Raw genomic sequence first — 144,179 nt, 5'->3', positions numbered from 1 at the left:
CAAGTCAATGGTCTGGATCATCCCATACCATGGAATCACAGAATCCAGCAGTACTCTGATAATGGTGCTCGCACGATCATTCGGGGTTGGGAAAGCCTCAACCCATCACGTGAAATGATCTACCATCACCAACAGGTACTTGTGAACACCTATCTTAGGTAACTCTGTGAAATCCACTTGTATCCGTTGGAAATGGCATACAGCGATATCGCGACCGCCAGGCATTACCTGGCGCATGACCTTATTAATCTTCTGACAAATTGGGCACCCCTGGGTACTCTGCTTGGCTATAGTGTATATGCCTGAACAATGAAAGGAGCGAACAAGAGTGTCGACAAGTGCCTGGGCTCCCCAGTGTGTCTGTTGGTGGAGCTGGTCAAACATTTGCCGTGCCAAAGCTTTATTCAGCACTTGGTGTCCTTTGGCTGTCCACCACAACCCATCACTTGTTTGACGCATTCCCTGATCCCTCATATAAACCTCCTCTTCTTGTGAAAAGATGGGAGTCTTTTTAAGCTCTTGTGGGATGAGGAGTAACAGCTGCATGTCCACTTTCGCAGTGAGCACTGCCTGTTTAGCAGCTGCATCTGCCTGTCTGTGCCCTGTGCTTCAGGGCTGTCACCAGTTTGATGGCCCCGTACATGGACCACAGCTATTTCCTCAGGTAAAGTCAGAGCCTCCAAGGATTGGACAATTAGGTTCTCATGCATCAATTTCTGTCCTTTTCCTGTTATCATTCCCCGTTCCTTCCAGATTTTCCCAAAGGTGTGCACTACCCCAAAAGCGTATTTTGAATCTGTATAGATTGTGCCCATCTTATTTTCCAGACCTTGGAGAGCTCGACAGAGGGCATATAATTCGCAATACTGGGCTGACCAGTGACCGGGAAGGCGACCGGCTTCAATAACTACCCCCTCTTTCCCATCCACTATACTATATCCGCTATAGTGAGTGCCATCAATACAGCGGGAAGAGCCATCAATAAACCATCGTTCTCTCTCCTGTAAAGGCTCATCACTTAAATCCTCTCTAATCTTAGTCTGCAGGTCTATCACCTCCAAACATATATGCTCTAACTCATTGATGGTGTTGGCAGAGCTTGGAGAGACTAAAATGGCTGCTGGATTATGTTCTCTACTTGTAGTCAGAGTCAGATCATCCCTATCCATCAAGATTGCTTCGTATTTGAAAATTACACTATTAGCCATAACGATTCGGCGAGTGATATTAACTGTATTCTGAAATGAATTTATTTTAAAAATAGCCGAGTGGGAATAAGACATGTCTTTGTCACTGCAGACAGCAATGAATTTAACGATTATTTAACGTCGCTATTGTAGTTTAAACATTAAATGCCTTGCGCCACAGCCCACAGGAGCTGGCCTTATGTAAAACAATCTGTAAAAACCAGCACCGAAAACATTCAAAATATGTACTTATGAGGATTGCACACACAATCATTTAAGTACAGTCTAGTTTCTATTATATTCCACTTAGAGTTCTACTACATGAATCCTGGAGCTTGTGGGGTCATTATTGAATCAAGAAATATTGGTGCCCTGCCAATCTCATTTTAACATGCCAATTTCTCCAGTCCTTAAGTCAAGATGTACTGAATAGCATCTGGTACAAGATCTGTGAGCTATTAATGATATTGTTATGCCTATGCACCCAATTGTTCTGAACTATGCCACTAATTAAATCATATTCCAGAACTAACTTACAGCGGCAATACAGAGAAATTGTGCTGAGGCATGAGTTTCACTCCAGAGGAAAATGCACCAGAGAAATCAATCATTAACTTATTGGATTTCCCCAGTTTCTTTATTCTCCAGAGGTGGGCGATCTTTAAGCTCACAGACCTTGACTGCTGAATGTGTACTAAATCTATTGAGAGGGCTCCATACCTCTCACTGCAAGAGAGGAGCCTGGAGCCTCAGTTTCAAGTGAACAGCATACAATTCATTAGTGCCACAATGTGCTTAAAGGGACATGCACACTCCCCCTTCAACTGGCTGATCCAGCCACTTTACACATCAGATCATTTCTTTATCTCACATACACTTAAAATTAAGACGTATAGAACTCACCCTATTTGCGCAAAAATTTCTCCCTGCAAATGTTATAACATCACTCAACTCTCAGGTACTCCCTGTGCAAAATCACATTTGAATACAATTTATTTCATAAATTGGAAGTAACTGGTAGTTAAATTCACTCATTCTACAGTATTGATAAACGATCATTTATGACATTTAAATTTTAGCATGAATTTTAATCAATATTGGCCAGTGACTGAAGTGAGAAGTCGTGATTTATGAAATTATCTCTGGTCTCTACTCTCCCACTCCCGGCACTTCTCCCAACGTCCAGGAGCTGGCACACAGTCCCTACCTTTTCCTTGCTGCCCCTCCACAGCTCCCTTAAATGCCTGCATTAAAATCTTAGCCTTTCCCTTCTGCTTATCCTCAGATCTCTGTACAAAGGCATTTTGCGCAATTTGTAGAAGCTGGGTTATTCCCTGCTCATGCCAATTCTCAGTTTTCTGTAATTTCCTCCTTCTGTCTGGGGCTGAATTTGTAACGAAACTCGTTAATACTAATTGTTCCCCTGCTGGGGATTCTATATCCAGACCCCCATATTGCTGTATAGCCGTACGCAATAGATTCAAAAATGCCGAGGGGGTCTCCTCGGGTCCCTGAGGAACTTCGAATGCCTTTCTAAAGTTCTGCCCCTTCGGAACAGATTCCCTGATTCCTTTAATCAGATTAGCCCTATATTCTTCCATTAATACCCGACCATCATTGGTATTTTTATCCCAATTAGGTCTAGCCAAGGGGAATTTAGCTTCTCCAGGTACCGCATCTGGTCCCCCTTAGTGATCCCGATCCCAGACTCTAATCCCTGCCTGGCGAATCATTCCACGCTCATCCAGGGTAAACAGAGTCTTAAATATAGCCGTTAATTCATCCCATGTATATATATTCGGTCCCAACAACTGATCCAATTGTTCAGCGCATCCCTGTGGATCCTCTATCAGGGAAATCAATTCCCTCTTAAAATTACTCACCTCCGTACTGGTCAAGGGCACATTTACAAAACCGAGACCTCCTCCCACGGGAACCTCCCGCAGGGGTCTCATCCAGCTAACTTCTAGCTTATTATTTCTGAAATCCTGCTCTTCAGAAACTGATTCACAGTATCCTATCCTTTCTTCCAGTAGGTCCTCACTCGGCTCAAAACTAACCTTGCCTCTGTCTCTCGTAGGCAATCTAATACTTTGCGAATGGGTTAACATGCCACCCCTATTCTCTTCTCCTTTCGTTAGTTGCGGGGGAGGAGGGGAAGGTGCGGAAGGGTAGGGCACAGGAGGGGGGGGGGGGAGATAGGAGCTGGTAAAGGAGGGGCATAGGGTGGAGGAAGGAAATGTAACACATCCCATCCTTGCGTCTCGGGTACAAGGGGTTCCTCATCCCTCTTATCCTCACTTCTCTTTTCGTTCAGGACCAGTTGGTCAACCAACCCCCTGAGCCAGCAGGCGGCATATTCCCTGCTTTCAATGTTATCCCTTTGATTCTTATACAGCCAGATGTTCAGTTCCTGACACATCCAGTCATCCTCAGATCTGAGCCTCGGCCAATATACCGAGCTCCCTTTAATAGGGCTTTTAACCCATTCCAGACAACAGTACTTAATCATGATAAGTTTGTCTTTTCCCCGGGTTCTCCCCGAACCCCAGTCAGATAACATTACTCCTAACGGACTCTGTTTAGTTATCTGATCATCCAATCCTTCACTAGGATTCTCTCTCTTACTGCCCATACCTCCCATACTGACAGGTATAAAAATTTCTCTTACCAGATCCAGTAGCTACTCTTATCACGCTTCCTTAGCGTTCTCCCGTCGTTTGTTCTCAATGCCTCTTCTCGGATATCACTCGCTTCTTCCACTGACTAGCCACCCGTCATCCGTGAGTCCAGCTGAATCAGCTGGGGTGCACCTACCCCCGTCATCGGGCACTCTGTCAGTGGAGGGAGTGTGATCCCGGACGAACCCCCATTTGTTAGAAATAGATGTACCTTAACAGAAATTGCTCGAGACAAAAATTGAGAACTAAGAACATTTATTATAACAACAATGCAAAGTTGGGTGCTTCCCCTTACCCTGGGAATACACACATACACTGGGGCTCATCCAACTTTTATACAGTGAATTTCAGTATCAGAATACCCTCCCCCTTACATTCTTCTGCCTCCTGGATGGGTTTGGCATTAGGCAATTCTTCCTGCCTACGTGCAGTTTCAGTGGACTTGGAGGACCAGGGGGTATCCTGTCGGTGTCTTCTCATGTCATTATCCCCATTGTCCTTATTCACAACCTTGCCCTTGTCCCCATTTACACCTTTCCAACTCTCAGAGCTACAGTCTCTTCATATGCAGAGTTCGCTAATCCTGTCTAGGGTTTACTAATTTAATATGCATAACTTGATAAATCTGTGTAAGGCTTACTAATTATATATGTAGAACTTGGTACTTCTGTCTAGGGCTAGGAGACCCTTATTTCACCCAGACTACCTCTACTTCCTACATTCTATTATTCCTTACCTCTCCTTATCTTATTCATACGGTGGGCTCACTGATCCTGTCGAAAGGACTAGCAGGTTCTTATCTTACATAGGCTGACTCTGCTTCCTGCATCCTAATTTCCATGCTTAGCCTGTTCATACTGGCTTAATCCATCACTCCATGTGTCTGTACTAGTTTCCCCATTTTTCATATTTTCATGTCAAGTTTACTCATTTCTCACACTGATCTAAAAGAAAAGTGAGTATTGTGAGAGATGAGTAAAACTGATATAAAAATATGAGGATGAGGAAACTCATATAGATATATGGGTAAATGAATAAAGCCAGTATGAACAGGATAAGAAATGGATGTTAGAATGTAGGAAGCAGTCAGTCTGAGTAAGATAAGGGTCTTCTAGCCTTTAGACAGAATCAGCAAGTTCACCGTATGAATGAGATAAGGATAGACAATAGATAATAGAATGTAGAAGTAGAGTTAGTCTGAATAAGATAAGGGTCTCCTAGCCCTAGAAAGAATTACCAAGTTCTGCATATGAAATTAGTAAGCCCTAACAGTATTAGCAAGTTCTGCATATGAAGAGGCTGTAGCCCTGAGAGTTGGGAAGGTGTAAATTAGAACAAAGACAGGTTTGTGAATAAGGACAATGAGGATAATGACATGATGGGACACCGACAGGATACCCCCTGGTCCTCCAAGTTCACAGAAACAGCACGTAGGCAGGCAGGATTGCCTAATGCCAAACCAATGTAAGGGGGAGGGTATTTCTATACTGAAATAAACTGTATAAAAGTTGGGTGAGCCCCAGTGTATGTGTGTATTCCCAGGGTAAGGGGAAGCACCCAACTTTGCATTGTTGTATAATAAATGTTCTTTGTTCTCAATTTTTGTCTTGAGCAAATTCTGTGAAGGTACCTCTGTTTCTAACAACGGGGAAGAAAATGTTTTTGTACCATCTTCAGGCTCCTGTACCTGATGGTAGCAGTGTGAAGGGGGCATGGCCTAGGTGGGGAGGATCCTTGTGGATAGAGGTTGCTTTCTTCAGACACCACCTCTTGTAGATATCCTCAATGGAGTGAAGTCTGATGCCCATGATGTTACTGGCTGAGTTCACAACTCTGTAGGCTTTTCCTATACTATCCATTGGCACCTCCATACCAGACAGAGATACAACCAGTCAGAATACTGTCAACGGTACACCTGTAGAAATTTACAAGAGTCTTTGGTGAAATACCAAATCTTAAGTATAGGCACTGGTGAACCTCGTTTGTGATTGCACTGACATGGATTGTACATGTAGCAGAGATAGAGTGAATACATATGCTAATGTTCACAGACAGGCTGCAACTCACAGGTTCAGTGATACTTATGCTAATGTTCACAGACAAGCTGCAACTCACAGGTTAAGTGACAAGAAACACCCCTCCCCAACTTGGTCTCCTGTAAATCATCCTTTGGGTCACACAGACATTCGGAATGTTCTCTGAAGATCTGTCCTGGGGCTCCCATGTCAGTGCAATCACAAACGAGGTTCACCAGTGCCTATACTTAGTGAGGAGTTTAAGATTTGGTATTTCACCAAAGACTCTTGTAAATTTCTACAGCTGTACCGTTGACAGTATTCTGACTGGTTGTATCTCTGTCTGGTATGGAGGTGCCAATGGATAGTACAGGAAAAGCCTACAGAGTTGTGAACTCAGCCAGTAACATCATGGGCATCAGACTTCTCTCCATTAAGGATATCTTCAAGAGGTGGTGTCTGAAGAAAGCAACCTCTATCCTCAAGGATCCTCCCCACCTAGGCCATGCCCCCTTCACACATCAGGTACAGGAGCCTGAAGATGGTACAAAAACATTTTCTTCCCCGTCATCAGTTTGGTGAAATCACAAACACCTCATGGTAATACGGAGGATCACGTGTGTCACATGACCCTACTGGCAGGTACCTAGTTGGAGGTCACCTCACCTGCCCATCAAGGTCAAACTCTGTTCACAGGTTAGCGCACACCTGACAGCTGGCCCCTTTAATGACCTAACCTATTCCTGGTTGGACTTTCCAGTCAATGTCACTATAAAGCCCACATGTGGACCACCTGTCTCTTTCTTTCTTCTCCTAGAACGAACCCTAGCTCCACTCCAGGTTGCAACTGAGGGCAGTGCTGGAGAATCGTTGGCAAGGTATGCACTGACAAAGGGTTGAGAGTTGTAGTGTTGCACATGTAGTGATACAGTCATAGTAAGTCAAAATTACTTTAGTAAAGAGCTATGCCTGCACTCGATCAAGGGGTGGTGGGTATTGTATTGCATTCCTAAACTCTAAAGCTATTTCTCTGTGGCTGGTCGCAAGTATTGGGTAGTTGTTGGATCTGATGAGATGGTATTGTGCGATCCTTGTGTGTGAGACTATTATACCTATTGCGACTTCCCTACATGTATGAATAAAGGGTTTGAGATCCTGGCGAGCATGCTGTCGACCATGACAAAATACCAAGTAAACTGGTCCAAGTACCTGGACCTAGTTGGTGAGAAAATGGGGAACCATAAGGTGTCCATCCACAAGAAGGTTTCCAAAGACTAAGGGGAGTCAGAGGGGCGTCTTTTGGCTGCTACCATCTCTCCTGAGACACCATGCAAAGAGCTCCCAGAGAGATAGGACTTGTCCCTGGCAGCGGCGCCCCCATACAGGATGGAAAATGGGACACGTGTTATTGAGGAATGGCCACAGTGGTACCCAAGACTAACTGCTGTTCTTCCCCCTCCTGACTGTCGCTCAGACTGTCACCCCCCCCCCCCCCTTCCTCGCTGCATTGTTCCATCTTGTTCCCAGTTGCAATTAATACTTCGCTTCCCGGTTGCAGATTTAATGTGGAAATGTCTCTGTGAAGCACAAGCCAGAGTTGTCCCGGGCCGCTTCTCTCTGATTGACAGCTCAATCCGTGCCTTCCCAGGTTGCTGTCGCCCAGTCACGTGCTAACCAGCCGCCGACAGGGGAGTGCGCGCTGACGTCATAGAGCCGCGCAGCGTCATGAGCGCCGTTCCCTCAGTGACGGGCCGGCCCACTGAGGCTGGTCGTGGAGGTGAGATTTCCCTTGGGCTCTGCGGGCCCGGAGTGGCCGGGTGTCCGAATTCTCGGGGCCCGGGGAGAGGTGGGGGCGTGAGTGCCGTGTTCTCGGGGCCCGAGAGCAGGTAAGTTCCGTGTTCTCGGGGCCCGAGAGCAGGTAAGTTCCGTGTTCTGGGGCGCAGGCCCGGCCGTGGTTTGAGCCGCGCTGCCGGGGGTGGGGGGTGGGGGGTGGGGTGGGGGGGGATCGGGGTCGGGTCATTGGGGCCTTTGGCGATCAGCGGCTTCGGGGAGGGGGGCGAGCGGCACAAAGGTCCGGGCTGGGGCGAGTCCGGCAGGGAGTGAGGGCAACATCCAGGTGCAATGAAAGCTGTTCAGTGGGCAGCACAGACAGCGACAAGTGAAGCAGCGAGGAGGGTGTGAGGGGCCAAACTGGCTGCAAACATGTCCTGGTCATGGCACCGGGAGAGATTGTGTCATGAGGAGGGACTGCGTTCCCTGAACTGTTGGAGGGTGACGGTGACCTTTAGGGGGAGGGGGGATCCCAATAAACAGTGAATAGTGATGACAGTTGCCCCAGTGTTGGGGAGATCATGGACAAACAAGGGGCAACTTTGCCCAGAGAGGGTGGTGTGGATCTGACAGGAGCTGCCAGGGGAAGATGCAAAGGTGGGGACAGTTACAGGCAATAAGATATTTAAAAAGGCACATGAATGGGAAAGGTTCAGAGGTTCATGGTCCATACACACACAACTGGAACTGGCTCAAATAGACACCTTGGTTGGGGTGAATCGAGCTGCAGGGCCTGTTTCTGCTCTGTCTGTCTCTGTGACTCCTTCACTATGAAGGGAGACACTGGTGGGAAAGAAGGCAGTGGGATCTTCCCCTTTGTTAATGGGGCAGATTAGAGAAAACCAGTGAGGTTCTGGGGCATTGATCAAAGGGTGGTTGGACCTAGCTGTCCTGAAATTGAAGTGCTGGGTCTGGTCCTATCTTGGCTTGATGATGCAGGGTCTGTGGTTTATGTCCCTCACTGATATCTGATTCAATGAGCTGGGAAGGGGAGGCATTGATGACTCCAACTGAAATATAAGGGTTCATCTGGAGAAACTATTCCCTCCAGTTGATGATTTGAAGACCAAACAACAGTGATCAAATCTAGAGATAGAGGCAGAACATTCTGGAAACACTTGGGGCATCTCCAGGAAGAGAAGCTGAGCTTCAGGTACATGTCCCAACTCTTTTTCCCTCTCCACTGAGCTGCTGAGGATTTCCAGCAGCTTATGACTTCATCTCAGACTTCCAGCAACTGCAGGTTTGTTATTTTTCATCTAAATATCAGAGCCTGAGGTTAAGACCTGAACTGAAGTGGAGTCAGTCTGCACTTGCAGGAATTTAGAATGATGAGATGTGATCTAATTGGTTCTCTTGTGTTTTGCAGATTGATATGCAGAGGTGGCAATTGTATCAATTAAGCTAGTCCTTGATCTCTGCCTTTCTGATGTGGAACTGTGATCTGACTGCTCCTCCACTGTGGACCTCAGTGTCTGCTCTTCCTGCCTGCTGGGCAGTAAACAGTGAGTATCTGTCATGGCCTCACTCCTCCAGCTCTCTTCCTCTGTATTAGCATTCCCATGCTGGTGTTCAAACCTTGCCTTGGGCCTCAACCTCCACCCCACAGTCTTATGACCCTCTGAAATCTCCTCCCTAATCAGTTTGCATCCCAATAATTTCTCCTTTTGGATTGGAGCCTGTGAACTGTTGTTTTCTGCAGAGATCAGTGGTGGGTCCTCTACTGATACCTTAATGACTTCCCTGAAAATGTAAGGGGCAGAATTAGTGAGTTTGCAGAGGGTAACACAATGGATGGGTACAGTGGACATTGAATGAGGTTGTCTCAAGTGACAACAGGATAGAAACCTACTGAGAAAGTGGGGAAAGGAATGGCAGATGGAGTTTAACTCAAACAAGTGCAAAATGATGCATTTTGGGAAATTAAACCAGAGCCGAGGTGCTGTGGAGCAGAGTTCACAGTTCCCTGAAAGTGGTGGCACAGGGTGGGGGCGAAGGTGAATCGCATGCTTGCCTTCATCTGCCGAATCATTGGATGTGATGTTCTAGTTGTACAAAATATTGGTTGATCCACACTTGAGCATGATGTGCAGCAAAGATGTGATTAAACTGGGCAGTGTGCAGAAAAGACTCACAAAGGGGTGCCTGGATTGGATCAGCTATCCCTTTCATAATTTTGTCTTGTTTCTATAAAATCTCCTGAATTCATCTGAGTATAAACCCAGATGATTTTGTCTCTTCTCAAAGGTCAACCCCCTCATCTTCAGGATCAACCTGATGAGCCTCCTCAAGACTGTCTCCTAGTATCTCCTTCCTCAAGTCTGGAGACCAGTGCTCCAGGTGCTGCCTTGCAGTACCTTGTACAGTTGCAGCATGATCTCCCTGCTCTTGAATTCATTTCCTCTCACGATGAAGGCCAACATTCCATTTGCCTTCTTAATAACCTGTTGTACCTGCTCCCCAACTTCATGTGATTCATGGATAAGCAGCCCCAAGTCCCTTTGCACTACAGCATGCTGCAGTTTTTCACTATTTAAATAATAATCTGCTCTTCTGTTTTTCCTGCCAAAGGGGATAACCTCGCATTTACTAACGTTGTACTCCATCTGCCAGACCTTTGCCCACTCATTTTAATGATATCCTTCTGCACAATTGCACATCATCTGTCTTTGGCTTGGCTTCGCGGACGAAGATTTATGGAGGGGGTAAAAAGTCCACGTCAGCTGCAGGCTCGTTTGTGGCTGACAAGTCCGATGCGGGACAGGCAGACACGATTGCAGCGGTTGCAGGGGAAAATTGGTTGGTTGGGGTTGGGTGTTGGGTTTTTCCTCCTTTGCCTTTTGTCAGTGAGGTGGGATCTGTACAATTTGCTTTTCCACTCAATTTAGAATTGTATGCAAACTTGGCTACACTTCACTCTGTCCCCTTTTCCAAGTCATCAATGTAAATGGTGAACAGCTGCGGGCCCAACAACGACCCCTGTGGCTCCTCACTTACCACTGTCTGCCAATCAGAAAAACACCATTTATCCCAACCCTCTGCCTTCTGTCAGTTAATCAATTCTCAATCCATGCCAATAAACTCCCCTAACTCCATTCATCTGTATTTTATTGATAAGTCACTTTTGATGGTCAGCACAGATGTGGTAGATCAAAGGGTCTGTTTCTCTGCTGTAGAACTCTAACGACGAGACTCCACTTTGGAGGCTGGGGTCCTCAGCTTTGAGCTTCCCTCACCAAACCCCTCGGCCTTTGAGATGATCCTTGCCCCCTCCCACTTGGACCAAGCTGTCGGTCATCTCTCTGAATATTGTCCACGGTATTTCCCTAATTCCACACATAATTGGACGGTCACTGACACAGACCTGTGTCCACGGATCACCACAGAAACAAATGGGAGTTGCCCTCTTGTCCCCTCAGGCCCGCCTCACTATTCAGTGGAATCATTGCTGATCTGCCCCAGGATTGATCTCTTTCCTGTCAGTTCCACACCACTCACAATTTCCCGATCATTCACAACATGATCATTCCTTTCTCCAAATCCCTCCCATGATCTGCCCTTCCCAACCCAGAGATTCATCTGCCCCTCCCTGTGCTGAAGTTAAACCATTCTTTGTCCTTGTAGGGCAGTGGTTTGTCTCTCCTTGTCCATCTCTCTGCTGTGTGCTACTGGAGTTGGACTGGGCCGTGCAGGTGTGTCCCAAGCTGGGTTGAACAGGTCTGGGTCCCACCAATGTGGTGTTGGCTGGTGCAGAACTGTCTGTCTACAGGCGGATCAGTATGGTCTGTGACTTCAATGCTGGGCTTTTTCATGTCTTTCTCTGTCCTGCAAAGGAGTTGCTGCTGTAAATCAGTGTCTCTGCTTTGTCACTGGAGGTGCTGACATTCTGCTCTGTGCACTCTTCCTGAACTTTGCCCATCCCTGCCCAATTATCAGGCCTCTGACCTGATTCATCTCTCATGTGCCTGAATTTACTGTCTTTGCAAATGAACCTCTTTCCTACACTGAGTGAGTCCCGTGCACAGTTGCGGGTGATTGTTCCTTTCACTCACCTGTTTAGTGATGTGACTGTTGGTGGGTCAGGTGGTTGCGATTTGTTCCAATTTGTCATGTTACTAGCCATATCTCCAGGGTGTGTCGTTCTGCAGAGAATGTCTTTCTCCCTCTCACTCCACCATCTTCTCTTCACAGGGTTAAGGAAACAGTGCGTTTCCAGGCTGGAAGCTTCGGACAACGCCACGTTGTGGTCTGACACTCAGATTGGATTCTTCTGAGCCTGTGTCAGCCAGCTTTATCAGCGGATTAGGAGCGTCGGGATCACTACATGAAGAAACCCTTCATCCATTGAGTGCAGGAACTGGACTTCAGCTGATTGGCTGACATGGAGGGTCAGGTGACCAGTAATACAGCAGATGAAACACTCCAGTGTGAGGAGGGGCTTTCTGTAGACTTACTGGAAACACATCCCTGTGCTCCCACTGGGGAGAGACTGTACCCCTGTTCCAAGTGTGGGGAGGGATTCGCCAGCTCAGAGGCACTGCTACAACACCAGTGTGTCCCCACTAGGGGGAGCCCATTCCCCTGTTCTGACTGTGGGAAGAACTTTCAAACCTGCAAGGACCTGGAGGAGCAAGGGTGTGTTCCCCCTGGGGAGAATTCATTCACCTGCCACGTGTGTGGGAAGGGGTTCGCCCAGTCATTCAGCCTCCTGCAGCACCAAAACTTTCACTCTGGGGAGAGAGCCTTTAAATGCATTGTGTGTGGGAAGGGTTTCTCTCGACCTTCACACCTGCAACAACACCAGAGAATTCACACCGGGGAGAAACCGTTCGCCTGCTCCCTGTGTGGGATCGGATTCACTCAGTCCTCCACCCTGCTGAGGCACCAGAGAGTTCATACCGGGGAGAAACCATTCACCTGCTCCCTGTGCGGGAAAGGGTTCACTCAGCCCTACCGACTGCAAGCACACCAGCGGGTTCACACTGGGGAGAGACCATTCACCTGCTCCCTGTGCGGGAAGGGGTTCACACAGGCCTCCGGCCTTCAGGCACACCAGCGGATTCACACTGGGGAGAAACCATTCACCTGCTCTCTGTGTGGGAAAGGGTTCCCGCAGTCCTCTGCCTTGCTGAGACACCAGAGATTTCACAACGGGGAGAAACCGTTCTCTTGCATCAAGTGTGGAATGGGATTCGCTGATTCCTCCTCTCTGCTGGGTCACCAGAGAATTCACACTGGGGAGAAACCGTTCACATGCTCCGTGTGTGGGGTGGGATTCACCCGGTCCTCTTATCTTCTGAGGCACCAAAGAGTTCACACTGGGGAGAAACCGTTCTCTTGCAGCAAGTGCGGAAAGAGATTTGCCGATTCCTCCTCTCTGCAGGGCCACGTTAGAATTCACAATGGAGAGAGACCATTCACATGCTCACTGTGTGGGATCGGATTCACCCGGTCCTCGTACCTTCTGAGGCACCAGAGAGTTCATACTGGGGAGAAACCATTCACCTGCTCCCTGTGCGGGAAGAGGTTCTCTCGGCCCTCTAGCTTGAGGGCACATCAGCGGGTTCACACTGGGGAGAAACTATTCTCTTGTAGCAAGTGTGGAAAGGGATTCACCCAGTCCTCCTCACTACGGGCCCATCGGAACATTCACACTGGGGAGAGATCATTCCCCTGCTCCCTGTGTGGGAAGGAGTTCACTCAGCTCTCTGGTCTTTGGGGACACCAGCGAGTTCACATAGGGAGAGAGAGTGTTCAAGATGGACAGTCATTTTTCCTCCCTGGTAAAAGCGTCACATGATAAAGGGCATGTATTTCAGGTGACGGGAGAGGGAAGAATTTAAGAATTTCAGGGTAAATATTTTACCCATGGAGCGGTGAGCTCTTGGAATAGGCCACCAGGTTTAGTTGATTCTTGATAGACCCATGAATATGGAGGCAGGTGGATCATGTGAGGGCAGCAGTTGAATTTAACTTAGGCATCCTGTTCAGTATAGTCACGTGGACGTGGGCCAAAGGGTCGATATTTCAGTAGGTGACAGGTTTAAGGATTGTGTGTTGATGGGGATTTTCCCTGAACCCCAAGCTCCTCCTCATCTTACTGTCCCCACTATTATTTGGGCTTCTTTCCTCTTTCCTTGCTGTTCTGAGTGTAGGGTTCCTGCTGTCTGTTGCCTTCCGTGGATGCTGCCTGACCTACTCGGTTTCTCCAGCATTTTGTGTGTTGCTGCTGAGGTGATTGTGGTGGTGACCTCTGACCTGGTGCCTGCATGGCTGGGCTTTTGTGACGAGATCATAAACCAGCCAGAAGACGACAGTGTCGTTAACTGCTGGACAGGAGTTAGCTGTGCAAGTTCCTTTTGGAGTTTCCCATTGTTTAAGTTTGAAACTCGACGCTGCAACCTCAGGATTTTCAGATGATGAGGGTGTGCAGATGCTGAGATCTAATGCAGGACACAAATGCTGGAGAAATTCAGAAGGTCATGCAACATCCATAGGAAGTAAAAAGCAGTCAGAATTTCGAGACTGAGCCCTTCCCCAGGGGTGCCGAAAATGAGGCAGTCGCCTGAATTAAAAGCTAAGGGGGAGGAGCACGGGTTTACAGCTAGATACTGGACATAGGATAGAAGAGAGAGAAGGTGAGAAGTGGTGGGGAGAGGGCTAAGAAGGGTAGCTCTCTGATGGGAGAAAGAATTGAAGGGGGTGGGCAGCTGGAGGAAAGGAAACAGGGATACCAGAAACTGGAGGTTGATATTAATGCCATCTGGTTGGAGAGTCCCAGGATGGAATATAATATTGCTGGAGAAACTCAACAGGACACACAGCAGCCGGCATCTCAGACTTTGAGCCTTTGTCAGGAATATGAAAAAAGGAGGGAGGGGCAGGGGAAGCAGCACAGGCGAAATGTGATTACAGGTGGGAGGAGAGAAGAGAAAGAAGCTGAGAAGTGATAGGGGGAGATTTCCCTGACAGAAGAGGGTATGGAAGGGGGTGGGTATCTGAAGGAAAGGAGACAGATGGACTGAATAAAAATGGTAGAGGGGAAGTTTTGGGCCTCATTCTTGACTTCCAAAGCACTTTCTGGGTGACATCTTCACACCCAACAGCATATACCTCCTGAATGTCCTTTAAAATGCCTTGACCTGTGCTTGTGCCACTGTAATGCTGCTATTTGGTGATCTATTGTGTGTAGAGGAAACGTGAATTCCCTGCCTGTCTGGAATGTGTGTAATGTGGGTGGTCATATGTTCTTCCCGTTTGAAACTTATTCGGAAATCAAATCACCTATCAATCAAGGTTGGACTCCGGCCACTATTAGTGCTCACCTTGCTGTTGGCTAATTTAAATCACCTAGGGTCATTATTGGCTCGAAGCACAGATTAGCATTGTATATAACACCAACGCACAGCACATTCTTTCTCTCTGCCTTATGTCCAAGCCCTTAGACATAGCTCTATGCTAGGTTGCTACTGTGGAAATCACTGAAAGTGTTGTGGATAAGGTGTGCACTACATTGAAGCTGAGCCTTAGTATTGCAATACATCATACTTGCAGAGTCATACCCCTATTGGTCAGGGAACCAGGTGTGTTTGAGAGTCCAGGTTTGTAGTGCGTGAGCGAGTCGAGTATAGGTTTACTGTTGTCGGAGTCCAACTGAAGTCTGAGGTGAATGTCTGCATTGTCGTTCAAGTGAAATAGTGATCGAATACCATTTAACGTTCTCCCCTATTTCTCGTGTGTTAATAAAAGTTGCATGTGATTGTAACACTTGTGTCCAGAATCATCTTTCTGTGAACCCACCAAATCTGATACTCTTCTAAACACAACAGTATCATGCCCTGTCAGAGTGAGATGTTGGAAGATATCAGTGAATAAATTGGCCTGTTGGTCAGCACAGGTTTTCAGTACTTGGCCACATACTCCATCGACGAAGATGGTTCTGGAGTGAGAAAGAGAATTCCCAAAGTGATGTCGCAAGAACAACTGTGTACGCGGGGCTCCGCACTACTAAAAACGGCTGTGCTGTATCAGACTACGGAACCCTTGTCGACGAGCGTTGCTGGTCAGACTAGGGCAAAACAAAAGGCCTGTAAGCAAGTAAAGCCTGTCGCTACATCTACAGGGGAAGAAAGAACAGAAGAGGAGCCTTCACAATTAGAGGGAGAGGAACTGGTACAATATGGACACAGGCCCCCAATTTCAACAAACTATTCAAGAAGGTAAAATTAAAACCACTCAAATAGTTCCATATTCTGTTGATCCTTCATGTCAATTTAATTTGATTTTTCAACAAATTCAATCCATGACTAATCAAATGAAACATGAGTTTATATCTGTTAAGGCCCAATTTAATTCACAATTTGAATCCATTAAAGATGAAATGGCTACTATTAAAACTGATACGGCAAAATGTGCTAAGGCTGTGGATAAAATTAAAGTTAAAAAAACAAGATTTTCAAGACTGTCACCTTGATGTGAAACAATGTAAAGATACAGTTAATAAAATGGAAGATTCTTTTTCAGGTTGGGAAGTTCAAAGGAAAGATCTTTTACAGAAAATTGATGTATTGGAGTATCTCAAAGTCATAGGAACAACATTAAAATTGTTGGACTGGCTGAAGATTTCAAAGGTTCTAATCCAGTACAGTTTTTTCCAAAAGTGGATACTTGAAGTTTTAGGTTCTGAAAATTTTCTTAATGGTTTGGAATTGGATAGAGTTCATAGAGCTATTAGAAAGTAACCATTTCCAGGATAGACGCCATGCTCTGTCTTAGATGTTTGCATTAACAGGATAAAGAAATTATATTAAGATTGGCAGTCCAAAATATTAGAAAATAACAAGCTCTGTTGATGATTGGGAATAACAGAATTTTTTAATGCAGACTTGAGTCAAACTATTGTTATGAGAAGGAAAGAATTTAATCCAGCAAAATCAATTTTGTGGAAGAAAAGATACAAATTTGCTTTTTGGTATCCAGTTGTACTTAGATATTTTATGGAGACATCCAGTCAGGTTTTTTTACGGAAAAAGACGAAGGATTGATGTTTGGTAATGTGTTGCCTAACAATGAACAAAATGGCAACCAAAGTTGTTATTCTCAGCAACCTAAAATGAGTCAAAATAAATCACGAGATAGATCTCAGATGATGGAACGTCGAGAATTGATGGACTGAAAATGATGATGATCAAGAGAATCGAGATCTTGAAGGTAGTACTGTTTTTTTCCCCCAGTACTTTTTTGGGGGGTGTTTTTTTTCTTTTAGGGGTTTCTTTCTTTCTGTTAGGAGATGTTATTTACCTTTGGAGACTGCTGTGGAGCTGTGACCTACAGGGACAGGATGGCGGAGGTTGTGTATTTTAGATATATGGGGTAGATAATTTAAATTTGTAACTTATAATGTGAATGGGCTCAAAAATCAAATTAAGAAGTTTTGGCTTATCTTAAAAAAAATGAGAGTTGATAATACTTTTTTTACAGGAGTCTCATTTAACTGAAAAAGAACATCAAACATTAAAAAGGGAATGGGTTGGTCAATTATAGCTTCATTTTTAAATTCTAAAGCAAGAGGATTTGCTATTTTAATTAATAAGAAATTACCTTTTACATCAAAATCAACTTTTACTGATTCTGCAGGGAGGTTTGTTTTAGTTAATTGTCAAATTTATTCAGAATTTTGGACTCTTATGAATGTTTATACTCCAAATGTAGATGATGAAAAATGTATTCAGGATTCCTTTCTTAAATCTTGCACCCCAAGTCCAAAGCCCGCTGCGCAGCTCAGACGGCAAAGTCCTCCTCAGCGACAAGATCTCCATCCTCAACCGATGGTCAGAACACTTCCAATCTCTTTTCAGTACCAACCGCTCAGTCCAAGATTCCGCCCTGCTCCAGCTCCCTCAACAGCCCCTAAGGCTAGAGCTGGATGAGGTTCCCACCCTGGATGAGACATATAAGGCAATCGAACAACTGAAAAGTGGCAAAGCAGCAGGTATGGATGGAATCCCCCCAGAAGTCTGGAAGGCTGGCGGCAAAACTCTGCATGCCAAACTGCATGAGTTTTTCAAGCTTTGTTGGGACCAAGGTAAACTGCCTCAGGATCTTCGTGATGCCACCATCATCACCCTGTACAAAAACAAAGGCGAGAAATCAGACTGCTCAAACTACAGGGGAATCACGTTGCTCTCCATTGCAGGCAAAATCTTCGCTAGGATTCTACTAAATAGAATAATACCTAGTGTCGCTGAGAATATTCTCCCAGAATCACAGTGCGGCTTTCGCGCAAACAGAGGAACCACTGACATGGTCTTTGCCCTCAGACAGCTCCAAGAAAAGTGCAGAGAACAAAACAAAGGACTCTACATCACCTTTGTTGACCTCACCAAAGCCTTCGACACCGTGAGCAGGAAAGGGCTTTGGCAAATACTAGAGCGCATCGGATGTCCCCCAAAGTTCCTCAACATGATTATCCAACTGCACGAAAACCAACAAGGTCGGGTCAGATACAGCAATGAGCTCTCTGAACCCTTCTCCATTAACAATGGCGTGAAGCAAGGCTGTGTTCTCGCACCAACCCTCTTTTCAATCTTCTTCAGCATGATGCTGAACCAAGCCATGAAAGACCCCAACAATGAAGACGCTGTTTACATCCGGTACCGCACGGATGGCAGTCTCTTCAATCTGAGGCGCCTGCAAGCTCACACCAAGACACAAGAGAAACTTGTCCGTGAACTACTCTTTGCAGATGATGCCGCTTTAGTTGCCCATTCAGAGCCAGCTCTTCAGCGCTTGACGTCCTGCTTTGCGGAAACTGCCAAAATGTTTGGCCTGGAAGTCAGCCTGAAGAAAACTGAGGTCCTCCATCAGCCAGCTCCCCACCATGACTACAAGCCCCCCCACATCTCCATCGGGCACACAAAACTCAAAACGGTCAACCAGTTTACCTATCTCGGCTGCACCATTTCATCAGATGCAAGGATCGACAATGAGATAGACAACAGACTCGCCAAGGCAAATAGCGCCTTTGGAAGACTACACAAAAGAGTCTGGAAAAACAACCAACTGAAAAACCTCACAAAGATAAGCGTATACAGAGCCGTTGTCATACCCACACTCCTGTTCGGCTCCGAATCATGGGTCCTCTACCGGCACCACCTACGGCTCCTAGAACGCTTCCACCAGCGTTGTCTCCGCTCCATCCTCAACATCCATTGGAGCGCTCACACCCCTAACGTCGAGGTACTCGAGATGGCAGAGGTCGACAGCATCGAGTCCACGCTGCTGAAGATCCAGCTGCGCTGGATGGGTCACGTCTCCAGAATGGAGGACCATCGCCTTCCCAAGATCGTATTATATGGCGAGCTCTCCACTGGCCACCGTGACAGAGGTGCACCAAAGAAAAGGTACAAGGACTGCCTAAAGAAATCTCTTGGTGCCTGCCACATTGACCACCGCCAGTGGGCTGATAACGCCTCAAACCGTGCATCTTGGCGCCTCACAGTTTGGCGGGCAGCAGCCTCCTTTGAAGAAGACCGGAGAGCCCACCTCACTGACAAAAGGCAAAGGAGGAAAAACCCAACACCCAACCCCAACCAACCAATTTTCCCTTGCAACCGCTGCAATCGTGTCTGCCTGTCCCGCATCGGACTGGTCAGCCACAAACGAGCCTGCAGCTGACGTGGACTTTTTACCCCCTCCATAAATCTTCGTCCGCGAAGCCAAGCCAAAGAGAAAGAAGAAGAGAGATCCATTATTAGATAAATCTCAAATATGAAAACTGCAAAAAGAATTTTAACTTTGATGAAAGATTTGAATTTAGTTGATATTTGGAGAAGGTTGAATCTGAAGGAAAATGATTATTCATTTTAGGTTTGGTTCTTCTAGAATAGATTTTTTAGTTTTGGCTCAGTTACAAGGACGAGTAATTCAACCAGGTTATAAAGATAGGATTTTATCAGATCATTCACCTTTATTAATTTCATGTTTAGGATCTGAAGAGATTACTTCAATTTATAGATGGAGATTTAATTCTTCAGGAATAAGGTTAATTCTGATGAATTTAAGATTAATTTATTTGCTGATAGTGTTTTGATTTATTTGACAGATCCTGAAAATTATTTGAGTTCATTGTATATGAGATTAAAGGAATATGGTGAAATATCAGGTTATAACATTAATTTGGATAAAATTGAAATTATGCCTTTAGTTGAGGGAGATTATATTCAATGTTCAATTTAAATGGTTAGATAATGGAATTAAGTACAAATGGAATTAAAATTGATAAAAAAAAATTTAAAAATTATGTAAGTTGAATTATTTAATAAAATTAAAGAGGATTTGAATAGATGGAATGATTTACCTGTAATAGGCAGAGTGAATTGTATTAATATGAATATTTTTCCAAGGATTCAATATCTTTTTCAATCCATTGCTTGTAGTATGCCTCATTTTTTTTAAGGATTTAAATTTAATTTGGAAGTTTTTGTGGAAAGGTAAAATAGTCAGAGTATCTTTAGAGAAATTAACTTGGAAATTTGAATTAGGAGGCCTGCAGCTTCCACATTTTGAAAATTATTATAAAGTGGCTTGGTTGCAATTTATTAATGGAATTTTTGATTTAGATCAATCTTCAACATGGGCTAATGCAATGGCCCAACATTCTAAACTGTCCCCAGACCATGACTCATGCTCTGGGCCTCCTTCCACTCCACAACAGCCCCAGTGGTGGTTTATCGTCCAAGTCCAGAAATTTTTAGATAATTTTCTGCACATACTCAGTCTGTCTCCCATTCTCTCAGCAGTCCACTTTCACCTTGACTCTCTAAGACAAACTGTCACTTTTTAACATAAAACACATAGATCAATACACAACACAGAACTCTGTAACAGATGAAAAGCTTTGAAAGATTGGTCATGGCCAGAATTAACATGTACCTAAGGTCTACACGCATTGCAATTCGCCTTCCACCTCAGTCTTTCCACAGAAGATGCAGTATCACTGGCTCTCCACTCAGCTCTGGATCATATGGACCAGGAATGGCCAAACATGGTTAATGTAAGAGCCACAAGCGTGGGAGCATGATTGCCAGTTATCAATGCCGAATCCAACGGCGAATAGGACACGTGGTGGTAATTAATCTGGGGGAGGGTCCGAGAGAGTGACAGGTTTCTGAAGTCGATCATTGGTGGAAGATGGGGAGCAAGGATGAGTTGGTGGGTGCTGTGTGCGATGACATAATAAAGGGAGCTCATGTGCTTTAGTTGCAGTTTGTGTCTCCTCTTTAAGGCGATTTCAGGCACCCATTGCATTGTGGGTAAATATGCTGCCATCTTCTCTCTGGCAGTGTTCCATGTTAAGAATACTCTCTATGTTGTCTCTCCTTCTTGCTTCCCTCACACTCTGACCATTTTCCGTTCACAGGATTTTGAGGTGGATCATCTCCAGGCGGGAAGCTGTGGACAAGAAGCACGTTGATATCTGACGGAGCGACTGGATTCCCGGGGACCAGTGCATCATCGAGCCTTGTCTGTGGATTGGGGGCACAATGAGGAGAACCCCCACACCTGTTGAGGACTGGGCTTCAGCCGATTGACTAATATGGAGGATCAGGTAACCAGTGAGGCTGCTCACAAATCACTCCAATGTGGTGGGTTCAGTGACACTGGGGAGAGGCCATTCTGAGTGTGGGGAGGGATTTGCCAGCTTTGAGGCACTGCTGCAACACTGCTAGGGGGAGCCCATTCCCCTCCTCTGACTCCTCCAAGGACCTGGAGGAGCACAGGTGTGTTCCCCCGGGGAAGAGTCCATTCACCTGCTCCGAGTGCAGGAAGTCTTCCAGTCTGCTGGTGCACGAGACGATCCACACTGGGGACAGACCATTTTTTCCAAAAAAACTGTAATCACAATAAAGTATTTGCAAAGGAAACCTATTTAAAGTGCTTTGACTTCCTTTGGGTCATGTCCATATATTTCCATCAAATGTAACATTTTAAATATGCCACTAGTGTGGCACCTTGTCACTTCTCCTCCCCTCTGTTGTTTGAGGGGCTTCTCTTCAGTCTCCGCCCTCACTACCTGATAATGGGAAGGCTCCAGAGCACACATGTCAAACTCAGGCCCACGGGCCAAATTTGGCCCGTGATATAATTATATTTGGCCCGCAAGATCGTATCAAATGTGTATTAGAGCTGGCCTGCTGGCCACCGCGCCAGTATAGCGCATGCACAGCTAATACTACAAATCCCAGAATGCTTTGCAAATGCGTTGGCACCAGCCCGTCAGCCCGCTAATCGCCCCCACCTCCTCTCTTTACTTTCATTAGAATCTGCGACCTGTCGCCTAACTCACATGTAATAAACCCCTTTCGAAAAATGGCCAAACGAAAGACAGAAAACAGGACCTTTCAAGACAGGTGGGAGGCAGACTAAATGTTCATCATTTTAAAAGACAAACCTGTTTGCTAATAAAAGCATTTGTTCTCCCTAATGAGCTTTTATGCACACTACAATTTTATTAGCTTATTCCCTAAATGATGGAAGCGCGACTCAAGCCAGGGATGCTGTTGATAGATCCTTTGTCCCCTGACGCGACTGAGGAGTTCATGCACTGGGTAGACTATTTCCAGACCTACCTGAACGTGACCAGAGACTCTTCCACACAGATGAACTCATGAGGTCCACACTTGTTTCGAGGGTAGGATCGAAAGGATATGTAGTCATCAGGGACTGCACTACATATGATGCAGCCATCAAGGCTTTGAAGGCTCGGTACATGAAGTCGCAAAAGGAGGTCTGAGTGAGGCACCGATTCCCTCTATGTTGCCAATGGCCAGGAGCGACCACCGATGACTACCTGCTGGATCTGTGGACTCTTACCAAGAAGTGCAGGCGTGAAGTGGCTACAGGCCACGTTCATGTAGAAGAACAGATCCAGAACACTCTTGTCGCGGGGGTTGACCCGAGGTATATGAGGCAGCGACTGTTCAAGTCGGATAAGAAGGACTTGGCTAGCCACATCAAAGGCATGACATTGGAATATTCTGGTCCCATCCCCCTGATTCAGAACGGAGGGCCCCTAAATCATAACCCATATGCAGCCTCCACACTGAATAGTGACCCCCCCTTCCTGAATCTGTCCTCAGACTGCAAACTCAGTGCTACGAAGAGCAGGAGGTACAGGACAGTAGACCAAGATTTTATAAAGTCTGAGACGACGTATTGTTACAAGATCAAACCAGCAACCACAAAAGAAGGCATATCACACAGGGGTAAAGATGAACAATTACTACCTTCAAACTTTAATTCAAAAATCCCCCCTTTTATAACAATGCCCACTGGTTACTATGCAAATTCCTATAACAGTGTAAAACTAATAAATTCCGCAGCCTAAATATAACATATGTAATTAAAGCCTGTCATATTTCCAACCAGCCCACAGAAAAAAACTTTAGACACAAAACAAATACAAAACACACAACTCACAAAACTTCGATCTCAACTGAAGCAAAGATCATAAACAAAATTCGAAGTGGTATTGTGTTGCTTGCAGATAGAGGAACCACTGGCTTGCACCGGATCCTTCTGGCTGCCATTGGAATGCTAATCCTTTTTGAAATCCCAATATTCTAAACTGTTCTCCAGACTATGACTCATGCTCTTGGCCTCCTTCCACTCCACAGCACCCCCAGTGGTGGTTCATTGTCCAAGTCCAGAAAGTTTTAGATCATTTTCTGCACATGCTCAGTCCATCTCCCACTCTCTCAGCAGTCCACCTTCACCTTGGCTTTCTAAGGCAAATTGTCACCTTTTAACATAAAACCACACAACACATAGGCCAATACACAACACAAAACTCTGTAACACCTGCTCTGCTAAAAAAAATTTGGTCCACAAGAACAAATTTTTAACAATTAATGGAAGTATTATATAAATAAAATAAAATAAACACTCCAGTTTTTTTTACAATAAGTATGTGATTAGATTAATATCTACCCATTCAGAGCCAGCTCTTCAGCGCTTGACGTCCTGCTTTGCGGAAACTGCCAAAATGTTTGGCCTGGAAGTCAGCCTGAAGAAAACTGAGGTCCTCCATCAGCCAGCTCCCCACCATGACTACCAGCCCCCCCACATCTCCATCGGGCACACAAAACTCAAAACGGTCAACCAGTTTACCTATCTCGGCTGCACCATTTCATCAGATGCAAGGATCAACAATGAGATAGACAACAGACTCGCCAAGGCAAATAGCGCCTTTGGAAGACTACACAAAAGAGTCTGGAAAACAACCAACTGAAAAACCTCACAAAGATAAGCATATACAGAGCCGTTGTCATACCCACACTCCTGTTCGGCTCCGAATCATGGGTCCTCTACCGGCACCACCTACGGCTCCTAGAACGCTTCCAGCAGCGTTGTCTCCGCTCCATCCTCAACATCCATTGGAGCGCTTACACCCCTAACGTCGAAGTACTCGAGATGGCAGAGGTCGACAGCATCGAGTCCACGCTGCTGAAGATCCAGCTGCGCTGGATGGGTCACGTCTCCAGAATGGAGGACCATCGCCTTCCCAAGATCGTGTTATATGGCGAGCTCTCCACTGGCCACCGTGACAGAGGTGCACCAAAGAAAAGGTACAAGGACTGCCTAAAGAAATCTCTTGGTGCCTGCCACATTGACCACCGCCAGTGGGCTGATAACGCCTCAAACCGTGCATCTTGGCGCCTCACAGTTTGGCGGGCAGCAACCTCCTTTGAAGAAGACCGCAGAGCCCACCTCACTGACAAAAGGCAAAGGAGGAAAAACCCAACACCCAACCCCAACCAACCAATTTTCCCTTGCAACCGCTGCAATCGTGTCTGCCTGTCCCGCATCGGACTTGTCAGCCACAAACGAGCCTGCAGCTGACGTGGACTTTTTACCCCCTCCATAAATCTTCGTCCGCGAAGCCAAGCCAAAGAAGACCCAGATTAACAATCTGCTATTACATTATCTGTCCCCTTTATGTGTGTAATAATTAAATCATACTCTTGTATGATTTAAGATCCAATTCAATAACCATCAGTTCTTATTTTTCATTTTAGACAGAAAAACGAATGGATTATGATCAGTATATATATTATTAACTGTTTTTGAGCAGTACAAATATACACGTCAAAATGTTGCAACGCTGAAACAAGTGCTAATAACTGCTTCTCAATGGTCAAGTAATTTTGTTGTTGGTCGTTAAACTTTTTCGAGAAGTACAAAATAGGATGTTCTACTCCATCACCATCCTTCTTCTGTAACAGTACAGCACCAACCGCTTCTTCACTGGCATCCACGGCTAAAGAGAATGGCTTTTCAAAGTTAGGAGACACAAGTACAGGCTGATGGCATAAAATGGCCATTAACTTCAGAAACACTTCCTAGCATGCATCTGACCAGCTAATTTTTTCTTTCTTTTCAAGTAGTTTTGTTGATGGGAGTGCAATTTCTGCAAAGTTTTTACAAAATCTACGATAGTAGCCAATTATACCTAAAAGTCTCGGAAGAGCTTTCTTGTTACTGGGTATAGGGAACGCAGTGATAGCCAATACTTGAGCTACAACCGGTGCCACCTGTCCCTGTCCACTGGGCAAAGGACCCTGTGGGCCAAAGTGGGAACAGGGGTCGGGAGCAGTCAATGATCCATGACTTCTCTATAAAAGAGCTGGCTGCCATTGGAGATCGATATAGGCAAAAGGCAGGAGAAACTCTGGCAGCCTGGCTCCTGCGTGTTTGGGAGCAAGGAGGGGGCAATGTATATTTAACCCCTGAGGAATTGTTGGGATTAGGAACATTGACTACTGATATCCGGGTCACTGCTGAGCTGCGGGATAGAGGAAGAGAGGTGGATTACTTACTTGCCAATCTAGGGGATGCCCAGCTACAAGTATACCCATCACCAGTAGATTGGGATTTACATTTACAGAACAATTGGAGCACCCCAGAGGAGGGTATCGCAGTAATTCGTCAACAGGCCCTGGCCTCTGCCTTGTATGCAGGGCATTTGAGGCTGTGGGTACATGGGCGGAGCCCTGATGAAGAGATATTCACAGCCGGAACGCATACCAGATTGGTTCGTTCCGCCCAACCCACTGTACGGGGACTAGTTCTGTCCGTAACGAGTCCGCTAATTGGGCACCCTGTGTCTGAGGCGGAGCACGCCTTATCTGGGCTTAGAGAATTAGAGATGGGAGGTAAAATCCACTCACGTACAACTCAGGTTAAATCAGACAAGCAGGATGAAAAGAGAGGGGCTGCTGGTAATAACGGACCGACAAGAAAGGACCTTTTTCTAACCTTGTTAAAGTTAGGCGTACCTAAACGTGATATTGATGGGAAACCTACTGCGGTCCTTTTTGCCCTTTATAAGAGGAAGGCAGGGGAACATCATCCCCAGCTGTTGAGTCCTCCTGGCCTAGCTATGCCTTCTGCTCCCTCTGCTGCTCCTATCGAGCCAGCTTCTCTTGCTCCAGTTATCCGTGATGAGATACAACAAATGGTTAAAAAGGCTCTTATGGATAATAGTGGCATGTGGGTCTGGAAGCCCCCGAACCCTAATAAAGCAAGAGGGTGTGGGCAGGGCCCCTGTGTCTACTCCATTGAGATACGGCGGATACACTGGGACCCACGGCCCTACTTACCGTTAACAGTCTATTGGGGTGGAGGTAATGACTGCCAATATTTAGCCTTGGTCGACACCGGTGAGGAGCACTTGGTGATTCCTGGTAACCCCGACCTCTGGACTGCACCGACATTTCGAATAGAGGGGATGGGAGGAGCGATCACTGGCAAAGGAAATAAAAGTCCGCGCCACGGTGGTGATGGCCCTTCCCCTATATGGTTACATGCCCTGGTGGCTGCCACTGACGAGTGTATCCTGGGTATTAATATGTTGGGCAGTACAACCCTTCATATAGCCAAGGGGGATTTGCATTTGGAATTCGGACTATTACTAAAAGACTAGTGGTGGGTCGGGCTAAGTGGGATCCTGTGATGATGCCTCCCCACCCCCGAAACCAGTATGCATTCCACAATATCACCTCCCTAGGGGGCAGGAAGAGATTACTGCCACCATGAATGCTTTGCAAGAAGAAGGGGTAGTGAGGCCTGCAACGTCGCCCTTTAATAGTCCTGTTTGGCCAGTCCAGAAGCCGGATGGCTCCTGGAAAATGACAGTTGATTATTGTTTCTTGAACAAACATGCCCCACCACTTGATTTGGCAGTTCCGGATATTGTCACCCTTATTGAAAACATTGCTACTGGGAACTCAGGAACATGGTATGCTGTCATTGATCTTGCTAACGCCTTCTTCAGTATTCTTATAGCTGAGGTCTCACAGGATCAGTTCACCTTTACCTGGAAGGCGTGTCAGTATACCTTCACCTGCCTCCCTCAGGGCTATGTACACTCCCACTATTTGCCACAGCCTAATTGCCCGTGATTTGGAGACGGTGCCAGTATCGCCTTCCCTCTCAATTCATCATTATATTGATGATGTGATGATCCAAGGGGCCATGGAAGAGATGGTACAGAAAGCAGAACAAGAGGACGCCTGGTTTACTGATGGTAGCAGCCAGTGGGTGCAAGGAAAGCAGAAGTGGAAAGTGGTGGCTTACCATCCCAGGTAAGGAACTCACTTATTGGAGGAGGGGGATGGTGGCTCCAGTCAATATGGTGAGTTGAAGGTGGTCACTTTACCACTAGACCCCCATGATCACCCTCTTCGCTTGCTTACTGATTCCTGGGCTGTGGCTAATGGACTAATGGTATGGATGCCTGATTGGCAAAAGAATGACTGGCTGGTACATGACCGCCCAGTATAGGGCAAACAGTTGTGGCAGCTGTTGTGGGATGCTTCCCATCATCGTGAGATAACCGTATATCACATTGACGCCCATACCAATGCGACGAGAAACATGGCACAACATAATGCAGTAGCAGATCAGCTTGCCACTATCAGCTACGCCGATACTGTCCCCCTGGCTCGATGGGCACATGAACAGTGGCCAGTTGGGGGAGAAGGGATCAGCTATGTGGGCCCGTACACATGCCTTACCCATCCATCGGAACAATCTCCGCATGGACGTGCAGACATGCCCAGCATGCCAGCTTGTGAAGTCCCCATCCGTTCCTCCTGGTCCACATGGCTGAATAAGACGGGGTGCTCGCTCAGCTGCGGCCTGGCAAATTGATTACATAGGCCCTATGCCAGACTGTATGGGTAAACGTTAGGTCCTAGTAATGGTTGACACCTTTTCGGGCCTGGTTTTTGCTTTTCCCACCAAGACGGCTGACCAAACTAGCACTATCCAAGGACTAAACCATTTAATATCTCGTTATGATGTGCCAGAGGAAATTCAGTCTGATAATGGCTTGCACTTCTCCGGGAAGGCAATCTGTGATTGGGCAACTGACAACAGTATCTTATGGGTCCACCATATTCCTTATTACCCGCAGGCTGCCGGGTTAGTTGAACGAATGAACGGCTTACTGAAGGAACAAATTCGTTTGTTAACACCACTGGGGTCCCTGAAGGGGTGGGGCCATGTGCTGCAGCAGGCAGTCGACAATTTGAATCATCGCCCTTTAAAGGGAGGTACACCTTTCCACCGACTTCTTCACGCTTCTGAACTACAGCCTATTCCAGAGGAAAAACAGTCATTGCCTCCCATTCCCGAGCCAGAAAATGTGGGACAAAAGGTATGGGTGGCACCATCAGGTAGTGGCCCTCCTGTAAAAGGGGAAATAGTGACACCTGCCCATGGTAACACTCGATGGGTAGCTATTGAGGGACAGGATGATTTAGTTTGTTTAAATACTGAACGCTTACGGCATCGTGAGTGACATATGTCAGGCTTCTCTGTTCTAGGTCCTCTGTCTTTCACTCCTGCTGATCTGGCTTAACCGCTGCTTTGATGCCAGCAATTGGATTTGTAATGTCGAGGACGTTCCGAGGGAGTTGCCCGTGGGGGACATGGCCCGATGTATTCACTAATGTATCTGATATTGTTCAACATGTTTCAAAATCTGTTCGTGAGCTTCAGTGTCTGGGTAGTTTGAACCTTGATTGGAATCCTTTTTCATGGTACATTTGGGGGATTGGGCCACAAGATTCTCCGTTGGTTGCTCGCATTATTGCTTATTTTTGTGCTTATTATAGTTTTAGTTTCTTGTTTTCGCTCCTTCTGTACTCAAATGCTTGTGGGGTCTCGTAAGTGACAGGCTGCGACCAAGGGGTGGAATGTAATGGAAGATTTAAACTGTGTTTTTTACTTTTGCAGCCTTTGCTTATGCAAGGCTGAGAACCTGCTTGTTTTTTTAGAATCAGAAGACATAATCTAATTTATGCTATGGGGCCCAGGGATGCATATGAATCAGTAGACATTATCCAAGTTCCACCATGAGGCCCAGAGTTGCAGTTGTCTTTTGTTGGTCGCAGACTGTCAGGAGACCTTGAAGATAATTAAATAATTTGTTCAAAGAGATAGGATCTGAAGTAAACAACTTTTGGGTAATATAAGCCATGGTCCCACTCCTGAAGTTTGAGACTCTCCAAGAGGTGGCAACATCTCTCAGCAAGAAGAAGAACTTCAAGAGTCCAGCTAATGTCGTGGTCGAGAGAGGTAGAGAAGCTGCTTCTGGCGGCCTGACAACCTACTACAAGTGTGCAGTCGTTGCCTCGCTTCAGCAGTTGGGACCAGTCCAGGCATTGATAAGTATAATTGGGAAGGGCTTGCATATTGTTGTGTGAATTCAGCTTTAGATTTAGTAATAAAGACTTGTATAAACTGAACTGCTCTCGGTGTGTGTGTGTCTATTTTCTTTCGGTAGCTCAAACACTGTGACCAATCTAAAATGAATAAAATGAGAGGTATAAGTTTACCCAAGACATGTGCTTCCACCAGTCTCTGAAATAACTGCTCTAATTCAAGTATGTGTTCTTCCCATGTATCTGTACTAATTACTAAATCATCTATATAGGTTCCTATATGCTCTAAACCCTGAATTATCGCATTAATCATTCTCTGAAATGTGCCAGGTGCATTTTTCATCCCAAAAGGCATAACATTATACTCATACAGTCCCGAAGGTGTAACAAATGCTGAAATCTCCCTGCCTTTCTTTGTCAAAGGATCACACCAGTATCCTCTTAAGAGATCAATCTTTGTAAGAAACTTAGCCTTCCCCACCTTATCTATACAATCACCTATTTAGGGAATAGGGAACGCATCAGTCTTTGTCACCATGTTTACCTTTCGATAATCTGTACAAAACCTAATTGAGCCATCTGGCTTAGGCACCAGAACACAGGGTGAACTCCAATTTGAACTTGAATTTCAGATTAGATCATTTTTGAGCATATAATCCTCCTCTTGATCCAACAATCTGCTCTTTTCCTGATTAACTCGGCAAGGATGCTGCTTAATAGGCTTAGCATCACTGACCTCCACATCATGACAAGCCACAGTAGTTCTTCTTGGAACATCTGGAATATATCCTTCATTTCTTTCCTTTCTGATTTAGTCAAATGCATTAACGGTGTCTAAGTTTTGCAAAACTATAGAATTTTCCAACCTGGGGCTTATCACTTTCTGTGCTCCATGACCTTCCACGAAACTTATCTCCTCCTCACTTTCCTCTATAACTAGCACCTTGGTTGGAATCCTAGTCACCTCCTCAGTCATTTACTCAAAGTAAGGTTTAAGCATGTTCACGTGACAGACCTATGTCTCTCTTCAACGATCAGGTGTCTCAATGACATAAGTGACCTGGTTAATTTTTGATTTCACCTTATATGGTCCTGAAAACGGAGCTCTCAAAGGGTTTGACTACATTGGAAACGAAACCAGTATTTTGTCGCCAGGTTTAATGTCCCTAAGTTTTGCTTTTTGATCATACTGAATTTTCATTTTTCCCTGAACAGTTTTTTAATTTTTCCTTGCCATCTCGCAAGCCTGATATAATCTGTTTTTAGATTTGAAAACAAAATCCAACAGGTTTGATTGTATATCATTATGTATCCACTGTTCCTTCAACAATAGTAATGGACCCCTGACTTCATGACCAAACACACCAACTTCAATGGACTAAAGCCAAGAGAATCTTGAGTTGCCTTTCTAACAGTAAACAATAACAAATGGATTCCTTCATCCCAATTCTTATTATTTTCCATGCAATAAGCCCTCATCATATTTTTCACAGTTAAATGGCACCTTTCCAAGGCCCCTTGACTTTCAGGATGATAGGCAGACAACACAATTTGATGGGCTCCCAATTCATACACCACCTGTTGAAATATTCCAGACATAAAATTATTCCCTTGGTCCAATTGAATTTCCCATGGTAGGCCAAACAGTGTGAAAAATTTTAGCATAGCCTTCACAATCGTCTTTGCTTTAATGTTTCTCAAGGGAATAGCCTCTGGAAACCTTGAAGCTGTGCTCATGAGTGTTAACAAATATTCATTTCCTGCTTTGGTTTTTGGCAATGGGCCAACACAATCCACTATCACTTTTGAGAAGGCCTCCCTGAAAGCAGGGATTGGTTGTAAAGGTGCCACAGGTGGTCCTTGATTAGGCTTGCCCACCAGTTGACAAATGTGACAGGTTCTACAAAAGTTCACAACATCCCTTAATTTTGGCCAATAAAACTGTTTCCTTATCTTTTCTACCATCTTTTTCACTCCAAGATGACCTCCTAAAGGTGTACTATGAGCCAACTTTAATATTTCATTCCTGTAAGTTTTGGGAATTACAACTTGCCTTACTACCGCCCAGTTTTCACTGGCAGGTATCACTTGTGGTCTCCACTTTCTCATCAATATTTCATCTTGAACAAAGTAACCTACTGGCACAGTTTCAATTTCCTGGTTAGACAGAATCTTCTTTCTTATCCCAGCAAGATCAGGATCATGCTTTTGTCTGGCTATTAATTCTTCTCTTGACAACAGCAAAGCTGGATCCTTAGGTTTGTCCTCAATGCTTGCCTCCACTACAGGATCATCACAGACTTTCTCTACCTCTACCTTTTTTCTAGACATGGCTCTAGTAATGGCACACGCAGAATAGATTTTCAAATCCTTTTCAGACTCATAAACCAAGGACTTACTTGTGAGTTTCACCACAGGTATGACTTTACCCTCTGCTAAATAATTTCCTAACAAAAGAGAAACTCCACCCACCGGCAGACTTGATCTTATCCCTATCGTAACCAGGCCATTAACTGTCTGATTTCATCACTATTCTATGCAAAGGTATAGGCTCTGCTTCACCACCAATGCCTTTAATTAAATTCACATCTCCAGTATCGGTCTCCTCACCAAAATTCAAAACGTTGCTTAATACAAGTGATTGGCCTGCTCCAGTATCCCACAGGATTTTAACTGGCACTTGATTGGATCCTTCTTTAACCAAAATGAAACCTTCAGTCATGAATGGTTTAAAAACATCCCTAACTTTCTCACTCTGAACAGAGGCAGTTAGTACCACCCCTTTCTCTTTCTTCCTTTTCAGTACAGGACAGTTTGCTATTATGTGTCCTGGCTTCATTTTCTTTGGCTTGGCTTCGCGGACGAAGATTTATGGAGGGGGTAAAAAGTCCACGTCAGCTGCAGGCTCGTTTGTGGCTGACAAGTCCGATGCGGGACAGGCAGACACGATTGCAGCGGTTGCAAGGGAAAATTGGTTGGTTGGGGTTGGGTTTTTCCTCCTTTGCCTTTTGTCAGTGAGGTGGGCTCATACAATAGTGGCAAATAACACTCGAAAATTTTTCCTTCACTCATTTCTCTTCCTCTCTTCCTTTAACCTCACTTCTAGATTTTCTTTCTACTCTACTTGGATTATCAGCAATATTCCTTTGAAAGGTTTTCCCTAGTGTCCACTTAGTCTTGTGGGTTAAAGCATATTCCTCTGTGAATTTAGCCAATTCTTGCCGTTTTTATATTTTTCTCTGCCAAGTACACTTGAATATCGTCAGGAACACAATTTTTAATCTCCTCTATCAGAATGATTTCCCTCAATAAATCAAAGTTATTTTCTACTTACATTGCGGCACACCACCGATCAAAACACACAACCTTCCTATAAGCAAAATCCAGGTAAGATTGAGTTGCTGCCTTTTTTAAACTCCTGAACTTTTGTCTATAAGCCTCTGGGACTAGTTCATAAGATAAGAGTATAGCCTGCTTTATAAATTCATAATCAGCTGCTTGTTGTACTGTGAGACACGAATACACCTGTTGGGCTTTCCCTTTAAGAACACTTTGTAGCAGGAGTGACCACTGGTCTGGTGGTCATTTTAAATTTAAAGCTACTTTCTCAAAATGCTGAAAATACTGTTCTATTTCAGCTTCCTCAAATGGAGTAACTAACCTCACTTCTCGAATGACCAGAAACCTCTCCTCCTGACCAGCACATGGGTTTTGGGCTTCTCCCTCTCCTTGTGTTAGGGTCTGCCTCAATTTAGCTAGCTCCAGCTCATGGTTCTGTTCTTTCTCTCTCTCCTCTCTTGCAGCTGCTCTCTCCTCCCTTGCAGCTGCTCTCTCCTCCCTTGCAGCTGCCCTTTCCTCCATTTCTGCCTGCCTTACTGCTTTCTTTTCTGCCTCTCTTTTTTCCTCTAACTCTTGTTTTCTCAAAGCCAACTTTACTTCCTCTGAAGTTTTCTCCTTTGGAAAATGTTCTAATGCAGCTTTTTCAAATACCCCCTTTCCTACATAGTGTTTAACAATCTTACAGGCAATTTCCTTTTTTTTCATCCCAGTTCTTACTGTATGAAGTTTTAACTTGCCAACTATAACCATCAGTTCTGACTTTTTAGCCATTTTTAAATTAACCACTGAAGGGTTCGCTATGAACTGGTCAATATTCCTAGTTACTGGTTTTTCTGCTGGTGATTTATACACTCACTGTTTATTTCTAATTTCAAGCTGGAGGTTGAGTCAAACTCAGACGACTGATAACTAAGCAGGACAATTGCCCCTAAAGCTCCCAAATTGATTTGATCCCGGACAATGCCCCTAAATTATGTTGCAAGATCAAACCAGCAACCACAAAGAAGGCATATCACACAGGGGTAAAGATGAACAATTACTTTATTAACAAAAATTCACTTTCAAACTTTAATTCAAAATCCCCCCTTTTATAACAATGCCTACTGGTTACTATTGCTAATCTCTATAACAGTGTAAAACTAATAAATTCCGCAGCCTAAATATAACATGTGTACTTAAAGTCTAAGTCATATTTCCAACCAGCCCACAGAAAAAAACTTTAGACACAAAACAGACAAGACTCACAAAATTTTGATCTCAACCGAAGCATCATAATCAAAATCCAGTATGTTTGGTAAACTGAAGCCAAAAGATCTTTGAGAGAGAGAGAGAGAGAGCACAAAATTCAAAGTGGTCTTGTGTTGCTTGCAGAGAGAGGAACCATTGGCTTGGACCGGATCCTTCTGGCTGCCTTCGGAATGCTCATCCTTTTTGAAATCCCAATATTCTAAACTATCCTCCAGACTATGACTCATGTTCTGGGCCTCCTTCCACGCCACAGCACCCCCCAGTGGTGGATTATCATCCAAGTCTAGAAATTTTTAGATCATTTTCTGCACATGCTCAGTCCATCTACCATGCTCTCATCAGTCCACCTTCACCCTCTAAGGCAAACTGTTACTTTTAAACATAAAACCACACAACACATAGGCCAATAAACAACACAGAACTCTGTAACAGAATGCTCGAAGAAAGTATAATCGAACCTAGCACCAATCCGTGGAGTGTGCAAGTGGTTGAGGAGTCAAGTGATGGAGTAGTGGCCGGTAGTAGAACACCAGCCCTCTCCAGAAAAGAAGGAAAAAAGTAAAGAAAAAGCAAAGCCCCAGACACACAAACCACAACAAATAAAAAATAACGGTGTGGAGGAAATGGCACCAAAGAAAGAAAAGCCAAAAACAACGGGAAGAAAAGAAGAAGGAAAGATGCTGGAAGAGAAAGGTGGAGGCCTTACCTGTACGAAGAAGAAGGGACCCGCCATGGAAAGAGGAGCCCACTGCCTGAGGTCAGTGGAAACCCCACGGGGTCGTGACCCACTGAATGCAGGACTACAAAGATGGCTCACGGAGCCAAACAGAGGTGCGCAACCATGCATGCACGAGGAATCACACATGCGCGATGCGTACGACAAAGACAACACCGATGGGAGGGGGGACCAGCTGAGAAAGACCCAAGAGCAGGGCTCCCAGTGGGAAGATATAGAAAATAACGGGAACGGGAGGGAGGAGAATGGAAAAAGGAAATCAGAGACACAGCAGATGACCAGCCCTGAAGAAGAGGACCAACATCAAGACATCATAAAAAAAATACCCAGCAAACTGAGACAAACAGTCCAACAAGAAAGTCAGAAGAGACACAGATACAAGGAAGAGAGGTAGAGGACACAGGCCCTGGAGCGGACACAGGGGAAGAGGAGGGAGAGCATCAAGCTCTGCACAGAGAAATGGAAGATGAAGGGAATGGACAGTACCTGGATAAAAAAAATTTTCAACAATATATGGAAGCATTAAAAGAATGGCTGACATGAGAATTTAGTGAAATAAAAAGAAGAATAAAAGGTACAGAAGAAAAAGTGAGTAGATTAGCGCTGGTCATGACAGAAATAGGGAAAAGAGTAGACAAGGTGGAAGAATGAGAAACAGCTGTAGAAATGGAAGTGGATGACTTAAAAATAAAATTGGAAACTGATAAAAAAGTTAAAGAAACACAGGAGTTGTTAGCTCAGAAGATGGATATCATGGAAAACTATAATAGGAGAAACAATATAAAGATAGTGGGCCTTAAGGAAGATGAAGAAGGCAAAGATATGAAAGAATTTATAAAAGAATGGATCCCCAGGGTCCTGGGAATGCCAGAAATACTGGAAGGAATGGAAATAGAAAGGGCACACAGAACATTAGCCCCAAAACCACAGCCACAACAAAAACCAAAATCCATTTTAGTAAAGAGATATACAACAAGAGAAAATATATTGGAGAAGGCAATGAAAAAAAATGAGAGAAGACAAAAAACCACTGGAATACAAAGGTCAAAGATTTTTTTTCTACCCAGACATAGGTTTTGAGCTCCTGAAGAAGAGGAAGGAGTTTAACGTAGCAAAATCGATCCTATGGAAGAAAGGCTATAAATTTATATTAAGATATCCAGCGGTGCTTAAAATAGTTATCCCGGGGCAGCAAAGCAGACTGTTCTCAGATCCGGAGAAAGCACGAAAATTTGCAGAATGCCTGCAAAACAGAAAGAGAGATGAAGATATGTGACAAGAACAAGAATGACGACAAACTTCATATAAAGAAGAAAAATAATGTATAAGTAAGGACTGAGAAGGGGAAGAAAGGGGAAGAAAGGAAGTAAGGGGGGAATTAAGCGGGTGAGCTTTGTTATATGTAATTATAAAAGTCTTTTCTGGAGGGGGTTGGGTGGCAGAGAATAACAGTTGCTGCGAAATCAGTTGACGCTTGCGAGTGGGTTCGCAATCCAAATGGAGAGGGGAGTTGTGGTTGCCTGGCAAGGGACAAGGGGCAACTCAGAGAGGGGGGGGGGACATTTGGGGTTAAGGGAATTTTAGATGTGGAAATATTTTATGTTTTAGAAGTGTTGTCTTACAGTGCGTTCAAAAGAAGAAAACAGAAATGGATAAGGGGAAAAGGTGGTGATGAGGAAGCGGAAATGAGAGGTAAACAAAGTATGAAATGGCCATATTGAACTATATGACTATAAATATTAACAGAATACATAACCAAATCAAAAGGAAGAGGCTGTTAAATTTACCGAAGAAAGAAAAAAATTGATATAGCATTCGTGCAGGAAACACATCTAACTGAAGTGGAACACAAGAAATTATGGAGAGACTGGGTAGGGCACGTAACAGCAGCATCATATAACTCAAAAGCCAGAGGAGTAGCTATATTAATCAATAAAAATGTACCAATCAAAATAGAGGAGGAAATAATAGATCCAGCAGGGAGGTATGTAATGATAAAGTGTCAGATATATTCAGAATTTTGGAATTTGCTCAATGTATACGCACCTAATGAAGAAGATCAAAAATTTATGCAAGATATCTTTTTGAAGATTGCAGATACGCAGGGGAATATACTGATAGGAGGGGACTTTAACCTTAATTTGGACTCAAAGATGCACAAAAGAATAGCAGAAAGAATAAAGTTACCAAATTTATGGTTAAATCGATGCAGGAAATGCAACTTTTGGATATATGGAGGCGACAACAACCAAAGGAGAAGGAATACTCATATTATTTGAGTAGACATAAAACATACTCAAGGATAGACCTGTTCCTGTTGTCAGCCCACATCCAAGAGAGAGTTAGAAAAATGGAATATAAAGCTAGATTGTTATCGGATCACTCACCCCTGTATTAGCAATAGAGCTGGAGGACAACCCACCGAGAACGTATAGATGGAGATTAAACTCCATGCTACTTAAAAGACAGGATTTTAGAGAATTAATTGAGTGACAAATTAAAATGTACTTTGAAATAAATACGGAATCAGTGAAAGATAAATTGATATTATGGGATGCAATGAAAGCGTTTATCAGAGGGCAGATAATAAGTTATGTAACTAAGATGAAGGACTACAATCGGGAAATAGAACAGCTGGAAAGGGAAATAGCAAATACAGAAAAAGAATTAGCAACAAGGGAAGATACAACAAAAAGAAGAGAATTGACGGACAAAAAAATAAAATATGAAACACTACAAACATACAAGGTGGAGAAGAACATAATGAAGACAAAACAGAAGTATTATGAGCTAGGAGAAAAAACGCACAAAATACTAGCTTGGCACCTTAAGACAGAACAAACTAAAAGAACGGTATTGGCATCAAGGAAAAAGGACAAACAAATTACATATAACCCAATGGAGATCAATGAAAACTTCAAGGAATTCTATGAGCAATTATATCGAACTGAGAACGAAGGGAAAGAAGACAAAATAGATGAGTTTCTTGCTAAAATTGAACTACCAAAATTGCAAGAAGAGGAGCAAAACAAATTAATAAAATAATTTGAAATAGATGAAATACAGGATATATTAAAAAATCTACCGAACAATAAAATGCCAGGAGAGGACGGACTCCCAATAGAATTCTATAAAACATTTAAAGACTTGTTAATTCCTCCTCTCCTGGAAGTAATGAACCAGATTGAAGAAACACAAAACATGCCAGATTCATGCAAAACAGCAATAATTACAGTAATATCAAAGACGGGGAAAGATCCACTAACTCCAGCATCGTTTAGACCAATATCTCTACTCAACACAGATTATATGATAATAGCTAAACTATTAGCAAACAGATTGGCCGACCATGTACCAAAACTAGTAAAACTAGATCAAACAGGATTTATTAAGAAAAGACGAACAATGGACAATATTTGTAAGTTCATTAACTTAATCCATGCAGTACAAGGAAACAAGATGCCAACAGTGGCGGTTGCCTTAGACGCAGAGAAAGCCTTTGACAGAGTAGAATGGAATTATTTATTCAAAGTACTACAGAGTCCGCAAGTGGTAGTGGTACAAGGGGAAAACAAGTCCAGGCTAGTTGACTACAGCCAAACTATTAATTGGTACACATTCCTGGACGCATACACCCCCCTCGAATTTCAGACATGGTGAATGATATTACGCAGAATCAAGTCTATTCAATCATCAACCTGAAAGATGCTTATCACCAGCTGCCAATCCATTCTGAGGACAATCCATATATGGCATTTGAGGCGTGTCATGTCTATCAATTCCTGAGGGTCCCTTTCGGTATTACTAATGGAGTTTCTTCCAGAGGCAGATGGACAGAATAGTGGATGAATATGGGTTGAAGGCTACCTTGCCCTACCTCAATAATGTTACCATCTTTGGCCACACTTTGGAACTCCATGACGCCAACCTCTAGAGTTTTCTCCACACGGCGAAAGCCCTGAACCTCTCACAACTCTAGCAAGTGCGTGTTCAGGACTAAATGTCGGCTATCCTGGGCTAAAAGGCCCAACCCCTATAGGATGCACCCCCGTTCCAGGACCCAAAGACTGAGTTTTTTCTCATATTATGCCCAGTGGATCCCTCAATACACTGATGAGGTTTGTCTTCTCTTAAAAGCCACTACTTTCCCCCTCTTGGCTGAAGCCTAAACAGCTTTTAACTACCTCCAAAATTGCATTGCAAAAGCTGCCATGCTCGCGGTGGATGAGAATGTACCTTTCCAACTGGAAAGCGATGCTTCAGATGTAGACCTGGCCGCTACCCTCAGTCAGGCGGGCAGGCTGGTTGAATTTGTTTTGCGGACATTGCAAGGCCATGAGGTCTGGAACCCATCTGTGGAAAAGGAGGTTCAAGCCATTGTAGAAGCTATGAGGCATTGGAGGTACTACCTGGGTGGTAGGAAATTTACACTCCTCACTGACCAACCCTAATAATTAATAATGTCAAGAGAGGCAAAATCAAAAATGACAAGATGGCTAGGTAGAGGATCAAGCTTTCCACCTACAATTGTGACATTGCCTATCAACCAGGGGCACTTAATGACCCTCCAGATGCCTTATCCAGTGGAAGTTTTGCCTCTGCACACACCAGCCATCTGCAGTCTGTGCATAATAAGCTCTGCCATCCACGGGTTACCCACATGGCTCATTTTGTCAAGGTGCTCAAAATGCCCTACTCCATGGAAGACGGCAGGGAAATAATCAGGTTTGCTCAGAGTGCAAGCTGCACTTCTACTGCCCTGCAAAGGCGCGCCTGATTGAGTCATTCGTGCCCTTTGAATGGCTCAATGTCGATTTTAAGGGACCTCTCCCCTCCATGAATGGGACCACCTTCTTCCTCTCTAACATTGATGAGTACTCCCGCTTCCCATTCACCATTCCATGTCCAGACATGTCCACTTTGTCAGACATAAAGGCCCTAGACTCCATTTTCACCCTGTTCGGGTATCCCAGCTATATTCATAGCGACTGGGGCTCATCCTTTAGGAGTAATGAGCAACATCAGTACCTGCTGGTGAGGGAGGGGCTTTGCATCCAGCAGGACTACTAGCTACAACTCCCAGGGGAATGGGCAGTTTGAAAAGGAGAACTCCATTGTCTGGAAGGCTCTCAAACTGGCCCTGAAGTCAAAAGGCCTTCCAGACTCACGCTGGCAAGAAGTCCTCCCTGTGGTGCTCCATTCCATCCGCTTCTATGTAACATGATCAAAGCTACTCCTCACGAGCTCCTATTCAACGTCGAAAGATCGGCATTGGGAACTACACTCCCAACCTGGCTCACCACTCCTGGTCTGGTCTTTCTCAGGAAGCACGTGAGGAGAAGCAAGACTGACTCTCACCCACCCCCCCCCCCCACCCCAAGTGGAAAGGGTGAAACTGCTCCACACCAATCCCACGTACATTTACGGCAGGAAGGACACTGTCTCCATCAGCAACCTGGCACCAGCCAGAACAGAGGGTCCATTGCCTCAGGTGCCTCAGGCTAATTCTCGCCACCCCAAGTCAGGGCCTCAGGGGATCCAGTTCAGGAGGAAAGTGCATCCCTCACTACCATTGAGCTGGAGACCCAGCCCATCTCTCCTCCCTCACAATAGGACCATGAGATCCAAGGCTCCCTGGTCAAAAGGCACTCCACCAGGATCTCCAGACCCCTGGACCACTTAAATCTGTAAATTTAAGAATAACTGTAGTTTTTGACTTTTTTTTTCTTTTCTGAACCCATGTTCTCTGTCTTCATTCACAGACCCTAAATTCTACAGGAAGGGGTGAATGCAGCGAACTGGGATTCACTGGTAGTGTGTGTTGTGCTGATGGTTGGGCCCACCCCCATCTCCTCACATAATCCTGGCTTCCCACCTAAACCCAGAACCCTTCTGAAGACTACTGAGAGACCGTACCCATAGTTATAAGCTAATAAAAGTTTGTTCTCCTTCCAGTCATGAGAGCTTTTATTCATGTTACAGGCAGGCAGGAAGATATGGGAGGTGGGGTAACACTCTTGATTAAGGAAGCGATCAGGGTGATAGTGAGAGATAACACCGATTCTGAGGAGCAGAATGTTGAATCAATCTGGGCACAGGTTAGAAATAATAAGTGGACAAAAATGATCAGTTGTAATTAGTCCACAGGTCACCAAATAACAGCATTACAGTGGCACAAGCACAGGTCAAGATGTTTAAAGGACATTCAGGCAACAAAATGCTGTTGGGAATGGAGATAACGTCAGCCTAAAGGTGCTTCAGAAGTCAAGAACAAGGCCAAAATCTTCCAGTTGCAGCCATTTTTATTCAATATCCATCAAAGAACAGGTCAGACAGGGCCTGTCCGTGCCAGCCAGCCCAGCAAGTACAAAGGGATAGTGACCCAGGAAATCTGATGCAGTTTAGATGAGAAATCTGATGAATAGTGCAGCAGACCGACTGGGGATTAAACACATGGAGAACAGGAGCTGCAATCGTCAATGCCATCCTCAAACTGAAGGGACACCTTATATTCCATCTCCACCATCTCCAACCAGATGACATGAACATTGACTTCCAATCTCCGTCAACCCCCTTTTCAGTCCCTCGTTCCCTCCTCTCTCTGTCCTTTCCTCCAGCTCCCCTCTCCCTTCCTTCCCTATTAGAGGGAAATCCCCTGCCTCTCCTGTCACTTCTCCCACCAGTGTCCACCTGAAAGCCTGTGCTCCCACCCTTTCCCCTCACCTTTTTATTCAGACGTCTGTCTCATTTTCGGCAGTCCTGGGGAAGGGCTCAGGCCTGAAATGTTGACTGCCTTTTACTGTCTATGGAAGCTGCGTGACCTTCTGAGTTTCTCCAGCACTTGTGTCCTGCATTAGATCCCAGCTTCTGCGCACCCTCATCATCTGAAAATTCCGAGGTTGCAGGTTCAACATTGCTCAATTGCAAACACCAAAGGGAACTTGCACAGCTAAGTTTTGTCCAGCAGTTAACAATGCTGACGTCTCCTGGCTGGTTTATGATCTCATCACAAAAACCCAGCCATGCAGACACCAGGTCAGAGGTCACCACCACACTCACCTCAGCAGCGACGCACAAAATGTTGGAGCAACTCAGCAGGTCGGACAGCATCCCTGGAAGGCAACAGACGGCAGGAACCCCACACTCAGAATAGCAGGGAAAGGGGGCAGAAGCCCAAATAATAGATGGGAGAGCAAAACAGGGAGGAGCTCAGGCTACAGGGAAAATTCCCATCAACACAACAATCCGTAAACCTGTGGCCTCTGAACATTGACCCTTCGGCCCACGTGTCTGTACTGAACACAATGCCCAAATTAAACTAAAACTGCTGCCCCCACATGATCCACTTCCCTCCATATTCATGGGTCTGTCAAGAACCAACTACACCTGGTTGCCTGTTCCAGGCCATCGCCGCTCTGGGTAAAATATTTTCCCCGAACATTTCCCTTACACTTCTTCCCTCCCCCCTCATCTTAAACACACACCCTTTAGCACGTGACACTTTTACTGGGGAGAAATGAAGCTGACTGCCCATTATCAACGCTCTGTCTCCCCTGTGTGAACCCCCATATGATCCACCTCCCTCCATATTAATGGATCTGTCAAGAACCAACTACAGGCAAGCCCCACGATTTCCTACTTCAATCAATGGGAAATTTAGTTACCGTGATTTGAAAAACTGTGATTATTCTTGTTTTATGCGTGTAATTATTCAACTACTGCACTGCAAGATCCAACACAGATCCCATGGTTCCACTCTCCCACAGCCCTGTATCATATCCCACACTGATGCCACTGCCATGTTCTCTCCCCATGGCCCTGTATCAGTCCCCACACTGATCCCACTGTCCCGCTCTCTCCCCACAGCCCAGTATCAGTCCCCACACTGATCCCATTACCTCTGCTAGCTTTCTGACTGATTGACCAAGAGGCTACAAATAATTAATCTTTGAGGAACTATCAACACTTATTGGAAAAATCAATGGTGTTTGCAATGAAATTAATTTAATGAAGTACTTTGAAATAATGATTTGAACACTGCGGTTTTCCAAACACTGAACTTGTTTGGAACATATTAACCATGTTCTACAAGGTATCCCTGTATTTTTATAAACCTTAACAGTTTTAGCATTATATGCAGCTAAAAGTTGTTTTGTAAAACAACATTTTTATAAGTCTTGATAGACAAGGATTCATTGAAATTATTCCCATTGATTCTATTAATCACTTAGCACAGATTAGTCTTTTGCGAGTAAAAATTGAATTAATCACGTAAAGTGAAGTTTGCCTGTACACCTGGTCCCAAACATCTCCCTTAAACATCCCACCTCCCTGCACTTTAAACACATGCCCTTGAGCGAGTGATGCTTTTACTGGAGATAAAAAATGCTGACTGTCCATGGTGAACGCTCTCTCTCCTCGTGTGAACTCACTGGTGTCCCCACAGAACAGAGAGCTGAGAGAACCCATTTCCCCATGGGAAGCAGGTGAACGAGTCTCCCTTGTGTAAAGTTTCCCATGGGGCTTTAGAGAGAACTGGGTGAAACCCTTGCTGCCAGAGACTGGTCTCTCCCCAGCATGAATCCGCTGGTGTGAACATAGGTTAGAAGGGCGAGAGATCCCTTTCTTGGACATGGAGCAGGTGGACCGTTTCTCCCGGTGTGAACCCGCTGGTGTACCTGCAGGCCAGAGGACTGAGAGAACCCCTTCCCTCACAGTTTCTCTTCGGTGTCAATCTGCAGTTGGGAGGGCTGAGAGACACCACTCCTGCTCAGGGAGCAGATGAATGGTCTCTCCTGGGTGTGAACTCTCTGGTGCCTCAATAGGTGCGAGGATGTAGAGAACCCCTTCCCACACAGGGAGCAGGTGAATGGTTTCTCACCGGTGTGAACTCGTTCATGGTTTCGCAGGCTGGAAGAATGAGTGTACCCCTTCCCACACAGGGAGCAGGTGAATGGTTTCTCCCCGGTGTGAACACTCTCGTGGTTCCGAAGGTACCAGGACTGGGTAAATCTGACCCCGCACAGGGAGCAGGTGAACGGTTTCTCCCCGGTGTGAACTCTCTGGTGCCTCCGCAGAGAAGAGGACACAGTGAATCCGATCCCACACAAGGAGCATGTGAACGGTTTCTCCCCGGTGTGAACTGTCTGGTGCCTCAGCAGCTCAGAGGACACAGTGAATCCGATCCCACACAGGGAGCAGGTGAAGGGTTTCTCCCCAGTGTGAACCCACTGGTGCCTCATCAGGGCAGAGGACTGAGAGAATCCCTGACCACACACAGAGCAGGTGAATGGTTTCTCCCCAGTGTGAACCCGCTGGTGTGCCTGCAGGCTGGAGGCCTGAGAGAACCCCTTCCCACACAGGGAGCAGGTGAACGGTTTCTCCCCAGTGTGAACATTCTGGTGCCTCAGCAGGTGCGAGGATTGATAGAACCTCTTTCCACACACAGAGCAGGTGAATGGTTTCTCTCCAGTGTGAACCCACTTGTGTGCCTGCAGGCTGGAGGGCTGAGTGAACCCCTTCCCACAGATGGAGCAGGTGAATGGTTTCTCCCCAGTGTGAATTCTCTGGTGCCTCAGCAGGGTGGAGGACTGAGTGAACCCCTTCCCACAGACTGAGCAGGTGAATGGTCTCTCCCTTGTGTGAACTCTCTGGTGTCTCAGTAGGAGGGAGGATCGAGAGAACCCTTTCCCACACGCACAGCATTTAAAGGTTCTCTCCCCGGAGTGATTGTTCTGGTGCTGCAGGAGGCTGGAGGACTGGGCAAACCCCTTCCCACACACACGGCAGGTGAATGAACTCTCCCCAGGGGGAACACACCCGTGCTCCTCCAGGTCCTCGGAGGTTTGGAAGCTATTCCCACAGTCAGAGCAGGGGAATGGGCTCCCCCTACTGGGGATACACTGGTGTTGCAGCAGTGCCTCGGAACTGGCGAATCCCTCCCCACACTTGGAACAGGGGAATGTTCTCTTCCCAGCATGAGCCCAGGGATGTTTTTCCAGGAAGTCCACAGAAAGCCCCACCTCACCGCACGCTTCACTTTGAAATGTTTTAACTGCTGCATCCCTGGTCACCTGACCCTCCATGTTGGTCAGTCAGCTGAAGTCCAGTTCATGCACTCAACGTACGGTGATTTGAATGCTCCTAATCCACTGATAAATCTGGCTTATACTACGGTCCTGAGGAATCCAGTCGGAGTGTCAGACCACAACGTGGCATTGCCTGAAGCTTCCTGCCTAGTAACGCACCGCTTTCTTAATCCTGTGAAGAGAAGATGGTGGAGTGAGAGGGAGTAAAACATTCTCTGCAGCCAATGTTCCAGGACGACACACCCTGCAGGCATGGGCAGCAACACGACAAACCGTGGAAGTGTCCTGAAATGCGAGGGGGATCAGTACAAACAGGTAGACTCATGCAGAGTGAAATTTATCACAGAGACACAAGTGTGATACGTTTTGATGCAAAGGAGGAGAGGCAACATACACTGGAAAGCAAGAAATTATCATGGTCCCAGCATTTACTGTTATATGAAGACTGGTTTTGCAAATTACATTTTAGTAAACACGACAGTCTGAGGGAGGGTGCAGGAATTATTTAAGATTTTTATGCAAAATACTCGTGGCATCTTTTATACCTGAAGCCGATCATTGTATTAAAACTCAGAATCCTCGATGGTCCAGAAACTGCTGTGTCCAATGAGCCTCAATAGCGTGCACTTAAACTGCATCCCCCATCAACTTCCCACTATGACGTCTAAAGGATCCACACCTTCAAACCAATCAAAACCACCTGACCTACCAAAAGTGGCATTGGTGTCCTGTCACTTGATCGCCATTGCCCCACGTGACACCGCCCAAGTGTCAATCACGTTCACTCCCAACTGCGCAGAAGGCTCCCTGACCAGCAATGTTGGGGGGGATGGGCATGGGGGGGGGGGTCCTTTACAAAGATAGTGATGGTGGCAGAAATTCAGCCACATCCAAGAGCTAAGGTCAGAGGCCAGTAATTGGGGCGGGGACGGGCAAGGAACTGGGGTGGGGGGGGGGGGGGGGAGTAAACAGATCTGTTGGCACTTCCTGCAACAAAGAAGAATCTCTCTCTCCTGGCCTTCTGCCTCCTTGCCCCCAGCTCTACTTTCACACAGCCAACCCCACTCTCCCAATCCATTCTCAGTTTACTCACCTATCCTTCATTCCATATCCAATTAACACCTTTTGTCAGTCAGACTACAAAAGAGATTGCAACTAATTTAATCACCAGAGGACAATGTTCACAAAACATTCAGTAAATGCAAAGCAAAGTCCCCCTGGAGTTAAACAAGAAAACCTGCCGATGCTGGCGTCGAGCGCAGTTCACCAAAGTGCTGGAGAAACTCAGCAGGTCACTCAGCATCGACAGGAAGTAAAAGCTGAACCACGTTACAGGCCTGAGCCCTTTGTCACGAATCTGCACAAACAGGTAAAGGCCTGAATAAAAAGGCGGGGGGAGGAACAGAGGATAAAACGTCAGGGGTAATAATAGATGGATCCATGTGGAAGGGGAGAAGAGAAAGAAGCTGAGAAGTAATTGGGCGAGGACAGAAGGACCAAGGAGGGTAGAGCTCTGACAGGAGATGTACAGGAAGGAGCTGGGGAGTTGGAGGGAAGGAGATGGAGGAGGAGGGAAAGAGAGAGAACGTTCCAGAACGTCAGATCCCTTCACACCCTCTGGGTGCTGCACGAGTTTCTCCGGCGCTTCCGTGTATTCACTTCAGGTTCCAGCGGCTGCAGCTGCTTGTGTTTCTCTGATTGACACCCGCCCGCACGCTGTTGCCCTGCTGCATCTGCCAATCAGATCACATGGCGGGGCTAATAGCAATTGGTGGCTCCGATTGGCTGGTGGGCAGAGTTGTCTGTGATGACAGCCTTTCTACCTTTTGCTTTTGTCTCTATTTTACTTCCTTTTGTCATCCTGCAGATAATGTCATTCCCCTGCCATAGTCTTCACCCCCTCCCCAACAGCACTGGCAAACAATCCCCCTGGACATTGATCCCAGACCTACTCAGGTGTAGACCATCTGGATGGGCTGAGGACTCGGACAGTCTGAGCTGTGCCCATCTCTGCATCCTGGAATCACTGGCAGATTCCAGGCCCTCCCCAGCCATTGGGCACCTCATCCTTCTTCATGGACCAGGCCGGTGACGTGTGGATCGATCACCCTGGTGATCCAGGGTCCGGACATTTAGCCTCAAGAGAAGCAACGATCTGGGAGTTCCCTGGTGTTCGGGGCCATTTCCCTCGCTCCCTGGACAACACGCATTCTGGGTGTGCAGCCACGACTGTGGGTCAGTCCTACCCTCTGTCACAGTGTGATCGTCCACTGACTCCAAGGATGTGTGCTCAGGGGGATGCAGCCCCCACACAGAGGGCCTCACCACCCCACCCACCCCCCCTCAGGTGGCCATTGTGCAGCAGGACCACCCTCCAGCTCAAGGATGGCACATTCTGAGCACATAGCCTTTACCGGGGATACCCCCCTCCCCCCAATATGGTGACCACTCATCAGACTCCATGCACACATGCCTCCTGCGTTTCATTCCACTGGGGTGCTAAAGAACAGTGACCTCCATGTCAGAGGAATCCTCGGCCTCTGGCACCCCACCCCCCCCCCAACTCCATCAGGCTCTTGTTGAGCCCCCAGACTGACCCCCCAGATACTATTGGGTCTTCTGGGCTGGGTCTGGAGGAAACTGCCAGCTCCTGCTCCTCCAGGGGAGGTGTTTCTTCCTCTGAGCCTTGCTGCCCTCAACAGGACTCACCCCTCTCCACTATACGTCCCAACCTCTTCCCTTCCCCAGCAGGTGGGACATCTTTCCTGGGAGCAGAACATTTGGAGGAGGGACAGCAGAAGAAGGGCCAGCTGTCCCACTCCCTCCCCCACCCACCCTGCTCCGTCGAGGTGAAGTCAGCAGCTCGCCGGCAGGGCAATCCCTCCGTACCTGTCAGGATAATGAAAATCTGCGCCAACCAACTAGTCGGAGTGTTCATGGACATTATCAATCTCTCATTGCTGCAGTCAGTGCTTCCCACCTGCTTCAAAAGGGCATCAATCATCCCAGTGCCCAGGAAGAGTTGGGTGAGCTGCTTCAACGACTAACGTCTACTGTGAGGAAATCCTTTGAGAGGCTGGTCATGCCAGCATTATCATGTACCGAAGCAAAAATCTAAACCCACTGCAATTTACCTATTATCATAAGTGTTCCACAGCAGGGCAACAACACTGGTCCTCCACTAGATCACCTTGAAAACATGAACACATACATACGACTGCTCTTCATCGACTACAGCTCAGCCTTCAACAACATTGTTCCCTCAGTGTTGGTCAAGAAGATCCAATCTGGGCCTCTGCACCCCCCAGCCCCTTCAGCAATTGGATCCTCATCGAAGACCACAGTCAGTATGAATTGGAAACAAGATCTCCTCCTCACTGATAATCAATACAGGGACATCTCAAGGATGCGTGCTGAGCCCACTGCTCTGCTCATTATACACCCGTGACTGTGTGGCCAGGCACAATTCCAAAGCAATCTACAAATTTGTCAATGACACCACAGCTGTTGGCAGAATCACAAATGGCAATGAGGAAGCGTAAAGGAGGGAGGTAGATCAGCTCGTTGAGTGGTGTAACAACAACAACCATGTGCTCAACATTAACAAAACCAAGGATATGATTGTGGACCTCAGGAGGAAGTCAGGGGAACACGATTCAGTCCTCATCGAGGGCTCAGAAGTGGAGAGAGTCAAGAACCTCAAACTCCTGGGTGTGAACATCTCCGAGGATCTGTCCTGGATCCTCCATTTCGATGCAATCACGATGAAGGTTCACCAGTGGCTAGACTTTGTGAGGAGTTTTAAGGAGATTCGGTTTCACGAAAGACTCAGAAAATGTCCACAGGTGAACCGTGGAGAGCATTCTGGTCGGTTGCATTACTGTCTGGTACAGAGGTGCCAACACTCAGGACAAGAATAAACTCCAGAGGGTTGTTAACTCAGCCTGGGACATCGCAGGCACCAGATTTCACTGCAGAGGTCATGAACAGAGGCGGTGTCTTAAGAAAGCAGCCTCTATCCTCAAGGAGCCCCACCACCCAGGACATGCCCTCTTCACTCTGCTACCATCAAGGAAAAGGTTCAGGGGCCTGAAGTGGCACAAGGACAGCTTCTTCCCCACTGCCATCAGGTTCCTGAGTGATCAATGAACCAAAGACACTGCCTCATTTTGATTTTTAAATTTAATTTTGTGCACTATTACACATTGTTGTAAGTGGTTTATACAAATGTTTGCTCTGTGATGCTGCCACAAAACAACACATTTCGTGACTTGTTGATGCCAATAAAGTCTGATTATGAAGTAAAACATGAAAATCTGCAGACACTGTGGTTGAAGTAAACACACAATGCAGGAGAAACTCAGCAGGTCAAGCAGTGTCCTTTACATAGCAAAGGTAAAAATACATCACCGACCTTTCAGGCTTGAGCCCGTCATCAAGGTATGGGAAAAGTTGGCAGGTGGTGATAGGTGGAGAAGGGAGGGAGGGGACAGCAGAGATCAAGGGGAAGAGGGTTGGCAAGGTGAGAGGGGGAAAGGTCGGGAGAAGAACTGGAAAGGGGGAGGGGAAAGATGAGCAAGTTAGCAGAAACCTGAAAAGTTGATGTTAATGCCACCTGGCTGGAGAGGGCCCAGACAGAAAATTGGTCTTGTTCCTGATTTACAGGTGAACTTGGTGGGACAGTACATAAAGCAGTGTGAGTGTGACACAGACCTGAAATAGTTGGCTACTGGGAGGTCTCTGTTACTGGTGTGGTATCAACTTCATCCACATCGCATCCAACTTCCACCCTGATCTCAAACTTCCCTGGTCCATCTCCAACAACACTCTCCCCTTTCTGATCTCTCGATCTCCATCAAGGGAGACAAGCTTTCCATATTAAAAACCCTCTAACTCCCACACCTACCTTGACTACACTTCCTCACACCCTGTCCCCTGCAAGGATTCTATCTCCTTCTCTCAATTCCTCCATATTGCCAAGATGAGGTCTTATAGTCCAGATCTTCCGAAATGTCTGCCTTCTTCCATAAACTTGGCTTCCCCTCCACCACCATCAACTCAGCCCTCACCTGCATCATTTCCCATCCACCTGCCAAGGCTCCCTCTGTCCCCAGACGTAACAAACATAGAACCACCCCCACCCCATCTACCACCCCACCATTCTCCTCATCCGGAATTTCCAGGAACTTGCAACAGGATCCCACCACCAGACACATCTTCGCCTCTCCTTCCCTCTCTGCTTTCTGTAGGGACTGCTCCCTCCATGACCCCTTGTGTCCTCATCCCTCCCCACCACTCACCCCAACAACCCCCCCACCGGCACCTTTCTTTGTGACTGCAGGAGGTGCCACACTTGTGCCTAATCCTCCTCCCTCACCTCAGTCCAGGGCCCAAAACAGGCCTTTCAAGTGAAACAATACTTCCCTTGTGTATCCAAGGATTGATTTACTGCATCCTCTATATTGGAGAGACTAGGCACATATTGGGACATCGCTTCGCTTAGCACTTTCGCTCCATCTGCACCAGTAACAAAGACCACCAGTAGCCAACCATTTCAGATCTGGACCACACACCCACACTAACATGTCTGTCCATGGCTTTATCTACTGTCCTGCTAAGATCACTTGTAAACACCTGATTTTCCAACTGGGCCTCTCCAGCCAGATGGCATTAACATCAACTTTTCTGGTTTTTGCTAACCTGCTCTTCTCTTCTCCCCCTCCCCCCTTCACCTAGCCATCCCTCTTCCCCTTGATCTCTGCTGTTCCCTCCCTCCCTTCTCCACATATCACCTCCTGCCTTGTGACCACCCCTTCACCCAACCCTTTTGCTCGGACGCCTGCCAACATTTTCCCATACCTTAACGAAGGGCTCAAACTGAAATATCAGCTATATATTTTTACCTTTGACCTGCCGAATTTCTCCTGCTTTGTGTTTTTACTGATTCCAAATATGCCCGTACCCCTTACATTACTGGTACCTCAATCCCCTTGGTAGTTATTCCCATCAAAGTCCACCTGGAACTGACCCTCAGCATCCCCACCCAACCTGCAGAAGCACATGCCTTTTTAAATCCAAACACTGACCAATAGGCTGAGTTCCTGCAGCATTTCTGCATTTTTACAATCACAGGGTCTGCAGACTTCAGTAACAGCAGGCTCTTTCAAGTAAGAAAAATGCCCACCTGTAAAGGTGGAGGTTCTCTTCCCTTACACCTAGAGACATACCTTTCTGAATGTACTGTAGCCAGCTCCGAAGTGCCATATCCAACTCTTCTCGGGGAAGGATAATCGGCGGAATGCTGCTCTCCGCCACCTGGCTTCAATGTACAGCCTCTGCAAGCCTGCGACTCATCTCACTACTCACCCTTCTCCCTCCATGGCCCCCTCAAGGCAGGGGTGACGGAAGGGAGCTGTCAGGCAGTAGGGGTCGCTGGGAGCCGTCAGGGCTGCAGGGGCCGGTGCGGGCTGTGACAGCCTCAACAGACAACCGGCCTTCGGGGCCTCTCTCTGCGATTCAAAACATGGCAGAGCAATGGCCGTCTTCCCTCACGCATCTGGAACTGTTCTGGGAAACACAGAGCAGTTCCAACTACATGGGGGATTATGGCCATTGCTCTACAGTGCATTGATGACGGGTGGCGCTACGGCATTAGTCACCCCACCTCCATTGAATCCGGAGGGTGCTACAAGGCACCCCTGGATATGAATGGGACACTGGAGCAGCCTTTTAGGGCTGTTCCATGAAAGGTAAGTTTTATGCTTTCCCTCTGTGCTGGTAGTCACCTGCATGGCAAGAAATGGTCTAGTGATTTCCCCAGTGTCTGTCACCCTCCCTCCTCATCTATCTCCATGTCCCCTTTCCTCTCCATCTCTCTCTCCCCACCCCGTCCCCTTTGTGCCCTGTACCTCCAGTTCTGCTTCCACACAGCCAACCCCCTCCCCCACCAGTCCTCCCCTTCCCTCTCTCCTGTCCTCCCCTCCACATCCCATTAACACCTTTTGTCTGTCGCTCTGTTCTCCTCCCCCCTGCCGTTTCTCCCCTTCTCCCCAGACTTTTCAGACGCAGCCGGCTTTTGACAACCCCTGAAGAAGGGCTCAGGCCCGCCCCGTCGGGGAGAGATCTTTACCTGCTGCGGGACCTGCTGAGATCCTTCGGCCTGTACTGAGCGAAAGAAGCGCAGCCCCTTTTCCCCTCAGTGCGCGCAGGTGCGAGGGAGTATGATTGACAGTTTCCTTTACCGAATCCGACGTGGGTGAACAGGACACGTGATGATGATTGGTCTGGAGGCGGGTCCAAGGGAGTGACAGATTTCCGAAGTCGGGCATTGATGGAGGTTGGAGAACGGGAATGAGTGGCGGTCGCTGTGTGATGGCGTCATAGAGGGAGGTTACGTGGGTTTGTTGCTCTTTGTCCATTCTCAGATGGGAACGATAGGACGGATTCTGGTGCGCAATGCATTGTGGGCAAAACGCTGACATCTCTTTTGCCGTGGCCCATGTTAAGAATTCTGCTCTCTCTATTTTGTTGTCTCCCTCTCATTCTGTAGGTATTAGAAACGGATTGGTTCCAGGCAGGAATCTTTGTCACAGAAGTACATTGTTCGACCTTCTGAGTATCCCGAGCTTTATGTTTTTAATGACAGATAACATTTCCACCCCTTTAAAAATGTTCAGGAAACACCGCCCACCGGCCAATCAGTGCCACCCGTGGCCGTTAGCCCCGCCATGTGATCTGATTGGCAGATGCAGCAGGGCAACAGCGTGCGGGCGGGTGTCAATCAGAGAAACACAAGCAGCTGCAGCCGCTGGAACCTGAAGCAAATACACGGAAGCGCCGGAGAAACTCACGCAGCATCCAGAGGGATTGAAGGGAACCGTCGTTCCGGAACGTTCTCTCTCTTTCCTTCCTCCTCCGTCCCCTTCTCTCCAACTCCCCAGCCCCTTCCCTCTCGTCTCCTGCCAGATCTCTACCCTCCTTGGTCCCTCTGTCCTCGCCCCATCACTTCTCCTCAGCCTCTTCCACGTGGATCCACCTATTACCCCTGACGTTTTATCCTCTGTTCCACCCCCCGCCTTTTTATTCAGGCCTTTACCTGTTTTTGCAGATTCGTGACGAAGGGCTCAGGCCCGTAACGTGGTTCAGCTTTTACATCCCGTAGACGCTGCGTGACCTGCTGAGTTTCTCCAGCACAGGTTTTCTTGTATAACTCCAGAGGCTCATTCCTTTGTCTTTTGTTGAAGGTTTTGCTGACCGTTTTCCTCTTTAGTCGCGATCGTTTTGTGTAGTCGAACAGACAAAGGTGTGAATTGGATATGGAATGAAGGATACGCATGAAAAAGGTGAGTATTGATAGGGGGAGGGGGTCGGATGTGTGAAAGCAAAGCTGGGCAAAAGAAGACGAGAGAGAGAGAGATAGAAATTCTGCATTATAGCCGAGGTGCCAATATCCAGCTCTGTGTACTCTCCCCGGATCTTGCCCATCCCCGCCCCAATTATCCGGCTTTTGACCTGACTCAGCTCTTGGATGCGCTGAATTCTGCCACCAGCAGCGTCTTTGTAAAGAACCCCTTTTCCCATCCCCCACCTTTGCTGCTCAGGGAGGTTCGTGCGCAGTTGCGAGCGAATGTGATGGCACGCTTGGACGGTGTTACGTGATAGCGATTGAGGCCTTCAATGCGACTCTTGGTGGTTTCGATTGGTTGGAAGCTGCCGATTAGGTCACGAACATTGGAAAGTTGGGGGATGCAGTTTACGTGCACGCCATTGAAGTTCATTGTACAGAGCAGTTTCTGGACCGAAGAGGAGTCTGGGTAATAATGCAGTCATCGACCTCCGAAACAAAAGCTTCCGTGACCCTTTTGCATAAAAATATCCCTCAGATCGTAATTTGTAAAATGTAATTTGCAAAACTAGATCCCATATAAACAAAAGCGTGGGCTCATAATTTTCCTTGCTCCCTCGTGTTTGTTGCCTCTTCTTCCCATCAAAACGCATCACGACTGTTTCTCTGTACTAAATTTTACCCTCATGTGCCGACCTCTCCGTGGTGATTCTCCTCACAGTTCAGGACACCTCCACAGTTTGTCTTGTTACTGGCCCTGCCTCCAGCGTGGAACACTGGCCCTGCCTCCAGCGTGGAACACTGGCCCTGCCTCCAGCGTGGAACACTGGCCCTGCCTCCAGCGTGGAACACTGGCCCTGCCTCCAGCGTGGAACATTGGCTGCAGACAATGTTTTTCTCCCTCTCACTCCACCATCTTCTCTTCACAGGGTTAAGAAAATGATGCGTTTCCAGACAGGATAGCTTCAGACAACGCCACTTGAGGTCTGACACTCCGACTGAATTCATTCGGATTGTATTTTCAACCAGTTCGGGGATCATTGTACAGAGAAATTTTACACCCATTGAGTGCGTGAACGAGACTTCAGCCAAATGACCGACATGGAGGGTCAGGTGACCAGTGATACAGCAGATAAAACATTCCGAAGTGAAGCATGTGGTGAGGTGGCGTCTTCCTTGGACTTGCTGGAAACACATCCCAGCTCTCACACTGGGGAGAGATCGTTCCCCTGTTCCGAGTGTGGGGAGGGATTCGCCATCTCTGAGGCACTGCTGCAACACCATTGTGTCCCCATTAGGGGGAGCCCATATATCTGTTCTGACTGTGGGAAGAGCTTCCAAACCTCCAAGGACCTGGAGGAGCACGGGTGTGTTCCCCCTGGGGAGAGTCCGTTCACTTGCCGCGTATGTGGGAAGGGGTTCACCCAGTCCTCCAGCCTTCTGCAGCACCAGACTATTCACTCTGGGGAGAGAGCTTTTAAATGCTGTGAGTGCGGGAAGGAGTTCTCTCGATCTTCACACCTGCTACAGCACCAGAGAGTTCACACTGGGGAGAAACCGTTCACCTGCTCCCTGTGTGGGAAGGGGTTCTCTCAGCCCTCCGGCCTGCGGGCACACCATCGTGTTCACACTGGGGAGAAACCGTTCACCTGCTCCCTGTGCGGGAAGGGATTCTCTCAGCCCTCAGGCCTGCAGGACCACCAGAGGGTTCACACTGGGGAGAGACCATTCACCTGTTCCGTATGCAGGAAAGGGTTCTCTTATTCCTCTGCCCTGTTAAGGCACCAGAGAATTCACACTGGGGAGAAACCATTCACCTGCTCCCTGTGCAAGACACGGTTCTCGCGACCCTCTTACTTGCGGGAACACCAGTGGGTTCACACTGGGGAGAGACCATTCACCTGTTCTCTGTGCGGTATTGGATTCACTCAGCCCTCTGCTCTGCGGGTTCACCAGAGAGTTCACACCGGGGAGAAACCATTCACCTGCTCAGTGTGTGGGATTGGATTCTCAATATCCTGCAACCTAGTTAGACACCAGAGAGTTCACACTGGAGAGAAACCGTTCACCTGCTCCCTGTGTGGGAAGGGGTTCTCTCAGTCCTCCAACCTGCAGGCACACCAGTGGGTTCACACCAGGGAGAAACCGTTCACCTGCTCACTGTGTGGGATGGGATTTGTTAAATCCTCCAACCTGCTGAGGCACCAGAGAGTTCACACCCAGGAGTAACATTTCACTGCTTCAGATTGGGGTTCTCTCAGCCCTCAGGTCAGGATGCATAGCAGTGTAAATAGTTTACACTGTGGAGAGGCCATTTTCTTGCAGCAAGTACAGGAAGGGATTTGTCGATTTCTCTTCTCTGCAGGCCCACTGTAGAATTCTCACCAGGAGAGACCATTTGTAGGAAGGAGTTCAGAGAGCCCTCTGGTCTGTGGGGACACAAGCAAGTTTACAAGGGGAGAGAGCATTCACGATGCACAGTTAGCAACTTTCCCCTCTGGTAAAAATGTCACATGCTAAAGGGTGTGTGTTTAAGGCACTGGTTCTCAACATTTTTCCACTCAAGTCACACCTTAACTAATCCTTCACTGACCACAGAGCACCTATACTATGTGAGTGGGGAGAAAGATTGAGAACCAGTGCTTAAGGGGGGGAGGGAGGAATTAAGGTCTACCAGATGCAGTTGATTCTTGACAGATCCATGAATATGGAGGGAGGTGGATCATGTGGGGGAAGCAGTTTACTTTATCTTGGGCATCCTGTTCAGTACAGAGACGTGGGTTGAAGGATTGATATTTCAGAGCCCACAGGCTTAAGGATTGTTGTGTTGATTGGGATTTTCCCTGTAGCTTGAGCTCCTTCCTGTCTCATTCTCCCCACTCTCTCTATTAGCCCTCTTTCCCTGCTATTCTGTGTGTGGGGTTTCTGCCGTCTGTTGCCTTCTGTGGATGCTGCCTGACCTGCTGAGTTGCTCAAGAATTTTGTGTGTCGCTGCTGAGGTGACTGTGGTGGTGACTCTGACCAGGTGCCTGTGTGGCTGGGCTTTTGTGATGAGATCATAAACTGGCCAGGAGATGTCAACGTCGTTAACTGCTGAAGAAGCCTTAGCTGTGCAAGTTCCCTTTGATGTTTGCAGTTGAGCAATGTTGAAACTCGATGCTACAACCTCTAGATTTTCAGATGATAAAGGTGTGCAGATGCTGGGATCTAATGCAAGATCCAAGATGGTTCCACTGCATCCATAGGAAGTAAAAGGCAGTCGACATTTTGACCCTGAGCCCTTTGCTAGGAGTGCAGAATGCCAGAATAAAAAGGTGAGGCAAAAGAGGAAGAGCACAGGCTAATAGGTTTATACTGGTGGGAGGGTAGAAGAGAGAAGGTGAGAAATGATGGGTGAGAGGGCTGAGAAGGGTTGCGCTCTGATGGGAGAAGGAAGTGAAGGGGGTGGGGAGCTGGAGGAGAGGAATCAGGGATAACAAACTGGAAAGGTTGACAGAGAATGGGAATGGGGGAAAGGAGACAGATGAGAGAAAGAGACTTGGAAAATGGGTTAATAGAAATTGGAATTCAATGTTCATGCCATCTGGTTGGAGATTGCACAGCTTAGATTTAATGAAACTGCGGTCCCTCCAGTTTGAGGGTGGCATTGAGAATTGGGGTCCAGATTGTTGTTCCGATGGGGCTTTTCCTTGTAGCTCCAGCTCTCTGTGTGTTTGTACAATCCCCAGTCAGCCTGCTGCTCCTGTTCATCGGATTTTTCATCTAAACTGCCTCAGATCTCCTGGGTCACTTCCCCTTTGTACTTGCTGGGCCGACTGGTACAGATGGCCCCTGTCTGGCCTGTACCTTAATGGACTTTGAATAAAAATGGCTGGCACCAGAAGATTTTGGCCTCGTTCTTGACTTCCAAAGCACCTTCTGGGCAACATTATCTCCAAAAGTAAATCATGAAAATCTGTAGACACTGTGGTTGAAGCAAAAACTCAAAATGCTGGAGAAACCCAGCTGGTCAAAAAGTGTCCTTTATGTAGCAACAGGTAAAAATATATAACTGACGTTTAGTGCTTGAGCCCTTCATCTCCAGTCTCACAGCATGGCCACTGTAATGCTGTTATTTGGTGACCAGAGGACAACTTCCACCAGTGATTTTTTTTTCTTTGTCACCTTATTATTATGACTCTTATCCAGATTTAACATTCTGCTCCTAAGAAACTATCATTTCTCACTGCCACCTGATATCATCCTGAATCAAAAGTGCTACCCCATCTTCCTGTCTATCTGAATGCCCTTATATCCCTGGATATTTCGTTCCCAATTATCTCCAACTACGTTTGTGTCATGGACACTAAATCACACCCCTTTAGACTGATGTGTGGCAACAGTTTATTCACCTTGTTTCCAGTGCTTTGGGCATTCAGATAAAATATCCTCAGGCTCTATGACTTTTTAAATCAAGTTGCAAAATAGCCTTTTTTTGTCTATTTTGATTTTATTCCTGTCCTCCACTTTCTCCTTTTCTATCTTTTGCTTCTTTACTTCCTTCTGTCATCCTGCAGATAATGCCATAGTAGTCTGACCCATTCCAACAGCTCTGGCAAACAATCCCCTAGGATACTGAGTCCAGGCCAGGTGCAGACCAACTGGTGGAAGGAACAGACACATGGGGGATGAAATATGGAGGTGAATGCAAAGAGATACAGTGTGAGGAGCCCTGACGAGGGGTTAATGGAATGTATCTGTACTCACTTTCTTGATCAGCATGTTACAGAAGCCACACAGGAACTATTTGGCTGGGAAGAAAGTGGAGAGGCAAATTTCAACTGGAGAGCAGAGTTCATAACATGGTGCAGAGAAAAAGAGACCCGAGAGAGAGTTAAAGAAAACATTGTGAGGTTTATGAAGAGGCACAGATTACAGCATCGAGGGAGTAATGATAAACGTTCAGAAGGTTTTACACTGGGGCAGCCACACTCAAGAAATTGTGAGGGTCTTGGGGAGTGTGAAGAAATCATTTCTCAATAATACTAGATTTTTGTTTTTTATCAGGAAAAATATTCCAATGAGTTTGATGGCAATGCATCAACCTACAATGCATCACAGTCCAGAAAATGCGCTATCTGACTGACAGAACTCACCATGTGAGCTTTTTTATGACATATTTAACTGCGCCTTTATGCCAATCACACCCAACCCCACCTCTATCTACCTCAAATTCAAAGGCTCTCCTGGACCTGACTACTAGTATCTCTTTTGTGGATTCCTATGGTAAAGGAAAAGGTTCCATTATTGTCACATGACACTACATTTAGAATATAACATACATGAGATTTTTGAACTTTGTCTACTGTAAGGAAGACCGAGAGTCACCACTTTGTTTAGAGTCCCTCACAGAAATGAGGGCCCAGTGTGGAACAAAATCGTGACCCCGGTTTACAAGACCAGTGCTGAGTATCGGAGCCTCAGTCACTATTTCTTGCATCTGCACACTGAACTCAAAGTTCGGATTTATGGTCAGAGTATAGATGTGACATCATACATAACCATTAGATTCTTTTTCCTGTGGGGCAGGTAGAATTTCTATTTATTGCTTGTGCAAAAAACTACCCAGGAGAAATGTGTAAACAAAAGTGAGTAATGTCTACAACTCTGAAGTGCAAACAAACTGCAAAACAAAATAAATATTCAATAACAAATTAAGTGCAAAGTAAGAGTCTTCAAAGCATTCTTTGATTGAGTTTGTTGTGAAGAGGTCTTTTGGTGGAGATGTAGCAACTGTTCCTAAACATGGTGGAGCAAGTCTTGTAGCATCTATTCCTGCTTTCTGATGACAGCAGGGAGAACCTCACGAGCATGTCATGGGTGGTGTGGATCGCTGATGATTGCTGCAACTGTCTCTGACACCAGCGTTCCTTGTAGATTTTCTCGATGGGGGAGGGATTTTTGCCTGTGATGCACTGAGTCACGCCCACTACCTTCTGCATGGCATTCTGCTCAGAGGTGTTGGTGCCCCTGTGATGCAGCCCCTGTACACTTTCCACTGCACATCTGTAGACTTGCCAAAGGTTCCAATGACATAGTGACCCTCAGCAAACTTCTGAGGAAGTAGAGGTGCTGATGTGCTTTCTTCTCGATGACATTGGTATGATGGGTCCAAGAAAGGTCCCCTGCAATAGAGGTGTAATGTTTCTTTTAACTATTAAAGAAATTTGGGTTCTTTTATATTAACAATATAAAAATTAACAGCTCACAACCTCGTGGGGCAGCCATATTTTGTATCTAACCTGAGGTGTAGCATTCAACTCTAACTCTCTCTATTGGCCAGGAATATCATTAGCACTCTATCACCATATCCCCTTTCCTTAAGATGTTCAATCTAGCAATATTACACACTAATAGAGTATTCATTTCAATTTAAAGTTAAACACCAACATAAATGCAAATGATCAGCCACACAAACTTATTAAGTGTGCAGTTCTTTTCCTTTTATAAATTCAGCCTGTCAGGTGCTTTGATAATACGTGTGGATCTTCTTAACACAGGTGCTCTGTCGGCTCTGCTTGTCCACTACTGTTGAGCACTGTTGGTGTTTCCTCTGTTCCTGGGCAGTTTTAATCTTCTGCATTTGTCTGTGCTTGCAGTGTCACTTGCATTTCAGCAGGCTCTTTTGATTCCTCCACAGTAATCGACTATCCTGACAGTGTAGGGTCTTGGATTTACCTCCTCCAGAACAGTGGCCTTCTAGTCTCAGGTGTTGGGATCTCTGAGTCTCACTGTGTCATGTGGTGCCAGAGGCCCTCAGCTTCTTGCTGATTTGTCATTGTTTGCTTTTTGTCTCATTTGCAGATGCTTTTGTTTCCGTTTGACATCTCTATTCTTGTCTGGATCTGAAGAGTAGTGAAGTGTTGTGTGTAGTCTACGTTTCACCAGGATCTCAGTGGGTGACATGACATGTTCAAGTGGTGAAATTTGGTAACTCAACAGAGCTAAAAAAAAAAGGACCTGAGCCACTGTCTTGTGATTTCTTGAGTCTCTGCTTAACTATGTAAACTCCTTTCTCTGTTTTACCATTTGACTGGGGATGCAGAGGTCTTGAATTCACATGTCGAAGATCATACTCTTCTGAAAAGTTCTGAAATTCTCTACAACTGTAGCACTGTCACTGTAGACGATTTGAGGAATTCCAAGACTTGAAATGATCAATTTCATATATTTGATCACATAAGCAGCAGGCATGGTAGGAAGCAGCACAATCTCAGGATAATTCGATAGATAGTCAATAACCAGCAAGTAGTTCTTTCCATCCAGGACCCAACTTTCTGCCATGGTTCCGCTGGTAAGCCAGTTATAATCATGGGTTCCTTTGGCTGCTTTGTGTGGTACTTCAGACAAGTTTCACAGCTTGAAACCTTGTCAATAAACAGCATTCTGATCATCATCTTGCATTTTTTAATTCCAAGCTTCCCCTCATGCAACCTTCGGCATCTCTTGTCGCAGTGATTGAGGAATGATAATTCTGCTCTGTCTGAGTAGAAGCCCATTGATAACACTCAGCTCTGCTCTGATGTTGTAGTATGGCTGACATTCACCTCTAGACCATCCTTCATTCCGCTTCTTCATGACCTTCTGTAGAACTGTGTCCTTTACCTGTTTGAGCTGTGATCTGCTTGGATTTCATGTCAGATATAAGAAGAGATTCATCGATCAGGTTCACGTGGAGATTCACATCTGTCTCTGTGGAACTCTCATTGTGTGCTTCACTCTGTGTTGTTGCCCTGGACAGCGCTTCAGTTAACACAATGTTTTCAATGTTACCAGTTCAAATTAATAACGTTGTAGCTTCATCATCAATCTTTGGATTCGCAGCGACATCTCACTGAGACTTTTCTTGATTATGGCTATTAATGGCTCGTGGTCTGTTTCTGCCATGAATTTTGGTAGACCATACACATAACTGTGGAATTTCTCAAGTCTGTAGACCAGACCTAGACACTCTTTCTCGATCTGTGCATATTGACATTCAGATGTGGTCATTGTCCTTGATGCGTATGCTACTAGTCTCCAAACCTCTCCCACAACCTGAAGTAGCACGGCATCTATTCCATCTTTTGAAGCATCTGTAGATATTTTTGTCCTTCTGCATGTGTCAAAGAATCTCACAAGTACTGGTTTTGTAGTTAGAATGGACTTCAGTTATCCCCATTCTTCTATGTGGTTGGCTGTCCACTTGAATTCACATTCGTCCTGCAACAACTTCATTGTTTTGGAAGACAGGTTTGGAATGAATTTACCAATGAAATTGATCATTCGCAGCACTCTCAATATCTTGCCTGGCTCCACACTCTGACAGTTTATCTCCTAGAAAGGTGATTTCCTTCACACCAAACTGACATTTTGCTCTGTTTAGCTTTAATCCATACTTCTGGATGCATTTTGGTACTGATGAACCTCTCCTGTAACTACTGTGGGGATTCCCATAGGATCATGTCCTCCTTGTACACACTTACCCCATTTATGCCTTCTATGATGTGCTCCATTGTCCCGTGGAACACTTCCAGAGCTGAGGAAATTCCAAAAGGCATCCTCAGACAGGAGTATTGGCCAGTGTATTGAATGTACAGTATTTTGTGCTATCTTTGTGCAGTTTTAATTGCCAGGAGTCCTGGATGCATCCAATTTAGTGAAAAACTTTGCACTGGCCATCTCACTTGATTTATCCCTGGTTGAAATCTGATAATGTTCCCTCTTTATATTAGCATTCAAGTCTTTTAGGCCATCGTTCTTTTTGACACATACCATTGAATTCACCCATTCTGTGGGCTCCTCCCTTCCTTTATGACCCCTAATGATGTCATTCGGCCTATTCCTGCTTGAGCTCGTCTTTTGGTGGCGCTAGAACCCACCTTGGGGTATACACTACTGGCTATGTACTACTGGCTATGTGTCCTACTTTAACTGTATCTTATAGGTGAATGGTAGAACTCCAAACCCCTTGAAGATGTCTGGAAATTGATCCCATATTTCCTCTACACTGTTCCGTGCATTGGTGCTGTTACGACTTGGCCTTAAGTTTTCACTTGTTTTTTTTTACCAAGCAGTGAGTCATGTCCATCTGGGACTGCTGCAAACATGAGGTGATTCCTTTAACTTTTACCTTTAGTCACCATGTACCTTTTGTGTCAATGTGCTGTTCATTGTAGGCCTTGAGCTGTTCAGAATTTGGATGAATGTATGGGTTTATCTTCATTGCCCTGATGTTGCGCTCACAGATCAAATTGGCCTTTGCCCGTGTCCAGCTTGAAAGGAATATCTGCTCCATTTGCAAGCTATGACACCATCCACTTGTCCTACTCAACTCTGTTTATGCTTGGCTGTTCAGTGTCTGTTGGTTTGAAATCTTCCTGCATGACCATGCTCATGAAGAACGGATCACTGAGGGCAGTTTTTTCTATAGTGTGCTCACTTTCACTTCTGCTTTGTTTCCCTTTGGAAAAACATTGCTTTGCATAGTGATTCTGCCCTTTGCAATTATTAGTTTTCCATAGGCTTGGCATTGTTTTGGTGCACGTTGAGTGCCACATTGTTTACAATTCAATGTCTCTCTGTCTTTTTGTTGTTACCTATGTCTTGTTGTCTATTTATGTATATGTCCAAACACTGTGGCTATGGCTATGTCTTCATTTTCACTGGTTTTTGCACTCTCACCGCACAAATGTGCTGAAAGCCTCTAGTGCCTGAGGTCCTGCCACGGTAAGTAGCAGTACAGCCTTCCATGCATTTGATTTGCTATAGAGTCCAATGGCTTGCAGATACAGTATGAATCACTGTTTGAGCAACCACCACTCATGGTCAACATTCACAGTCCAATTCACAGCATCGCGGTACTTCACACTCTCCATATTTCCCATTGATATCGACTGATACACCCTCCTGGTACTGTGTGATGTTTCTTTTAAGTAATAAAGAAACTTGGATTTTTTATATTAACAAGTATTTTGTTAACAACTCATGACTTCATGGTGCAGCCATTTTCTGGATCTAACCTGAGGTGCAGCATTAATCTCCAACTCCCTCTAGTGGTCAGGAGTATCACTAGCACTCCATCACCACAGGTACGACTTACGGAAATTCATCTCCCAGGCAAAGTGGAGATAGTGGATAAGAATGGACAAGGAGAATGGAAACAAAGGAAACCCGACTGCTGTGGCTGGGCTTAAAATCACATAAACTAGTACAAAATCACATCTGGAGCACTAAGAGGCAGCAAAGGTTCACTCGTAACACCAGTTGCTGCCCCTCCACCATCAGACTCCGAAACAACAAACTCAATCAGAGTCATTTACTTTGCAATTTGTTACTCAATATTTATTTCCTGTATTGTACAGATTGTTTGCACTTTCTGTATACATTTCTCTCTTTTGTATACATCTCTCCTAAGTACAGTTTTTTGCACGACCAAGCAGAAATTCTGCTTGGCCCACAGGAAAAAAGAATCTCAGGATTGTATCTGATCTCATGTATGTATTCTGATAATAAATATGAACATTGAGTTCAGTGTGTAGATGCAAGAGATAGTGATTGACAGTTAGGATGGGAATTGATGGGAGTAGGCAGGTCCAGGAGGGCCTTCGAATTCAAGGAAGATGGAGGTGGGGTTGGGTGTGATTGGTTTGAAGGTCGTGTTAAACATGTCATTAAAAACGGCTCACATGAGGTGGCTTCGAGGCTGGCTCCATCTGCGGAGAAAAAAATGTAATTTACCTTTTGGTTGAGCAGCCCTAAAAGGCTGCTCCAGTGTTACTTTCAATTGGAGCAGCACCTCGGTGCTTCGTCCGGAGCTGGAGTGACTGTGACATACGCAGTGAGCAATGGCCATCTTTGTTACCTATAATCCTCCACGGATGCCTGCTGTGTGTGGGATTATGAGTAAAGAAGTCAGCCATTGATCAATTTTCAGTGTTTATATTTCACTCTCACTCAACTGAGTTCTTGGCTCTGGATATTGTAAATCATCATTAAAAACAGGTCATCGGTGCGGATGTCAGCGCCACCTGCCAGTACTCCAGGGCTCCGGCTTCTTGATCCTGATCCATTGAGACCAGGAGACTGAGGACGAGGGAGTGGAGCAGAAAGTCCGGGGCCCCAAAGGTGCGGCGGCATGCAGCAGCAGCGGCCATGCCAATAATGACTATTCTGTGATACCCTGGCATAATATGTTCACTAAACAGTCTTGGGTCGCAGGCTGACAGCATCATCAGCCTGCCCCAAGCCAGCTGCTTGCAGTGGTTGGATATTTTTGAAGCAAGGTGGAGCACTTCGCTCCACCTCTGACGCAAGCCTAAAAAAGGATCAGAGTCGGTACCTTGGACCCACCACAAACCATTTACGAAAGTAAGGTTTGCAACGAAAGGGCAGAGAATTTCTGATTTTACATTCGGACATTGACATGTCCGAAAATGTAGCCCCCAGTATAAAACCTGGACGTTTATCATTACTCCCTCGCTGCTGTAATCTGTGCCTCTTCATAAAGCTCACTATCTTCATTTTCTTTAACTCCCTCTTGGGTCTCTCCTTTTCTCTGCACCATGTTATGAATTCTGCTCTCCTGTTAAAATTTCCTCTCTACTTTCTTCCCAGCAAAATACTTCCCTTGTTGATTCTGTTACGTGCTGACAAGGAGATGAGCACGGATACATTCCATCAACCCCTTTTCAAGGCTCCTCATGTTACCTCCATGTTTTATCCCCCATGTGTGTCCGCTCCTTCCACCAGCCTGGCTGGATGGTCTGCACCCGGGCAGGACTGGGATCAATGTTCCAGTACTGCCAGTACTGTTGAGGAGAGTTAGATTACAATAGCTGGAAATGGCATTATCTGCAGGATGACTGAAGGAAGTAAAACAGAAACAAGCAAAAGAAGGCGAAAGTCAAAGTGGAGGACAGAAAAAAGAATCAATGCAAGAGATTAAAAGGCCACATTGCAACTTGATTGTAAAAGTCACCAAGTGTGAGGGCACTTTATCTGAATGCCTAGAGTACTGGAAACATGGAGTAATAAACTGTTGGCACAAACCAGTCTAAAGGAGTGGCCACTGTTCAAACGTGGTTTCAGGTTGGAGATGACTGGGATATAGTTTCTGATGTGCAGATATTGAATTGAACTGGGTAGAGATTAGAGTAAGGGGACCAAAATAACTGGACCCCTTATTCTAATTTCTACTCATTTTACAGTGTATGTGCCACTGTAATGCTGTTAATTTGGTGACCTGTGATTTAAAAGACATTCAGGGAGCTACATACTGTTGGGTCTGGAGATAATGTTGCATGGAAGGTGGTTCGGAAGTCAAGAAAGAGTCCAAAACCTTTCAGTTGCAGCCATTTTTATTCAACGTCCATCAAGGTACAGGTTAGACAGGGTCTGAATATACCAGCCAGCCCAGAAAGTACAAAGAGAGAGTTGATGCAGTTTAGATGAAAAATCCAATGAATAGGTGCACAGGCTGGCTGGGGATTACATAAACACATGGAGAGTTGGAGCTGTAAGGAAAAACACCATCGTAACCATTGTCTGGATCCCACAGACGCCACCCGCAGACTGGAGGGACACCACCTTGTATTCCGTCTCCGCAATCTTCAACCAGACAGCATGAACATTGACTTCCAATTTCCATTAACCCTTTTTCAGTCTTTCTTTCGCTCATCTCTGTCTCCTTTCCTCCAGCCCCCACCCACTTCCCTGTCTCTATCAGAGAGAAATCTTCTGCTCTGTCCCGACACTTCTCAGCTTCTCTCTCTTCTAACCTCCCACCAGTATCCACCTGTAAGATGGTCCTTTCCCCCAACCCTTTCCCCTAACCTTTTTATTCAGGCATCTGTCCCATTTTATTCACTCCTGGGGAAGGGCTCAGGCCCAAAATGGCAACTGCCTTTTACTTCCTATGGATCCTGCATGACCTTTTGAGTTTCTCCAGGACTTGTGTCCTGCATTAGATCCCAGCATCTGCACATCCTCATCACATGAAAATCCAGAGGTTAGGCCTTCACAGATGACCTGGAGTTTTATCTTTTGAACAATTTTATTGAAATAAATAATAAATGAACAATTCCAAATTTCATCTGTTAAAATATCCTTAGCTGTGGCTAAGAAATGTATTGCAATTACTTGGAAATGACTCCCCTCTACATAAAGCACGATGGAAGAGAGAAATGAACAGTTGTATACATATGGGCAAAAAAATAACATATAATCTAAAGAACAAATATGATGTTTTTATAAATATATAGTATTTGGACTATATAGGGGCATAAATAAAATTAATATAATAAAAAAAAGGTGCTGCTATTATAAAAATGTGATCTCCCCAATGAAAACTTTCTGTTTTTAAACCCAACTGTTATCCTTGGTGTATGGATTTATACTGTGAAGGGGGTGGGAGGGAAGGGGTTGTTCTGTTTTGTTTTGCATCTTGAAAATGGAAAATTTTGATATGTCTATTTACGAAAAAAATAAAAATAAAATATTCAAAAAAAATCCAGAGGTTGCAGCATCGAATTTCAAACTTAATCAATTGCAAACACCAAAAGGAACTTGCACAGCTAAATCTTTTTTTAAAATTTTTTATTTTTCACACTATAAACCACATTGATCAAGATACATACATTTTTCTTTTCAAATATATACAGTGTCGTTTTCTCCCCCCCTCCCTCTTCCCATCCCACCCTCCCTACCTCCCCTCCCATTCATTTAAAGTACAGAATCTAAGATACATTAAACCCATCAATGTTGTCACTCAATAAAAATAAACAATAAGAAATTCCACTGAGTCAATTCTTTTCATTTCCTTCTCCTTCTGTCATTTTAGGTGGCAGATGTCCCCGGTAGGTTTTCTCTATTGTGTTTCATGTATGGCTCCCATATTTGTTCAAATATTGTAATATTATTTCTTAAATTATGTTATTTTTTCTAATAGAATACATTTATTCATTTCTATATACCATTGTTGTATTCTCAAGTTATCTTCTAATTTCCAGGCTGACATAATACATTTTTTTGCTACAGCTAAGGCTATCCTAACAAATCTTTTTTGTGCACCATCCAAATCAAGTCCAAATTCTTTGTTTTTTATGTTACTTAGGAGGAAGATCTCTGGGTTTATTGGTATATTGCTTTCTGTGATTTTATTTAATATCTGGTTTAGATCTTCCCAAAATATTTTCACTTTCTCACACGTCCAGATTGCATGAATTGTTGTTCCCATTTCCTTTTTACAACAAAAACATCTGTCAGATACTGTTGGGTCCCATTTATTTAACTTTTGAGGTGTAATGTATAGCCTGTGTATCCAGTTATACTTTATCATTTGTAACCTCGTGTTTATTGTATTTCTCATAGTTCCAGAGCATAACTTCTCCCATGTTTCCTTCTTTATCTTTATGTTTAAATCTTGTTCCCATTTTTGTTTAGTTTTACCATTTGTTTCCTCATTCTCCTTTTCTTGCAGTTTAATATACATATTTGTTATAAATTTTTTGATTATCCTTGTGTCTGTAATCACATATTCAAAATTACTTCCCTCTGGTAAACTCAGACTGCTTCCTAATTTGTCCTTCAAGTAGGATCTCAATTGGTAATATGCCAGCACTGTATCTTGAGTTATATTATATTTATCCTTCATTTGTTCAAAGGATAGTAATTTATTTCCTGAAAAGCAATTTTCTATTCTTTTGATCCCTTTTTTCTCCCATTCTCTAAAGAAAAGGTTATCTATTGTAAAAGGGATTAGTTGATTTTGCGTCAGTATTAGTTTTGGTAATTGGTAATTTGTTTTATTCCTTTCTACATGAATCTTCTTCCAAATATTGAGCAGATGATGTAATAGTGGAGAATTCTTACGTTGTACCAATTTTTCATCCCATTTATATAATATATGTTCAGGTATCTTCTCCCCTATTTTATCTAGTTCTAATCTAGTCCAATCTGGCTTTTCCCTTGTTTGATAAAAATCTGATAGGTATCTTAATTGTGCGGCTCTATAATAATTTTTAAAGGTTGGCAGTTGTAAGCCTCCTTGTTTATACCATTCTGTTAATTTATCCCCCTTTCCATAAAAATTTCCTTATTATTTTCTTTAACTCCTTGAAGAATTTCTCTGTCAAGTGTATTGGCAATGCCTGAAATAGGTATTGTATCCTTGGGAAATGGTTCATTTTAATACAGTTTATCCTTCCTATTAGTGTTAGTGGTAAGTCTTTCCAATGCTCTAAGTCGTCCTGTAATTTTTTCATTAGTGGATAATAATTGAGTTTATATAGATGGCCGAGGTTTTTATTTATTTGTATACCTAGGTATCGTATTGCTTGCATTTGCCATCTGAATGGTGATTCTTTCTTAAATTTTGAGAAATCCGCATTATTCATTGGCATTGCCTCACTTTTATTTGCGTTAATCTTGTAACCCGACTCTTCTCCATATTCCTTTAATTTCTTATGTAATTCTTTTATTGATATTTCTGGTTCTGTTAAGTATACTATAACGTAATCTGCAAATAAACTGATTTTATATTCCTTGTCTTTTATTTTTATCCCTTTTATATTATTTTCTGTTCCTATCAATTCTGCTAGTGTTTCTATAGCTAACGCGAACAATAAGGGTGATAGTGGGCATCCCTGCCTTGTTGATCTGCTTAAGTTAAATTGCTTTGATATATATCCATTTACTGTCACTTTCGTCAATGGCCCCTTATATAATGCTTTAATCCAATTAATATACTTCTCTGGTAAACTGAATTTTTGTAGTTCTTTGAATAAATAATTCCATTCTACTCTGTCAAAGGCCTTCTCTGTGTCTAAAGCAACTGCTACTGTTGGAGCTTTATTCCCTTCTACTGCATGAATTGTTATTAAGTTAATAAATTTACAAATATTGTCTGTTGTTCGTCTTTTTTTAATAAATCCAGTTTGGTCTAGATTTACCTTTTTTGGTACATAGTCGGCTAATCTGTTTGCTAATAGTTTAGCTATTATCTTATAATCTGTGTTAAGTAAAGATATTGGTCTATATGATGCTGGTGCGAGTGGATCTTTCCCTGTCTTTGGTATTACTGTAATTATTGCTGTTTTGCATGAATCTGGTAAGCTTTGTGTTTTATCAATCTGGTTGATTACTTCCAGGAGAGGAGGAATTAATAAATCTTTAAATTCTATTGGGAATCCATCCTCTCCTGGTGTTTTATTATTCGGTAGTTTTTTTTATTATCTCTTGTATTTCTACCATTTCAAATGGTTCTGTTAATTTATTTTGTTCCTCTATTTGTAATTTTGGTAGTTCAATTTTAGTTAAAAATTCATCTATTTTGTCTTCTTTCCCTTCGTTTTCAGTTTGGTATAATTGTTCGTAGAATTCTCTGAAGTTTTCATTAATCTCCGTTGGATTATATGTCATTTGTTTGTCTTTTTTCCTTGATGCCAATACCATTCTCTTAGTTTGTTCTGTCTTAAGCTGCCATGCTAGAATTTTGTGCATTTTTTCTCCTAGTTCATAATATTTCTGTTTTGTCTTCATTATGTTCTTCTCCACCTTATATGTTTGTAGTGTTTTATATTTTATTTTTTTATCTGCCAATTCTCTTCTTTTAGTTGTGTCTTCCTTCATTGCTAATTCTTTTTCTATATTTACTATTTCCCTTTCCAACTGCTTTGTTTCCTGATTGTAGTCCTTCTTCATCTTGGTTACATAACTTATTATTTGCCCTCTGATGAACGCTTTCATTGCGTCCCATAGTATAAACTTATCTTTCACTGATTCCATATTTATTTCAAAGTATATTTTAATTTGTCTTTCAATGAATTCTCTAAAATCCTGCCTTTTAAGTAGCATGGAGTTTAATCTCCAACTATACATTCTTGGAGGGATGTCCTCTAACTCTATTGTCAATATCAGGGGTGAGTGGTCCGATAATATTCTAGCTTTATATTCTGTTTTTCTTACTCTGTCTTGCATACGAGCTGATAACAGGAATAGGTCTATTCTTGAGTATGTTTTATGTCTACCCGTATAATATGAATATTCCTTTTCCTTTGGGTGTTGTTTCCTCCATATATCTAAAAGTTGCATTTCTTGCATCGATTTAATTATAAATTTGGTTACCTTGTTCTTTCTGTTAACTTTTTTCCCAGTTTTATCCATGTTTGAATCCAAATTAAGGTTGAAATCCCCTCCTATTAGTATGTTCCCTTGCGTGTCTGCTATCTTCATAAAAATATCTTGCATAAATTTTTGATCTTCTTCGTTAGGTGAATATACATTGAGTAAATTCAAAAACTCCGAATATATCTGACATTTTATCATTACATATCTCCCTGCTGGATCTATTATTTCCTCTTCTATTTTAATTGGTACATTTCTACTGATTAATATAGCTACTCCTCTAGCTTTTGAATTATATGACGCTGCTGTTACGTGCCCTACCCAATCTCTCTTTAATTTCTTGTGCTCCATTTCAGTTAAATGTGTTTCTTGCACGAATGCTATATCAATTTTTTCTTTTTTCAGTAAATTTAGCAGTTTCTTCCTTTTGATTTGGTTATGTATTCCGTTAATATTTAAAGTCATATAGTTCAACGTAGCCATTTCATACTTTGTTTATCTTTCCTTTCCGTTTCCTCATCATCACCTTTCCTTCTTATCCATTTCTGCTTTCTTGTTTTGAACACTTTATAAGACAACATTTCTAAAACATCAAACATTTCCCTTATTCTCCTATCTAAAATTTCTTTAACCCCACTATCTCCTCCCCTTCCTGAGTTGCCCTTTATCCCTTGTCCGGCAACCACATCTCCCCTCTCCATTTGGATTTGCGAATTCACTCGCAAGCGTCAACTGATTTCGCAGTGACCGTAACTCCTCCCCACCCATCCCCCCAGAAAAGATTGCAATTTTCATATATAACAAAGGTCATTCTCTTAATTCCCTCCTTACTTCCTCTCTTCCCTTTCATTCCCTTATTAATTCTTATCTATACTCTATATATTTTCCTTTAAATACGGATACACTCATGTACACACATATATACATACACACATATATATATATATATACACCCATTTACACACATACATATAGTTCGTGGTCATTTTTAATCTCGTTACATGTCTTCATCTCTCTGCCTGTTTTGTAGTTGTTCTGCAAATTTTCGTGCTTCCTCCGGATCCGAGAATAGTCTGTTTTGCTGCCCTGGAATAACTATTTTAAGTCCCGCTGGGTACTTTAGCATAAATTTATATCCTTTTTTCCATAGGATCGTTTTTGCTGTATTAAACTCCTTTCTCTTCTTCAGGAGTTCAAAGCTTATGTCTGGATAGAAAAAATTTTTTTGACCTTTGTATTCCAGTGGCTTTTTGTCTTCTCTTATTTTCTTCATTGCTTTCTCCAATATATTTTCTCTTGTTGTATATCTTAAGAATTTTACTAAAATGGATCTTGGTTTTTGCTGTGGCTGTGGTTTCGGGGCTAATGTTCTATGTGCCCTTTCTATTTCCATTTCTTCCTGTAATTCTGGTCTTCCTAGGACCCTGGGGATCCAATCTTTTATAAATTCTCTCATATTCTTGCCTTCTTCATCTTCCCACTATCTTTATATTATTTCTTCTATTATAATTTTCCATTATATCTATCTTCTGAGCTAACAGATCATGTGTCTCTTTAACTTTTTTATTAGATTCTTCTAATTTTTTTAAGTCCTCTACTTCCATTTCTATGGCTGTTTCTCGTTCTTCCACCTTGTCCACTCTTTTTCCTATATTTGACATGACCATCTCTAATCTATTCATTTTTTCTTCTGCACTTTTAATTCTTTTTATTTCACTAAGTTCTTGTAATTGCCATTCTTTTACTGATTCCATATATTCTTTAAAAAAAAATATATCCATTGTCTTGCCTTTCACTTCTTCCATTTCTCTATGTTCTTCTTCTTCTTCTTCCTCAGGGTTGGTCATCTGTTGTTTCCTTGTTTTCTTTTTATTCTCTTCTTTCTTGTTCTCTTTATTTTCTATGTTCTCTTCCTGTTGTTGTGTTGCAGCTGTCATTCTCAGCTGTGGAGATCGACTCCTCAGCTAGTCCACCCTCCCGTCAGTGTTTTTTTTCATGCGCGGTTGCGCACTTTTACTTGGCTCCGCGAGCCATTTTTGTAGTCCCGAGCTCGGGACTTCAACTGACCTTAGGGAGCGGGCTTCTCTCTCCGCAGCGGGCTTCCTCGGACAGGTAAGGCCTTCACCTTCTTCTTCTGACATTCTTTCTTCTTCTCTTCTTCCCGTTGCTTTCGACTTTTCTTTCTTCGCTGCCATTTTCTTCCCACCTTTACTTTCACTTTGTTTTAATTTTTATGTTGTGCCTTTGTGTTTTGTGTATTTTTTTTAAACTTTTCCGGAGAGGGCTGGAGTTCCCTGACCGGCCACTACTCCATCACGTGACTCCTCCCACAGCTAAATCTTGACGTTGATGTCTCTTGGCTGGTTTATGATCTCATCACAAAAGCCCAGCCACGCAGGCACCAGGTCAGAGGCAGGCACCAGGTCAGAGGTCACCACCACAGTCACCTCAGCAGCGACACACAAAATGCTGGAGCAACTCAGTAGGTCAGGCATAGAAGGCAATAGATCGCAGGAACCCCACACTCAGAGTAGCAGGGAAAAAGGGAAGAAGCCCAAATAATAGTGGGGAGAACGAGACAGGAGGAGCTCAAGGCTACAGGGAAAACCTCCATCAACACAACAATCTGTAAACCTGTGGCCTCTGGAACATCGATCCTTCAGCCACGTGTCTGTACTGAATAGGATGCCCAAGTTAAACTAAACTGCTGCCTGCACATGATTCACCTCCTTCCATATTCATGGGTCTGTCAAGAACCAAATGCACCTGGTAGCCTACTCCAGGTGCTCACAACCCTCTGAGTAAAATATTTGCCTCTAACAGTTCCCTTAACCTTCCTCCTTCCCCCTACATCTTAAACACACTCTTTAGCATATGATGCTCTTCCTGGAGAGAAAAGATTCTGACAGTCCATGATGCATGATCTCTCCCTGTGTGAACTTGTTGCTGTCCCCATAGACTGGAGACAGAGATTCCTCAGTATGAATTCTCCAGTGGGCCTGCAGAGAGAAGTTAACTGGCTGAATCCTTCCCACACTTGCTGCAAGAGAATGGTGTCACCCTGGTGTGAATCCATTGGTGAGTTTGCAGGCTGAAGGGCTGAGTGAACCACTTCCCACACCACAAGCAGGTGAATGGTTCTCCCTGGCATGAACCCGCTTGTGTGCCAGCAGGCCAGAGGGCTGAGAGAACCTCTTCCCACATAGGGAGCAGGTGAATGGTTTCTCCCCGGTGTGAACTCTCTGGTGCCTCAACAGGTAGGAGGACTGTGTAAATCCAATCCCACAGAGGGAGCAGGTGAACGGTCTCTCCCCAGTGTGAATCCGTTGGTGTTTCCGCAATCCATAACGCTGAGTGAATCCCTTTCCACACAGAGAGCAGGTGAATGGTTTCTCCCCAGTGTGAACGCGCTGATGTGCCTGTAGGCTGGAGGGTCGAGGGAACCCCTTCCCGCACAGTGTGCAGGTGAACGGTTTCTCCCCAGTGTGAATTCTCTGGTGCCTCAGCAAGAGAGAGGACTGGGTGAATGCGATCCCACATTGGGAGCAGGTGAACGGCTTCTCCCCAGTATGAATTCTCCAGTGGCCCAGCAGATAGGAGGAATGGGCAAATCTCTTTCCACACTCGCTGCAAGAGAATGGTTTCTCACCAGTGTGAACTCTCTGGTGTCTCAGCAAGTTGAAGGATTGAGTGAATCCAATCCCACAGAGGGAGCAGACGAACGGTTTCTCCCCAGTGTGAACCCGCTGGTGTGCCTGCAGGCGAGAAGGCTGTGAGAACCCCTTCCCACACAGAGAGCAGGTGAATGGTTTCTCCCTGGTGTGAACCCACTGGTGGGCCTGCAGTCCAGAGGGCTGAGAGAACCCCTTCCCACACAGGGAACAGGTGAACGGTTTCTCCCCGGTGTGAATTCTCTGGTGCCTCAACAGGTGCGAGGATCGAGTGAATCCCTTCCCACATATAGAGCATTTAAAGGCTCTCTCCCCAGAGTGAATGTTCTGGTGTTGCAGGAGGCTGGAGGACTGGACGAACCCCTTCCCACACTCGCAGCAGGTGAACAGACTCTCCCCAGGGAGAACGCACCCGTGCTCCTCCAGGTCCTTGGAGGTTTGGAAGCTCTTCCCACAGTCAGAGCAGGGGAACGGGGTCCCCTGAGTGTTGCCATACTGGTGTTGCAGCAATGGGTCAGAGCTGGTGAATCCCTCCCCACACTCAGAACAGGGGAACGGCCTCTCCCCAGTGTGAGCCCAGTGATGTGTTTCCAGCAAGTCCATAGAAAGCCTCTCCCCACTGCATGCCTTACTTTGGAGTGTCTTATCTGCTGTATCACTGGTCACTTCACCCTCCATGTCAGTCCATCAACTCATCCAGTTCATGCACTCAACGGACGTACGGTTTCTCCGTGTGGTGATTTCCGGGTTCCTAATCCACCAATAAATCTGGCTGTTACTACGGTCCTGAAGTATCCATTTGGAGTGTCAGACCACATCGATTTCTTAACCCTGTGAAGAGAAGATGGTGGAGTGAGAGGGAGAAAGACATTCTCTGCAGCCAATGTTCCAGGACGACACATCCTGGAGGGACGGCCAGCAACATGACAAACCGTGGAAGTGTCCTGAACTGTGAAGAGGATCACCATGGACAGGTAGTCACATGGTGGGTTAAATTTAACACAGAGAAATAAGCGCGATACATTTTGATGGAAAGGAGGAGAGGCAACAAACATGAGGGAGCAAGGAACTAATTATGAACCCATGCTTTAGGGTTATATGGGGTCTAGTTCTGTGAACTATGTTTTAAGTAAACGTGACGATCTGAGGGAGAGAGCAGTAAAAACACAAAATGCTGGAGAACCTCAGCAGGTCAATCAATGCCCTTTATGTAGCAAAGGTAAAAATACCTAACCGACATTTTGAGTTTGAGCCCTTCATCGGAATTCTTCCAGATTTTTATGTAAAAGGGTCATGGCAGCTTTTGTCTCGGAGGTCGATGACTGCATTATTACTCAGAATCTTCAATGGCCCAGAAACTGCTTTATCTAACGAGCCTCAATTGCGTGCACGTAAACTGTATCCCCACTTCAGCTTTCCTTTGTCAACTTCCAATCAATCGCAATCACCCAACCCACCAACAGATGCATAAGAGACTTGTCACTCAACTGCTATCACCCCATGTGACATCGTCTCAATCACGTTCACTTGCAACTGCACACAGGGCTCCCCGAGCATCAACAGCGGGTGGGGGGGAGAGAGATAGGAAATGGGGTTCCTTTGCAAAGACTGTGCTGGTGGCAGGAATTCAGCCACATCTAGGAGCTAAGGCCAGTAATTGGGGCGAGGATGTGCAAGTAAGAGGGAAGAGTACACAGACCTGGATGTTGGCATCTCCAGCTACAAAGCAGAATCTCCTCTCTTCCCTTTAACTCCTTTCCCCAGCTCTGCTTTCACACAGCCAATACCCCCTCCCATCTTCCCTCTCTCCTGTCCTCCCATCTGTTTCCAATTCACACCTTATGTCTGTTGGTTTGTGCTCCTCCTCCTGCTGTTTCTTCCCTTTTAATTTTGGCACATGTCTGCTCTTCACTCATATCTTGAAGGCCTCAGGCCTGAAACGTCTATTATATATCCTTACCTCCTATGGATACTGCAAGACCTCCTGAGATGCACCAGCATTTCTATTTTTACCCTTCAGACCCGCTTCCAGGCCAATGATCACCACGTGGCCCATTCTCCCCTTCAAATTTGGCAATGAAAACAGGCATTCATAGTCTCTTGCCCCTGTGCACTGGGCACCCTGTGTGGGAGGGGGACCGCATTTCTTTTGCAAAGTGAAAACACAAAAATGCTGGAGGAGCTCAGCAGGTCTCACAGCGTCCACAGAAAGTAAAGATATATTATTAACATTTTGGGCCTGAATCCTTTTCAAAGTATGTCAGAGGCAGGCAGTGTCTGAATAAAAGAAATGGTAGGGGGAAGAGTACAGAGAAAAGATATGGAGAAGGCCAAGGCAGAGGAAAGGTGAGAATTGATAGGGGAGGGAGGTTTGGCTCTGTGAATGCAGAGCTGAGGTTAAGAAGACAGAGGGAACAGGAAAGAGAGAGAGACAGACCTGCAGGAAAGGGGAGGGGGGTTGTTAACGGGAACTGGAGGTCAATGTTAATACCATCCGGTTGGAGGATGTCCAGATAGAATATGAATTGCTGCTCCTCCAATTTGCAGGTGGTTTCAGTCTGACAGATCATGAGACCAAGGAGAGACAAGCCATCAGGAAATGAGGGGGGAATTGAAATGAGTGGCCACTGGGAGATCCACGCTATTGTGACGACAGAGCCAAGGTGCTCAACAAAGCGATCTCCCAGTCCGCACCTAGTATCTCCAATATAGATAAGACCACAACAGGAGCTCCAGAAGCCATAGATGACCCCTGCAGATTCATAAATGTTGCTTCACTTGGAAGGATTGTTTTGGGCCCCGAATAGTAGTGAGGGAGGAGGTGTGGCCACAAGTGGAGCATCTCCTATGGTCGCAGGGGAAGGGGCCAAGGAAGTGGTGGGTAGGAAGGGAGGAGTCAAAAAGGGCATCACAGAAGGAGAGATCCTGATGGAAGACAGAGAGGGGAGGATCAGGGAAGGTGGGGCAGGAGCACATGGAAACGATGGGTCCTGGGACAATTGGGTTTGTGGATCGAGGAAGTAGAAGCAGGCAGTGCTGGGTTGGGAAACTATGAGACTGGAGGCCATGTTAGGGAGATGACCAGAAGTGGTGAGTTCAGAGAGGGTGTGCGATACAGTGGTTTGATGAGTTTTGGTGGGGCCTGTTGGAGGGGCAAATAATTGTCTTAGAGTCATCGTCTGGCTTCGAACAGATACAGGTCTGTGTGCCAGTTCAACGTGCCACCCTTGTCTGCAGGTTTGATGATGAGATTGGGATTAGTGTGGAAGGCCGAACATTCAAGTGGGGTAAGATTGGAATGTGGAAGAGTGGTGGCGAGTCGAGACAGTTGATGTCTCAGTGGCAGTTGGAAATATAAAGGTCCAGATCAGGCAGAAGGCTGAAACAAGGCGTGCAGGAGGAGGAAGGCTTAAATCAGGAGAAGGGGTCTGTTGTGGGTTGGGGGGGTGGGTGGGTGGGTGAAGAACCAGGTTTTAGAAGTGGGCACAGAGAGAGTCAACGGAAGTTTGGCTTCATGGCGTGTGCAGAACTCTGAGATGTGAGCGAAAAGGGATGAAGGTGAGAGGGGGAGGGGCAACATTTTCACACAGAAGGTGGTTCATATCTGCATCAGCTGCCTGGGAAACCTGTAGAATTTAGTTCCCACCTTGACCTCAGACCTCAACTGTAGTTTGAAACCACACACCATTCCCACGTAGACATGTCTATCCTTGGCCTAATGCACTGCCAAAGCCACCTAGATTGGAAGAACAGCACCTCATAATCCATATGGGTATCCTCCAACCAGATGGTATTAACATAATCTTCTCCAGTTTCTATTAACACCCCCCTGTGTCTCCTTCTAGTTCTGCATTAATAGAGCTAGTCCCCTCCCCTGTCCTGCTATCCATGTCCATCTCTTGGCTGTTGGCCTTTGCTCCTCCTCCCCATCTTTTTATTCAGGTATCTGCCTGCTTTTTACTCATACCTTGACAAAGGGCTCAGGGCCCAAATGTTGGTCATATATCTTTGCCTCCTCTGGTACCTGCTGAGTTTCTCCAGCACTTTTGTGTATTTACTACTATCACAACATCTGCATACTTCCCTTTTTTTCCACAGTTGGTTAATATTTCTTCAATATGTGCTCGTCATTGTTTGATTCAGTTTAAAGTGATACATCAGGCTCCTATGTTGAAAGACAAGTTGGCCAATATTTTTTCTAACATTAGTCCTATTTGTGATAGATGTAAATCAGAAGTGGATTCTCTAACTCATATGTTTTGGTCACGCCCTATGTTGATTTTGTCAGCTCTATTGGATATCAATTTGCAACCTAACCCATTGACTGCTCTTTTTGTAATTATAGTTCCAGAAGTAGATTGAATTCCTACTTCTACACATCGGGTTGTAGCCTTTTCTACATTGTTGGTGAGAAGAGCTGTCTTATTTAAATGGAAAGATTCTAATCCACCAACTTTGACTCAATGGTTCTCTCAAATTATGTCATGTATAAGTTTAGGGAAAGTTGTCATAGATTTGATACTTCTGTTAAATTTGAAGAGACAGTGACCTTTTATAAATTATTTCCACATGACTTAATCCGTATATTTAGTATTTTCCCTTCCGGACTATATTTAATTTTACTTCCTTTCTTTTTGTTGGTGAAAAATCAGACGATTAATTTTTATTAATAAATTCTCAAGATAGGCTGCCCAATCTGTTTCTTTTTTTTTCTTAGATTAAGATTTGAAGATTTCAGTTTGAGGAGATGCAAACATATTTGTTAATTGTGGTGTAATGCATTATGTTACATCATATAATCTCATATAGTGATATTTTTTCTCTTTTTGATTATGTACTCTTATTCTCGTGTATTGTTTACCTATAATATAATTAATAAAAAGATTGAAAAAGAAAGGCAATTGCTTTGACTAGTTGATTGGGTATCATGGTGGGGATGTGATGGGGAGGTGGTATTAAACATCCAGCAGTCGGGACAACCAATTGAAGCATTGTTGAGGGGACGGGGTGCGCTGCCATTGGTGGGGAGGAGGAGTTAATTGTGACATCCTGAAGGCAGGCGACAGAATGAATTGCAATTTGTTCATTTTAGGTAGGGCAGAGTAAGGGTTATGACTCGCAATGCACTGTGGGTAATACCACCGGCATCAACCCGTGGAACAGCAACAAACAAGACTTTTTCAATTTCAAGTTTATTATCATCTATTGTACAAATACAACCTGATAAAACAGCATTCTTCGGTCCTCGGTGCAAAAACATACATGTACACAACCAGACATAGCACACATACAGACAAGCACATACATAATAAATATTGTTTAATAAATAGTAGTCTTTGAGGGCTAGTATGAGCAGTTCATTCAGAATTATCACTGTCCGTGGGAAGCTGTTTCTAAGCCTGGTGTTTCTCGTTCTGATACTCCTGTATTTCCTTCCAGAAAGGAGTAGCTGACAGATGCTGTGTGTGGATGGGTGGGGTTCTCAACAATTTTACGCATTCTCTTCAAACAATGATCCCATTAGATCATGTTGATTGGGTGGGGAAAGAAGGAAGACCCCAGTGAATCTTTCATTGAACATTATGATGCAGACAGCCAGGATGCTCTCGATGAGACTCAGGTTCAGGATATTTTCCACCTCTACTCTATAGTGCATCTCATCGTTGTTGCCGATGAGGCCCAACTACTATTGTGCCATCTGCAAACTTACAACTCTGTTGCAACTGGATCTGGTGTTCCAGTCATGGATCAGTAGCATGAACAGGAGCGGGCTGAGCACACAGCCCTGAGGTGCTCCAGTGGTCAGCATGACAGTGCTCAATGTCTTGCTGCTGTTCTGCACCATTTTAATTGTTCAATAGTAACTACAAATATTTATTATCTATCTCTTTTTTATGTACATGAAACTTAAAATGGAAGGTTATGCAATGGGGATATTCTAATCAGATTTACCAGCACAACACTATGGGTTGAAGGGCCTATATTGTGCAGAGGCTTTTTTTTAATGTAATTCACTGTATACTAGAAGTTTATCATGAAGTAACTGTTTGTCTGCGAAAAGTTTAAATTTCAGAGCATTTGTACATTGTATATTACAATAAACATTATTATCTCCCCCATCTATGTCCCAAAAGCTGGTCTCCAACACCTAGCATCCTCGAGTGAGGCCTTGCATCGCTAAGCCCTGCACTGCACTGATGCTGTGGTTCCCTGCAGAACCTTCTTTCACTCTTGAGTACGTAACCCTCAAGGTCTGAGCTGTCGATCCAAGGGTATGGCCATCCAGGGAACCCACTCAGTGGATCTTTGATGTTCAATAAAACTGCTGCCAAACCCATTCTACAGGGAGTTGAAACTTGCACAGGGCCATTGATGGAAACACTGGCCCCTCCCCCCTCTCATCTTCATCCCTGTTCGCTCACATCTCAGAGTTCTGCACACGCCATGAAGCCAAACTCCTGTTGACTCTGTCTCTGTGCCCACTTCTAAAACCTGGTTCTAGATTGCTGACTGGTATGGACGTGTAAACTCTCAGGACAAGAATGGATTCCAGATGGTCGTTAACACAGCCTGTGACATTATAGGCACCAGATTTCACTCCATTGAGGACATCTACATGAGACGATGTCTTAAAAAATAGCCTCTATCCTCGACCCCCACCACCCAAGCCATGACCTTTTCACTCTGCTACCATTAGGAAAAAAGTACAGGAGCCTAAAGATGAGCACTCAATGGCACAAGGACAGCTTCTTCCCCGCTGCCATCAGATTCCTGAATAATCAATGAACCAAAGACCCTGCCTAACTTTTTGTGTGCTACTATATATTTTTTTATTTATAGTAATGTTGTAAGATGGTTATAATATGAATGTTTGCACTGAATTTCACTGCAAAACACTGAATTTCATGACTTGTGCGCGATAGTAAATTCTGATTCTGCTGTCCTGCTCCTTCTGGGTCTGCACCATCAACTGCAATTGCAGTAGCGCTGCCATCCTGAGGTGTCCGCTGGTCTGCTCACAAAACAACCCCTACCTCTGCTACTGGATTCCCACGACAATAATTTTGAACAGGTTCTGCTTTTTTTTCTCTATTGTTGTGGAGGACATTTAACAAGCTCTTGGTCTCTGCTGTTCCGCAAGAGGGTGATGGCTTCAACATTACCCACAATGCCTGGTGCTCTAGAAACTGCTCCATCTGCATAATTTTGGAAAAACAACATGCACTGCAACGTGGTTAAACTGGAAACTGGATCCTTGACTTCCTCATCAGACGTCTGTATGAATCAGAAACAACATATCCTCCTCACTGACAATCAACACAGGTGCACCTCAAGGGTGCTTGCCCACTGCTCTACTCACTCAACACACATGTACGTGGGACTAGAGACAATTCAAATGCCATCTACAAATTAACCGATGAAACTACAGTCGTCGGCAGAATCACAGAAGGCAACGAGGAAGCGTACAAAGAGTTGTGAACTCAGCCAGCACCATCATGGGCATCAGTCTTCACTCTATCGAGGACATCCACAAGAGACAGTGTCTTAAGACAGCAGCCTCTATCCTCAAGGACCCTCACCACGCAGGCCATGCCCTTTTCACTGTTTCCATCAGGAAGGAGGTACAGGTCCCTGAAGACACGCATCCAGCTCCTTCCCCTTGGTCATCAGATTTCTGAATGGACAATGAACCACAGACACTACCTCACTTTCTCTTCTTTTAGTATTAAATGTATTTATTTTTAAGTGTAATTTATAGCAGTATTTGTACCTGTGATGCTGCTGCACAGCAAAGACTTTTTTGACATTTCCGATTCTGACCCCTGCACTGTCCTGCTGTGTAATGGAGGATTTAGACCAGCTTATGCAAGAAGGGATACAGTTGCATCAGAAGACATAATCTAAGTTCCACTATGGGGACCAGGGATGCATATGAATCAGTAGACATTATCCAACTTCCACCATGAGGCCCAGAGATTCAGTTGTCTTTTGTTGGTCGCAGACTGTCAGGAGACCTTGAAGATAATTAAATCATTTGTTCAAAGAGATAAGATCTGAAGTAAACAACTTTTGGGTAATATAAGCCATGGTCCCACTGCTGAAGTTTGAGACTCTCCAAGGGGTGGCAACATCTCTCAGCAAGAAGAAGAACTTCAAGATTCCAACCAACGTCCCGGTCCGGGGAGTGAAGAAGCTGCTACCGACGCCCAGACAACCTACTATAAGTGTGCAGTCATCGCCTCGCTTCAGCAGTTGGGACCAGTCCAGGCGTTGATAAGTATAATTGGGAAGGGCTTGCATATTTTAGTGTGAATTCAGCTTTAGATTTAGTAATAAAGACTTGTATAAACTGAACTGCTCTCGGTGTGTGTGTCTATTTTCTTTCGGTAGCTCAAACACTGTGACCAATCTAAAACTAACAAAATGAGAGGTATAAGTTCACCCAAGACAATTGGCGCAGCGAGCAGGGTTGGTCTCAAGATGTTTCGCCGAAAGAAAGAGGTGAGCCCTGAGTAGTTCTTGATTCCGGGATGGACTTCCAAAGACGATGGGTTTGGCATGTTGGCCAATACCCTGTCTTTGTTGGGACCACCCATTAGTTGGGATGAGAAGTTAGACCCATCAAGTGTACCTCTGGGAGTGCGGGTTGCCACTCTCCTTCCAGAAAGTAAATTTCCTGGTAAAAAGGGGACGCTGACGGATGGTTTTTGGCTGCTGGCCACAGCCTTATGCCACTCCGTTCAGCGTGAAGCAGAATTAGTTCAAAGAGAAGTAGAATCTCAGCGTAAGAGAGAGCAACTAGAGGAGGAGCTAGAAGCCCTGTGACAACACAGTTCCATGATGAGCTAGATTGTTCGCACCAGTCAGGACCGAGCCAAAGAATGGGAAGATAAGCATGTCCAAACGATCTGCCATAATATTAAAATCCGGCAGCAGCTCTGTGCAGATAAAGAAAGGCATGTAGTAGAACCCTATCCACATCATATTCGTGCCATGATAAGGAATGGTGATGATCCTGACATAATTGATGAATGGGATGAGAATATCTGGAATGATGACCATGGTAATAATGCAGATACTCCTCAGCATGTGCCTAACATACTGCCCTCTCCACCTGCTGTTCACACCCGCCCCATAAGGCAGCAGACTTCCCAAACAGATGAAAGGGGGGATGATGCAAGGGTAGAGATTGAAGGGATAGATACCCTGAACTCCCAAGCGGACCAAGGGGAAGGTACCCGAATCCCTGCTTATGCTCTATGGCCCACCCCCTTTACGGGAAGGCCTAGGCCTCTTCCTGTCCACTGGGCAAAGGACCCTGTGGGCCAAAGTGGGAGCAGAGGTGAAGAGCCGTCAATGATCCGTGACTTCTCTATAAAAGAGCTGGCTGCCATTGGAGATCGATATAGGCAAAAGGCAGGAGAAACTCTGGCGGCCTGGTTCCTGCGTGTTTGGGAGCAAGGAGGGGGTAATGTATATTTAACCCCTGAGGAATTGTTGGGATTAGGAACATTGACTACTGATATCTGGGTCACTGCTGAGCTGCGGGGTAGAGGAAGAGAGGTGGATTACTTACTTGACACTCTAGGGGATGCCCTGCTACGAGTATACCCATCACCAGTAGATTGGGATTTACATTTGCAGAACAATTGGGGCACCCCAGAGGAGGGTATAGCAGTAATTCGTCAGCAGGCCCTGGCCTCTGCCTTGTGTGCAGGGCGTTTGAGGCTGTGGGTACATGGGGGGAAGCCCTGATGAAGAGATATTCACAGCTGGAATGCATACCAGATTGGTTCGTTCCGCCCAACCCACTGTACAGGGACTGGTTCTGTCCGTAACGAGTCCGCTAATTGGGCACCCTGTGTCTGAGGTGGTCTACGCCTTATCTGGGTTTACAGAATTAGAGTTGGGAAGTAAAATCCACTCACGTACAACCCAGGTTAAATCAAACAAGCAGGATAAAGAGAGGGACTGCTGGTAATAACGGACCGAAAGAAAGGACCTTTTTCTAACCTTGTTAAAGTTAGGCGTACCTAAAAGTGATATTGATGGGAAACCTACTGCAGTCCTTTATGCCCTTTATAAGAGGAAGGCAGGGGAACATCTTCCCCAGCTGTTGAGTCCTCCTGGCCCAGCTGTGCCTTCTGCTCCCACTGCTGCTCCTATCGAGCCAGCTTCTCTTGCTCCAGTTATCCGTGATGAGATACAACAAATGGTTAAAAAGGCTCTTATGGATAATAGTGGCATGTGGGCATGGAAGCCCCCGAACCCTACAAAAGCATGAGGGTGTGGGCAGGGCCCCCGTGTCTACTCCATTGAGATACGGCGGATACACAGGGACCCACGGCCCTACATACCCTTAACAGTCCATTGGGGTGGGGGTAATGACCGCCAATATTTGGCCTTGGTCGATACCGGTGCGGAGCACTAGGTGATTCCGGGTAACCCTGACCTCTGGACTGGACCGACATTTCAAATAGTGGGGATGGGAGGAGCGATCACCCTGGCAAAGGAAATAAAAGTCTGCACCATGGTGGGTGATGGCCCTTCCCCTATATGGTTATGTGCCCTGGTGGCTGCCACTGACGAGTGTATCCTGGGTATTAATATATTGGCCAGTATTGCCCTTAACACTAGCCAAGGGGGAATTTGGACTATTACAAAAAGACTAGTGGTGGGTCGGGCTAAGTGGGATCCTGTGATGGTGCCTCCCCCCCCCCCGCCCCCAAACCAGTATGCATTCCACAATCTCGCCTCCCTGGGGGGCAGGAAGAGATTACTGCCACCATCGATGCTTTGCAAGAAGAAGGGGTAGTGAGGCCCGCAACGTTGCCCTTTAATAGCCCTGTTTGGCCGGTCCAGAAGGCGGATGGCTCCTGGAGAATGACATCGTGTTTTGAACAAACATGCCCCACCACTGGCTTCGTTCCGGACATTGTTACCCTTATTGAAAACATTGCTACCGGGAACTCGGGAACATGGTATGCTGCCATTGATCTCACTAATGCCTTCTTCAGTATTCTTATAGATGAGGTCTCACAGGATCAGTTTGCCTTTACCTGGAAGGGGCGCCAGTATATCTTCACCCGCCTCCCTCAGGGCTATGTACACTCTCCCACTATTTGCCACAGCCTAATTGCCCGTGATTTGGAGACGGTGCCAGTATCGCCTTCCCTCTCAATTCACCATTATATTGATGATGTGATGATCCAAGGGGCCACGGAAGAGATGGTACAGGAAGCAGAACAAGAGGACGTCTGGTTTACTGATGGTAGCAGCCAGTGGGTGCAAGGAAAGCAGAAGTGGAAGGCGGTGGCTTACCATCCCAGGTCAGGAACTCACTTATTGGAGGAGGGGGATGGTGGCTCCAGTCAGTATGCTAAGTTGAAGGCGGTCACTTTACCACTAGACCCCCATGATCACCCTCTTCACTTGTTTACCGATTCCTGGGTTGTGGCTAATGGACTAGTGGTATGGATGCCTGATTGGCAAAAGAATGACTGGCTGGTACATAACCGTATGGGGCAAACAGTTGTGCCAGCTGTTGTGGGATGCTTCCTATCATCGTGAGATAACTGAATATCACGTTGACACCCATACCAATGTGACGACGAACATGGCACCACATAATGCAGTAGCAGATCAGCTTGCCATTATCAGCTATGCCAATACTGTCCCCCTGGCTCGATGGGCACACGAACAGAGTAGCCATTTGGGGGAGAAGGGATCAGCTATGTGGGCCCGTGCACATGCCTTACCCATCCATCAGAACAATGCCTGCATGGTCGTGCGGACACGCCAGCATGCCAGCTTGTGAAGTCCCGCACCGTTCCTTCTGGTCCGCATGGCTGAATAAGATGGGGTGCTCGCTCAGCTGCAGTCTGGCAAATTGATTACATAGGCCCTATGCCAGAATGTATGGGTAAACGTTACATCCTAGTAATGGTTGACACCTTTTCGGGCCTGGTTTTTGCTTTTCCCACCAAGATGGCTGACCAAGCTAGCACTATCCAAGGATTAAACCATTTAATTTCTCGTTATGATGTACCAGAGGAAATTCAGTCTGATAATGGCTCGCACTTCTCCGGGAAGGCAATCTGTGATTGGGCAGCTGACAACAGTATTTTATGGGTCCACCATATTCCTTATTACCCACAGGCTGCCAGGTTAGTTGAACGAATGAATGGTTTACTGAAGGAACAAATTCGTTTGTTAACACCACTGGGGACCCTGAAGGGGTGGGGCCATGTGCTGCAGCAGGCAGTTGACAATTTGAATCATCGCCCTTTGAAGGGAGGTACACCTTTCCACCAACTTCTTCACGCTTCTGTACTACAGCCTATTCCAAAGGAAAAACAGTAATTGCCCCCCATTCCCAAGCCTGAGAATGCCGGACAAAAGGTATGGGTGGCACCATCAGGTAGTGGCCCTCCTGGAAAAGGGGAAATAGTGACATCTGCCAGGGTAACACTCGGTGGGTAGCTATTGAGGGACAAGATGGTTTAGTTTGTTTAAATACTGAACGCTTACGGCATCGTGAGTGACATATGTCAGGCTTCTTTGTTCCAGGTCCTCCATCTTGTGCTCCTGTTGATCTGGCTTAACCGCTGCTTTGGTGCCAGCAATTGAATTTGTAATCTCGAGGACATTCCGAGAGAGTTGCCCACAGGGACATGGCCCGATGTATTCACTAATATATCTGATATTGTTAAGCATGTTTCAAAATCTGTTCGTGAGCTTCAGTGTCTGGGTATTGTGGCCCACAAGGATAGCTTGAATCCTTTTTCATGGGGGGTTGGGCCACAAGATTCTCCGTTGGTTGCTCGCATTATTGCTTATTTTTGTGATTATTGTAGTTTTAATTTCTTTTTTTCGCTCCTTCTGTACTCAAATGCTTGTTAGCTCTCGTAAGTGACAGGCTGCGACCAAGGGGTGGAATGTAATGAAGGATTTAGACCAGCTTATGCAAGAAGGGATGCAGTTGCATCAGAAGACATAATCTAAATTCCACTATGGGGCCCAGGGATGCATATGAATCAGTAGACATTATCCAACTTCCACCATGAGGCCAAGAGATGCAGTTTTCTTTTGTTGGTCGCAGACTGTCAGGAGACCTTGAAGATAATTAAATCATTTGTTCAAAGAGATAAGATCTGAAGTAAACAACTTTTGGGTAATATAAGCCATGGTCCCACTGCTGAAGTTTGAGACTCTCCAAGAGGTGGCAACATCTCTCAGCAAGAAGAACTTCAAGATTCCAACCAATGTCCCGGTCCGGGGAGGTGGAGAAGCTGCTACCAGCGCCCAGACAACCTACTATAAGTGTGCAGCCGTCGCCTCGCTTCGGCAGTTGGGACCAGTCCAGGCGTTGATGTATAATTGGGAAGGGCTTGCATATTGTAGTGTGAATTCAGCTTTAGATTTAGTAATAAAGACTTGTATAAACTGAACTGCTCTCGGTGTGTGCGTCTATTTTCTTTTGGTAGCTCAAACACTGTGACCAATCTAAAACGAACAAAATGAGAGGTATAAGTTTACCCAAGACATCTGCGAGGGCACAAACCAATAGAACACACAACCCTGGACAACAAGACATTACAATGCATGGATCCAGACCGCAGCAGCCTCAGGACTGCACTGCAGGGACACTGATTTATAGCAGCAACTCCTTGCAGGACAGAGAAAAACACGAACAAGCCCAGCACTGCAGGTGAAGTCACAGACCACACTAATCCCACTGTGGACTGACAACTCTGCACCAGCTAACCCCACACTGGAGGGACACAGACCTGTACAATCCTGCTCGGGATATATCTGCATTGCCCAGTCCAGCTCCAGTAACGCACAGCAGGGAGATGGACAAGGAGAGACAAAACCACTGCCCTGCAAGAACACAGAATGGTTCAACTTCAGCACAGGGCAAGGGCAGGTGCATCTTTGGAATGTTATATCCCAGTGGGTTGGGAAGGGCAGATCACAGGAGGGATTTGGAGAAAGGGACGATCATGTTGTGAATGATCGGGAAATTGTGAGCCATGTGGAACTGACAGGGAAGAGGAGGTCAGTCCTGGGGCAGATCAGCAATGATTCCACTGAATGGTGGAGCAGGTCTGATAGGACAGGTGGGCAACTCCTGCTTCTGTGGTGATGCGCGGTCACAGGATTTTGTCAGTGACCGTCTGATTGTGTGCGGAATTAGGGAACCACCACAGAGAATATTCAGAGAGGTGACCGACAGCTTGGTCAAAGGGCGCAAGGTTCATCACAAAGACCAAGGGATTCAGTGAGGGAAGCTCTGAGCGCCCCAGCTACCAAAGTCACTGCAGGCAGGGGTGGAGTCTCATCATACGAGAGATGTTCAGAGAAACGACCCCTTTGGCCCACCACATCTGTACTGACCATCACCCCGATCCACACTAATCCCATCTGCCTACATTGATTCCATGTCCCTCCATGTCCTGCTTATCCAGATGCTTCTTAAATGTTTTTTTTACTGTTCCTGTCTCCACCACCTCCTTTGTGTGACAAACATTTAGCCCTCAGATCCCTTTTAAACCTCCTTCCTCTCATCTTTAACCCATTCCCTCCAGTTTTACACTCCTCCCATAAGAAACAGAACCTGTCTGTCAACCTGATTGGTGTCTCTCATTATTTTATATCCCCTTGGCATTTCTCCTCCCTCCACCACCTACTCAGTCCTTTCCCCTAGGGAAACCTGGAAAAGCTGATCAATCCCCCATAACTCAGGGCCTCCAATCCAGGCACTACTTTGTGAATCTTTTTCTGCACACTGCCCAGTTTAATAACTTTGCTGCAGTGCGACACACCAGAATTGCACATCACACTCCAAGTGTGGATCAACCAGTATTTTGTACAAACCATATTCCAAATTCTGCTTGCAATGATTTGGCTGAGAGGGCAAGTGTGACATACTGTGCCACCACTTTCAGGGATTAGTGTACTTGCATCCCAAGGTCTGAGTTAAAGTCCATCTGACATTCCTTTGCCCACTTTCTCAGATTTCTATCCTGTTGTCACTTGAGGCAACCTCATTCACTGACCACTGTACCCACCCATTGAAATACCATCTTCAAACTTATTGATCCTGCCACCTACATTCTCCTGGAAGTTAATTATGTATCAGTAGAGGACCCAACACTGATCCCTGCAGAACACAACTGGTCACATGCTCCAATCCAAAAGGAGAAATGATTGGGATCCAAACTGGGGTCACAGATCAGGGAGGAGAGATTTCAGAGGGTCACAAGACTGGGGGAAGGTTATAGAGAGGGTGAGGGCCAAGGTAGGATTTGAACACCAGCATAGGAATGCTAATACAGAGGAAGGGAATTGGAGGAGTGACAGATACTCACTGTTCACTGCCCAGCAGGCAGGAAGAGCAGACACTGAGGTCCACAGTAGAGGAGCAGTCAGGTCACAGATCCACATGGGAATGACAGAGAAGAAGGACAAGCTCAATTGATATAACTGCCACCTCTGCACATAAATCTGCAAACCACAAGAGAACCAATTAGATCACATCTCATCATTCTAAATTCCTGCAAGTGCAGACTGACTCCACTTCAGTTCAGATCTTAACCTCAGGCTCTGATATTTAGATGAAAAATAACAAACCTGCAGTTGCTGGAAGTCTGTGATGAAGTCAGAAGCTGCTGGAAATCTTCAGCAGCTCAAGCAGTCTCTGTGGAGAGGGAAACAGAGTTGGGACATGTACCTGAATCTCAGCTTCTCTCCCTGGAGATGCTGCCTGACCCATCATAAGTGTTTCCAGAATGTTCTGCTATTTCTAGATTTGACCAACCCTGTTGGTTGGTCTTGGAACCACCAAGTGGAGGGAATTGTTTCTCCAGATCGACCCTTGCAGTTCAGCTGGAGTTGAGTCAATGCCTCCCCTTCCCAGCCTACTTTGTGAATCTCAGTGAGGGGTATAAATCCCATAGCCCTGCATCCTCAGGCCAAGATAGGACCAGAACCAACACTTCAATTTCAGGACAGCTATGGTCCAACCACCTTTTGATCAATCCCCCAGAACCTCACTGGCTTTCTCTACTCTGCCCCATTAACAAAGGGGAAGATCCCACTGCCTTCTATCCCACCAGTGTCTCCCTTCATAGTGGAGGAGTCGCAGAGACAGACAGTGCAGAAATAGGCCCTGCAGCTCGATTCACTCCAACCAAGCCGCCTATATGTCAGTTCCAGTTGTGTGTGTTTGGACCATGAACCTCTGAACCTTTCCCATCCATGTGCCTTTTTAAATATCTTATTGCCTGTAACTGTCCCCACCTTTGCATCTTCCCCTGGCAGCTCCTGTCAGATCCACACCACCCTCTCTGGGCAAAGTTGCCCCTTGTTTGTCCATGATCTCCCCAACACTGGGGCAACTGTCATCACTATTCACTGTTTATTGGGATCCCCCCTCCCCCTAAAGGTCACCGTCACCCTCCAACAGTTCAGGGAACGCAGTCCCTCCTCATGATACAACCCCTCCCGGTGCCATGACCAGGACATGTTTGCAGCCAGTTTGGCCCCTCACATCCTCCTCGCTGCTTCACTTGTCGCTGTCTGTGCTGCCCACTGAACAGCTTCCATTGCACCTGGATGCTGCCCTCACTCCCTGCCGGACTCGCCCCAGCCGACCTTTGTGCCGCTCGCCCCCCTCCCCGAAGCCGCTGATCGCCAAAGACCGCACTGAATCCCTGGCAGCGCGGCTCAAACCAGGGCCGGGCCTGCGCCCCCAGAACACGGAACTTACCTGCTCCCGGGCCCCGAGAACTCGGACTCCGGGCCCGCAAAGACGATGGGAAATCTCACCTCCACGACCAGCCTCAGTGGGCCGGCCCGTCACTGAGGGAACGGCGCTCATGACGCTGCGCGTCTCTATGACGTCAGCGCGCACTCTCTGCCGGCGGCTGAGCTTGGGCTTCATAGAGACATTGCAACTGGGAACAAGATGGAAAAATGCAGCGAGGAAGGGGTGACAGTCTGAGCGACAGTCAGGAAGGGGAAGAACAGCAGTCAGTCAAGGGCACCGCTGTTGTCAAGAATTCCTCCACTTTGTCCAAATCCCCCTTCGACTCAGATTTATATAATTGCGTGTAGAGCTGTCTTAACACTTCAGTTATTTCTTTCGGTTGATAAGAAATCCTGTCTGGCCCTGTTTGAAATGCGTTGATTGTCCTTGCGGTTTCCTCTGCTCTCAGGTACCAGGACAGTACCTTGGGACTTTTCCCCTCCCCCCCCCCCCACCCCCCACCCCCCACCCCCCACCCTCCAGCTCATGTGGAGCTTTGGATCTTAATATCGCTTTTTCCATTTTGTATGTTTGCAAGATGTTGTACTTCAGTTTTTTATTTATTAATGTTCTGTACATTCCCTCAGAGCCTGAGGGAATTTTTCCAATTGAGTAATGTCTTGTTCCAATTCAATGACCTCCCTGATATGCTCTCTTTTAATACTTTTAGTATATCCAATTATTTGTCCTCTCAGCTTAGCTTTAAGTGTATCCCATAGCAGAATTTTTTTGGCAGTAGAAGCACAGTTTGTTGCGCAAAACATTTCTATTTGAGCTCTCACATAACTGCAAATCTCTATTTTTTTCCAATAGCAGTGGATTGAGGTGCCACCTGTATGCCGAGGCTCGTTTATCTGGCATGACAGTAGTTCAGGTCAAAGGTGAATGATCTGATAATAGCCTTGCCATATATTCAGTTTCTACAATTTTGCCCTCAAGCTGAGCAGAGGCAAGACACTTCTGGTGTAAGAGTTGTGCTGTTTCAAGTAGAAGGAGTAATCCCTCTTCCTCAGATGCCATCATCTCCAAGCATCCACCAGATTTAACCCTTTCATGAAGGCCAGGATGCCTTTAGCCATCCTGGATTTTTACATTTTCTTGGATTATTTGTCCATTACTGGACCCAGGCAAAAATTGAAGTCCCCTCCAATTAAGATATTTTCACGGCCCTCTGCCAATTACAAAAAGACATTTTGCATGAATTTTTCATTGTCAAAATTTCGGGCATATTTATTCATGAGTGTCCAGGGTTCAGAATATATTTCACAGTGTACCATTACAAATCTACCCACTGGGTCTATGATTGTGCTTTCGACCTTTACTGGGAAGTTTTCCCTCTTAAAATACTACTCCCCTGGCCTTGGAGCTGAGGGAGGATGCCCAGGTTCTTTTAAGTTTTTGATGTTCACTATTCATAAGGTGGGTCTCCTGTAAAAAGGCCACACCTGCTTTCATTTTTTTAACATGTGCTCAGACTCTCTTCCTCTTAACCAACCCCATTTAACTAATTATCATTAAAGTTCAAAAATGTGATTGTTTCATCCATTGCCCCTGCTCTTTTTCCTTTGATTGCTTCCCTTTACCTCTCTCACAAAATACTTTCCTTTTGCCCAGTCGATAGTGCTCTTCCTTTTGGACTCACCAGCCATTTCCTAGGAAATTAAGACAAAAAGTAAAAAACAACAAATAAGTAGCCCTTCCACCTTTCCCCTCAAACCCAACCCTCCCTTTCCCCATGACACCAACCCTAAACCTCTTGGCGCGACTGCCGTTCTCATCCTGGGGTATACCCATTGCACCCATCTTCGATGCTCACCACCTGGAGCTCACAACAAATGTCTTTTTTATGATATTTAGTTTTATTAAACTAAATATAATATTTGCTTCAATTGTTTTTACGTTATATATAACCAACTGTATACACAGCCTTTAGCCTAGAATCCCTTCTCTCCCCGTCTCCCTTGGGATTTTTTTGGACAGGAGACAATATATTAACATATTTCAATGCCTCTCTTGCCTCAGTAAAAAATATTTTTCCCTCCCGTTTCCAGGAATATTTTTGGGGTTACTGGATATAATTAAAGTTGACTCAATTCCCTTGTTTCTTAAAATTTTCCTGACCGGATCAAATTCCTGACATTTTTTTCAGAAGCATCGTGATGACGTCTGGATAGAAGAGGACTTTTCCCCCTCATATTCCCCCTCACAGGTGGTTGACTGCTAGCGACTCGAGGCAATAAACCATGGAGGCTGTGGGCTGCTGGAGACTGCGGCTGAGGAACTTGCACCAGGCTGCAAACTGCTGGTGCCTGGCTCGAAACTGGCGAAATGGGTACTAGGTATCGAAACTGAGCTGTAAGAGGGTGCTGAGGGCACTGAAGCGTTGCTAATGGTATCGGAGTTTGGATCTGGAGCTCGGGTTGCCAAAGGTTTGGAATGGAGGCTGCAGGAACGCTGGAGGTGAATTCACAGACACACAGTGACTCCAGGGGAAACTCTCTTTTACTTTTCTTTCTCTGACTGTAAGAGGCACTTCAGGCATTCTCTGCAGATGGCAAATCTGTCTGCCTTACAACAGACAAAACCAATTTCGTGTAATATGACCGTGTTTTTATTATATTACAATAAATGGAAAATTGAATCTTGAAGATATAGGAGGTGGAGTAGCACCATTGATTCAGGATAAGATCAGGATGATAGTGAGAGATGATCTAGTGACTGGGGAGCAGAATGTTGACCGATCTGGCGGGAGATGAGAGATGATCTAGTATCTGGGGAGCAGAGTGCTGACCGATCTGGGGAGAGATGAAAGATAATCTAGTGTACGGGGAGCAGAATGTTGACTAATCTGGGGAGAGATGGGAGATGATCAAGTGTCTAGAAATATATTAAAAAAGTGTAGAAGTAGGCCATTTGGCCCTTCAAGCCTACACTATCATTCATTATGATCATGGCTGATCAGTACCCGGTTTCTGCTTTCTCCCCATACCCCCTAATCCCCTTGGCCACAAGGGCCAAATCTAACCTACACTTAAATATTGACAGGGAACCAGCTTCAACTACTTCCTGTGGCAAAGGATTTCACACATTTACCACTCTCTGAGAGAAGCATTTTTTCCTCATCTCAGTCCTAAAAAAACTTCCTCCTTATCCTTAAACTATGGCCCCTGGTTCTGGTTTATCCCAGCGTTGGAAACAGCCTTCCTGCGTCTAGTCTGTCTAAACCCTTAAGAATTTTATGTTTCTATCAGATCCCCCCCCCCTCAATCTTCTAAATTCCAGAGAATACAAGCCTAATCTATCCAACCTTGCTTCATATGTGAGTCCCTCCATCCCTGATATCAGTCTAGTGAATCTTCTCTGCACCCCCTCCAAGGCAAAGATATCCTTCCTCAGATAAGGTGACCAAAACTGCATGCAGTACTCCAGGTGTGGTCTCACCAAGGCCCTGTATAGCTGTAGCAGGATCTCCCTACTCCTGGACTCAAATCCTCTTGCTATGAATGCCACCATACCATTCGCCTTCCTTACCACCTGCTGCACCTGCAGGCGCATTTTCAACGATTGATGCATAGCAACACCGAGGTCTCACTGCATCTCCCTTTTCCTAAACAGATACCATTTAGATAATAGTCCTCTTTCCTGTTCTTACCTCCAAAGTGGATAACCTCGCATTTATCCACATTATACTGCATCTACCACGTCCTGGCCCACTAGCCTAACTTGTCCAAATCACCCTGCACTCTCCTAGCATCCTCCACACAGCTAACCCTGCCACCCAACTTCGTATCGTCTGCAAATTTCGAGATACTGCTATCTATTCCCACATCTAAGTCATTGATATATATCATAAACAACTGAGGCCCCAGCACTGAGCCCTGCGGTACCCCACTAGTCACTGGTTGCCATTCTGAAAATAACCCATTTATTCCTACTTTTTGCTTCCTGTCCCTCAAACAATTCTCTATCCACCTTAATACCATACCTCCTATATCATGCTCTTTAAGTTTATAAGTTACTCTTTACTATTCTGTGCGGAACCTTATCAAACGCCTTACTAAAGTTCAGATATACCACATCCACTCTACTGGTTATGTCCTCAAAAAACTCTATTAGATTCATCAGACGTGATTTCCCCTTCACAAAACCATACTGACTCTGTGCGAATGATACCACTACTTCCCAAATGTACTGCAATTGCATCTTTAATAACCGATTCTAGCACCTTCCCTACTACTGATGTCAGGCTAACTGGTCTGTAGTTTCCCCATTTCTCTCTCTCTCTCTTCTTAAAGAGTGGGGTTACGTTGTCCACCCTCCAATCCTCAGGAACTAATCCAGTATCCAAAGAGGTTTGAAACATTATCATCAATGCATCCACTATTTCCTGGGCTACTTCCTTCAGCACTCTCGGATGCAGACTCTGGAGATTTATCCACCTTTAATCCCTGCAATTTAACGAATACAACTTCTTGACTTACAATTAATTCCTTCAGTCCCTCCATCACAATAGATCCCCAATCCTCAATAATTTCCTGTAGATTAGTTATGTCTTCCTTGGTGAAGACAGAACTAAAATAGTCATTCAAACAGTCTGCCATACCCTTGTTCCCCATGATCAACTCACCTGTTTCTGCCCGCAAAGGACCCACATTTGTCTTAACTAACCTCTTTCTCTTAACGTATCTATAAAAGCTTTTACAGTCATTTTTTTATGTTCCCTGCCAGCTTCCTCTCATAATCCCTTTTACCTTTCCTAAATAATCCTTTTGTCCTCCTCTGCAGAACTCTGAATTTCTCACAATTGGCAGGGATATTATTCTTTTTGGCTAATTTGTAAGCTCCTTCTTTGGATTTGACACTCTCTCGGATCTCCCTTGTTAGCCATGCATGCGCTACCCTCCTCAATTTATTCTTCGTACAAACTGGGATATACATTTTCTGCATTTGTTCCAAGCTATCCTTAAACAACTGCCATTGTATTTCTACCCTTAGTCCTTTAAGTACCATTTGCCAATCTATTTTAGCCAATTCACATCACATACCATCAAAATTACCCCTCTTCAAGTTCAAAACCTTTGTATCCATATCAACTCTGTCACATTCCATCCTAATGAAGAATTCCACCATATTGTGGTCACTTTTGCCCAAGGGGTTCCTCACAACAAGATTGCTAATTAACCCTTCTCCATTACTCAATACCCAGTCTAGAATGGCTTGTTCCCTTGTCGGTTCCTCAACATGCTGATTTAGAAAACAATCCCGCATACATTCTAAGAAATCCTCTTCAACCTTACCCTTACCAATTTGGTTCACCCAATCTACATGTAGATTAAAGTCACCCATTACAACTGCCATCCCTTTGTTGCACGCATTACTAATTTCCTTCATGACTCCTTCACTAACTTCACTGCTACTGTTAGGTGTTTCACAGCTCTACCCATATGGATTCCACATCCTCTACACTGATGTCCTTCTTTTCTATGGCATTCACCTCTTCCCTAGCCAACAAGGCTACTCCACCTCCTTTTCCATTCTGTCTATCCCTCCTGAATGTTGAGTAACTCTGAATGTTGAGCTCCCAGTCACATTCCCCCTGAAGCCCCCGACTTCCCCTGTGATCCCAACTATATCATTGTTATTAATAGCTATTTCCACATTCAATTCATCCACTTTATTACAAATGCTCCTTGCATTGAGACACAAAGCCTTCAGCCTTTCTTTTGCCTCACTCTTATCCCTTTTACCATTATGTAAATTAATCGCTCTTTTTTATTTTCCCCCTGCTTTTACTTGCCTGCCACTAATGCTTTTCACCTTGCTACCTTTTGCTTCTATTCTCATTTTACACCCCTCTGACTCTCTGGACTTGGTCCCATTCCATTACCACATTAGTTTAAACCTTCCCCAACTGTGCTAGCAAACAAATCCCCAAGAACATTGGTCCTGGCCCTGCTCAGATGCACACTGCCCTGTTGGTATCAGTCCCATCTGCCCCAGAACCGGTTCCAATGTTCCAAGAATCTGAAACCTTCCCTCCTACACCACCTTTCAAGCCACAAATTAATTCCAGCTATCTTTTGGGGAGCAGAATGTTGACTGATCTGGGGTGGAGATGAGAGATGATCTAGTGTCTGGGGAGCAGAATGTTGACTGATCTGGGGAGATGAGAGATGATCTAGTGTCTGGGGAGCAGAATGTTGACTGATCTGGGGAGATGAGAGATGATCTAGTCTCTGGGGAGCAGAATGTTGACCGATCTGGGGAGATGAGAGATGATTTAGTTTCTGGGGAGCAGAATGTTGACTGATCTGGGGAGAGATGAGAGATGATTTAGTTTCTGGGGAGCAGAATGTTGACCAATCTGGGGAGAGATGAGAGATGATCTAGTGACTGGGTGTGATGGAGAGGCAGTGTCCACCACTGGGCGGCGCTGGTGTGCTTCTATTCGGAGGAAACTCACCCCAAGCCATCAAGGTGACACTCACGATTGGCCCGGGTGAATCACCTCGGTTCACCCTGCTGAACCCCTGCACTTGGCCTTGAGCCATCAGACACAGCCACCAACAGTGCCCATACTAGCCGTATGATTGGCCCCCCAGCTTTTCCCTCAGAACCAAAAAAGGACCAAGTGCTCCTTTGTTCTGTCTCTTTGGACTCCTCATGGATCGTGAGTATCACCTTTCATACTGGGTTGAGGTGAGTCCCGAGGCTAAGTAGCAAGAGCCATGCCCATACTGACCAAGGGGTGGGGGCACGTTTAATCGCTTAGAACGTGTGTGTTGAATGTATATATTTTTTCCCCTGCGTGCTGTGTGTGTGTAAAGATTTACTTGACAAATCAACCCCACTGTTTCCTCTTTTATCCCCAAAATAAAAGTTGGTTTTGTACCATCCACCTTGGTCTGGTTCTTAACCTGTGGGACCCACATGAATATGAACAACACTGGGGAGCAGAATGTTGACTGATCTGGGGTGGAGATGAGAGATGATCTAGTGTCTGGGGAGCAGAATATTGACTGATCTGGGGAGAGATGAGAAATTATCTAGTGTCTGGGAGGCAGAATGTTGACTGATCTGGGGGGAGATGAGAGATGATCTAGTGTCTGTGGACGGGTCAGGAACAGCCACTTCATGGGCTCCGCAGCGCCACCAGTTGGCCGGCAGGTTTATGTGCCGTTCAGGTTGAGAATTAATTTGATTGGTTAGTTGTTCTCACGTGTTAGAGCAGCCATGTTGGAACACTTCAGTGCTGTGAGGGTGAGTTTTTTTGCTTGTAAGTTCGTTTATTTTGCTAAGTTCTGTGTATATGTGGGTACATAAATTTACATAACGATGTTAGCAGTTTCTGTTTGTTGCACCTGTGTAATTATGACAGTATTTGTTGTTAATTGTTTTGTAGGAGCCACTTGCTTCAACATTGGAGCAGATTTTCATTTATTCACGTTACAATTTGCAGTTAAAAAGACCGAGACGCGGACAGTTGCTCAGAACAGGGACTTGCAGTAAAAAGAGGCTTCTTTACTGTATTTGGTGGGGGGGAGGGGGTGGTGTAGCGAATTGGACAGGAAGTCAGGGGACTCAGTCTATTGTGGGGTGGGGAACTGGACAGGGAGTCGGGGGACAGTCTATTGGGGGGTTGGGGGAATTGGACAGGGAGTTAGGGAACAGTCTATTGGGAGTTGGGGAACTGGACAGCGAGTCAGGGGACAGTCTATTGGTGGGGTACTGGACAGCAAGTCAGGGGACAGTCTATTGGGAGTGGGGAACTGGTCAGTGAGTCGGGGGACTCAGTCTGTTAGGGGTGGAGAATTGGACAGCGAGTTGGGGCACTTAGTCTATTGATATGCCATAAACAAGGACCAGACTCATATCATTCTATAGGCTTTTATTAACAGAAGAAGCCACCTCTACTGACCAGTGTGATAAGTTGCACCATCTGTTATACCAGGGGGATGGAGCCAATCTGCAGTCATAACCAATAGCAAGCAGTCAGTATAATACATTACATCACTACAGTGGGGAATTGGACAGTCAGTCAGGGTACTTAGTCTATTAGGGGTGGCGAATTGGACAGCGAGTTAGGGCACTCAGTCTATTGGGGGAATGTTGAATTGGACATTTAGCCAGGAGTCAGACTATTTGTGGAATTGGGCTAAGCACTCTTGGTCTATTCAGATTGGGGATAACTGATCAGCGAGTTGCGAGTTCATAATCATTCAGTGTAGTTATTAGATTAAAGAGGAGAAGGTACAGATCTGGATACAGAGAAATTTGGTAAGGCATTCGGGGAAATACAGAGTAAAAATGTGTGACGAGAACACAGAGATAAGTGCAGCACTGACTAACTGGGCTCAGAAGTATGGGGGGGGGTGTTGTGGTGGGAAACAAATCAAGCGAACTTGTTGACAAAGATTGTGGTTCCAATTGGAGGAAAAAAACTGGAAAGGAAAAGCACAAGAAAAGACTGGTTCATGCTCGGAGGAAAGATTCCAGTGGGATCCAAAGCCCATGGCTGGCTTACTGACGTTGTTTGAGGGAAGTGATTTTTGAACAGACTGATGATAATTGTATGGCCCGATCTCCATGATGTCCTTGTGGTTTTCCTGTTGTATCTCTGCTCCTCCTACTGCTTTCCCTCCATTGATAACTTGTGTATCTCTTGGTTCCCTTTAGTTTCCCCTGTTACTTGCACAGCTAAGTCTTGTCCAGTATTAATGACGCTCTCATCTGTCTGGTTTATGATCTTGTCACAAAAGCCCGGCTATGCAGGCACCAGGTCACCACCATTCACCTCAGCAGTGACGCACAAAATGCTGGAGCAACTAAGCAGGTCGGGCAGCATCCACGGAAGGCAACAGACGGCAGGAACCCCACACTCAGAATAGCAGGGAAAGAGGGCAGAAACCCAAATAATAGTGGGGAGGAGCTCAGGCTACAGGGAAAGTCCCCATCAAGACAACAATCCTCCCTCACTACGGTCCTGGGCCCCAAACAGGCCTTTCAAGTGAAGCAACACATCATTTGTACATCCAGAGGACTTATTACTGCATCCAGAGCTCCCTTTGTGACCTTCTCTACATCGCAGGGACTGCCCACACTCTGGGAGATCGCTTCTCGCAGCACTTCTACTCTGTCCGCCACATCAGAGACCTCCCAGTGGCCAACCATTTCAACTCTGAGTCACACTTGCATGCTCACATGTCTGACCATGGCCTTGTGTACTCTCCCACCCAGACCACCTGCAGATTGGAGGACCAACATCTTGTTTTCTGTCTGGGCAACTCTCCAAGCACATGGTATTTTGATTTTACTGCCTTCCACTAAACGTGCTCACCATTTCTTTCTCCATACATTTTTCCTGTCCTTCCAACCACCCAGTCATCCCTCCTCCCCCTCATTGCTGCTGTCCCCTCCCCCCTTTCTCCACCTATCATCTCCTGCCTTTGCCACCCACCCCCCACTCTTGTTCAGACGCTTGCTGGCATTTTCTCATACTTTGAAATGTCAGTTATGTATCATTACCATTGCTACATAAAGGACATTGCTTGACCTGCTGAGCTTCTCCAGCATTGTGTGTGTTTTTAACAATCCTTAAACCTGTGGCCTCTGAAACTTCAACCCTTCAGCCCACGTGTCTGTCCTGAACAAGATGTCCCAGTTAAACTAAACTGCTGCCCGCACACGATGCAACTCCCTCCATGTTCATGGGTCTGTCAAGAACCAACTACACCTGGCACTCACCAGGCACTCACCACTCTCTGGGTAAAATAGTTGTCTTGAACATCTCCCTTAACCTTCCTCCCCCAACCTTAAACACACACTCTTTAACATGTAACACTTTAATCAGAGAGGAAAGATGCTGACAGTCCATGATGAGTGCTCGTTCTCCATGTGAACTCGCTGGTGTCCACACAGATCTGAGGGCTGAGTGAACTCCTTCCCTAGTTTCGGTGAATGGTCTCTCTCTGCTGTGAATTCTCCGGTGGTCCTGCACAGAGGAGTACTGGTGAATTCCCTCCTTCATTTGCTGCAAGAGAACGGTCTCTCCTTGGTGTGAATCTGTTGGCGTACATGCAGACCAGAGGGTTGAGAGAATTCCTTCCCACACAGGGTGCAGTGAGAGGTTACTCCCGGGTGTGAACTCTCTGGTGCCTCAACAGGATGGAGGACAGAGGATCCGATCTCAAATGGGGAGCAGATGAACGGTTTCTCCCCGGTGTGAATTATCTGGTGTTGTAGCAGGTGCAAGGATCGAGGGAATCCCTTCCCACACACACAGAAATTAAAGGCTCTCTCCCCAGAGTGAATATTCTGTTGTTGCTGGAGGACTGGGTGAACCCGTTCCCACACACGCGACAGGTGAATGGACTCTCCCCAGGGGAAACACACCTGTGCTCCTCCAGGTCCTTGGAGGTTTGAAAGCTCTGCCCGCAGTCAGACCAGGGAATGGGCTCCCCCTAGTGGAGATACACTGGTGTTGCAGCAGTGGGTCGGAGCTGGCGAATCCCTCCCCACACTTGGAACAGAGGAACGACTTCTTCCCAGTGTTACTGCACCCATCGTAATGGGTTTGTCTGTGGCTTTGCTGGTCAACAAACGTTTCGGCCTGAGCCCTTCTTCAAGGTATGAGTAAACAGCAGGTGGGTGCCGGAATTAAAACGCTGGGGAGAAGCAAAGAAAAAGCTGGGGGGAGGAGTACCGAGCAACAGACAAAAGGTGTTGATTGCATAGGGACAGAAGGACTGAGAGAGGAAAGGTGGGGACTGATTGGAGAGAGGGGATTATGGAAGAAATTATCTGAAGATTTGCACTGAGAGAAAGTTAGTTCTGCAGCTTTGACATAGAGTTGTAGTAAAGATCTAACTGCAGTTCTCTCAGTTTATTCCATTTTGTAATCCTATTTTCTGTAACAGCTTGTTTGTCTATCTGTATAAATATACGTGTTTGTAGTGGATTTTGGAGTCAGTAAGCAGTAAGAACTGTCGCCTACTCTATGTGATGTGAAATTAAGTCTTCTGAGGCAATTAAAGCTGTACGAAGTTCAGCTAGGTCTTTTTTGCGACAAACATCTTTGAATTCATCACGAAAGAATTTTAAAAAGTCAGTGAAGGTCATCTCACTTAGTTTAATGTCTGGTTGTTTCTTCTCTCAGCTGTCACCTTCTTCTGCCCGGGTTTTAGCTCGTGTAGCTTTTCCTTCAGTCATTTCTTCAAAATTTTCAGACTCAAGTATAATTAGAGAAATAATAAAGATCTTTCTGACTTCTGTGAAGTTAGTTCAAAGGTGGATACAGGTTAAAAATAGTATATTTTATGGAGCAAAAACCAAAACGTGTTCACTCCATGAGCGCCACCTGGAGACTCTTAAATTAAGTCGAGACCATACTCGAGATCTCCAATCCATTAATTTCAATTACAGATTTGACATAGTCGGCAAAAATAATTTTGTTTATGGAATTGGCAAACTCTCTTTAATTTCAGCACCAAGAAGCCTGAGAAGCTAAGGCAAGAAAAGGAGAGAGAGAGAGAGAGAGATCCTGGGATAAAGAAATTAAAATTCCTCACAAATGGCTGGGATCATGCTGAGCCGAGGTGCCAATAGGCTGAGGCAGGAAGTGGGGTGGGGAGTGCGGTTGGGGAAGTGAGGGGTCAGAGACAGATTTTGAAGAAATTAAAGTACGATCTGAAACTGAGATGTTATGGGTTTGTTTCATGTATATGTGTGTGAATCAGATCTGTCTCTGTCTCCCCTTTTATCTCTGTCTCCTTTCAGGCACCTGCCTGCTTTTTATTCACACTTTGAAGAAGGACTCAGGACTGAAACGCGAGTGATATATCTTTACCTCCTGTGGATGCTGTGAGGCCTGCTGAGCTCCTCCAGGATTTCTGTGTTTTTATTACAATCACAGCATCTGAAGACTTTTGTCTTTCACTCCATCGAAGTCCAGCCAGCACTTTGTATTGTCGGACTCTGGCTTTACCTTACTCTTAATTTAGTCTATGTGTGGTCTGAGTCCAGCGTGTTCTTTGAATGAAGTGATAGGAGAAGGTATTCGGTTCAACAGTCAATTTATTACACAGCACAAGAATAAAACTTAACAGAGCTCTGGGTCAGTCGTTAGTTCATAGGTCACCTGCACAGTGAGCTATTCCCCAAGACTGACCCCTATTGTCCAGTTGGCTCAGTTTATATAGATCAACCTTATCATACAGAACAAAAGTTGGCTTCCTTTGCTAGATTTCATTATCATACAGAACAAAAGTTGTCTTCCTTTGCTAGAACTTTTTGCATAAGGGTTATCACAAGTCATCTCCTGTTTTGCAGATATCTGGGGTGCAGCACTCCCATCTTAATCCTCCAGGCCAGACTATCCTGTTGTGTTGATCAGAAATTAATTCATCCCCAGATATTTCTAATCACCATTCTGTTCTTGTCTGGCCAATTTCTGCTGTTCTCTTTAACACCTCCTCCTGCCTTAATCTTCCTCCTAGACTGGTTTTCCATTCTCTTTGTTTCTTGCAGGCCATTCTTTGTTCTGGTCTGGCCTGTGTCTCCTGTGCTACTCACCACCTCCTTCAGTTGAGCATTCCTCCTAAATCATTTTATGCATTTCCTCTTCCTGTATTTGGGAGCAGACCATTTTGCTCAGCCAACTTTGCTCCATGCTGTGATTGCCACTTAATCACATTCCTCTTTTCCCCTGAACCATGCAGTAAATATAAACTTATTAATTAATCATTTCTTTCATAATGTTTTAACCCCTAGATTCCAACAGTCCCCCTTTTGGTCTCAGGAAACTGAGACCAACCACCTGTTACCTTATTCGGCCGAGACCTCCGGAGTTATTGCCAGGATCGGCATTTCTGACCCCTTGTAGTCATTATACTCTTGGGAGGGCAGTAGGGACAAATATATGCCTTGGGATCTGGGAATGGCTCTCTGAAAACGCTCGTTGAGTCAGGCACTGGAGGCAGGGAAGGATGCACGGGATCAGGATCAACGCCAACACCACCACTCTAGCAACTAGCACTGCAGTATTTATCCATCCCCAGTCTCCAGAGAACAAATTTCCTAGCCATGAGCTGCCCCAGGGTCGCCAGGTCTGAACCGGGACATGAGCTAATTTGCGAATGCCTGAGGAAATCTCCTTTACTGCTTGCCCATTGTCATCGATTTTTAAACAACAATTAGTGAGATTCAATATCCCACACACTCCCCCTTCAGTGGCTAACAAGTAGTCGAATGCTAAGCGGTTTTGAAACACCGTGGCCCTAATCTGTTGCTGGTCTTCTGCCAACAGATCAAGGGCTGTGGTGGTATTATTGATGATAATTTCCAAAATAGCTTGTAAACGAATCAGACGGTTTAACATGTAAATTGGGGTTCGATATCCCCAGGACCCATCCTGGGCCCAAGTGGCAGGTCCATAATAAGAAATAATGCGCTCTGGAGGCCAGTCCTCTCCCCACTCACCGATCTTTAAATCCCTCTTCTGGCGGAGCCCCTGATATACACTCACGGCTAACTGATGGGAATCGTTCTGTGGTAAAAGCACAAATTGTGGTTGAATGATACCTATACAGCACGTTCCCCTCCAGTCTGGCTCCAAAAAAGTGTATGCCATATTCCCACAAATCCAATATAAACCCTCTGGGGCAAATCCGTGTGGATAGGGATGAGCCTACAATTGTCTGAGTGAGGGAACCCCTTCATATGGATTAACGCCCGTGCAATTCCATACTACTTTCCCACGGGAGTTATCTGTTATAGGTCTGCAATTTGCTTCATTCTGTGGGGCCAGGAACCACCGGGGTCGCTGAGGATGCCATCGAGGGAACTTCCCCAAGATTTTAACCCTTGTGCACCTCGAATCTCCTTTATAATGATTGCCTTGCTCCTTCCTGATACATTCCTCCCCTAATGGGTGATTCGCTAAATGCCATGTCTGGCGGGGGCGCGTCTCATCTGCCGATCCGTGAAAACTCATCAACTCCCACACTTCCAGGGGCTCCCCGCTCCATGGCCATGACCCATCTCTTGTGGGTCCCCCACATACCCAACAGTTTTTTACCGCCAAGAGTTCTGCCGTAGTCTGGCAAAGGTCTACCCATCTATTGTCACCTACTCTGTGAGTGGCTGCCTGGCGTTTAGCGTTGGCATAGATATCCCCCTTATCTCTGTCCCATACGTATGGTTGTTTTCCATTTTGCCACATGGGTTCCCACTGTATTCTCTGAATGGGTATTGAGCCCCCTTTCTCCTTATCTTGGTCTCCCTCCGGGGCACAAAACCATGTTACTCCTTGGGGACAGTGGTCTCGATTTGGCGTGGACTGTAACGATCCCCTATTGAATTTAACATCATACACTCGTCCATTATGCACACACTTACGTCCCGTGTGAGTCCCCACACAGTGTTCAGGAAAGTTAGTCCAGTCAGCAAAGTACTGTTCTTTTTCGTTATGCGACCCCCAGGCGGAGTGCACACACTTCGTACAGTGGTTTTCTTCCCCAGCCCCTTCAAGGGCTCGGAACACCAGTACCCATAGTCCCCACGTAGTATTCATCCCAGCTCCCTTCATTGTTTTTATGCCAATAAATCGATTATACCATCAACCACTGATATGCAGTCACCGTAGTCCAATAGTCTCTTTAAAAAGGGACGTGTTAAGTGTTCTTAGTCCGTGGTTTCTTCACAGAGTCCCAGACATCTCCGTTCGAATCTGTTCCAGTGTCCGTGTTGGTGGGTCCGTTGCTGTTCACTGACTCCAAGGATACCACGTCTCGCCTTTTCCCTGTAGTCGAACCGCGTGGGACGTCCTCTCCACCACTCTGTAGGGTCCTGTCCACCTGGGCTCCGACCACTTTCTCTTGACCTTTAGCAGAACCCACTCCGCGACTGAAGGTATCGGTGTTTCCCCTTTTCTGTTGGGACTTGTGACCTGTTGTGAAAAATCTGACACCAGAGCCGTTAGTTTATCATAATAAAGCTTGCATCCCATTGAACTTACCTCATTCTTCGTAGTCTGAATTCCGGCTCCTGGTCCTGGAAACTGGTGCCCTGTTTGTAGTTCATATGGAGTAAATCCTGTCACAGAACTTACCGAACTCCTTATTGACATTAATGCCTTGGGCAACGCATCCACCCAATTTAGTTTGGTCCGTGCCTGTACTTTCCCGATCTTACCTTTTATTGTTTGGTTCATCCTCTCCACTTTCCCTTGGGATTGTGGATGGTTCACCATTCCAAAGGCATGTTTCAATCCCAACATTGCTTCTACCTCCTGTAGATCATTATTCTTAAAATGACTTCCATTATCGGACCTAATTTTTCTAGGAAATCCGTGTCTCGGAATATACTGGTTGATCAGGAATTTACATACCGTCCTTGCTTCTTCTCTTTTGGCAGGGATTGCCTCCGGCCACCCTGTGAACACATCTACTGCTACTAAGAGGTATTGATAGCCACTTACCCTCTCAATCATGTCCGTATAATCAAGTACGATTTCCTGCCCTGGTAACTTAGGTAACAGGAACTGTCCTTCATGTGGCTTTACAGTCGCCTTGACATTGAAAGTTATACATACCTCACATTCTCTAATATGGTTCTCCACCATCGCAGACAGGAAGGGGTGCCACCAATGTATCAAATACCTTATCATCTGCTTCTTTCCACAGTGTGTTAGCCCATGCGCCTCCTCGAGGAGGGGTTTCATGAGTCCAGATGGTAAAACTGGCCTCCCGTCTATCGATCTCCATAGTCCTTGATCCTCGGTTGTCCCCCTTTCCTCCCATACCATCCTTTCCTGAGGTGATGCCTTTGCTTGTTCCTGTATTATTACTTCTACCCTACACGGTGGTAATAAGTCATGTGCTGTTCTGTCTGCCTGTATCATAATAAACTGAGGGCCGTATCCTGCTGCCCTTTTAGCGGCCATGTCCGCTTCCTGATTTCCCCGAGCCACCATCGTATCTGTTCTATCATGTCCTTTACATTTAAGAACTGCTAATGCCCTTGGTTTCAGGAGTGCCTCCGCCAGTTTCCTAACGTCCTTCTCGTGTTTAATTGGGGTCATTGCTGCTGTTAAAAACCCACTTCTAATCCATTGACTAAGCTCAACCTGTATTGTCCCTACCATATATGCCGAGTCTGTATATATATTGACCTCCCTCCCTTCTGCCCATTCTAATGCTGCTATCATTCCCTGTAGTTCTGCGAGTTGTGCTGACTCCTTTCCTCTCACTGTCCCTGTAATGATTTCTTCAAATCCTCCTGTAGTTTTTCGTACCACCGCATAGGCAGCTTTCAATCCATCTGTGGGGTGTCTGTAACAACACCCATCTGTAAACAAGGTTTCATCTGGTTCTCTTAAGGGGGTGTAGCCTGTAAGTCAGGTCTTATTTTAATATCCTTCACTACCCTCTTCTCACAACAGTGTGGTTCTTCCTCTCCCATATTGTCTGCCATGTTAATGCCTTCATGGGTAAACGTAACATTTGGAGCATTCAGGATCTTTTCTAGTCTTGTCTGCCTTAGCGAAGTCATTATAAATGCTGTCGAGCTCACAAATGCTACAATACTATGTGTTGTTAATACCGTCAGGCCATGTCCCATTACTATGTGTGCCACCTTTTGTAAAATCTTTGCTACTCCCGCTGCATGTCTCGTACATGGTGGGTGTCTGTCTTCTGTCGGTCTAGTGTGATACTCACATACATGAGCACACATCTTCCACCCCCTTTTTTCTGAAAAAGAACACCATCAATTGTGTGTGCTTTTTCAGAAACATCCAAAAAGAAAGGTAGTTTATAATTTGGAATCGCCAAATCTATAGCTGTTGTAAGAGCTTGCTTCAATAGAATAAAACTCATCTCAGCCTGTGCAGTCCAATCAAGTGTAGCTCCCAGATTCCTCATCCCCTGCTCATTCACCAAAGTTCGCAGTGGATGTGTCAACTCACCATACGATGGGATAAACTGCCTACTATAACCTGACAAACCCAAAAATGAAAGCATTTCCTTAACTGTCTTTGGTTTTGGATGATGTAGTATCACTGTTCGATGTGCAGGGGAAATCCCTGTGCCTTTCGCTGAGACCATTCTACCTAAAAAGGTGACCACCTGCCTGCAGCATTGCAGCTTTGAGCGAGAGACTTTAAAGCCTGCCTTGAACAGCTGCACTAGCAGGAGACAGGTGGCCTCCAAACAGGAAGTATGATCAGGTGCTGCTAATAGGATGTCATCTACATACTGGATCAGAACTACCCCACCTGGCAGTGCTAGCCCCCCCCAGCTGTTCTTTCAACACCTGATTGAAAATCCCTGGGGATAAGATAAACCCCTGCGGAAGTCTAGTATAACGTAACTTTCTACCCTTATACGTGAAAGAAAACACATCTCTTAATGGTTCTGCCAGCGGCAAGCAAAAGAAAGCATTCGCTAAATCTATGCAAGAGAACCACTTGTGGTTAGGGGTTAAAGCAGTCATGGCAGTATATGGGTTTGGTACTGAAACTGTGGGTGTTCTCACAATACCATTGATGCGCCTTAAGTCATGGGCCATCCGATATTTGCCCGTGTCCTGTTTCGGAACAGGTAAGATGGGTGTATTCCAACTAGAACACGAATGTTCCAACACCCCTGAATACATAAGGCCATCAATGGTATCTGCCAAACCTTCCTCAGCTTCAGGTTTGTGGGGATACTGCATCTGCCAAATTGGGGTGTAATCTGACAGTTCGAAGGTTATGGGATCAACCTGCTGACAACAACCCACATCTGCTGATCCCACTGACCACAGGTTCTCAGGGAGAGAATCTAGCATAGGGGCCGAGTCGGGGTGATCCATCTTCTCTCTACCATTAAAGCGTTCAATCTGTCTATGCTCAAGGAGGACTCGATCATATGTCGGGGACAAAATCCTGTTTGCCTGACACGATGAGGAGAACTGCACTGTCGGTATTTGGGTATCGGACCAGTCACTTAGGGACATCAAGTTCCGACACATCGGTTCCAAATCTTTTTCCTGTTGAGTAGTGCCAATTGCAAGGGTGACATGAGGAATGGCCTCACCTGCCATCACATACCATTCCAGCTGTTCAGATGTCAGTGCCACCGTAGCGGCCACTCCCTCCTTTCCTACCACTATGTAGTCCGAATTAATCTCCCATTGCATGCCCTCTACCTCTTCATAAAAGGCATGCTGATACATTTCATCCCCATCCCTATTGTAAAAAAGGGTCATATGGGGGGGGTCCGAGGGAGGGGTATATGGGTGTAACGTCTGGATCCACGGCTTCCATTGATTATAAAGCTTTAGCAGCCCTCCCTTCTGTGGGTCCTCTGGTTCCAACAGCCCCCAGTAAATGTCAGCCCATTGTCCCTCAGACGCGGATCCTCCAGCTGCCGCCAACAACATCTGAGAACCGGAATGAAGTGTAGTTAATGAACAGTTCATAGAATATCCATTTGGAAAGGTGACCTGTATTCCGCTGGGTCCACAAAGGATTGATGCTCCGCACCTGACCAGTAGGTCTCTGCCCAAAATATTAGTTGGGCACCAGGCTGACAAAATGCATTGATGTGTAAAAATCTGTCCTGCCACAGAAGTGACTAGTGGTGTAGAAAACGGCAGATTTTCTGGTGTACCCGAGAACCCTATCAGCTGGATGCTAGAGGATGATGTTTTAGCTTGAAACTCAGCGCCAGTGAGTGTTGAAAATCTGGCTCCCGTATCCACTAAAAAGGATACTTCCATGTCCATTACTTTAATCTGCAGGAAAGGGTCTGCCAACCTCGCCTGCTCGTGGGTGCTCGGGCTCCGTCACTGTGGGCAATATTGCTCTTCCTCTGTCAGCAAAGGGAATTGTCTCTTCGGAGCTAGAGCCGCATGGGGTGCCTGATGTACCGGGGGTGGCACTGACGATCTCTGGGGCTGGACCCAATGCTCATTTTGTGGTGGTCCATATCCCCTTTCCCCAGTGTCCTGAGGACCCCAAACTAGGGGGCAGTCTCTCTTCCAGTGTCCTGGCTGACCGCATAGAAAACATACGGCTGGCTGCATTCGTGGAACACCCTGACCTCTCCCTCTTACTCGGAATCCCCCCATTGGACCTCCCGTTCTGCCCACATAGGTGGGACCCGGTGCCCAATTTGGGGCCGGGTGCCAACTGGTATTATTCCCTTGTGGTGGCTGCGGTGGCTGCTGAATCATCTGGTTCGCACCCTTTGAGGAAATCTTTTTTGCCTCGTTTGCCTTTTTCCTAGCCTCGTCCAATTGAAGTTTAAGGAGTTGCACTTGTGCCGACTCCGTAGTTTGTTTGTCCTCCTTTTGCTTAGCTCTGTAACGTTTCATGTGATGGGTCAAATGTTTTTCCCATTGCTCATTCGAGCAGCCAGGAATATCAGGGTTATCCTCTAACGCCTCCCTAACTACAGCTGGCAGTCCGCTCGTTACTGCAGCCCTAAAGAGTGTAGTCTGCAAGGGATCTGTGGCTGGGTGTACTCCTGCTTTATCCGTCCAACTCTCCTTACACTGACTCAAAAAAGTCGAGATCTCCTCATCCTCCTTTATGGAAAAGGTCAGGGACTTCATGACACCGGGGGGAACGGGAAACTTATCCCGCATTGCCCCTCCTACTGCCGTAGCGTGGTTGGCAAATGGCTCGGCATCGAGGCACCTAGTGATTCCTGCGATCATTTCTACCTGCTGTACCTCCCACAGCCCAAGCTGTTTCCCCAATAATGCTCTCCATTCCCCTATGGCTATCTTATGTCCCATCGTATATTGGCAGAACTTTCCCATCCACGCTCCACCTCCCTCAGTTGGAGGTGGCATTTTGTCCAAAATACAATTCATGTCGGTGAATGAGAAGGGTTGATACCTTTTCCCAATTTGCGGACCCTCATAAATTAGCGGCATCTGTCTATACCTTTCTGGAAGCCGTACTTCCTCCCTGTCCCGCAACGCATATCCCAAAGGGGAGCGAGGGTTCTCCTGACCCTGTCTTCTGTGTGTGATCATGCTTCCCCTGATCGTGACTGGTTGTTCCTCCTCTTCACTCTCAACACTCACACTAGCCATTTCATTTTCCTCGTTTTCTCTCTCCCGCTCCCATCTGACAATTGTCGGACTCTGGCTTTACCTTACTCTTAATTTAGTCTGTGTGGTCTGAGTCCAGCATGTTCTTTGAATGAAGTGATAGGAGAAGGTATTCGGTTCAACAGTCAATTTATTACACAGCACAAGAATAAAACTTAACAGCTCTGGATCAGTTGTTAGTTCATAGGTCACCTGCACAGTGAGCTATTCCCCAAGACTGACCCCTATTGTCCAGTTGGCTCAGTTTATATAGATCAACCTTATCATACAGAACAAAAGTTGGCCTCCTTTGCTAGATTTCATTATCATACAGAACAAAAGTTGTCTTCCTTTGCTAGATCTTTTTGCATAAGTGTTATCACAAGTCATCTCCTGTTTTGCAGATATCTGGGGTGTAGCGCTCCCATCTTAATCCTCCAGCCAGACTATCCTGTTGTTTTGATCAGAAATTAATTCATCCCCAGATATTTCTAATCACCATTCTGTTCCTGTCTGGCCAATTTCTGCTGTTCTCTTTAACACCTCCTCCTGTCTTAATCTTCCTCCTAGACTGGTTTTCCATTCCCTTTGTTTCTTGCAGGCCATTCTTTGTTCTGGTCTGGCCTGTGCCTCTGTGCTACTCACCACCTCCTTCAGTTGAGCATTCCTCCTAAATCGTTTTATGCATTTCCTCTCCCTGTATTTGGGAGCAGACCATTTTGCTCAGCCAACTTTGCTCCATGCTGTGATTGCCACTTAATCACATTCCTCTTTTTCCCTGAACCATGCAGTAAATATAAACTTATTAATTAATCATTTCTTTCATAATGTTTTAACCCCTAGATTCCAACAGTATCCAGAGGTGTCAACATCCAGGTCTGAGTACTCTCCCGTACCTTGCCTATCCCTGCCCCAATTATCCAGCATCTGACCTTATGCAGCTCTCTGATTCGGCTGAATTCCTGCCACCAGTACTGTCTTTCCCATCCCCCCCCCCCCCCCCCCCCGTGTGCAGTTGGGAGTAAATGTGATTGACACTTGGACGGTGTCATGTGGGGTGATCGCAGTTGAGTGACAGGTCTCTAATGCGACTGTTGAGTGTCTGGTGGCTGCCATTGGTTGAAGTTGCTGATCCTTTTGATGTCACATTGGAAGGTTGATGTGGGGATACAGTTTACATGCACGTTATTGAAGCTCATTGGACAGAGTGGTTTCTGGACCGTTAAGGATTCTGCATAATAATGAGGTTATCAACCACCTAAACAAAAGCTGCCATGTGCATTTTGCTTAAAAATCTGAAATCATTCCTGCACCTTTCCTCGGATTGTCATGTGTTTGGTAAAATGTTCACAAAATTGACTCTATAAAATGGTAAATCCTGGGTTCATAATGAGTTCATTGCTCTAATGTTTCTTGCCTCTCCTCCTTTCCACCAAAACATCACACTAGTTTCTCTGTGCTAAAGTTCACCCTCCATGTCCGTGGTGATTCTCCTCACAGTTCAGGACACCACCACAGTTTGTTGTGTTGCTGGCCATATCTCTGGGGTGTGTCGTTCTGGAACATTGGCTGCAGAGAATGTCTTGCTCCCTCTCACTCCACCATCTTCTCTTCACAGGATTAAGAAACCAGGGAGCTTTCACTCAGGAACCTTCAGACAACGCCATGTTAAGGTCTGATACTCCAACTGGATTCCTTGGGACCGTAGTATCAGCCAGCTTTATTGATTGATTAGGAGCACGGGAATCACCACACTGAGAAATCCTATATCCATTGAGTGCATGAACTGGACTTCAGCCAATTGGCTGACATGGAAGGTCAGGTGACCAGGGATACAGTAGATAAAACACTCCAAAGTGAAGTGTATGATGAGGCCTGTCTTTCTGTGGACTTGCTGGAAACACATCCCTGCTCTCACACTGGGGAGAGACCGTTCCCCTGTTCCGAGTGTGGGGAGGGATTCGCCAGCTTTGAGGCCCTGCTGCAGCACCAGTGTGTCCCCACTAGGGGGAGCCGATTCCTCTGCTCTGACTGTGGGAAGAGCTTTCAAACCTCAAAGGACCTGGAGGAGCACGGGTGTGTTCCCCCCGGGGAGAGTCCATTCACCTGCCGCGTGTGTGGGAAGGGGTTCGCCCGGTCCTCCAGCCTCCTGCAGCATCAGAACATTCACTCCGGGGAGAGAACCTTTAAATGCAATGTGTGCGGGAAGGGATTCTCTCAGCTCTTCAACCTGCAGGTGCACCAACGGGCTCACACTGAGGAGAGACCGTTCACCTGCTCCCTGTGTGGTATTGGATTCACTGAGTCCTCAAAACTACTGCGGCATCAGAGAGTTCACACTGGGGAGAAACCATTCACCTGCTCTGTGTGTGGTCAGGGATTCTCTCAGTCCTCTGCCCTGATGAGGCACCAGTGGGTTCACACTGGGCAGAGACCATTCACCTGCTCCCTGTGTGGGATCGGATTCACTGAGTCTTCTGACTTGCTGAAGCACCAAAGGGTTCATACTGGGGAGAAACCATTCACCTGCTCCCTGTGCGGTCAGGGATTCTCTCAGTCCTCTGCCCTACTGAGACATCAGAGAGTTCACACGGGGGAGAAACCGTTTACCTGCTCCCTCTGCGGTCAGAGATTCTCTCAGTCCTCTACCCTGCTAAGGCATCAGAGAGTTCACACGGGGGAGAAACCGTTCTCATGCAGCAAGTGTGGAAAGGGATTTGCCGATTCCTCCTCACTGCAGGGCCATCAGAGAATTCACACTGGGGAGAAGCCATTCGTCTGCTCTCTATGCAGGAAGGGATTCACGACATCCTCGCATCTGCTGAGGCATCAGAAAGTTCACACAGGGGAGAAACCATTCACCTGCTCTCTGCGCAGGAAAGTTGTCTCTCAGTCCTCCCACCTGCGGGTAAAAAAACAAGCTCAAACAGGGGAGAAACCGTTCACCTGCTCCCTTTGTGGGAAGGAATTCTCCCGATCCTCGCGTCTGCTGCAACACCAGAGAGTTCACACCAGGGAGAGACCGTTCACTTGCTCCTTGTGTGGGAAGGGGTTCTCTCAGTCCTCTGCCCTGTTGAAACACCAGAGAGTTCACACTGGGGAGAGACCATTCACTTGCAGCACATGTGGAAAGAGATTTGCCCATTCCTCTTCTCTGCGGGATCACCAGAGAATTCACACCGGGGAGAGACCTTTCACCTGCTCCTTGTGCAAGAAGGGATTCATTCACTCCTCCACCCTGCTGAAGCACCAAACAATTCACACCGGGGAGAAACCATTCACCTGCTCCCTGTGTGGGAAGAAGTTCACTTGGTCCTCCTGCCTGCAGGCACACCAACGGGTTCATACCGGGGAGAGACCATTCACCTGCTCCCTGTGTGGGAAGGAGTTCACCCAGTCCTCCAGCCTGCGGAGGCACCAGAGGGTTCACACAGGGGAGACAGAGCGTTGATAATGGACAGTCAGCACCTTTTCTCCCAGTAAAAGCATCACGCACTAAAGGGTCTGTGTTTGATTATGAGGGGTGAGAGAGGAAGGTTAAGGGAGGTGTTTGGGACAAATATTTTACCCAGAGGGTGGTGAGCTCCCAGAACGGGCAACCAGGTTCTTGACAGACCCATGAATATGGAGGGAGGTGGATCATGTGGGGGCAGCAGTTTTAGTTTAATTTGGGTAATCTGTGGGGCGAAGGGTTGATGTTTCAGAGGCGATAGGTTTAAAGATTGTTGTGTTGATGGGGATTTTCCTTGTAGCCTGAGCTCCTGATCCTCCCCTGTCTCACTATTGTTTAGGCTTCTGCCCTCTTTCCGTTATTCTGAGTGTGGGGTTCCTGCCATCTGTTGCCTTCCATGGATGCTGCCCGACCTGCTAAATTGCTCCAGCATTTTGTGCGTCACTGCTGAGGTGACTGGTGGTGACCTCTGACCTGGTGCTTACATAGCTGGACTTTTGTGACGAGATCATAAACCAGCTAGGAGACATCAACGTTGTTAACTGCTGAACATGACACCTGTGCAAGTTCCCTTTGGTGTTTGCAATTGATTAAGTTTGGACTCGATGTTGCATCCTCTGGATTTTCAGATGATGAGAGTGTGTATATGCTGGGATCTAATGCAGGACACAAGCGCTGGAGAAACTCAGAAGATCACACAGCATCCATAGGAAGTGAAAGGCCGTTGACTTTTTTGGCCTGAGCCCTTCCCCAGGAGTCCTGAAAGTGAGGCAGTGGCCCAAATAATAAAGGAGGGAGGGACAGGGGAGCAGCACAGGCAAATTGGTAAGAGGTCATAGGTGGATACAGTTGGGAAGATAGAAGAGAAAGGATAGGGAAGAGGGCAGAGGGTTCTCTGACAGGAGAAGGCATTGAAGGGGGAGTTGGAGGATAGGTGACAGATGAAACAGAGACTCAGAAAAGGGGACTGATGGAAATTGGAATTAATGTTCATGCCATTTGTTTGGACACTGCAGAAGCAGAATATAAGGTGATGTCCCTCCAGTTTGCAGGTGGTGTCGGTGATTGGGGTCCAGATTGTTGTTCTAATGGGGTTTTTCCTTGCAGCTCCAGCTCTCTGTGTGTTTGTCTAATCCCCAGTTGACCTGGTACCCCTGTTCATTAGCTGTTTCATCTAAATTGCATCAGATCTGCTGGGTCATTTCCCCTTTGTACTTGCTGGGCTGGCTGGTACGGATGGACCCTGTCTGAACTGGATCTTGATGGATATTGAATTAAAAATTAGCTGCGACTGGAAGATTTTGGCCTCATTCTTAACTTCTGGAGCATCTTCTGGGTGACCTTATCTCCAGACCCAATAGCATGTAACTGCCTGAATGTCCTTCAAAACGCCTTGACCTGTGCCACTGTATTGTTGTTATTTGGTGACCTCTGGACTACTCCCACCAGTGATTTTTGTCCCCTTATGATTCCTGATCTCTACCCAGATGATTCAACATTCTGCTCCTCAGAAACTATCATTTTTCACTATCACCTGAATCAGGGGAGCTACCCCCACCTCCCATATCTCAGAAACTGTATCATCTTTCACTATCACCTGAATCAGGGGAGCTACCCTCACCTCCCATATCTCAGAAACTGTATCATCTTTCACTATCACCTGAATCAGGAGAGCTACCCCACCTCCCATATCTCAGAAACTGAATCATCTTTCACTATCACCTGAATCAAGGGAGCTACCCCCACCTCCCATACCTCAGTCTCAGGATCTTTCCTGGACCCAACACATGATGAAAGTGACGCTTTCTCAGGAGTTTGCAGAAGTTTGGTAGGAGATTGAAAACCAGAGCAACTTCAGATGTGTACTGACCAGGTGCATCACAGCCTGGTATGGGGGCATCAAGATCTCTCAGTAGAAAGCCCTGGAATAGGAATAGGACACAGCCCAGTACATCACAGGCAAAACTCTTCCCACCATTTGAGAAAATCTCCAGGGAGCAATCATGGATCCACATGCTCTGTTCTCACTACTGTATCAGGACAGAAGTATCGGTGGCACGAGACTCGCACCACAAGGTTCAAGGACAGATGCTCCCCCTCCACCATCAAGACTCCTCAACATCAAACTCAATCAGAGACTCATTTAAGGACTCTTACTTTGCATTTTATTTGTGATTGAATATTTATTTTTTCTCTGTATTTGGATAGTTTGTTTAGATTTCTATCTTTTGTACAGGTATATCTATATTTACTTGAGTATAGTTTTTGGCACTAACATTCAGTAGAAATTCTGTCTGCCCACAGGAAAAAGAATATCAGGGCTGTATGTGATGTTATGAATGAACTTTGACAATAAATCTGAACTTTGAACTTTAAATCTCCTTGGCAACCTCTCCAAATCTTACACATTCTTCCTTTAATTAAGTGACCAGAACTGAACACGATATTCCAAGTATGGGTCCATCCAGAGTTTTATAGAGCTACAACATTGATGCATTGGCAGATCAGTTAAAGGAGAATTTATCAGTATATTTACAATACCAGGCTACCATGCCCCCCCCCCCCAACCACCCTGGACATTTTACAGGAGCAGGTTGAGTGTCCCGTTTGGCTGCATCGTTATGTGGTAACAGTAGCTGCAAGCCTTGGACCAGAAGTCAATACAGAGGCTCATCAAAGCGGCTGAGAAGATCCTTGGTATCTCAGATTAGTGGAGCTCAGTTCTGCTAATGACCCAACTGAGTGTCAAGTGCCTTCTGAAAATCCTCACATCTACATTCTCTTCATTAACTTCCTCTGTTAAAATGTCAAAACAAGTCAATTTAGTTGGCCAAATGAGATTTAACCATGTGCCAGATCTTATTTAACAATTATTCCAAACTACTGATAATTATTTTAATTAAATCTTCATATATGTGATTATTATATGCTGTGCATTGTATGTGCGTGTATACACATGCTCCATAGTCTAAAGCAGGGGTGTCAAACTCAAATTCACAGAGGGCCAAAATTAAAAACTTGGACTAAGTCGAGGGCCGAACTAAATATTTATTGAAAATTTTCAACAACATCTGCATGTTTTCTCTTCTTTCAACATATGTAATGTTAAACTTTTTCTTATTAAAATAAATGTTTAATAATAGTTTTGGATAAACTCTTTCATTGTCATTGGCCCATTTCCTTTAGCGTTCTGAAACCATGCACATGACGAGTCAATGAGGGATGATTAAAGCAGTGGTCTTCAAACTTTTTCTTTCCACCCACAGACCACCTTAAGCAATCCCTTACTAATCACAGAGCACCAATGGCACAGGGATGCGAGTGGAAAGAAAAAGGTTGAGAACTGTTGTATTGTGGTAACTCCACATCTGATTAGGTTAATTGTTAGGCAAGTGGTCAGAGAAGGACCCCCCCCCACCCCAAGAAAGGCTTAAATCACAGGAACAAAATAAGCTTCCGTCTCACTGCTCCCAATCTTACACAGTCCTGATGTGGAATGTGGGGTCGCAGCTCCACGTTCACCCGAGTTCAGGTGCTGTCTGTGTGGAGTTTGTACGCTCTCCCCTTGTCTTGGACCAACAGGTCGGTCGCCTGACGAAGGCACCCGAACCCCCCGTTGAAACGCCAGCGTCCGGGGCGGTGGAGGAATTGGCTGAGAAGAGCACGTTGCTCCCACCCCCCTCCCATGGTTGGAGAGGGATTAAACTGCGATCTCACGGTGCCGGGCTCGTCTCCAACAAAAGGAGCGGGAGGCAGGGTCCGCCGCGCACGGAGCGAGGGGGAAGGCATCGCCAACGAGACGTTCCGTCCGTCGTCGCCGCTGAAGCGCAGACCCAGCGAGGATGGTCCCCAACTCCAGCCGCGTCTGTGTGTCCGGGAGCCGGGCGGGCTGAGTGCGGCGCTCCAATCCCCAGGATTCGGGACTCTGAGATCCCTCCACACCTCCGGCGTCTTCATTTTCACCTTCAGCGTGCATGCGCTATACTGGCGCGGCGGCCAGCGGGCCAACTCAAATATATATTTAATATGGTCTTGCGGGCCAAATATAATTATATCTGGCCCGCGGGCCAGAGTTGACATGTGTGGTCTAAAGTATCATCTGGCTGTACAAGTACAATCAGATGATAATGAAGTTGAACTTGAACTGGGGAGAGAATGGAGTCCCTTTTGGATCAATGTGGTTGTGTATTGAGGAACTGGAGTCAGGATAAGTGTTTTTACTCCAGAGAAGAGTTGGGCGCTGGCGTTCATTAGTCGAGGAATTGAGTTCAAGAGCCATGAGGTAATGTTGCAGTTCTATAAAACTCCAGTTGCACCACACTTGGAGTATTGTGTTCAGTTGTGGTTAACTCATTATTAGAAAGATGTTGTGGCTTTAGAGAGGGTTGCAGATGAGATTTACAAGGATGTTGTCTGGACTGTAAAATCTGAAGCAAGGTTGACAGAGCTGGGGGGGGAGTGGTTCTCTTTGAAGCAACAAAGGATGAAAGGAGATTTAAGAGGTATACCAGATTATGAGGGGCAGAGATAGGGTGGACAGCAGCACCTTTTCCCCCCAGCTCAGCAATGGCCAATACCAGAGAATGTCCAGTTCAGGCAGCTAGATGGAAATTTAGGGGAGACATCAGAAGCATGTTATTTTCTACAGACTGGCGAGTGCCTGGAATGCATTGCTGGGGTTGGTGGAGGAGGTTGGTACAATAGGGCATTCAAAAGGAGTTATGTGGTGAAGGAGGGAAGGGTTAGATTGTTGTGGAGTAGGTTAACATCAGTCGGCATAACATCATGGGTTGAGGGGCTTGCACTGTGCTGTAATGTTCCTTGTTGTAGAGTCCTGGACGCTGGGTATTCATGGCCGTGAACAGTGAAGTGTGGAAACAAATCCCCATCACACACCAGGAGGTGAATTGCATTGTTTATTCCCCGTGGACAGAGATACAGTAAAAACGCTCTGTGTTTCCTGCCACACATGCAGCTCACAAAATGTCAGCACAAAACCAACAGACCCACAACATAACAGTTTGCAGAGAACAGGGGTGAGGTTTAACTTGACGGTGGTGCCATTTCCTTTGGCTTGTCTTTGCGGACGAAGATTTATGGAGGGATATGTCCACGTCTGCTGCAGGTTCGTTGGTGACTGACAAATCCGATGTAGGACAGGCAGGCATGGTTGCAGCAGTTGCAAGGGAAAATTGGTTGGTCGGGGTTGGGTGTTGGGTTTTTCCTCCTTTGTCTTTTGTCAGTGAGGTGGGCTCTGCGATCTTCTTCAAAGAAGGTTGCTGCCCGCCAAACAGTGAGGCGCCAAGATGTACGGTTGTAGGCGATATCAGCCCACTGGCGGTGGTCAATGTGGCAGGCACGATCATGGATCTTTAAGCAGTCCTTGTACCTCTTCTTTAGTGCACCTCTGTCTCGGTGGCCAGTGGAGAGCTCGCCATAGAACACGATCTTGGGAAGGCGATGGTCCTCCATTCTGGAGACGTGACCCACCCAGCGGAGTTGGGTCTTCAGCAGCATGGATTCGATGCTTGCGGACTCTGCCAGCTCGAGTACTTCGATGTTGGTGATGAAGTCATTCCAATGAATATTGAGGATGGAGCGGAGACAGCGCTGATGGAAGCGTTCTAGGAGCCGTAGGTGATGCCAGTAGAGGACCTCAATGTAACAGCAAAATCACATTTCAACTTCAAACCTCATTGATTTCCCCATGGGATTCTGGCACAGACCATCCCTGCACAGTCCTGGAACTCTCCTGTCTTCAGTCCAGTCTCCTCTCTCCACCCTGAATCCCCCTCCCTCAGTGTGAGAATCCCTGACTTCGCTCCCCTTTCATCAAGCTTCTCCACCCCTCCCTACACCCTGAGCATCAGAGTGCTTCCTTATACAGAGGACGGGGCGAACTGCTCCCCAGTGTTGTCCCTCAGGCATTGCCGCAAGCTGGAAAATGGAATGAAACCCTTCCCGCACTGGGAGCAGGTGAAGGGTCTCTCCCCGGTGTGGACCGTCAGGTGTTTCTGCAGACTGAGGGCCTGAGTGAAGCCCTCTCTGCACCAAGAGCAGGTGAATGGTATCCCCCCTCCCCTGTAAATCTGGAGGACCGAGTGGAGCCCTTACTGCAGTAGGAGCAGGTAAAGTGTCTCAACATGTGAATTCTCCGGTAGCTCCGCAGGCCTGAGGGCTGAGAGCCCATTCCTGCCCAGGGAGTAGGTGGATGGTTTCTCCCCAAAGTGAATTTGTCTGGTGTTCAAGCAGTTGGGAAGATCGAGTGAACTCCTTCCCGCTTGCACAGCATTTAAAAGCCCTCTCCCCAGAGTGAACGTTCTGGTGTTGCAGGAGGCTGGAGGACTGGGTGAACCCCTTCCCACACACGTGGCAGGTGAACAGATTCTCCCCAGAGTCACTTACCCATCACATTGGAGTGGTTTGTGTGTGGCCTCACTGGTCTCCTGATCTTCCAAGTCAGTTAATCGGCTGAAGCCCAGTCCTCAGTGGGTGCGTGGCTTCTCCTCACTGTGATCCCAGCACTCCCAATCCATGGACAAAGCTCGATGATCCTCTGGTCCCGGGGAATCCAGTCACTCCATCAGATATCAACGCTGTGCTTGTCTGCAGCTTTCTGTCTGGAAATGCTTCGCTTCTATACCCTTGGTTAGAGTGGAGGTGTGGGGGGGGGGGGGGGGGGGGGTGGAGGGGGAAAGAGAGAGAAGAAGGAATAAATAGAATATTGAGATACCAAATTTTAAAATAAACCGAGAAAGGAATTCCTCCCACACCAAGCTCGATACCACTGGGTCCAGTTACTTGCCGAGTGATCGACGAGGACTCAGGCGTGTTCTAAACTTGCTTAACGCAAGAGCCACATACGATAAACATCAGATGTTTGAGAGCCACAAAACATGAAAAAATATTACATACATAAAATTTTACATGTATATCTTGTACCAAATCATTTAAATAAATGTTAATTAATACATGAACTTAATAATATTTATTTATGTCTGTAGTTTTTAAACTGGTAATGTGTATTAGTGTAAATAATCAACAAGTAAACATATTCTACCAAATATTGTCAAATTCCTGACTGAATTTCAGTGGAAATCCTCTGCCCAGGAAAGCAGTAGAGGCTGCCTCTAGATATATTAAAGATACAGTAAGAGAGATTTTTGTCAGGGAATTAAGAGTTATGGGGGAAGGGCAGAGCTGGGTCCACGGCCAGATCAGCTGTGATCTCACTGAATATGGAAGCAGGCTCTACGGGCTGGATGAACGTCCTTTTTCTGAAAGTGTTCTGCCACTGGTCTCCGCAGATATCTGCACCATTGTAGCATCCACAGCCGAGCGCGTGAATGCTGGAAGCGGCCCAATGCAAAACTGCCTCTTGCGGCAGGGTGAGCCATGGCCCCACAGTTCTGCTCCCCTCTTCCCAGTCGCTGGTGGGATGGGAGGAGCGGAGGCTGGGGTATGGAGCAATCGAAACTCAGCATCCGGTGAGGCCAACCACTGACAGGACCTTCACTGTTGCTGCCAGCTGCAGCTCTGTCCTTGGCATCTGGATGAGAGCCTCATTAGGGAACCCCCCTCCCCACCCCCCCAGCAGCCTCTCTGCCCCGTCGCCATCATCTTGCTTCCCCAGTCCCAGAGCGCCTGCCTTGGACAGATACTCTGCCTCATCGGAGCTCTCCTGACCAAGCCCTGCTTCCCGACCTCTGCAGCGCTGCCTGCAGAGGACCCTCAGCTTTGCCCGATCCTCTTACCGCGCGCCCCATGTCTGCTATGGTGCGGCCCGGCCCGAGTGAGAAACCCAACTCCGGCCTGCTCCTCCTGTGCCCACTCCCTCTTCCTTCTCCTTGTCACGCAACCCGGGCTGTGACCGTCCCTGGATCCCCTGGTCTGGCTCCAGGGATTCGGAGTGGCGCAGGGCAGCATCCAGTCAACATATTTCCATGATCCGCACATTACACGTCAAAGAGCCCCATGTGACTTACAAGCTGCGGTTTGGCCACCCCCGGCTTAGACCCTCTACTTCAGGGGTCGGCAACCTTTTTTTTAATTTAGACATAAAGCACGATAACAGGCCATTTCGGCCCATGAGTCCGTGCCACCCAATTAATCTTCACTCCTGGCACGGACACGTGGGCCGAAATGACCTTGTTACCATGTTGTATGTCTAAATTAAAAAAATTAAAATTAAAAGGTTGGCTACCCCTGCTCTACTCTGACCTGAACCACTTGGAGAACAATACTTCATACGACAGGTTGTTGATCATTGACTTAGTTTGGCATTTACACTGTGGAGACTGGTGGAGAAGCTGCCCACAACACCCCTTTCTGTAACTGGATTCTGGACTTCCTCATGGAAAGACCACAGTCTGTTCTGGTCGGCAACAGCTCGTTGAGCACCATCACGCTGAGCACTGGAGCACCTCAGGGCTGTGTTCTCAGCCCACTCCTGTTCACGCTGCCCACGACTGCATCACCAGATCCAGTTCCAAACAGAGTCATCAAGTTGGTAGTTGTCTCATCAGGAATAACAATAAGTTGCAGTACAGAGATGAGGTGGAAAATCTCATGATATGGTGAAAGATTAACAACCCGAGTCTGAATGTGGACAAATATGGATAATGTCCCGGGCTTCAGGAGGACCAGGAATGACACATTAATAACTCGCTGAGCGGGACGCACAAAGATCAAGTCACTTGGGTAAAACAGCACAATCTCCAGAGGCTGTGGTCGATGCAGAACCGCAAGAGCGCTGGAGAAACTCAGCAAGTCACGCAGCATGCACAGGAAGTCAAAGGCAGTCGACGATCCGGGACGGAGTCCTTCGTCAGTCGTGCTGCGCCCAAATTAAAAATAAGTGGTGGGGGAGGGGAAGGAGGAGGAGGAGCACAGGATGACGTGGATGCAGGTGGGTGGGGGGGGGGAAGAAGAGTAAAAAGCGGAGAAGTGATGGGGACAGAGCAGGGGGTTAAGAAGGGGAGCTGCCTGGAGGAGGAAGGAGTGATGGGGACAGAGCAGGGGGTTAAGAAGGGGAGCTGCCTGGAGGAGGAAGGAGTGATGGGGACAGAGCAGGGGGTTAAGAAGGGGAGCTGCCTAGAGGAGGAAGGGCAGAGGGTGGAAAGCGGGGGGAAAGAAGGTTCGTGGAAATTGGAGCACCATTGCTAATGCCGGCTGGTTGGGGAGGGCTGAGACAGAATATGAGGTGTTGTACCTCCAATTTGCGAGTGCCCTTGGTTTGGCCGAGCATGACAGACATGTCAGTGTGGGAATGCTGCGTGGTATTAAAACCACAGTTGTGGCCTGGATTCAATTTAACACTGTCATATTACATACAATTTATTTTGTCTGCTGTAAGGCAGACAGATTCCCCATGGACAGAAATTGCCTGAAGTGCCTCTTACAGTCAGAGAAAGAGAAGCAAGAGAGTTCACTCTGGTCACCGAGTGCCATAGGTTCGCCCCAGCACTCCTGCAGCCACACAAGAGAGTTCACTCTGGTCACCGAGTGCCATGGGTTCGCCCCAGCACTCCTGCAGCCACACAAGAGAGTTCACTCTGGTCACCGAGTGCCATGGGTTCGCCCCAGCACTCCTGCAGCCACACAAGAGTCCAGTCCAGTCCAGATCATTGACAACGCGAGCTCCAAAACCAAACCTCTTAGACAATTAGGAACCTCAGCCCTCTCTCGCACCCCCATTCCGATAACTGGTATCCATTTAGCCAGTGTCCCGCAGTCCGTAGCCTGGTGGAAGTCCCTTAACCGCAGTCTCCAGCCTCCGTGGGTTTCTTGCCTCGAGTCACCAGCGTAGTTCCTTCAGGTGCGGACCCCTTCACTGGTCCTTCGCCGTGGTCACCGTCCCGTGGGTCATCTCCTCGATAGCTTGTTGTAAAGAATGTAACAGCACAGTGGTGGAGGAGTCCGTTACGACCGTTAGTTGTACTTCATCAACCAAGTTAAATCGAGTATTTGCTCCCACGCTGGAAGATTCTGAAATCAGTGGGAATTAACCAGTAGATTTCCTTTCAAACATTTATTCGCTACAATTAGGAAACATTTTGGAATTTGTGGGAAGAGTTGAAGCGCTGGGAAGCTGTTACACTTATGAGGGGAAGTTAATGCACCTTTTTAGGTTTCGTTCCTCACTTGAGACCAAATTAAACAGCAGAAACAAACAAGCTGGTGCAGAAAAGAATGCACTGATAGCAAGTGAAGGATTTACAGGCTCGTTTTAAGCACAGGATGCTGAACCACGGTTAATTACATATCATGGCTCCTTGCTGGAAAAGGAAGAGGCGGACTGCCTATGTGACGCACGCACGCACTGACGTCACGACGCTTACCTGGTGAGCTTTCATACTGCCAGAAGGAGATGAGCGGGTGAACTCAGCCGGGGTCTGAGACTACCCTCCAAGCAGGTCTCGGAGACCACTCTGGCTCTACCCGGTCCGACCTTTTCACACTGCACGATTCCCAGGTAGATAACTAAGTAAATGGCAATGATTCCATTCGGTAGCTGAGGTACCAACATCCAAGTCTCCCCGTACCTTGCCAATCCCCCACCCCATAATCCAGCCTCTGACCTTACTCAGCTCTTGTATGTGGCTGAATTCCGGCTACCAGCAGTGTCTTGACAAAGGAACCCCCTTTCCCATTCGCCCCCACCACTGCTGCTCAGGGAGCCTCGTGTGCAGTTGTGAGCGAATGTGATTGACACTTGGAAGTCATCATGAGGGATCACAGTGATTGAGAGACAGGTCTCTAACGCGACTATTGGTGGGTCATGGTTGGTTGGAAGATGCATATCCTTTTGATGTCACGTTGGAAAGTTGACGGGGGGATGCAGTTTACCTGCATGCTGTTGAGGCACTTTGGATAGAACAGTTTCTGGGGAGGAGTCACGTGATGGAGTAGTGGCCGGTAGGGGAACTCCAGCCCGCTCCAGAAAAGTTAAAAAAAGATAGAGAAAAAGCAAAGGCACAAACTTAAAAACCAAAACAAAGTGAAAGTAAAAGTGTGGAGAAAATGGCAGCGAAGAAAGAAAAACCAAAAACAACGGGAAGAAAAGAAGAAGGAAAGACGTTGGAAGAAAAAGGTGAAGGCCTTACCTGTACGAAGAGGCACGTCGCGGAGAGAGAAGCCCGCTCCCACAGGTCAGTGGAGGTCCCGGGCTCGGGACTACAAAAATGGCTCGCAGAGCCGAGTAAAAGTGCGCAACCGCGCATGAAAAAAAACACACTGACGGGAGGGGGGAACAGCTGCGGAGTCGATCTCCACAGCTGAGAGAGACACCTGCAGCACAGCAACAGGTGCAGAACACAGACAATAATGACAACAAGAAAGAAGAGGGTAAAAAGAAAACAAGGAAACAACAGATAGTCAACCCAGAGGAAGAAGAAGAAGAAGAACAGAAAGAAGTGGAAGAAGAAGAGAAAAGCAAGACAATGGATGTAACTTTTTTTAAAGAATATATGGAATCAGTGAAAGAATGGCAATTACAAGAATTTGATGAGATAAAAAGAAGAATTAAGAATGCAGAAGAAAAAAATGAATAAAATGGAAATGGTCATATCAGAGTTGACAAAAAGAGTGGAAAATATGGAAAAACGAGAAACATTTGTAGATATGGAAGTAGAAGACTTAAAAGAGAAATTAGAAGAATCTAATAAAAAAGCTAAAGAGGCACAGGAGCTGTTAGCTCAGAAGATAGATATAATAGAAAACTATAATAGAAGAAATAATATAAAGATAGTGGGCCTTAAGGAAGATGAAGAAGGCAAGAATATGAGAGAATTTATAAAAGATTGGATCCCCAGGGTCCTAGGAAGACCAGAATTACAGGAAGAAATGGAAATAGAGAGGGCACATAGAACTTTAGCCCCGAAACCACAACCGCAGCAAAAACCAAGATCTATTTTAGTAAAATTCTTAAGATATACAACAAGAGAAAATATATTGGAGAAAGCAATGAAGAAAGTAAGAGAGGACAAAAAGCCACTGGAATATAAAGGTCAAAAATTTTTTTTCTATCCAGACATAAGTTTTGAACTCCTGAAGAAGAGGAAGGAGTTCAATACAGCGAAAACGATCTTATGGAAAAAAGGATATAAGTTTATGTTAAGGTACCCAGTGGTACTTAAAATAATTATTCCAGGGCAACAAAACAGACTATTCTCGGATCCAGAGGAAGCAAGGAAATTTGCAGAACAACTACAAAACAAGCAGAGAGATGAAGACATGTAATAAGAGTAAAAATGACCACGATCTATATGTATGTGTGTAAAGGGGTATATGTGTGTATATATATATAGTGTGCATACATGAATGTATCCGTATTTAGAGGAAAATATATAGAGTATAGACAAGAATTAATAAGGGAGGGAAATGGAATAGAGGGAATAAGGAGGGAATTAAAAGAGTGACCTTTGTTACATGTGAAAATAGAAATCTTTTCTGGGGGGGCTGGGTGGGGAGGAGTTACGGTCACTGCAAAATCAGCTGACGTTTGCGAGTGAATTCGCAAATCCAAATGGAGAGGGGAGATGTGGTTGTCCGACAAGGGATAAAGGACAACTCAGGAGGGGGAGGGGAGAATGGGGTTAAAGAAGTTTTAAATAGGAGAATAAGGAAAATGTTTGATGTTTTAGAAATGTTGTCTTATAAAGTGTTCAAAACAAGAAAGCAGAAATGGATAAGAAGGAAAGGTAATGATGGAGAAACGGAAAGGGAAGATAAACAAAGTATAAAATGGCTACGCTGAACTATATGACTTTAAATATTAACGGAATACATAACCAAATTAAAAGGAAGAAACTGCTAAATTTACTGAAAAAAGAAAAAATTGATATAGCATTTGTGCAAGAAACACATTTAACTGAATTGGAGCACAAGAAATTAAAGAGAGATTGGGTAGGACACGTAACAGCAGCGTCGTATAATTCAAAAGCTATATTAATTAGTAAAAATGTGCCAATTAAAATAGAAGAGGAAATAATAGATCCAGCAGGGAGATACGTAATGATAAAATGTCAGATATATTCGGAGTTTTGGAATCTACTCAATGTATATTCACCTAACGAAGAAGATCAAAAGTTTATGCAAGATATTTTTTTGAAGATAGCAGATACGCAAGGGAACATATTAATAGGAGGGGATTTCAACCTGAATTTGGATTCAAATATGGACAAAACTGGGAAAAAAATTAACAGAAAGAACAAAGTAACCAAATTTATAATTAAATCGATGGAAGAAATGCAATTTTTGGATATATGGAGGAAACAACACCCAAATAAAAAGGAATATTCATATTACTCGGCCAGACATAAAACATACTCAAGAATAGACCTATTTTTGTTATCAGCTCGTATGCAAGATAGAGTAAGAAAAACAGAATATAAAGCTAGAATATTATCGGACCATTCATCCTTAATATTGACAATAAAGTTAGAGGACATCCCTCCAAGAATGTATAGATGGAGATTAAACTCCATGTTACTCAAAAGGCAGGATTTTAGAGAATTCATTGAAAGACAAATTAAAATGTATTTTGAAATAAATACGGAATCAGTGAAAGATAAGTTTATACTATGGGATGCAATGAAAGCATTCATTAGAGGGCAAATAATAAGTTATGTAACCAAGATGAAGAATGACTATAATCAGGAAACAGAGCAGTTGGAAAGGGAAATAGTAAATATAGAAAAAGAATTAGCAATGAAGGAAGATACAACTAAAAGAAGAGAATTGGCAGATAAAAAAATAAAATATGAAACACTACAAACATATAAGGTGGAGAAGAATATAATGAAGACAAAACAGAAATATTATGAACTCGGGGAAAAAACGCACAAAATTCTAGCATGGCAGCTTAAGACAGAACAAGCTAAGAAAATGGTATTGGCATTAAGGAAAAAAGACAAACAAATCACATATAATCCAAAGGAGATCAAGGAAAACTTTAGAGAATTCTATGAACAATTATGCCAAACTGAAAACGAAGGGAAAGAAGGGAAAATAGATGAATTTCTAACTAAAATTGAACTACCAAAATTACAAATAGAGGAACAAAATAAATTAACAGAATCATTTGAAATAGTAGAAATACAAGAGATAATAAAAAAAATTACAAAATAATAAAACACCAGGAGAGGATGGATTCCCAATAGAATTCTATAAAACATTTAAAGATTTATTAATTCCTCCCCTCCTGGAAGTAATCAACCAGATTGATAAAACATAAAGCTTACCAGATTCATGTAAAACAGCAATAATTACAGTAATACTAAAGCAAGGGAAAGATCCACTCGCACCAGCGTCATATAGACCAATATCATTACTTAACACAGATTATAAGAAAATAGCTAAACTATTAGCAAACAGATTAGCAGAGTATGTACCGAAAATGGTAAATCTAGACCAAACTGGATTTATTAAAAAAAGACACACAACAGACAATATTTGTAAATTTATTAACTTAATTCATGCAGTAGAAGGGAGTAAAGCGCCAACAGTAGCAGTTGCTTTAGACGCAGAGAAGAATGGAACTATTTATTCAAAGTGTTGCAAAAATTCAGTTTACCAGAGAAGTATATTAATTGGATTAAAGCATTATATAAGGGACCATTGGCGAAAGTGACAGTAAATGGATATATATCAAAGCAATTTAACTTAAGCAGGTCAACACGGCAGGGATGCCCACTATCACCCTTATTGTTCGCGTTAGTTATAGAACCACTAGCAGAATTGATCAGAACAGAAAATAATATAAAATGGATAAAAATAAAAGACAAGGAATATAAAATCAGTTTATTTGCGGATGACGTTATAGTATACTTAACAGAACCAGAACTATCAATAAAAGAATTATATAAGAAATTGAAGGAATATGGAAAAGTGTCGGGTTACAAGATTAACGTAAATAAAAGTGAAGCAATGCCTATGAATAATGCGGATTTCTCAAAATTTAAGAAGGAATCACCATTCAGATGGCAAATGCAAGCAATAAGATACCTAGGTTTACAAATAAATAAAAATCTCGGCCAACTATATAAACTCAATTATTATCCACTAATGAAAAAAATTACAGGACGATTTAGAGCATTGGTAAGATTTACCACTAACACTAATAGGAAGGATAAACTGTATTAAAATGAACATTTTCCCAAGGATACAATACCTATTTCAGGCATTGCCAATACACTTGACAGAGAAATTCTTCAAGGAGTTAAAGAAAATAATAAGGAAATTTTTATGGAAAGGAGGGAAACCGAGGATAGCACTAGATAAATTAACAGAATGGTATAAACAAGGAGGCTTACAACTGCCAAACTTTAAAAATTATTATAGAGCCGCTCAATTAAGATACCTATCAGATTTTTATCAAACAAGGGAAAAGCCAGATTGGACTAGATTAGAATTAGATAAAATAGGGGAAAAGATACCTGAACACATATTATATAAATGAGATGAAAAATTGGTACAACATAGAAGTTCTCCAGTATTACATCATCTCCTCAATATTTGGAAGAAGATTCATGTAGAAAAAAATAAAACAAATTATCAATTACCAAAACTAATATTGACGCAAAATAAGTTACTCCCTTTTACAATAGATAACCTTTCCTTTAGAGAATGGGAGAAATAAGGGATCAAAAGAATAGAAAATTGTTTTTCAGGAAATAGATTATTATCCTTTGAACAAATGAAAGATAAATACAATATAACTCAAGATACAGTGCTGGCATATTACCAATTGAGATCCTACTTGAAGGACAAATTAGGAAGCAGTCTGAGTTTACCAGAGGGAAGTAACTTTGAATATGTGATTACAGATACAATGATAATCAAAAGATTTATAACAAATATGTATATTAAACTGCAAGAAAAGGAGAATGAGGAAACAAATGGTAAAACTAAACAAAAATGGGAACAAGATTTAAATATAAAGATAAAAAAGGAAACATGGGAGAAGTTATGTTCTGGAACGATGAGAAATACAATAAATACGAGGTTACGTATGATACAATATAACTGGATACACAGGCTATACATTACACCTCAAAAGTTAAATAAATTGGACCCAACAGTATCTGATAGATGTTTTCGATGTAAAAAAGAAATAGGAACAACAATTCATGCAATCTGGACATGTGAGAAAGTAGAAAAATTTTGGGAAGATCTAAATCAAATATTAAATAAAATTACAGAAAGCAATATCTGAAAGTATCCAGAGATCTTCATCCTAAGTAACATAAAAAACAAAGAATTTGGAATTGATTTGGATGGTGCACAAAAAAGATTTGTTAAGATAGCTCTAGCCGTAGCAAAAAAATGTATTATGTCAACCTGGAAATTGGAAGATAATTTGAAAATACAACAATGGTATATAGAAATGAATAAATGTATTCCATTAGAAAAAATAACATAGTTTAAGAAATAATACTGAAATATTTGAACAAATATGGGAGCCTTACATGAAACACAATAGAGAAAACCTACCGGGGACATTCACTACCTAAATTAACAAAAGGAGAAGGAAATGAAAAGAATTGACTCAGTGGAATTTCTTGTTTATTTTTATTGAATGACAACATTGTTTGACTGGTTTAATGTATCTTAGATTTTGTACTTTAAATGGATGGGGGGGGAGGTAGGGAGAGTGGGATGGGAGGAGGGAGGGGGGGAGAAAATGGCACTGTATATATTTGAAAAGGAAAAAGTATGTATCATGGTTAATGTGGTTTATGGTGTGAAAAATAAAAAAAATTAAAAAAAGATAGAACAGTTTCTGGACCGTTAAGGATTCTGGGTAATAATGCGGTCAGTGACCTCCCAAACAAAAATTACCTTGAGATTTCTGCTTAAAAATGTGAAATAATTCCTGCTATCTCTCATTGTCACGTGTTTAATAAAATGTTGTTCACAGAAATGGACCCCATGTAATATCCTAGGTTCATAATAATTTCCTTACTCTGTAACGTTTCTTGTCTTTTTTTCCCCCCAATCAAAACATATCACGCTTGTTTCTCTGTGCTAAATTTCACCCACCACGTATCTACCTGTCCGTACTGATCCTCCTCATAGTTCAGGACACTTCCACGGTTTGTCGTGTTACTGGCCCTGCCCCCAGGGTGTGTCGTCCTGCAACATTGGCTGCAGGGAATGTCTTTCTCCCTCTCACTCAATCCATCTTCACTGGGTTTCCAGGCATGAAGCTTCAGGCAACACCACGACTGACACTCCAACTGGATTCATCGGGTCTGTAGTATCAGCCAGGTTTATCAGTGATTAGGAGATTGGGGAGGACCTCCTGCACCATTTCATCAGATGCAAGGATCGACAATGAGATAGACAACAGACTCGCCAAGGCAAATAGTGCCTTTGGAAGACTACACAAAAGAGTCTGGAAAAACAACCAACTGAAAAACCTCACAAAGATAAGCGTATACAGAGCCGTTGTCATACCCACACTCCTGTTCGGCTCCGAATCATGGGTCCTCTACCGGCATCACCTACGGCTCCTAGAACGCTTCCACCAGCGTTGTCTCCGCTCCATCCTCAACATCCAATGGAGCGCTTTCATCCCTAACGTCGAAGTACTCGAGATGGCAGAGGTCGACAGCATCGAGTCCACGCTGCTGAAGATCCAGCTGCGCTGGATGGGTCACGTCTCCAGAATGGAGGACCATCGCCTTCCCAAGATCGTGTTATATGGCGAGCTCTCCACTGGCCACCGTGACAGAGGTGCACCAAAGAAAAGGTACAAGGACTGCCTAAAGAAATATCTTGGTGCCTGCCACATTGACCACCGCCAGTGGGCTGATATTGCATCAAACCGTGCATCCTGGCGCCTCACAGTTTGGTGGGCAGCAACCTCCTTTGAAGAAGACCGCAGAGCCCACCTCACTGACAAAAGGCAAAGGAGGAAAAACCCAACACCCAACTCCAACCAACCAATTTTGCAGCCGCTGCAACCGTGTCTGCCTGTCCCGCATCGGACTTGTCAGCCACAAACGAGCCTGCAGCTGACGTGGACTTTTACCCCCTCCATAAATCTTCGTCCGCGAAGCCAAGCCAAAGAAGGAGAGTGGGGATCACAGCACGGAGAAACCCTACATCTATTGAGTGCATGAACTGTACTTCAGCCGATTGAAAACTTGGAGGGTCAGGTAACCTGTGATAAAGCTGATAAAACACTCCAAAGTGAAGCGTGTGATCTGAGGTGAGGCCTGTCTTTCTGTGGACTTGCTGGAAGCACAATCCCCGCTCTCACACTGGGGTGAGATATGAGGTACTGCTGCAGCACTAGTGTGTCCCCACTAGGGGGAGCCGATTCCCCTGCTCTGACTGTGGGAAGAGCTTCCAAACCTCCAAGGACCTGGAGGAGCACAGGTGTGTTCCCCCTGGGGAGAGTCCATTCACCTGCCACGTGTGTGGGAAGGGGCTCACCCAGTCCTCCAGCAACAACAGAATATTCACTCTGGGGAGAGAGCCTTTAATTACTGTGTGTGCGGGAAGGGATTCTCTCGATCCTTGCATCTGCTACAACACCAGATAATTCACACCGGGGAGAAACCGTTCACCTGCTCCCCGTGTGGAATAGGATTTGTTAAATCCTCCAAACTGCTGAGGCACCAGAGAGTTCACTCTCAGGAGTAACCTTTCACTGCTCCCTGTGCAGGTCGGGGTTCTCTCAACCCTCCAGTCACCGTGGACATAATTAGATTCCAGAGATATCCACCCTGGAGAGTCTTCACACTTACTGTAATAAAACTACAACACAAGGTTTCTGCCCAAAAATAAAACCTAAAGTTTGATCAAGCTAAGTCTCATTCTTTAAAAAAAAACTTTAAGATTTTCAAATTACGTAAAAACAACACAAAAATAATTACAAAATAAACTAAACTAAAACAATATAAACCCACCCCACCCTCCCTCCCTCCCACCCTCAGCACACCCCGCAAGGGGAGCAAAAAAAAACCCCATATCAATCAACTACAGACATAAACTATATGTCTTAAGATACTTCTAAACCCATGCATTCCAAATAAGGTGACCACATTTGGAAAAAAAAATTATCATGCAAATTATGTTATTTTTTCCATATAAATACAAGATCTCAATTCATTGTGCCAACGATTCAAATTTACTTCTACATCATCTTTCCAAGTAATCGCAATACAATTCCGTGCTACTGCCAATGCGAGATGAACAAAAGCTATCTGAAACTTGTCCAACCCCAAATCAGTCAGTGAAACAGTATAACCCAGCAAAAAAAAAAATTTTGGATCTAATGGAAATTTAATCCTAAATAACTTTTCAAAAAATACTCTAATTTTTTTCCCCCAAAATGGTTGAACTTCACTACCATTCTTTTAAAGTTTTTGTAAATGGACTTAATTTAGGCAAGGATGTTTATTCTTTCATATACAAGATAAGATCAAGTCAAGGGAATCAAAAAAATACAAGAATAAAAACAGACAAAGCCTGAAAAAGGGATAAAAATTTAGGTAATTATTTTAATAGAGTTGATTTGACCAACCAACGATAAAGAAAGGGGCAACTAATTTGATAGCGCCCCTTTCATGTTTGATTAAGGTGAGAAAATTTTCTTTTCAATAGATTTTTATAGTTTTTAGTAATTGTTACACCTAAGTAGGTAAATTGATTTCTTATCATTTTAAAAGGAAGGTTAGCATTTATCAGTGCCAAATTCTTCTTTGGCTTGGCTTCGTGGACGAAGATTTATGGAGGGGGTAAATGTCCACGTCAGCTGCAGGCACGTTTGTGGCTGACAAGTCCGATGCGGGACAGGCAGACACAGTTGCAGCGGTTGCAGGGGAAAATTGGTTGGTTGGGGTTGGGTGTTGGGTTTTTTGTTTTTTTCCTCACTCTTATGAAGATTTAACAAAACATGAAAATTGAGAAATTAAAGAAAGCAGAGAAGGCAATGAGGTCTGAAGATTAGAAATAAAAAGCAATAAATCACCAGCATAAAGTGAAACTTTGTGGGCTGTGCCCTTCCTTAAAATGCCAGTAATATCATTAGATTCTCAAAAAGCGATAGCTAAGGGTTCTAAAGCCAGTCAAAAAGGAATGGACTTAAAGGGCATCCATGCTGAAGTCTAAATGGTTTAGAAATCTGAAAATTAGTAAGAACACAGACAGAAAGGGATAAATATAGCAACAGAATAAAGTCAGCCCCCAAATTTTTCTAATTCTATCCGATCATATGCCTTCTCCGCAATCAGAGATATCACACATTCCAAAACCTCCTTAGAAGGAGAGTACATAATATTTAATAAATGGCATATATTGAAATTGGACTACTGAATTTTAGTAAATCCAGTCTGTCCATCAGATATAATAGTGGTGTGTTTCTAGCTGGTACTTACCTGTTGTTAATGCAATCAGCCCTCCAACGCAGGGCTCTTTTATTGCGTCAAGCGCCACGAGACACAACTGGCGCTTGACGCACGCAAGTGACGCTGCCAGGAGTGGGTGGAGAGTCGCTGGCGAGTGTCAACCTAGACGCTAGTGATGCGGGAGGGAGAGGAGGCGGGTCTGACAGCCAGGGATGGCCTTGACCATAGGGGAGGTGCATAGCACCTCGTTTGGGTGGGGGGAAATGCCTGCGGATGCCCCCTATTTGGCACTGAGAGGTGGACAGTTTGTGTTAGTAGCCTCTCAAGGGAGGGGATCGATAATTAGTACAGTGGTTTTAAAAATGTCTTTCTTTTTAACGTAACGCAGGATTCAATACCATTTTATTGCTATATAAGATATGTTAATACTTTATTATATTGTCATGTACCTACGGAACGTTTATTAGATGAAATCAATAAAAATATTGAAAAGGTAAGAGTGCTTGTGAAACAGCAGAACACAGCAGCCAGGGGAAAGGAATGTGGAAAAATAGGCAGTCGCCAGATGAAAAAGCAGGGAGGGGCAGGGGGAGCAGCACAGGCGAACTGGGAAGAGGTTATAGGTGGATACAGGTGGGAGAGGAGAAAAGAAAGCTGCTGAGAAGCGATGGAGGAGAGGGCAGAGGGTTCTGCTTGACAGGAGAAGGCAGGGAAGGGGGTGGGGAGCTGGAGGGAAAGAGAGACTCGAAAAGGGGTTGACGCACACTATCAATGACTTCAGACTGTTGTTCTGATGGGGTTTTGCCTTGCAGCTCTGGGTGTGCATATAATATACTGGCCTGCTGCAGCTGTTCATTGGATTTTTCATCCAAACTGCATCAGATCTCCTCGGTCACTTTCCCTTTGTATTTGCTGGGCCGGCTGGCATGGACAGTCCCTGTCTGATTAATTTGGCAGGGGAGTGGGAATCAGAATGTGAGAGCAGAGATTAGGTTAGGACAAAAACATGTTGCTGTGTACACTGAGTTGATGAGGAAGGACAGGCAGGGGATAAAACATAAAGGTAACCAGTTAGAGGGTTTCAAATGTGTCTATTTCAATGCTGAAGAATAAAGGGGATGAACTTGGAGCAGGGATCAGTACAAGGAACTTCGATGTTGTGGCTGTTACAGAAACTTGGTGGCAGGAAGGGCAGGATCGACTGATGCAGGAACCTGAGCTTAAGTGTTTTAAAAAGAATAGGATGGGAGGTAGAACGATGGTGGGGGGGAAGTAGCATTACTGCTCAAGGTAGTATCATGGCAATAAGGAGGACACTGCAGAGGGAGTGTCCACTGAGTCGGTGTGGGTGGTAGTCATAAACAGGAAGGGAGAAATCACTGTGCTGGGAGTAGTCTATAGGCCTCCAAATAGCCCTCGGGACATTGAAGAGCAGATAAGGAGGCAGATTTTATAATGGTGCAGGAAATACAGGTTGATTTCAACTTCCCTAATATTGACTGGCACCTACTAAGGGATGGATGGGGCTAAATTTGTCAGGTGTGTACAAGGATCCCTGACACAGTATGTGAACTGGCTCACTTGAGGAGAGGCCATATGGGATCTAGTTCTGGGGAATGAACCTGGTCAGGTGGCGGTCCTCAGTGGGGGAGCATTTTGGTGAGAGTGACCACAACAACCTTAGCTTTAACAGAGTTGTGAGAGATAATAGAATATAGGAAGTAAAGCTAGTATGAAAGAAATAAGGAATACTGGACTGAACTAGAGGAAGTTAAGTAAGTGCTGAGTAGCGATGAATTCCGATAAGAGTGTGAGGAAGGGTTATGCAAGTGTAATAGAATAAGGGTCTTATAGTGATAGAAGGAATTAGCAAGTTCTGCATATAGTTAGTAAGTCCTGGGGGTTGAGATGTGTGAATAAGGACAAAGGCAGATTCATGAATAAGGACAATAACATGATGGGACCCAGGTTTACAGGAAACTGCACTTAGGCAGACAGAATAACCAAATGCCAAACCAATCCAGGAGGCAGAAGAATGTTATGGGGGGGGAGGGTACCTCTACACTGAAATGAACTGTATAAAAGTTGGGTGAGCCCCAGTATGTGTGTGTATTCCCAGGGTAAGGGGAAGCACCCAACTTTGCATTGTTGTACAATAAATGTTCTTTGTTCTCAATTTTTGTCTCGAGCGAAATCTGTGAAGGTACTTCTGTTTCTCACAAATGGGGGCTCGTCCAGGATCGCACTCCCTCCACTGACAGAGTGCCCGACGACGAGGGTAGGTGCACCCCGGCTGATTCAGCTGGACTCCCGGACGAAGGGTGACTGGTCAGTGGATGAAGCGAGTGATATCCGAGAAGAGGGATTGAGAACAAACGATGGGAGAACGTTAAGGAAGCGCGCTAGGAATAGCTACTGGATCCCAGTAAGAGGAATTTTACTTACCTGCTAGTATGGGAGGAGTAAGTAGCAAGGGAAACAGTCCTAAAGAAGGACGGGATGATCAGATACCTAAATATAGTTCATTAGGATTAATGATTGGGGTGCGGGGAAAACTCGTGGGAAAGATAAACAGACCATGGTCAGGTATTGCTGTCAGGAATGGGTTAAGAATCCGATAAAAGGGAGTTCGGTATATTGGCCAAAGTTCGGATCTGATGAGGACTGGATGTGTCAGGCATTGAACATCTGGTTTGACCAAAATCAAGGAGGTAATACCAAGAGCAGAGAATATGCAGCCTGTTGGCTTTTATTATGAGGGTCATTCAGAACAGTGTGAGACCCTTCGGGAAGGAACGGCAGAACTCGTGGCAGTCAAGGAAGTTGTGGAAGGACAGCAGGGAAATGTTAGGAGCTGTGTGTCAGCTCCTAGATGTTGGGAGGAGTGCCAGGAGTGGGGAAGTAGAGACCAGAGCAGAGGCAGGGGTAGAGGAGAATTCCGGGGACGACGACCATTCCCGGGACCCCGTGGAGACCCTGGTAGAAATTGGGAAACAGGAGCATTAGTTTGCTATTATTGTAAAAAGGAGGGACACTTTAAGAGAGAATGGCCAATGCGAGCCAGGGATATGTGATCTTATGCATTGATGGAGGCAGATTATGAATAGGCGGGGGGGGGGTCATGGTTCTCAGTTAATACACACCGTGGGGCTGCACAGAGAACCATTGGTAAATTTAAGCATAGGACCCCACGGTGATGAGATGACTTTTCTAGTAGATTCTGGGGCAGCCCGGTCTAGTATTTTACAACGGCCCGAAGGTGTTAAAACAGAAGGGACATTGCTGGTTTTGGGAATGGGAGGATGTGATTTTACGGTCGCTATACTAAAGAATGTAAGGATACAAATGGGAGAAAAGATAATAACAGAGGATATTTTACTAGTTCCCCAAGCTGCAGTTTGCTTGTTGGGACAGGATTTACAGGACCAATTGGCTATCGGTACCAGACCACAGGGATCAGGTATCGGGGTTCAATTTTATGTACTAACAGAGGAGGATCGGGAACTAATAAATCCTAGAGTATGGGCAAAAAGTGGCAATAGAGGAGGGTTAGATGTTCCTCCCCTGCAAGATACTTTAAAAGACCCTGACCAAGTAATTAGACGAAAACAGTATCCAATTCCTATGGCTGGCCGAAAGGGGCTGCAGCCAGTAATTAACCAATTGGTGAAAGATGGTATACTCGAACCTTGTATGTCACCTTTCAATACCCCAATTTTAACGTGCCGGAAGATGGCTTACTGATTCTAGAATTCTAAAGTATGAAGCGATTCTCATGGATAGGGATGATTTGACACTGATTATAAACAAAGAACAGAATCCAGCCGCCTTCTTGGTTTCTCCAGATTCTGATACTGTCCCCAATGATTTAGAGCATGTATGTTTAGAAGTGATAGATTTACAGACAAAAATTAGAGATGATTTAAGTGATGAACCTTTATGGGAGGGTGAAAGATGGTTTATTGATGGATCTTCCCGCTGCATTAACGGCATTCGGTATAGCGGGTTTAGTTTAGTGGATGGGAATGAAGGAGTTATGATTGACGCCGGTCGTCTTCCTGGTCATTGGTCGGCACAATCCTGTGAATTATATGCCCTCTGTAGAGCTCTCCAGGGTTTAGAGGGAAAGGTGGGCACAATCTATACCGACTCAAAGTATGCTTTTGGTGTAGTGCACACCTTTGGAAAGATTTGGAAAGAGCGGGGAATGATAACTGGGAAAGGACAAAAGTTGATCCATGAAAATTTAATTGTTCAATCTTTAGGTGCTCTTATGTTACCTGAGGAGATAGCTGTAGTTCATGTACGGGGCCATCAAATTATTGACAGTCCTGAAGCACAGGGGAACAGACGGGCAGATGAAGCTGCCAAACAGAATAAATAGACATGCAGCTGTTACTTCCCACCCCACATGAGGTTAAAAAGTCTCCCATCTTTTCACGGGAAGAGGAGGTTTATATGAAAGTCCAGGGAATGCGTCAAACTGCTGATGGCTTGTGGTGGATGGCAGAGGAACGCCAAGTACTGAACAATAGAGCCTTGGCTCGTCAGATTATTGATCAGCTCCACCAACAGACACATTGAGAAACACAGGCACTTGTTGATGCTTTTGTACGGTCCTTTAATTGCTTGGGAATATACACCATAGCCAAGCAAAGTACTCGGGGGTGCCCAATCTGTCAGCGAGTGAATAAGAAAGTCATGCGCCAGGTAATGCCTGGCGGTCGCGATATAGCTGTACGCCCTTTTCAGCGACTACAGATTGACTTCACGGAATTACCTAAGACAGGGGTTTATAAATACATCCTGGTGATGGTGGATCATTTGACGCGATGGGTTGAGGCTTTCCCGGCCCCTAATGATCGTACTAGCACCGTTATCCGAATATTACTAGAGTCTGTTATACTGCGTTATGGCATTATTCAAACCATTGACTCAGATCGAGATACACATTTTACCTCTCAGGTACTCCAGGGTGTGTGTAAAATTCTGGGAATAGATTGGCAGTTACATACCCCATGGCACCCCCAAAGTTCAGGCCGTGTTGAACGGATGAATCAGACCCTGAAAAATCAACTCACTCGACTTCATGAGGAAACTGGCCTCTCCTGGATTAAATGCTTACCCTTAGCTTTAATTCGGACTCGCACAGATCCTCGTAAGGACCTTGCTGTCTCACCATATGAAATTATGATTGGTCTTCCTTACATGGGATTCCACATTGATACCCCTACCCCTGAGGCTAATTACCAGTACATATCTAAATATTTACAGGGACTTTCTACTTCTCTGTATGACTTAAGACAGAAGGGTTTATTAGCTCAAAACCCACCCCTGGACTATCCTATTCATTCTGTTAAACCTGGTGATTGGGTATATATAAAAGCATGGCAAGACCGTAAACTAAAACCGATATGGGACGGCCCTTATTGTGTACTTCTGATTACAGACACTGCAGTGCGAATGAAAGAAAAGGGGTGGACTCGCATAGAACGAATTAAACAAGCTGCTGATCCACAGACTAAAGACATTGATAATCTACCCTCCACCTGACGTGCAGTCCTTCATCCTTTTGATCTGAAAGTTACACTACACCGGGAAAAAGTGCTGTAATGTTGTTTTTACCATTTGCTGTTTTGTTTACTTGTTGGTTCCCAATTTTTGGGAAATCACCAAATTGCTCACAATGTATTAAGTCCTCCTGGAATAGGGGCAGCAGAGATGACAATTATTTACCTTTAGAATGCAGACAGGGTGCAGGAATAGAGTAGAGTCATAGTGGGGTACCTTATTTAGTAATATAGGATCCCAACATGGACCAGGGGAACAGAATGGCCCTAGGGGAGTAGACTTAGTTTGTATTCCAGCCTCTACAGATATTAAAAAGAGGAGTTTTAAAGAGATAGCACAAAGAAGATGGTGGGACAATGACAGACAGAATGTTAGTCTAGGATTGTACATGTAGCAGAGATAGAGTGAATACATATGCTAATATTCACAGACAGGCTGCAACTCACAGGTTCAGTGATACTTATGCTAATGTTCACAGACAAGCTGCAACTCACAGGTTAAGTGACAAGAAACACCCCTCCCCAACTTGGTCTCCTGTAAACCATCCTTTGGGTCACACAGACATTCGGAATATTAAGCACCACCACTGTAAGGGGAGTTCCAGTTGTAAACAACGTAAGCTGCTCCAGAACACCACAGCTGCTTGGCATTTAAATCGTTTAATCAGACTCCAGGCAGCCTTGGAGATATCACCGAACAGACAGTGATGGCCCTGAATTTATGGGCTGAAGAAAGATGACAGATACGAGCCACAGTTCAACAAAACCGCCTGGCTCTCGATTACTCGTTGGCTGCTGAAGGCAGCGTTTGTGAAAGACTGGTTAAGGACAATGCTCACAACGGTCAGGCGGTTAAAGATACTTCTTCAGGAGTTTGAAAATCTTCCCTTGCCCAGGTTCAGACTTGGCAACCTTGGTCCGGTGTGGGATGGACTAGACTTTTTATTGGTAACTGGAGTCTGATACCCACAGCCCTTATAGCAGCTGGACTCACTATTCTGGCCATTATGGTGCTCCCCTGCCTAAAGACTTGTGTGCAGTATTTAATTCAACAGACCCCTCGTCAAATCACTATAACCCAAAGGATGTATGTTTCTCAAATTCTGTCTGATGATGCTGAGACTGCAGTTCGTTTACTGACTCGCTGGGAAAAAGACCAAGTTTACAAGTAATACATTCCAGTTGGGAATTCACGAAGCGTAGCTAAAAGAAAAGTGAGGATTGTGAGAGATGAGTAAAACTAATATGAAAATATGAGAGATGAAGAAAGCTAGTATGGATATATGTGTAATGAATAAAGCCAGTATGAATAGGATAAGGGTAGATAATAGAATGTAGGAAGTAAAGTTAGTCTGAATAAGATAAGGGTCTTCTAGCCTAGACAGAGTCAGCAAGTTCCGCATATAAGAAGTTAGTAAGCCCTGAGGGTTGGGAAGGTGTGAATAAGGACAGTGACATGATGGGACACCGACAGGTTACCCCCTGGTCCTCCAAGTTCACAGAAACAGCACGTGGGCAGACAGGATTGCCTAATGCCAAACTTATCCAGGAGGCAGAAGAATGTTAGTGGGGGAGGGTACCTCTACACTGAAATGAACTGTATAAAAGTTGGGTGAGCCCCAGTATGTGTGTGTATTCCCAGGGTAAGGGGAAGCACCCAACTTCGCATTGTTGTATAATAAATGTTCTTTGTTCTCAATTTTTGTCTCGAGCAAATTCTGTTAAGGTACTTCTGTTTCTCACACCAATATACCGAACTCCCTCTTATCGGATTCTTAACCCATTCCTGATAGCAATACCTGACCATGGTCTGTTTATACTTCCCACGGGTTTTCCCCGCACCCCAATCAGATAACATTAATCCTAACAGCTATGTTGAGGTATCTGATCTTTCCGTCCTTCTCCAGGACTGTTTCCCTTGCTACTTTCTCCTCCCATACTAGCAAGTAAATAAATTCCTCTTACCGGGATCCAGTAGCTATTCCTAGCGCGCTTCCTTAACGTCCTCCCGTCTTTTGTTCTCAATGCCTCCTCTCGGATATCACTCGCTTCGTCCACTGACCAGTCACCCTTTGTCCGGGAGTCCAGCTGAATCAGCCGGGGTGCACCTACCCCCATCGTCGGGCGCTCTGTCAGTGGAGGGAGTGGGATCCCGGACGAGCCCCCATTTGTGAGAAACAGAAGTACCTTCACAGATTTCGCTCAAGACAAAAATTGAGAACAAAGAACATTTATTGTACAACAGTGCAAAGTTGGGTGCTTCCCCTTACCCTGGGAATACACACACATACTGGGGCTCACCCAACTTTTATACAGTTCATTTAAGTGTAGAGATACCCCTCCCCCCATAACATTCTTCTGCCTCCTGGATTGGTTTGGCATTTGGTTATTCTGTCTGCCTAAGTGCAGTTTCCTGTAAACCTGAAAGACCATGGGGTATCCTGTCTGGGTCCCATCATGTCATTGTCCTTATTCATGAATCTGCCTTTGTCCTTATTCAGCCATCTCATCCCCCAGGACTTACTAATTCTATATGGAGAACTTGGTAATTTTGTCTATCACTACGCTTGTTCTATTATACTTGTGTAACCCTTCCTCACACTCTTATCGGAATTCATCCCTATTCAACACTTACTTAACTTCCTCTAGTCTAGTCTATTATTCTTTATTTTATTCATACTAACTTTACTTCCTATAATCTATTATTTCTCACACTGCCTAATGACTTGTGTGCAGTGTTTATTTCAACGGACCCTTCGTCAGATCACTACAACCCAAAGGATGAATGTTTCCCGAACTCCGTCTGATGATGCTGAGATTGCAGTTCGTTTACTGACTCACTGGGAAAAAGACCAAGCTTCCAGTTGAGAATTTACTAAGCGTAGCTAAAGAAAAAGTGGGGATTGTGAGAGATAATAGAATATAGGAAGTAAAGCTAGTATGAATGAAATAAGGAATACTAGACTAGACTAGAGGAAGTTAAGTAAGTGCTGAGTGGGGATGAATTTCCGATAAGAGTGTGAGGAAGGGTTACGCAAGTATAATAGAATAAGGTCTTATAGTGATAGACAGAATTAGCAAGTTCTGCATATAGAAGTAAGTCCTGGGGGATGAGATGTGTGAATAAGGACAAAGGCAGATTCATGAATAAGGACAATGACATGATGGGACCCAGACAGGATACCCCAATGTCTTTCAAGGTTTACAGAAACTGCATGTAGGCAGACAGAATTACCAAATGCCAAACGAATCCAGGAGGCAGAAGAATGTTAGGGGGCGGGGGGGGGGGGGGGGTACCTCTACACTGAAATGAACTGTATAAAAGTTGGGTGAGCCCCAGTATGTGTGTGTATTCCCAGGGTAAGGGGAAGCACCCAACTTTGCACTGTTGTACAATAAATGTTCTTTGTTCTCAATTTTTGTCTCGAGCGAAATCTGTGAAGGTTCTTCTGTTTCTCACATAGTTATGGGGAAAGATATAAACTCAAACTGGGAAAGTGCTTAACTGGGGAAGGGCTAATGATGAAGGGATGAGGCAGGAACTAGTGAGAATAAATTGGAAATAGATGTTTAAGGGTGAGAACACACAGGTAAATTGGAGGAAGTTTAGGGACCACTTGAGCAGATTTCAAGATAGGTTTGTCCCACTGGGACATGGAAAAGGGAACTGTGGCTGATGAAACAGGTCAGGCAGCAAGTCAAGAGGAAGCAGGAAATAGGAAGGGCTCATGAGAAGTATATGGTTGCCAGGAAGGAACTAAAGAAAGGAATTCGGAATGCTTGAAGAGGGCACAAGAAGTCCTTGGCATATAGAATTAAGGAGAACCCCTCCAGGGTGAAAAATGAAGGTGGGGCTGCTAAAGGATAAAGGAGGCAATATTTGCCTGGAGG

The 144,179-nt window shown here is 45.3% G+C and overlaps 5 protein-coding genes and 1 long non-coding RNA gene across 15 annotated transcripts; 3 read left to right on the top strand and 3 right to left on the bottom strand.

Annotated features, from left to right (window-relative positions):
• Positions 1-7,551: 7,551 nt before the first annotated feature.
• On the top strand, positions 7,552-21,622 carry LOC138764780 (zinc finger protein 229-like). Of its 7 annotated transcripts, none has more exons than XR_011358304.1 (4): positions 7,667-7,801; positions 9,083-9,218; positions 11,905-12,106; positions 21,134-21,622. XR_011358304.1 is itself a non-coding variant. In XM_069941062.1 (4 exons), exon 4 carries the CDS (start codon positions 12,095-12,097, stop codon positions 13,511-13,513), a length of 1,419 nt encoding a protein of 472 aa, XP_069797163.1. In that variant the 5' UTR covers positions 7,667-7,769; positions 8,765-8,866; positions 9,083-9,218; positions 11,905-12,094; the 3' UTR covers positions 13,514-15,478. The 7 variants fall into 7 exon arrangements, 6 of the variants coding, with proteins under 6 accessions (XP_069797160.1, XP_069797163.1, XP_069797159.1 ...); XM_069941062.1 differs by lacking the exon at positions 21,134-21,622 and adding an exon at positions 8,765-8,866 and having other exon boundaries at positions 7,667-7,769; positions 11,905-15,478; XM_069941058.1 differs by lacking the exon at positions 21,134-21,622 and adding an exon at positions 8,765-8,866 and having other exon boundaries at positions 11,905-15,478.
• A 19,429-nt stretch (positions 21,623-41,051) lies between these two features.
• Positions 41,052-52,799, bottom strand: LOC138764782 (zinc finger protein 229-like). Of its 2 annotated transcripts, none has more exons than XM_069941064.1 (2): positions 51,985-52,799; positions 41,052-45,027 (listed from the first exon to the last, which is right to left on the bottom strand). In XM_069941064.1, the coding sequence occupies exon 2, from the start codon at positions 44,850-44,852 to the stop codon at positions 43,479-43,481; it is 1,374 nt and encodes a 457-aa protein (XP_069797165.1). In that variant the 5' UTR covers positions 44,853-45,027; positions 51,985-52,799; the 3' UTR covers positions 41,052-43,478. The 2 variants fall into 2 exon arrangements, with proteins under 2 accessions (XP_069797165.1, XP_069797166.1); XM_069941065.1 differs by having other exon boundaries at positions 52,706-52,766.
• Positions 52,619-57,082, top strand: LOC138764785 (zinc finger protein 16-like). 2 transcript variants are annotated; one of them, XM_069941067.1, is made up of 2 exons: positions 52,619-53,197; positions 54,129-57,082. In XM_069941067.1, exon 2 carries the CDS (start codon positions 54,292-54,294, stop codon positions 55,426-55,428), a length of 1,137 nt encoding a protein of 378 aa, XP_069797168.1. In that variant the 5' UTR covers positions 52,619-53,197; positions 54,129-54,291; the 3' UTR covers positions 55,429-57,082. The 2 variants fall into 2 exon arrangements, with proteins under 2 accessions (XP_069797168.1, XP_069797169.1); XM_069941068.1 differs by lacking the exon at positions 52,619-53,197 and adding an exon at positions 53,233-53,668.
• Positions 57,083-57,995: 913 nt separating this feature from the next.
• On the bottom strand, positions 57,996-90,888 carry LOC138764784 (zinc finger protein 229-like). 2 transcript variants are annotated; one of them, XR_011358305.1, is made up of 5 exons: positions 90,787-90,888; positions 89,649-89,715; positions 89,387-89,522; positions 74,645-74,843; positions 57,996-59,363 (listed from the first exon to the last, which is right to left on the bottom strand). XR_011358305.1 is itself a non-coding variant. In XM_069941066.1 (4 exons), the coding sequence occupies exon 4, from the start codon at positions 74,688-74,690 to the stop codon at positions 73,398-73,400; it is 1,293 nt and encodes a 430-aa protein (XP_069797167.1). In that variant the 5' UTR covers positions 74,691-74,843; positions 89,387-89,522; positions 89,649-89,715; positions 90,787-90,888; the 3' UTR covers positions 66,890-73,397. The 2 variants fall into 2 exon arrangements, 1 of the variants encoding a protein (XP_069797167.1); XM_069941066.1 differs by lacking the exon at positions 57,996-59,363 and having other exon boundaries at positions 66,890-74,843.
• Positions 90,889-98,046: 7,158 nt separating this feature from the next.
• LOC138764775 (zinc finger protein 271-like) lies at positions 98,047-117,471 on the top strand. The gene is made up of 2 exons (XM_069941045.1): positions 98,047-98,085; positions 112,526-117,471. The coding sequence occupies exon 2, from the start codon at positions 112,718-112,720 to the stop codon at positions 114,356-114,358; it is 1,641 nt and encodes a 546-aa protein (XP_069797146.1). The 5' UTR covers positions 98,047-98,085; positions 112,526-112,717; the 3' UTR covers positions 114,359-117,471.
• A 1,500-nt stretch (positions 117,472-118,971) lies between these two features.
• On the bottom strand, positions 118,972-123,179 carry LOC138764790 (uncharacterized). Its single transcript, XR_011358306.1, has 3 exons — positions 122,646-123,179; positions 120,764-121,002; positions 118,972-120,013 (listed from the first exon to the last, which is right to left on the bottom strand). It is a non-coding gene; the product is annotated as an uncharacterized lncRNA (long non-coding RNA).
• Between the last annotated feature and the right edge of the window lie 21,000 nt (positions 123,180-144,179).

The sequence above is a fragment of the Narcine bancroftii genome, chromosome 5 (genome assembly GCF_036971445.1).
Source record: "Narcine bancroftii isolate sNarBan1 chromosome 5, sNarBan1.hap1, whole genome shotgun sequence".
Classification (NCBI taxonomy): Eukaryota; Metazoa; Chordata; class Chondrichthyes; order Torpediniformes; family Narcinidae; genus Narcine; species Narcine bancroftii.
Note: the sequence above shows the minus strand (reverse complement) of the source record. Positions and strands in the feature narration are given on the sequence as shown.

Coding starts and splice junctions, on each gene's coding strand:
- LOC138764780 (XM_069941059.1), top strand. CDS start 12,095: ATGGAGGGTCAGGTGACCAGTAATACAGCAGATGAAACACTCCAGTGT.
- LOC138764782 (XM_069941064.1), bottom strand. CDS start 44,852: ATGGAGGGTCAGGTGACCAGGGATGCAGCAGTTAAAACATTTCAAAGT.
- LOC138764785 (XM_069941067.1), top strand. CDS start 54,292: ATGACCGACATGGAGGGTCAGGTGACCAGTGATACAGCAGATAAAACA.
- LOC138764784 (XM_069941066.1), bottom strand. CDS start 74,690: ATGGAGGGTGAAGTGACCAGTGATACAGCAGATAAGACACTCCAAAGT.
- LOC138764775 (XM_069941045.1), top strand. CDS start 112,718: ATGGAAGGTCAGGTGACCAGGGATACAGTAGATAAAACACTCCAAAGT.